This window comes from Scyliorhinus torazame, chromosome 4 (assembly GCF_047496885.1).
Source record: "Scyliorhinus torazame isolate Kashiwa2021f chromosome 4, sScyTor2.1, whole genome shotgun sequence".
Lineage (NCBI taxonomy): Eukaryota > Metazoa > Chordata > Chondrichthyes > Carcharhiniformes > Scyliorhinidae > Scyliorhinus > Scyliorhinus torazame.
Genome location: NC_092710.1, coordinates 357,033,110 through 357,177,288, shown reverse-complemented (window position 1 = coordinate 357,177,288; position 144,179 = coordinate 357,033,110). Strand labels below are relative to the sequence as shown.

Genomic DNA, 144,179 nt, shown 5'->3' with positions numbered 1-144,179 from the left:
TAAGATAATTGGATTATCTTAAAGTGCTAACTTAGTAAGTGTTAGTGTTAAATTAGTTAGTGTCAGTGACAAATTAGTTAGTGTGAGAGACGAAGTAGTTAGAGTTAGTGTTAAATTAGTTGTCAGCGCACTAAAAATTGTTCAACAAGTGCTGCCCAATCACACAGGAGGCTTTATTTTGTGTGTTGCGAGCACGAGCTGGTTGGGTGCGGTCTGTACTTTGCCTGTTATTAACAATCAGAGAAACATGCAGTTTGAGTAGATCAGCTGGTCATTGGCACTAACGCTTTCCGTACCTGGCATCGCACCGACCGGCACTGAGATTCAGACACAATGTGGATCAAAGTCTTTTCAGGCTGATGGTGGTTATAAACTCCTGGACACTGAGGAATCCGCTTGTTGCTCTTCCAACAGCCCCCTACACCTGGCATTGTCAAACTCGGGGGCGTGACCCACGGGTGGGTCGTGGGCGGGTGTCGGGAGGGTCGCGGAGCCGTCCATTGTGGCGCTCCCGATTGCCGCAAATCATTGATGCAGAGTAAAGCTCCCCATCAAACACTCCCAGGACAGGTACAGAACGGGGTTAGATACAGAGTAAAGCTCCCTCTACACTGTCGCTATCAAACACTCCCAGGACAGGTACAGCACGAGGTTAGATACAGAGTAAAGCTCCCTCTACACTGTCCCCATCAAACACTCCCAGGACAGGTACGGCAGGGGGTTAGATACAGAGTAAAGCTCCCTCTACACTGTCCCCATCAAACACTCCCAGGCCAGGTACAGCACGGGGTTAGATACAGAGTAAAACTCCCTCTACACTGTCCCGATCAAACACTCACAGGACAGGTACAGCATGGGGTTAGATACAGCGTAAAGCTCCCTCTACACTGTCCCCATCAAACACTCCCAGGACAGGTACAGCACGGGGTTAGATACAGAGTGAAACTCCCTCTACACTGTCCCGATCAAACACTCCCAGGACAGGTACAGCACGGGGTTAGATACAGAGTAAAGCTCCCTCTACACTGTCCCCATCAAACACTCCCAGGACAGGTACAGCACTGGGTTAGATACAAAGTAAAACTCCCTCTACACTGTCCCGATCAAACACTCCCAGGACAGGTACAGCACGGGGTTAGATACAGAGTAAAGCTCCCTCTACACTGTCCCCATCAAACACTCCCAGGACAGGTACAGCACGGGGTTAGATACAGAGTAAAGCTCCCTCTACACTGTCCCCATCAAACACTCCCAGGACAGGTACAGAACGGGGTTCGATACAGAGTAAAGCTCCCTTCCTACACTGTCGCTATCAAACACTCCCAGGACAGGTACGGCAGGGGGTTAGACACAGAGTAAAGCTCCCTCTACACTGTCCCCATCAAACACTCCCAGGACAGGTACAGCACGGGGTTAGATACAGAGTAAAGCTCCCTCTACACTGTCCCCATCAAACACTCCCAGGACAGGTACAGCACGGGGTTAGATACAGAGTAAATCTCCCTCTACACTGTCCCCATCAAACACTCCCAGGACAGGTGCTATAGAAAGGATAGAACAGGAGGTAAGAGAGGAGGGGGAGTGGCGTTTTTGATTAGGGAGAACATCACAGCAGTACTTAGAGGGGATATATCCGAGGGTTCGCCCACTGAGTCTATATGGGTGGAACTGAAAAATAAGAAGGGAGAGATCACCTTGGTAGGACTGTACTACAGGCCCCCAAATAGTCAGCGAGAAATTGAGGAGCAAATATGTAAGGAGATTACAGATAGCTGCAAGAATAATAATGTGGTAGTAGTAGGGGACTTTAACTTTCCCAACATTGACTGGGACAGCCATAGCATTAGGGGCTTGGATGGAGGGAAATTTGTTGAGTGTATTAAGGAGGAATTTCTCATTCAGTATGTGGATGGACCGACCAGAGAGGGGGCAAAACTTGACCTCGTCTTGGGAAATAAGGAAGGGCAAGTGACAGAAGTGCTAGTGAGGGATCACTTTGGGACAAGTGACCATAACTCCATTAGTTTTTAGATAGCTATGGAGAATGCTAGGTCTGGCCCAAGAGTTAAAATTCGTAATTGGGGCAAGGCCAATTTTGATGGTATCAGACAGGAACTTGCAGAGGTAGATTGGGGGAGACTGTTGGCAGGCAAAGGGATGGCTGGTAAATGGGAGGCTTTTAAAAATGTGTTAACCAGGGTGCAGGGTAAGCACATTCTCTTTAGAGTGAAGGGCAAGGCTGGTAGAAGTCGGGAAGCCTGGATGACTCGAGATATTGAGACTCTGGTCAAAAAGAAGAAGGAGGCATATGACGTACATAAGTCACTGGGATCAAGTGGATCCCTTGAAGAGTATAGAGATTGTCGAAATAGAGTTAAGAGGGAAATCAGGAGGGCAAAAAGGGGACATGAAATTGCTTTGGCAAATAATGCAAGGGAGAATCCAAAGAAATTCTACAGATACATAAAGGGGAAAAGAGTAACTAGGGACAGAGTAGGGCCTCTTAAGGATCAACAAGGACACCTATGTGCAGAGCCACAAGAGTTGGGTGAGATCCTGAATGAATATTTCTCATCGGTATTCACGGTGGAGAAAGGCATGGATGCTAGGAAACTAAGGGAAATAAATAGTGATGTCTTGAGAAGTGTGCATATTACAGAGGAGGAGGTGCTGGAAGTCTTAAAGCGCATCAAGGTAGATAAATCCCCGGGACCTGATGAAATGTATCCCAGGATGTTGTGGGAGGCTAGGGAGGAAATTGCGGGTCCACTAACAGAGATATTTGAATCATCGGCAGCCACAGGTGAGGTGCCTGAAGATTGGAGAGTGGCGAATGTTGTGCCCTTGTTTAAGAAGGGCAGCAGGGAAAAGCCTGGGAACTACAGACCGGTGAGCCTAACGTCTGTTGTAGGTAAGTTGCTAGAAGGTATTCTGAGAGACAGGATCTACAAGCATTTAGAGAGGCAAGGACTGATTCGGGGCAGTCTGCATGGCTTTTTGCGTGGAAAATCATGTCTCACAAATTTGATTGAGTTTTTTGAGGGGGTGACCAAGAAGGTAGATGAGGGCAGTGCAGTAGACGTTGTCTACATGGACTTTAGCAAAGCCTTTGACAAGGTACCGCATGGTAGGTTGTTGCAGAAGGTTAAAGCTCACGGGATCCAGGGTGAGGTTGCCAATTGGATTCAAAATTGGCTGGACGACAGAAGGCAGAGGGTGGTTGTAGAGGGTTGTTTTTCAAACTGGAGGCCTGTGACCAGTGGTGTGCCTCAGGGATCGGTGCTGGGTCCACTGTTATTTGTGATTTATATTAATGACTTGGATGAGAATTTAGGAGGCATGGTTAGTAAGTTTGCAGATGACACCAAGATTGGTGGCACAGTGGATAGTGAAGAAGGTTATCTAGGATTGCAACGGGATCTTGATCAATTAGGCCAGTGGGCCGACGAATGGCAGATGGAGTTTAATTTAGATAAATGTGAGGTGATGCATTTTGGCAGATCGAATCAGGCCAGGACCTACTCAGTTAATGGTATGGCGTTGGGGAGAGTTATAGAACAAAGAGATCTAGGAGTACAGGTTCATAGCTCCTTGAAGGTGGAGTCGCAGGTGGACAGGGTGGTGAAGAAGGCATTCGGCGTGCTTGGTTTCATTGGTCAGAACATTGAATACAGGAGTTGGGACGTCTTGTTGAAGTTGTACAAGACATTGGTACGGCCACACTTGGAATACTGTGTGCAGTTCTGGTCACCCTATTATAGAAAGGATATTATTAAACTGGAAAGAGGGCAGAAAAGATTTACTAGGATGTTGCCGGGACTTGATGGTTTGAGTTATAAGGAGAGGCTGGGTAGACTGGGACTTTTTTCCCTGGAGCGTAGGAGGCTTAGGGGTGATCTTATAGAGGTCTATAAAATAATGAGGGGCATAGATAAGGTAGATAGTCAACATCTTTTCCCAAAGGTAGGGGAGTCTAAAACTAGAGGGCATAGGTTTAAGGTGAGAGATTCAGAAAGGCCCAGAGGGGCAATTACTTCACTCAGAGGGTAGTGAGTGTCTGGAATGGGCTGCCAGAGGTAGTCGTAGAGGCGGGTACAATTGTGTCTTTTAAAAAGCATTTAGATAGTTACATGGGTAAGATGGGTATAGAGGGTTATGGGCCAAGTGCGGGCAACTGGGACTAGCTTAATGGTAAAAACTGGGCGGCATGGACTGGTTGGGCCGAAGGGCCTGTTTCCATGCTGTAAACTTCTATGATTCTAGGTACAGCACGGGGTTAGATACAGAGTAAAGCTCCCTCTACACTGTCCCCATCAAACACTCCCAGGACAGGTACAGCACGGGGTTATATACAGAGTAAAGCTCCCTCTACACTGTCCCCATCAAACACTCCCAGGACAGATAAAGCACGGGGTTAGATGTAGAGTAAAGCTCCCACTACACTGTCCCCATCAAACACTCCCAGGACAGGTACAGCACGGGGTTAGATACAGAGTAAAGCTCCCTCTACACTGTCCCCATCAAACACTCCCAGGACAAGTACAGCACGGGGTTAGATACAGAGTAAAGCTCCATCTACACTGTCCCCATCAAACACTGCCAGGACAGGGACAACGCAGGGTTAGATACAGAGTATAGCCCCAGACCACAGCAATGTGGTTGTATCAGGTTGTCAACAGGTGGACAGGGTGGTGAAGGAGGCATTCAGCAGGCTGGGTTTCATTGGTCAGAGTATTGAATACAGGAGTTGGGATGTATTGTTGAAGTTGTAGCAGACATTGCTAAGACCACACATGGAATACTGTGTTCAGTTCTGGTCACCCTATTATAGGAAGGATGTTGTTAAACTAGAAAGAGTGCAGTAGGAAGTCTTGCAACACCAGGTTAGATTCTGTAGCAGCTCGGACACTGAACGGCCTAACGGAATGGCACGGAATAGCACACTTCAGCTCAGGCCCATCAGAAAACACAGGGCACGGAATGAGCTTTGACTTTTCGGGGTGAAGATATTTGCAGTCTTTCCAGCCTGCCACAAGGGGGAGCTGCAATGTCAACACAGTTGTGGGGGGAGATTTCCCTTCGGAAAGAATATGGGGAGAGGTTGGACAACATCTCCTGGTTCTGGGTCTGTTGATTTGGGGGGAGGGGGAGCAGATGTTTTCGTGCCATTGAGTCACGGGTCAGCCCAGGTTTCTGCCTGTGTCCCTGAACAGCGAGTTGTTCATTTCTGTGTGAGCTCTCTGGTGCTCTGGGGTAAAAGACAGGTGATATCCTGCAGGGAATTCTCTGTCCAATATTCAGTCAGGGGCCTGGGAGCAGAGCATCATCCTGTCCTCTCGTCACAAATGGGATGTGGTGGGTCTGGGACAGAAGGGAAATTACAGGAGGATGATAAGGATGTGCTACTAAAAAGATTAATGATGGAATGTGCCAATTTGCTTTGTTAGCCCAGTCTGGGGTCATTCAGGCAGAGGTCGCTGCAAATGAACAGCACTGACACCAAATGCTTAGCTCCCAAACCCCCTTTTGGGTGTAATGTCAAGGCTCCAGTACGAGTGAGGATGCATTATACAGTGCAAGCTCACAGCTTGCTTCGTGCCCTGAAGGTACATTAAGCAGCAACATTAAAGGGGCTGGTGCAGGAGGATCGCCGACATCTGAAAGTTGCCCTCCAAGCCAGCCACCACGCTGACGTGGATATATATCTGACAGGGTCAGAATGCTGGAACTCCCTCCCTAACAGCACTGAGGGTGTACCTACACCACACGCACTGCAGCGCTTCAACACGGCAGCTCACCACCACCTTCTCAAGGGCAATTAGGGATGGGCAATAAACACTGGCCCAGACAGCAAAGCCCACACCCAAGAGGTGAACTAAAAAACACGGTTCCATTTAGTCCGAATTCTGAGAATTTGTCGAGGTCGTGATTGTCGAAAATTATAAGAAAACCAATTAAAGATTTTTATTTTGCCCCTGCCGTGTGTTTAGAATACTGGTATAATTATAATACAATGAGGGCAGCACGGTGGCACAGTGGTTAGCACTGCTGCCTCACGGGGCCGAGGACCCGGGTTCGATCCCGGCTCTGGGTCACTGTCCGTGTGGAGTTTGCACATTCTCCCCGTGACTGCGTGGGTCTCACCCCCACAACCGAAATGTGTGTAGGGGAGGTGGATTGGCCACGCTGAATTGCCCCTTAATTGGAACAAAAAAAATGATCCTATGGCTGAGGGAGGCAAGGGAGCAAAATGAGGGTGGGGGGCCTCAATGTCCATCACCAAGAGTGGATCGGTAATACCAGCACAGACCGAGCTGGCCGGGTCCTGAAGGTATTCCCCAATCGGAAACCCTGCTCAACCAAAAGGCCCACTCGCTGCTGAGGTCCCGGACGGAGGCGTTCAAGTCTGACCCCCCTGACCTCGATAAGAAATCCAGGTACGACGTACGGAAACCATCAGGGACGGCAAAAGGCAATACCGGATCAAACTAGAATCCCAGGCCAACGACCCAACCCACGACCATAAGACCATAAGACATAGGAGCAGAATTAGGCCAGGAATGAGATGGAGAATCTGGTGAACTGGTGCGACGACAATAATCTCTCCCTCACTGTCCACAAAACAAAGGAGATTGTCATCGACTCCAGGAAGCGTAGAGGACACGATAGTTAAGAAAGCCCACCAACAACTCCACTTTCTCAGAAGACTAAGGAAATTTGGCAACTACGACCCTCACCAACTTCTACAGATGCCCCATAGAAAGCATTCTTTCTGGTTGTATCACAGCTTGGTATGGAGCCTGCTCTGCCCAAGACCGCAGGAAACTACAAACAGTGGTGAATGTAGCCCAGTCCATCTCGCAAACCAGCCTCCCATCCATTGACTCTGTCTATAATTCCCACTGCCTCGGAAACGCAGCCAGCATAATTCAGGACCCCACACACCCCGGACATACTCTCTTCCACCTCCTTCCGTCAGGAAAAAGGTACCAAAGTTTGAGGTCACGCAGCGACCGACTCAAGAACAGCTTCTTGCCGACTGCCATCAGACTTTTGAATGGACCGACCTCGGATTAAGTTGATCTTTTCTCTACACCTTGCTATAACTGTAACATTATATTCTGCAGTCTCTCCTTCCTTCCCGATGTACGGTGTGAATTGTCTGTACAGCGTGCAGGAAACAACACTTTTCACTGTCCACTGATACATGTGACAACAATAAATCAAATCCAATCAAACACAACAAGAACACCTACATCAGACTTCTGTTCATCGACTACAGCTCCGCCTTCAACACCATTCTCCCAACAAGACTAATAACCAAACTCCGCAACCTTGGACTTGACCCCTCCCTGTGCAGCTGGATCCTCGACTTCCTCACCAACAGACCCCAATCTGTCAGGATAGGTAACAGCACCTCCTCCACAATAGTCCCCAACACCGGGGCCCCGCAAGGATGTGTGCTCAGTCCTCTACTGTACTCCCTGTACACACACGGCTGTGTGGCAAGATTTAACTCCAACTCAATCTGGAAGTTTGCGGATGATACGACTGTGGTGGGCCGCATCTCAAACAACGACGAATCAGACTACAGGAGGGAGATCACTTGGTTGCATAGTGTACCGAAAACACCCTCTCTAAATGTTGGGAAGACCAAGGAACTGATCAGCGACTTCAGGAAGCGCAGCACGGCACACACTCCCGTCTGCATCAATGGCTCCGAAGGGGAGATGGTCGATAGCTTTAAGTTCCTGGGGGTCACCATCACCAACAGCCTGTCCTGGTCCACTCACGTTAATGCAACAGCCAAGAGCACTCAACAACGTCTCTATTTCCTACGGAAGCTAAAGAAATTCGGCATGTCTGCATCGACTCTCACAAACTTCTACAGATGTGCGACAGAGAGCATCCTATCCAGCTGCATCACAGCCTGGTATGGAAACTGCTCGGTCCAAGATCGCAAGAAACGGCAGAGTGTGGTGAACTCAGCCCAACGCATCACACCAGCTTGCCACCCTCACATTGATTCTGTCTGCACCTCCCACTGCCTCAGGAAGGCAGACAGCATTATCAGAGACCCCTCCCACCCAGGCATCGCCTTCTTCCAGACCCTTCCATCAGGCAGAAGGTACAGAACTCTGAAGACCCGGACATCCAGACATAGAAACAGCTTCTTCCCCACAGCTACAAGACTCCTCAACGACTCCCCCTCGGACTGATCTGTTCCCTGTAAGAACACTGTTCACGACGCCCTATGCTGCTCTTGTTTGGCCTTGTTCCGCACTGTAACCAATCACTATTTGTTGATGTATCATTTGTCAATGTTCTCTGTCGGTTATTCTTTTGTCTACTATGTACGTCCTGTGTACGTTCCCCCGGCCGCAGAAATATACTTTTCACTGGACTTCGGTACGTGTGAGAATAAAAACCAATCAATCAATAGCTGCTGGACGGGGACTGTGGCAGGCGGCGAGGGAAGCAACACGAGGGACAAACATACTTGACCCCATCCTCACCAAGCTGCCTGCTGCAGAGGGATCTGTCCATGACAGGATCGGTAGAAGTGACCGCCGCACAGTCCTTGTGGAGACAAAGTCCCGTCTTCACATTGAGGATCCCCTCCATCGTGCTGTGTGGAACTACAACTGCGCGAACAGATCGAGCCACTCCAGCCTGGCCCTCCATGAGGTGCTGGGGGCCATCAGCAGCAGCACTGTACTCAGCCTCAATCTGATTCATAGATTCATAGAATTTACAGTGCAGAAGGAGGCCATTCGGCCCATCGAGTCTGCACCGGCCCTTGGAAAGAGCACCCCACTTAAGCCCACACTCCCACCCTATCCCCGTAACCCAGTAACCCCACCTAATCTTTTTTGGACACTAAGGGCAATTTAGCACGGCCAATCCACCTAACCTGCACATCTTTGGACTGTGGGAGGAAACCGGAGCACCCGGAGGAAACCCACGGAGACACGGGGAGAACGCGTAGACTCCGCACAGACAGTGACGCAAGCCGGGATCGAACCTGGGACCCTGGCGCTGTGAAGCAACAGTGCTAACCACTGAGCTACTGTGCCGCCCATTTCCCAACAAGAAGTCAAGTTTTGCCCCCTCCCCATTCGGCCCATCCACGTACTGAATGAGAAATTCCTCCTGAATACACTCGACAAATTTCTCTCCATCCAAACCCCTGGTGCTATGGCTGTCCCAGTTAATGTTGGGAAAGTTAACGTCCCCGACTATTACCACCCTATTGTTCCAGCAGCTATCTGTAATCTCCTGAGCAGTTTCTATTCAAACCCGTTTCCCCGGTGACGTTACTCACGAGATGAACAAAGGACAAGAGTGGATTTGTTGTTCAACCCAATGTTATTCCAGAATCTTATTGTCCAAACTCGATTCACAAAAACAACTCGAGTCAAATGTTTTTACAAGGCCCAAAATCAAACCTGATCATCAAACAAACATCGACTAAATGTCTTCCTGTCTCTCAGTGTCCAGAGTAAAATGAGCTGGCACAAACATCGCAGCAAATGCTCTGCCTTTATCTGTCTCTCACTAACTTAACTGCGGCAATTGTTCTGCTATCTCTGTAAGGTGGGGAATAAAATATCCCTGTGATCACAGAGCTGTCTTTAAAACTGATGGGGGAAATCTCGGAATAATGTTCCCCCTGTGCTGATCGGGGCTGTGTCCATTCCCTGAAATGTGAATGTTTAAGAAGGTGATTTCTGATTCCAGTATCTGAGTATCCAATAGCAGGGCCGGCCCTCTCACTGACCCTGTATTGTTATAGAGTGAATGTCCCAGGTGTCAGCGTGAAGACCAATCCTTTTCCCGCTGATTGACACAATCGGGTGGGTGTAAAAGGAGCCGCGATTCCCTATATCTCAGATTGTATTAAAACATAGAACAGACAGTGCAGAAGGTGGCCATTCGGCCCATCGAGTCTGCACCGAACCACTTAAGCCCCTCACTTCCACCCGATCCTCGGAACCCAATAACCCCTCCTAACCCTTTTTGGACATTCGGGGCAATTTAGCATGGCCAATCCACCTAACCTGCCGTGGGAGGAAACCGGAGCACCCGGAGGAAACCCACGCAGACACGGGGAGAATGTGCAGACTCCGCACAGACAGTGACCCAGCGGGGAATCGAACCTGGGACCCTGGAGCTGTGAAGCCACAGTGCTAACCCCTGTGATACCGTGCTGCCCTGGTTTTTTTTAACTTTCTGCTGGCCGGTTTGTTTTGCCTCACGGTATTGGCGAATGTGTTTCCCATGACACACTTCATACGTCCAGTAAGATTCAATCCTGTAAGAACAACTGCTCTGTTTGAAGAGAGGTTCGAGTAGATCCCTGGGCCCATGTCCTTTGTAATCATAGAACATAGAACATAGAACAATACAGCGCAGTACAGGCCCTTCGGCCCACGATGTTGCACCGAAACAAAAGCCATCTAACCTACACTATGCCATTATCATCCATATGCTTATTCAATAAACTTTTAAATGCCCTCAATGTTGGCGAGTTCACTACTGTAGCAGGTAGGGCATTCCACGGCCTCACTACTCTTTGCGTAAAGAACCTACCTCTGACCTCTGTCCTATATCTATTACCGCTCAGTTTAAAGCAATGTCCCTCGTGCTAGCCATTTCCATCCGCGGGAGAAGGCTCTCACTGTCCACCCTATCTAACCCCCTGATCATTTTGTATGCCTCTATTAAGTCTCCTCTTAACCTTCTTCTCTCCAACGAAAACAACCTCAAGTCCATCAGCCTTTCCTCATAAGATTTTCCCTCCATACCAGGCAACATCCTGGTAAATCTCCTCTGCACCCGCTCCAAAGCCTCCACGTCCTTCCTATAATGCGGTGACCAGAACTGTACGCAATACTCCAAATGCGGCCGTACCAGAGTTCTGTACAGCTGCAGCATGACCTCCCGACTCCGGAACTCAATCCCTCTACCAATAAAGGCCAACACTCCTGTAGAGGGTTCCATCTCTGCTACTCCACTACTGGGCCGATATCTGGGGTTTGAGTATCTATGTGTGTCTCTCTCCAGCTGGCACTGAAACTTCAGAGGCCAGGGGATGCCGCACTGGGACACCTCCGCGGGAGAGAGCACTGAATCAAGCCTGCCGTTTATCCCTAACCGGAAGCCTGAGGCTTATATCACACAGATATCCAGACCCCCACCAATGCCCAGGTGATTCTCTCTCTTGCCGGTGGTGCAACACCCACCCGGTTCATACTTCGCTGGAGTAGCTTTCCCAAGCGAGAGAATAGGACACTGCTGTTTATTACCTAACCAGCAGCCTGTCCTGAGTGAACGGGTTCGAATCGTTCAAGATGACCCTAGATTCTCAACCCCGGAATTAAGGTGAGGAATATCTTAACAATGACTTGGTCAGAGATCGCTGGTGAGAGATTGAAGAATTGAAACGACTCCAATTATCAGCAAATCGAGGTTTATTGCAAAACCCAGGTCAAAATCATCAAACAGAAGAAATTATAATAAAATCTTAAGCTCTAACACAAACTATGTCTATCAGGAAGTACTATAACGGACACAACGTAAAATCTTATTGTTACACAATTTTAGCAATGGCACAAAACACAAATCAAGCCCCCTGCCCCAAAGCCTCAACCACTATCAAAGTCCCGGGAGTTTCGCTCGCTGCTGCAGGGTACTTACAGTCACAGGCTGCAGGAGGTCAAGCTGAAGGTGGAGAGGTCAAGCCAAGAGACCCTCAATCGACACACAGCCCCTTTTATATTGTTTTACCAGGCTTTTTCCTGTGTTCGGCCAGCCCCTTTTGCATTGAATCGGTAAGGTTTAAAGTTCCCGCTGGTCCTGCCCCCTTTGAGCCGGTCAGACCTGTCGACTTCCGGGTTCTCCTCGCAGGTCCGCTCCTTCCAGCCAGGCAGACCTGTCCCGATTTGAATTTGACGCCGACTCCGCCCCCTCCACCCAGTGAGTTCCTGCCGGTGGCTTCTGTCAAGATTGGAGTACCTCCCCCAGGTCCGCCTCCAACTCGGGTTTTTCTACCGTTTATCTTTCCGGGGCTTTTCCAGCGCAATATACTGAGCCCAGACAGTCTGCCTTTTGGGATAACAAGGTTAAGCTCTCTTGTGAAGATTTTCAAAGTCTTCTATCTGCTCCGGAGATCGCTGCTATTCTCACCTCGCTATGTTGATGGGGTGTTGATTGGATTCCGCTCTGGTGGAGGCCAAGTCATTTACATCTGCATGGGGGCTATGACCATCCCATTGTCCTGCTTTACCATTCCCCTTTGTCTCTGTGTTTAATCTTATCTAGTTGTCTGGCTCCTTCTTCCTTGTAGCTCCTGGGGCGGGCGGCGGGGCGGGGGGGGGGGGGGGTTGCGGGGGGGTTATAAGTATCCATACACCTACCCAGCTCAGCAGGCCAAGACTGCTGGGAAATTTGGTTATGTTCCCGTCTCTGGATTTTACTCTTGAACAGTCCAAAAAGGGCCGAATTGCCCGAAAACCTTACAGATGCCCCTTCGATACGTCCCTACCTGCTTGGACCGTATCGACACTGGTGAAGGGCAATCATTTCCTTTTGTGTGGACCGTAGGCCCCCCCTCAACAACATGTGAAACTACAAGTCCCAAGACAGTTCCCTTAATCTAGGCTACCCCTAATTTAATTGAAAGGGAAAGACAAGACCATACTTAATTTATACACACAGTAACATACACACATTTCACCGGAACCCCAAACGTAAGGGTCCCTGTACAAACACCACAATCAAGTAACTGAAACCCGCGAATCCATACAACTATTTACATTTGAATCTCTTTATTACACTAAGGATCCTCTTTTCTGGGCTGCACTTCGCTTCTTCCCAAAAGCCCATTGAAGGCTCTTCATTTTCCTCCGTCGTCGATACCTGCAGCTGAGAGATTCAGTACAACTGAGGCGACAGCATAATGTACCCCCTGGTACAACATTTTCTTTGTGGGGACAAACACTAAACCATTCTCAGGCCCCCCTGGTGGTGATCGGACAGTTGTGAGGGTCGATTGGTTGGGCTGTGGGCAGGGGTCGCTTTACCTGAACCAGCAGTTCGGTAGCTTTTACAGTCATCCCTTCCCTGGGCGTTACACATCCCTCCCCACTGCGGTCAATTCATCCCGTTCCCTGGGTTCTGCCACCACCTAACAAAAGTGATCGATGCCCCTTGTGGACATGCCTTGGCAGACCCCCATAAACACAAATAAATGCCCTGGTCAGAAGCCCACCACTTATCCCAGCAAACGGTGATCCTACCCGGTGACCCCGTGATGGTCTGTTAGGTGTTGTTGTCCAGGCGTTCCCAGTCCGAGGACCGATCCCTCATGTCCAGGCTCAGCTTCCTGGGCCACCACCATCTCCCCAAAGGAACGTCCCCCTCACAGGTTAAACACACCCGCCTGCCCTCAGTCACCCTAACCCGGTCAGTTGCCACCTGTATCTCCTCGCAGAGTACAGAGGCCTCTCCATAGGTGAAGCTCTGGTGGCTGGAGTACCTGGTCGAGTTCGACCCCAGCCATCCAGGCCACCTCCCCAGGTGTGAGTAGCGGGTCTGCTCTGTGGCCACCTGGTCTCCCTGTCCGGTAGTGACAAGAGGGACTCTGCCGCCAGAGCACCCGTAGACGAAGGACTCTTCTGTCTCGCCTCTGCGGAGTTCTCCCGGTCCCACCATCGCCAAGATCATCAGCAAGCTCCACATCGTCGGGTGCCCCATCTGTAAAACAGACAAAACACATCCTTGCCTCTACAGAACTACCTACCTTAAAGTGCATGGCTTCTATCCCGTGGCAGCAGCAGCTTCCGCTTTGAAGTTGTGAAATCAACATGAAATTGCCGCAGCCTGTCTGTGATTCTGTGTCCACAGCCCGGCTCCACCAGGGTCCTAGTGCCTGCTGCTCATTCATTATTTCACTGCACTATACGCTTCTGTGATCCCACGATCCTAAATAACCCACACACCACTACACACGAATTAGAACTAGCAGGGGGAAAATGATATATACAATGCCACCCGTCTCCGGGTGGCCAAATTAAAACTGGACCCCACTATACTGGGGCTGTTCACCTGTTTGGACCATCGGCTCGGGCCAGAGCTCCCCCTCCCGGGGTCCGGGCTGCCCCTTGCCTCTCCTTCCCCAAAGGGGTTTGGGGATCCCTTTCTGCTCCCTCCGGAGACTGGGCTACCTGTGGCAGCACTGGATAATGTCCTACATCCCTCACCGTTCCCTTCTACTGGGGACCATCTTACCGGGGGCTTGGAGACCCGATTGCTCCTTCGTCCCCTGGATGGTTCCCAAGCCCAAGGTGATACCTCCCTCTCCTCCGCCTCCCTAGCCTCTATACTAAGGCAGGCCACCTGACCCACAGGTAAGGGCTTGGGAATCGTTCCTGTCCCTGGGCTGGGTGCTTGCAGCACGGTCGGTTTCTTTGGGACTGCCCCTTCGGGACAGCACCTTGTCACCGGTTGTGTGACCGTGGAGTCAGGGACCTCCCCCACCGTCGTTAATTCTACGGGGGGTTTCTCCACTACCACCCCCAGTCTTCCCCCCACCTTGCTCTTTCTTGCCCTTATGGGGTGGAACAATTTAAATTGACTGATGTGGCGTTCGCATGGGTCCCACCTTAAGGGATTTAAACTGCAAATAGCCGCTGAGGCAGCCTCCAGAATGGGACCCTGCACCTGGACCGGACCAGGGTCTGGGGCTAGAACTACCCCTGCGCTCCCTTTTTCCTGAGGCTGCTCCCTGGGTAGTCATACGGGTTCTTGTGGTGTGGGTGCGGGCAGGCCCTGGCCCGTTGCCATTGCCACCCGTCCCGACCCAGCTGCTGGGCTCTGCAAAAAGGCTAAAAGTTTTTTAAAATCGATGGTTTCCGGGGCAGCTGCTCCTGCCACCGGGGTCCGACTCTCTACTGCGGGAGCCCTCTCCTCCTTGCTAGGGTTTTTACATTCCCTCTTGAAATGCCCAGCCTTACCACATCCGTAGCATACCGGTCTCTTGTCGGAGGTCCGGGTGCCCTCATGCTTCCACTCTCTCTTAGGGGGTGCTGACGCGATTTCATGCACCTTACCCTTAAGGGGCTTTTCCTCACTCCTCTCCCCATTGCGATATGCGAGGGTGAGTTTCCTAAGGACCTCTGCCTCATTAAGGTCCGGGGTCTGCGGGTCGAACCAGTGTTCGGCTTTTGCCCTAACGTTAGGGAGACAGTTGGCTACTAGGGTCTTTAGCCAGTGGGCTGTTCTCTCCCCTAAATTCTGTCTATCCGCGGGGACCCCGCACGCCTCCACATAGACAATCCACAGCCTGTCTGCGAACATAGTGGGAGATTCCCCTGGTTGCTGCTTGGTTTCCCCCACCCTCATGAAAGGGCTCCCCAGATTCAAACCCATTGCCTCCAGCACAGCAGTCTGTGCTGCCGCCCATGTGTCAGGTTGTCCCCCATTCCCGGAGATCACTGCCCTGCATAGCTGTGCATCTAGGGTCATCAGGAGCATCCTTACCTGCTCCCCCTCGTCGCAGTCATTAATGCTGGCTGCCTGCTCCACCTCCATAAAATGAAGCGACGGATCCCCTTTCGGAGTTAGCCTGGGAACGTGGGCCACCATCCCCCTGAGCGCGGATGCCCCATGAGGAATGATAATGTCGCCCTCAACCGGTCCCCTATTCGCCAGCCCCGCCGGGGGACCATACCTTCTCTGCCTGACAGGGCACATCTGCCCTACCTGGGGTTCCTGCTCCTCCGCCTCCCTGGCGTCCAGCTCTCCTGCCCCGTTGGGTAGCCCCCCTGTCCCCGGGCTAACTACCCATATAGGAGACGCCGCTATCTGGGGATACACCACTGACCCCCCTTGGACCTGCCCCTGACCGGGCGGTCCGAACCCTTCCTGCTGACCCGGCCCCATCACCGGCATCCCAGGCAGCGGTCTGTCCCCATCCCATGGGGACCCACATACGAAACCAGGCGGGCACGCCGCCAGCTGGGGGTACCCTGCCGACCCCCCTTGGACTTGCTCCTGAACGTGCAGTCCGATCCCCCCCTGCCGACCCGGACACAATCCCGGTGCCTCAGGAGGCGGTCTATTCCCCTTGGCCTTTGAGGAATCATCCGCTGCGAGGAGCACCTTGCCCCTTGGGAACCCCCCTGGACCTACCAGGTGTACCTGTCCCCTGACCTTGGACAAGGTCTCCTCCAACTCCGTTATCCGTGCCTGGCACGGCCCGTGAGCACAGTCCCCTACTTCCTCGCAAGCCACTCGGTACGCTGCCTGGATGTCCCGGTACTTCCCCTCCAGCTTCCTACACTGCTCTGTACTCCGAGCATAGAGTTCCTGGAGCCTCCATTCCTTTATCTTACCCTCCACTATCTGGCAGTGGAGATATTCCTTCTCGCACCGGTTAGACTCGCTTTCCTGTAGGCTGTCCTGTTTCACTTCTGCCAATTCCTCCCGCAGTCGTTCCGCTGCGCTAGCGCTGTCCCCTGCGCTGGCCCTAACTTCTCCCAACTCCTGCCCTAATTCTTCCACCCTTCGCTCTGTTTTGGCTACCTGCTGGGACAAGCAGACCAGCCACACTGCCTTCTCCAAGTGCCTTTTGTGTGCCTTACTTTCTGTCCATGCGGCCGCCGCCATTACGGGTCGCTCCGCATTGATTAGTTCTGAGACCCAAGGTTTGGTGAGGTTGACCTTTTGCCACATATACGAGGAGATTCTCTCCTCCATTTTACTTCGTTCCCTCACCCCCTCTGCCAAGTCACATACTCCAAACCACCGGGGTCCTGCCGCGGTCGCCATTGTAGAGGGTGCCATCTCCGCTACTCCACTACTGGGCCGATATCTGGGGTTTGAGTATCTGTGTGTGTCTCTCTCCAGCTGGCACTGAAACTTCAGAGGCCAGGGGATGTCGCACTGGGACACCTCCGCGGGAGAGAGCACTGAATCAAGCCTGCCGTTTATCCCTAACCGGAAGCCTGAGGCTTATATCACACAGATATCCAGACCCCCACCAATGCCCAGGTGATTCTCTCTTGCCGGTGGTGCAACACCCACCCGGTTCCTACTTCGCTGGAGTAGTTTTCCCAAGAGAGAGAATAGGACACTGCTGTTTATTACCTAACCAGCAGCCTGTCCTGAGTGAATCGTTCAAGATGACCCCAGATTCTCGACCCCGGAATTAAGGTGAGGAATATCTTAACAATGACTTGGTCAGAGATCGCTGGTGAGAGATTGAAGAATTTAAACGACTCCAATTATCAGCAAATCGAGGTTTATTGCAAAACCCAGGTCAAAATCATCAAACAGAAGAAATTATAATAAAATCTTAAGCTCTAACACAAACTAAGTCTATTCAGAAAGTACTATAACGGACACAACGTAAAATCTTATTGTTACACAATTTTAGCAATGGCACAAAACACAAATCAAGCCCCCTGCCCCAAAGCCTCAACCACTATCAAAGTCCCGGGAGTTTCGCAAGCTGCTGCAGGGTACTTACAGTCCAAGGCTGCAGGAGGTCAAGTTGAAGGTGGAGAGGTCAAGCCAAGAGACCCTCAATCGACACACAGCCCCTTTTATATTGTTTTACCTGGCTTTTTCCTGTGTTCGGCCAGCCCCTTTTGCATTGAATCGGTAAGGTTTAAAGTTCCCGCTGGTCCCGCCCCCTTTGAGCCGGTCAGACCTGTCGACTTCCGGGTTCTCCTCGCAGGTCCGCTCCTTCCAGCCAGGCAGACCTGTCCCGATTTGAATTTGGTGCCGACTCCGCCCCCTCCACCCAGTGAGTTCCTGCCGGTGGCTTCTGTCAAGATTGGAGTACCTCCCCCAGGTCCGCCTCCAACTCGGGTTTTTCTACCATTTATCTTTCCGGGGCTTTTCCAGCGCAATATACTGAGCCCAGACAGTCTGCCTTTTGGGATAACGAGGTTAAGCTCTCTTGTGAAGATTTTCAAAGTCTTCCATCTGCTCCGGAGATCGCTGCTATTCTCACCTCGCTATGTTGATGGGGTGTTGATTGGATTCTGCTCTGGTGGAGGCCAAGTCATTTACATCTGCATGGGGGCTATGACCATCCCAGTGTCCTGCTTGCAGGCAGTCCCCTTTGTATTACCGTGCCCCTTTGTGTCTGTGTTTAATCTTATCTCGTTGTCCGGCTCCTTCTTCCTTGTAGATCCGGGGGGGGGGGGGGGGGGGGGGTTGTAAGTATCCATACACCTACCCAGCTCAGCAGGCCAAGCCTGCTGGGAAATGTGGTTATGTTCCAGTCTCTGGGTTTTATTCTTGGGCAGTCCAAAAAGGGCCAAATTGCCTGAAAACCTTCCAGTGAGGAGGTTGCAGAGCTGCTTCAGCGGGATTTGGACAGGCTGAGTGAGTGGCCACATGCCTGGCAGATGCAGTATAATGTGGATAAATGTGAGGTTATCCGCTTCGGGAGCAAAAATAGGAAAACAGATTATTATTAAATTGAGAGAGGTAGATACTCAGCGAGACCTTGCTGTCCTCGTGCATCAGTCGCTGAAAGTAAGTGCGCAGGTACAGCAGGCAGGAAAGAAGGCAAATGGTATGTTGGCCTTCATAGCGAGAGGATTGGAGTCTAGGAATAGGGATGTTTTACTGCAATTGTATCGGGCATTGGTCAGGTCACACCTGGAGTATTGTGCCCAGTTTTGGTGTCCTGATCTGAGGAAGGATGTTCTTGCTATGGAGGGAGAGCAGCGAAGGTTAACCAGGCTGATTCCTGGGATGGCGGGACTGTCATATGAGGAGAGACTGAGTCGGTTAGGATTATATTCATTGGAGTTTAGAGAATGAGGGGGTCTCATAGAAACTTACACAATTCTACCAGGATTAGACAGATTCAGAAAGAACGTTCCCGATGGTGGGGGAGTCCAGAACGAGGGGTCATAGTTTGAGGATAAGGGTAAACCTTTTAGGACTGAGGTGAGGAGAGATTTCTTCACCCAGAGAGCGGTGAATCTGTGGAATTCACTCCCACAGAAAGTAGTTCAGGCCAACACATTGTAATTTCAAGAAGGAATTAGATTTGCTCTTGGGGCTAAAGAGATCGAGGGATATGGGGGAAGGCGGGATCAGGGTATTGAACTTGATGTTGCGTCAACCTGTGAAACCACTCTAAAGCCCATCTACACTATTCCCTTATCGTCCATATGTCTATCCAATGACCATTTAAATGCCCTTAGTGTTGGCGAGTCCACTACTGTTGCAGGCAGAGCATTCCACACCCTTACTACTCTCTGAGTAAAGAACCTACCTCTGACATCTGTCCTATATCTATCTCCCCTCAATTTAAAGCTATGTCCCCTCGTGCTAGACATCACCATCCGAGGGAAAAGGCTCTCGCTGTCCACCTGTGCAGACTCCGCACAGACAGTGACCCAAGTCGGGAATCGAACCTGGGAACCTGGCGCTGTGGAACAACAGTGCTAACCACTATGCTAACGGCTGCCTGACGTTAGGCTCACCATAAGACCATAAGACATTGGAGCAGAATTAGGCCACTCGGCCCATCGAGTCTGCTCCACCATTCTATCATGGCTGATATTTTCTCATCCCCATTCTCCTGCCTTCTCCCCATAACCCCTGATCCCCTTATTGATCAAGAACCTATCTATCTCTGTCTTAAAGACACTCAGTGATTTGGCCTCCACAGCCTTCTGCGGCAAAGAGTTCCACAGATTCACCGCCCTCTGGCTGAAGACATTCCTCCTCATCTCTGTTTTAAAGGATCGTCCCTTTAGTCTGAGATTCTGGTTCTAGTTTTTCCTCCAAGTGGAAACATCCTCTCCACGTCCACTCTATCCAGGCCTCGCAGTATCTTGTAAGTTTCAATAAGAACAAAGAACAAAGAACAAAGAAAAGTACAGCCCAGAAACAGGCCCTTCGGCCCTCCAAGCCCGTGCCGACCATGCTGCCCTCTAAACTAAAATCTTCGACACTTCCTGGGACCGTATCCCGACATTCCCATCCTATTCATGTATTTGTCAAGATGCCCCTTAAATGTCACTATCGTCCCTGCTTCCACCACCTCCTCCGGTAGCGAGTTCCAGGCACCCACGGCCCTCTGTGTAATAATCCCTCCTCATCCTTCTAAACTCCAACGAGTACAGACCCAGAGTCCTCAACCGTTCCTCATACGACAAGTTCTTCATTCCAGGGATCATTCTTGTGAACCCCCTCTGGACCCTTTCCAAGGCCAGCACATCCTTCCTTAGATACGGGGCCCACAACTGCTCACAATACTCCAAATGGGGTCTGACCAGAGCCTTATACAGCCTCAGAAGTACATCCCTGGTCTTGTATTCTAGCCCTCTCGACATGAATGCTAACATTGCATTTGCCTTCTTAACTGCCGACTGAACCTACACATTAACGTTTCGAGAATCGTGAACAAGGACTCACAAGCCCCTTTGTGCTTCTGATTTCCGAAGCATTTCTCCATTTAGAAAATAGTCTGGCTAAATTCCTCTTTCCAAAGTGTGTAACCTCACACTTTTCCACATTGTATTCCATCTGCCACTTCATTGCCCGCTCTCCTAGCCTGTCCAAGTCCTTCTGCAGCCCCCCTGCTTCCTCAATACTACCTGTCCCTCCACAGATCTTTGTATCATCTGCAAACTTAGCAACAGAGCCTTCAGTTCCTTCTTCCAGATCATTAATGTATGTTGTGAAAAGTTGTGGTCCCAGCACAGACCCCTGAGGCACACCACTAGTCACCGGCTGCCATCCCCACTCTCTGCCTTCTGCCAGTCAGCCAATCCTCTATCCATGCCAGGATCTTACCCTGAACACCATGAGCTCTTAACTTATTTAACAGTCTCCTATGTAGCACCTTGTCAAAGGCCTTCTGGAAATCTAAATAAATCACGTCCACTGGTTCTCCTTGGTCTAACTTCCTTGTTACTTTCTCAAAGACAGTCGATTTCGGCGGGAGAATCAGCTGGTGAGTCAGTTTCAGCGGGAGCAGTGCAGAAGTGGTTGCTGGGAGGTAAGTCTGTCCTTTAAAAGCACTTGTCTTTGCAGGGGCAGGCCAGTCGATTTCGGCGGGAGAATCAGCTGGTGAGTCAGTTTCAGCGGGAGCAGTGCGGAAGTGGTTGCTGGGAGGTAAGTCTGTCCTTTAAAAGCACTTGTCTTTGCAGGGGCAGGCCAGTCGATTTCGGCGGGAGTGGAGCTGGCTGGTTACTCAATTTCAGCAGGAGCTGAGAAATTTTTTTTTTTTTAAATTAGTGTTTTAGGCGGGAACAGGAAGTCGACCCGCGGACGTCTGGGAAGACCCTCACCAATAAATTCTGGTGGAGAGGAAACCCGAGACACTACACGTGTAGTGTCTCCCACCCGCCCTCCTCCTCTAACCTAATAATAAAACCCATTGGTCTGAGGTAAGTACCATATTTTATTATATTATTATTATTTTTTATAAAAATTTAATTTAGTTGTTAGCCAGATCTTGGTAGAAAGTTAGAGGAATGGCAGGGAAGGGAGTGCAATGTTCCTCCTGCAGGATGTTTGAGGTGAGGGATGCAGTTAGTGTCCCTGCTGATTTTACCTGCAGGAAGTGCTGCCATCTCCAGCTCCTCCAAGACCGAGTTAGGGAACTGGAGCTGGAGTTGGAAGAACTTTGGATCATTCAGGAGGCAGAAGGGGTCATAGATAGCAGCTTCAGGGAATTAGTTACACCAAAGATTGGAGATAGGTGGGTAACTGTAAGAGGGACTGGGAAAAAGCAGTCAGTGCAGGGATCCCCTGCGGTCGTTCCCCTGAGAAACAAGTATACCGCTTTGGATACTTGTGGGGGGGGGGGGACTTACCAGGGGTAAGCCATGGGGTACGGGCCTCTGGCACGGAGTCTGTCCCTGTTGCTCAGAAGGGAAGGGGGGAGAGGAGCAGAGCATTAGTAATTGGGGACTCTCTAGTCAGGGGCACAGATAGGAGATTTTGTGGGAGCGTGAGAGACTCACGTTTGGTATGTTGCCTCCCAGGTGCAAGGGTACGTGATGTCTCGGATTGTGTTTTCCGGGTCCTTAGGGGGGAGGGGGAGCAGCCCCAAGTCGTGGTCCACATTGGCACTAACGACATAGGTAGGAAAGGGGACAAGGATGTCAGGCAGGCTTTCAGGGAGCTAGGATGGAAGCTCAGAACTAGAACAAACAGAGTTGTTATCTCTGGGTTGTTGCCCGTGCCACGTGATAGTGAGATGAGGAATAGGGAGAGAGAGCATTTAAACACGTGGCTACAGGGATGGTGCAGGCGGGAGGGATTCAGATTTCTGGATAACTGGGGCTCTTTCTGGGGAAGGTGGGACCTCTACAGACAGGATGGTCTACATCTGAACCTGAGGGGCACAAATATCCTGGGGGGGAGATTTGTTAGTGCTCTTTGGGGGGTTTAAACTAATGCAGCAGGGTCATGGGAACCTGGATTGTAGTTTTAGGGTAAGGGAGAATGAGAGTATAGAGGTCAGGAGCACAGATTTGACGTCGCAGGAGGGGGCCAGTGTTCAGGTAGGTGGTTTGAAGTGTGTCTACTTCAATGCCAGGAGTATACGAAACAAGGTAGGGGAACTGGCAGCATGGGTTGGTACCTGGGACTTCGATGTTGTTGCCATTTCGGAGACATGGATAGAGCAGGGACAGGAATGGATGTTGCAGGTTCCGGGGTTTAGGTGTTTTAGTAAGCTCAGAGAAGGAGGCAAAAGAGGGGGAGGTGTGGCGCTGCTAGTCAAGAGCAGTATTACGGCGGCGGAGAGGATGCTAGATGGGGACTCTTCTTCCGAGGTAGTATGGGCTGAAGTTAGAAACAGGAAAGGAGAGGTCACCCTGTTGGGAGTTTTTTATAGGCCTCCTAATAGTTCTAGGGATGTAGAGGAATGGATGGCGAAGATGATTCTGGATAAGAGCGAAATTAACAGGGTAGTTATTATGGGAGACTTTAACTTTCCAAATATTGACTGGAAAAGATATAATTCGAGTACAATAGATGGGTCGTTTTTTGTACAGTGTGTGCAGGAGGGTTTCCTGAAACAATATGTTGACAGGCCAACAAGAGGTGAGGCCACATTGGATTTGGCTTTGGGTAATGAACCAGGCCAGGTATTGGATTTGAAGGTAGGAGAGCACTTTGGGGACAGTGACCACAATTCGGTGACGTTTACGTTAATGATGGAAAGGGATAAGTATACACCGCAGGGCAAGAGTTATAGCTGGGGGAAGGGCAATTATGATGCCATTAGACGTGACTTGGGGGGGATAAGGTGGAGAAGTAGGCTGCAAGTGTTGGGCACACTGGATAATTGGGGCTTGTTCAAGGATCAGCTACTGCGTGTTCTTGATAAGTATGTACCGGTCAGACAGGGAGGAAGGCGTCGAGCGAGGGAACCGTGGTTTACCAAGGAAGTGGAATCTCTTGTTAAGAGGAAGAAGGAGGCCTATGTGAAGATGAGGTGTGAAGTTTCGGTTGGGGCGATGGAGAGTTACAAGGTAACGAGAAAGGATCTAAAGAGAGAGCTAAGACGAGCAAGGAGGGGACATAAGAAGTATTTGGCAGGAAGGATCAAGGAAAACTCAAAAGCTTTCTATAGGTATGTCAGGAATATGCGAATGACTAGGGAAAGAGTAGGACCAGTCAAAGACAGGGATGGGAAATTGTGTGTGGAGTCTGAAGAGATAGGCGAGATACTAAATGAATATTTTTCGTCAGTATTCACTCAGGAAAAAGATAATGTTGTGGAGGAGAATGCTGAGCCCCAGGCTAATAGAATAGATGGCATTGAGGTACGTAGGGAAGAGGTGTTGGCAATTCTGGACAGGCTGAAAATAGGTAAGTGCCGGGACCTGATGGGATTTAACCTAGGATTCTCTGGGAGGCCAGGGAAGAGATTGCTGGACCTTTGGCTTTGATTTTTATGTCATCATTGGCTACAGGAATAGTGCCAGAGGACTGGAGGACAGCAAATGTGGTCCCTTTGTTCAAAAAGGGGAGCAGAGACAACCCTGGCAACTATAGACCGGTGAGCCTCACGTCTGTAGTGGGTAAAGTCTTGGAGAGGATTATAAGAGACAAGATTTATAATCATCTAGATAGGAATGATATGATCAGGGATAGTCAGCATGGCTTTGTGAAGGGTAGGTCATGCCTCACAAACATTATTGAGTTCTTTGAGAAGGCGACTGAACAGGTAGACGAGGGTAGAGCAGTTGATGTGGTGTATATGGATTTCAGCAAAGCGTTTGATAAGGTTCCCCACGGTAGGCTATTGCAAAAAATACGGAGGCTGGGGATTGAGGGTGATTTAGAGATGTGGATCAGAAATTGGCTAGCTGAAAGAAGACAGAGGGTGGTGGTTGATGGGAAATGTTCAGAATGGAGTACAGTCACAAGTGGAGTACCACAAGGATCTGTTCTGGGGCCGTTGCTGTTTGTCATTTTTATCAATGACCTAGAGGAAGGCGCAGAAGGGTGGGTGAGTAAATTTGCAGACGATACTAAAGTCGGTGGTGTTGTCGATAGTGTGGAAGGATGTAGCAGGTTACAGAGGGATATAGATAAGCTGCAGAGCTGGGCTGAGAGGTGGCAAATGGAGTTTAATGTAGAGAAGTGTGAGGTGATTCACTTTGGAAGGAATAACAGGAATGCGGAATATTTGGCTCATGGTAAAGTTCTTGAAAGTGTGGATGAGCAGAGGGATCTAGGTGTCCATGTACATAGATCCCTGAAAGTTGCCACCCAGGTTGATAGGGTTGTGAAGAAGGCCTATGGAGTGTTGGCCTTTATTGGTAGAGGGATTGAGTTCCGGAGTCGGGAGGTCATGTTGCAGCTGTACAGAACTCTGGTACGGCCGCATTTGGAGTATTGCGTACAGTTCTGGTCACCGCATTGTAGGAAGGACTAGGAGGCTTTGGAGCGGGTGCAGAGGAGATTTACCAGGATGTTGCCTGGTATGGAGGGAAAATATTATGAGGAATGGCTGATGGACTTGAGGTTGTTTTCGTTGGAGAGAAGAAGGTTAAGAGGAGACTTAATAGAGGCATACAAAATGATCAGGGGGTTGGATAGGGTGGACAGTGAGAGCCTTCTCCCGCGGATGGATATGGCTGGCACGAGGGGACATAACTTTAAACTGAGGGGTAATAGATATAGGACAGAGGTCAGAGGTAGGTTCTTTACGCAAAGAGTAGTGAGGCCGTGGAATGCCCTACCTGCTACAGTAGTGAACTCGCCAACATTGAGGGCATTTAAAAGTTTATTGGATAAACATATGGATGATAATGGCATAGTGTAGGTTAGATGGCTTTTGTTTCGGTGCAACATCATGGGCCGAAGGGCCTGTACTGCGCTGTATTGTTCTATGTTCTATGTTCTAAAGAACTCTCACAGATTTGTCAGACACGACCTCCCTTTGACGAAGCCGTGCTGACTCAGTCCTATTTTACCGTGCACTTCCAAGTACTCCGCGATCTCATCTTTAATAACAGACCAATCTTACCAATGGCCGAGGTCAGGCTAACCGGCCTATAATTTCCCGTCTTCTGTCTCCCTCACTTCTTAAACACAGTGTTACATTGGCCACTTTCCAGTCCTCTGGGACCTTTCCTGCCTCCACAATTTCCTCAGCTATCTAGAATCATAGAATCATAGAAGTTTACAGCATGGAAACAGGCCCTTCGGCCCAACCAGTCCATGCCGCCCAGTTTTTACCATTAAGCTAGTCCCAGTTGCCCGCACTTGGCCCATAACCCTCTATACCCATCTTACCCATGTAACTATCTAAATGCTTTTTAAAAGACACAATTGTACCCGCCTCTACTACTACCTCTGGCAGCCCATCCCAGACACTCACTACCCTCTGAGTGAAGAAATTGCCCCTCTGGGCCCTTCTGAATCTCTCCCCTCGCACCTTCAACCTATGCCCTCTAGTTTTAGACTCCCCTACCTTTGGGAAAAATCTCTTTTAGGACCCTGGGGTGTAGTCCATCCGGTCCAGGTGACTTATCCACCTTCAGACCTTTCAGTTTCCCCAGAACCTTCTCCTTAGTAATGGTCACTGCATCACCTCTGCCCCCTGGTTCTGGAGCTCTGGCATCCCACTGGTGTCTTCCACCGTGAAGACTGATGCAAAGTAACTATTCAGTTCCTCTGCCATTTCTTTGTTTCCTATTATTACTTCTCCAGCCACGTTTTTCATTGGTCCAATGTCTATTTTTGCTTCACTCTTACCTTTTATATATTGAAAGAAACTCTTCCTATCTTCTTTTATATTACTAACTAACTTAAACTCATATTTCACCTTCACTCCTCTTATTGCTTTTTTAGTTGTCCTCTGCTTGCTTTTAAATGATTTCAAATCCTCTGGTCTCCCACTAATACTCGCCACTTTGTCTGCTTTTTCTTTAACTTTTATGCTGTCCTTGACATCCCTCGTCAGCTATGGATGCCTTGTCCTCCCCGTAGCATGTTCCCTCCTCCTTGGGATGAATTTCTGTTGTGCCTCCCCAATAACCCCCAAAAACTCCTGCCATTGCTGTTCCACTGTCTTCCCTGCTAGGCTCCTTCTCCAATCAACTCTGGCCAGCTCCTCCCTCATGTCTTTGTGTAGTTACCCTTATTTAATTGTAATCCCGTTACATCTGATTGCAGCTTCTCCCTCTCAAACTGCAGGGTAAATTCTATCATATTGTGGTCACTGCTCCCTAAGGGTTCCTTCACGTTAAGTTCCCTAATCAAGTCTGCCTCATCACACATCACCAAATCCAGAATTGCCTGTTCCCTAGTGGGCTCTGTCACAAGCTGCTCCAAAAACACATCTCTTAAACATTCAACAAATTCCCTTTCTTGGGATCCACAACCAACCTGATTTTCCCAGTCCACCTGCATATTGAAGTCCCCCATGATCATTGGAATATTGCCTTTTTTACATGCTTTCTCTATCTCTTGATTTATTTTCTGCCCCACATCCTGACTACTGCTAGAGGGCCTGTCCATAACTCCCATCAGGGTCTTTTTACCTTTGCGATTCCTCAACTCTACCCACAGAGATTCTATGCCTTCCGATCCTATATCGCTCCTTGCTATCGATTTAACTTCATTCCTTACTAACAATGCGACCCCGCTCCCTTTGCCACCTGCCTGTCCTTTCGATAGGACACATATCCTTGGATATTTAGATCCCAGCCCTGATCCCCTTGCAGCCACGTCTCTGTGACGCCCACAACATCGTACCGGCCAATTTCAATATGTGCAACAAGCTCATTTACCATGTTCCGTATACTGCGCGCATTTAGGTCCAACACCCTCAGTCCTGCATTGACCACCTCCCGTCTCACACTCGTCACCTTTTCTGCTCTGCCTGAGGGTGATGTTCTATTAGTTTGGTTCTCTATTTCCCCTTCAGTTCTGGCACCTTCTAAGCTCACTCTCTGGTTCCCTCCCCCTGCCATATTAGTTTAAATGATGTGGAGATACCGGCGTTGGACTGGAGTGAGCACAGGAAGAAGTCTTACAACACCAGGTTAAATTCCAACAGGTTTGTTTCAAATCACTAGCTTTCGGAGCACTGCTCCTTCCTCAGGAGAATATTAGTTTAAACCCTCCCGAGTGACACTAGCAAACCTCCCAGCCAGGATATTGGTGCCTCCTGAGTTTAGATGTAACCCGTCCATCTTGTAGGTCCCACCCGCCCCAGAAGAGATCCCAATGATCCAGAAATCTGAAACTCACTGGTCGATACTTCCCTGTTTTCTCTCTACCTCCCGTTTTGAATAGCGCCGGAATGTGGCGACTCGGGGCTTTTCACAGTAACGTCATTGCAGTGTTAATGTAAGCCGACTTGTGACAATAAATATTATTATTATTATCATTACAGTAGTGAAGTTGCTGGAGTCCATTATCAAGGATATCATAGCACAGCATTTGGAAAGCAGAGGTGTAATCAGACAAAGTCAGCTTGGATTTACAAAAGGGAAATCAGGCTTGACAAATCTACCAGAATTCTTTGAGGACGTAATGAGAAGGGTTGACCTGGGAGAACTGGTGGATGCGGTTTATTTAGATTTTCAGAAGACTTTCTACACCGTTTCACAAAGCAGAATACTATGTATAGTTAACGCCCATGGGAGTATGGGTAGTGCCTTGAGATGGATAGAAAGCTGGTCAGCAGACAGGAAGCAAAAAGTTGGAACAAATGGGCCTTTTTCTGAGTGTCAGGCAGTGACTAGTGGGGTATCGCAGGGATCTGTGCTCAGACCCCAACTGTTCACATTGTATATTAATGATTTGGACAAGAGAAAGAAATGTTTTATCTCAACATTTACAGCTGATAATTAGTTACAGGGGGTGAGAGTGAGCTGTGAGGAGGATGCAGAGCTGCTTCAGCGGGATTTGGACAGGCTGAGTGAGAGGCCACATGCCTGGCAGATGCAGTATAATGTGGATAAATGTGAGATTATCCACTTCGGGAGCAAAAATAGGAAGGCAGATTATTATTAAATTGAGAGAGGTGGATACTCAGCGAGACCTTGCTGTCCTCGTGCATCAGTCGCTGAAAGTAAGCTCGCAGGTACAGCAGGCAGGAAAGAAGGCAAATGGTATGTTGGCCTTCATAGCGAGAGGATTGGAGTCTAGGAACAGAGATGTTTTACTGCAATTGTATCGGGCATTGGTGAGGCCACACCGGGAGTATTGTGCCCAGTTTTGGTGTCCTGATCTGAGGAAGGATGTTCTTGCTATGGAGGGAGAGCAGCGAAGGTTAACCAGGCTGATTCCTGGGATGGCAGGACTGTCATATGAGGAGAGACTGAGTCGGTTAGGATTATATTCATTGGAGTTTAGAGAATGAGGGGGTCTCATAGAAACTTACACAATTCTACAAGGATTAGACAGATTCAGAAAGAACGTTCCCGATGGTGGGGGAGTCCAGAACGAGGGGTCATAGTTTGAGGATAAGGGTAAACCTTTTAGGACTGAGGTGAGGAGAGATTTCTCCACCCAGAGAGCGGTGAATCTGTGGAATTTGAAGAATGAATTATATTTGCTCTTGGGGCTAAAGGGATCGAGGGATATGGGGGAAGGCGGGATCAGGGTATTGAACTTGATGATCAGCCATGATCACAATGATTAGCGGAGCAGGCTCGAAGGGCCGAATGGCCTCCTCCTGTATCTCTGTCTGTTTCTATGTCGGGATTCTATGAACCAGATCCCAAATTAAATTCCTCCCCGGCCCACCCAGATTGGGGAGATTTTCCAAACAGGGAAGAAATTCCCAACACCAGCTCGATGACTGATCCATGAATTGTTGTGTGTTGGCCTCTATCTCTCCAGTGATATCCCATTGACAGAGTTAGAAAGACTGCTCAGAGTGGAGTGTGACAGATTGAAGTGTCGGACTGCACGCGGTGTGAGCTGTCACCTGACCAATATGGAGCTCGCTCTCCAAGTGTCACATCTCCCAATAAATTACTCTCCGTCTCTTCATTCTTTCTCATTCTTTAACTTTACACCTCAACATCTTAACAGAATCATTTCACTGAAATGTGGAGAGTTTATCTGGTATGAAACTGGCGATGTGATCATTGACCCAGATTTATTTGTGAGGAAGAATCTAACACGAGACCAAATGTGTAAATGCATCACCCTCTTTATTTCACAGTGAGAATCCATTCCCAGCAGTTTGAAAAACAAAAGACAAACAAAGACTAGAAGACGATGGATTATTTACTGCACCAGACAAACCTGTGAATGGGTCACCTGTTAACGGGAGTCAGATCTGAATCGATCATTTTCTCAGTCACAGATTCAGTCTGTCGATATTCCCAAAGTCAGCTCCCACTGTGGGTTTCAGGAGATCGGAATGGAAACTTTATTCCACCTTCAGTCTCTGGATTCTAATTTTAGATTGGGATTCTTTCTCCGGTTTAAGGACCAGTTTTAAGCTGCTTCACACCTGGGTCACAAAACTCCCACTTTCACTTTCCTGACCTGGGCCCATATGTTTCCTGAACTTGGACTGATCTGAGTCAGACCAAACCGGATTGAGAAACAACCTTTTTAATCATCCCCACCACAATGTCCAGTGTTTGATTCTCAGGACTGGCAGGAAAAGGGAATATTTTACTGCCCACACAGGGTGTGGTCTCCATTAGCAGGTTTCTCCAGTGAGTGACGTGTTCTTCCTACAGTGTCCAGTGTCTATTCCACACAGTCTGTTCTCTGGTCCATTCCCATTATATTTCAGAGCACAGGACACAGAACTATTCAAACATTGAAGCAAAATCTTCCCGATGATGTGATGAAAATCTCATTATTTTACAAATGGTGAACACACTGTCTCTTTACAGTTTAAACATTCCCTTGTAATTAAATAATTCCATCTGGAACTAACTCCGAGTGAGAGAGCCCAGGAACAGTCCCACATCTGATCACTCCATGATTTCACATTTAACAGCTTCAATACTCTGTGCTCTGTCACAAATCCCAACTCTTTTCACATCAACTTGAAACATTCTGGGCAGTATGATGGATAAATATGAATATATTCCATGGCTGTGTGAAGATAGAAAATTCTGGAACTATATCTGACACTAGGACCATCTCAGTCTCAGTCTCACAATTCATTGAAAGCAAGATTACAGAAAAAGCAAATTAGTGCAGTGATTAATCTCCGTTCCCCAATAGAGGGCCCACCACCCGGTACAATTGAGTTTTGCCCTGTGTCTGTGCAGTGTGGAGACGTGTTCAGCAATGAATTTCAGACATTGAAGGGAGACCCAATTATAAATAATATTAATGGGAAATAGAGCAGGCGGGACTCAGAGACAGTGAAATATATCAGGGCTGGAGTCACATGTACGGTTAACGTGTGGGTGGACGATCACGTGTTTGCTCCACATTTGGTTGGTTAAGTGAGTGGTTAAGAACATGGCAGGTAGAATATGATGTGGTGATGTTTGGGCTCCTTAGTTAAGGGTGGGAGAAGTGAGTTTAGTGGGAGTGCATTCCCTGTTTATCAGACAGATTACACACTCGAGGGACAGTGTGGGAAGGTGGAGTTCAGGTCGAAGATCAGCCATGATCTTCCTGAATGGTGGAGCGGACTTGAAGAGTCGCTATTTTTATTTAATTTTCACAACAGACATTGCGTTCCCCCAAAAGGTCCTTCTTGAGGGTAGGAGATTAAAACTATGCTCAGTATTCCAGATTAAACCCAATGGAAAGTTAAACAGGTTTAGAATAGAGTTAAGCATATCTCACTGTTTCATGTTCAGACTTGCAACAGAACCTTCCAGAAAACCTTGATTCTCCTGTCTTTTCAAAACCCATTCCCATTAGCCCTCCTATGGTAAAAATATCCATGATGAAATATGTGCTATCGAAGGATTGGTTGTCCTGTTCCAGATCCTTCATTAGTTGAAACAGGTGCTCTTCCATTTGTTGTTCATTAACTTTCTTGTCAAAAGCCCTGCAACAGGATTAAGAACAGAGGAATTTAATTTTTACCCTCCTGACAAATCCTGTTTGGAAAGTCGGTTGCCGGGACAACAGGGACAGGAGTTGACCATTCAGCCCTTTGAGCCGCCTGCACCAGTCAGTTAGTCCACAGCTGGAGTAAGATCATCGAGAAGCTGGCCAAATGGGCAGACAAGTGGCAGATAGAGTTTAACACAGAGAAATGTGAGGTGATGCATTTTACAGAAAGGGTGGAGAGAGTCTATCCAGACTTAATGGCTCAGTTCTAAAGAGAGTGCAGTAGCAGAGGGACATCGGGGTGCCCCCCCAGGATAGATTCTCTGCCATTCCGGCGGGAAAAACGCCAGTGTGAGAAACATTCTTCACAATGTAGTGTGCCAAGGTCAGGATGCGTGGCGCTGCCCACAGAGTTGAGGGTGGAGAGCGCCCACAACCCTGGACCTTGGAGCACCACAGCAGTGGGTTGGGGGAGATTGGGCCCTTGGATCTTCCGTATTCTGTTTTCTGGAGGGGGTCCTCCTGCTGGCCTGTTTCTGGGTGACCAATGTTGCTGGAAATCGATCTGCATTTTCAGGAGGTCCACCTTCTTTTGTCAACATGGCTCAGTGTTGTTGGACATCTTTTCAATATGACACCCGGGCAGGAGGGCGGACTACACACCATCCAGGCCTGACCCACAGCTGAAAACAGCGGAAAACACCCAGGGGAATAATTAATGATGGGTGGGAAGATTCGGAGTGTTTTCCGGCAAGCGGCCACGTTCCTGCCCATGTTCCTGCCCACATTCCTGCCCAGGTTCCTGCCCACGTTCCTGCCCACGCTCCTGCCCACATTCCTGTCCACGCTCCTGCCCATGTTCCTGCCCACGCTCCTGCCCACGCTCCTGACCAGGTCCCTGCCCACTTTCCTTCCCACGCTCCTGCCCACGCTCCCGCCCACGCTCCTGCCCACGTTCCTGCCCACGTTCCTGCCCACGCTCCTGCCCACGCTCCTGCCCAGGTTCCTGCCCATGTTCCTGCCCCCTTTCCTGCCCATGCTCCTGCCCACGCTCCTGCCCACGCTCCTGCCCACGTTCCTGCCCACGCTCCTGCCCAGGTTCCTGCCCACGTTCCTGCCCATGTTCCTGCCCCAGTTCCTGCCCATGTTCCTGCCCACGCTCCTGTTCATGTTCCTGCCCGCATTCCTGCCCTCGTTCCTGTCCACACCATAACACTTAGTCTCAAAACGGGAGAATTGCTCCCCGGGCTGATGTTGATACAAGAGCTGACAGAAAGAAACACCAATCACAATATATCAGTCGCTAAACTCACCTGCCATAGTACCAAACAGGAGGGGCTGTCACTGTTTCAACTGTTGGATCTGTTGGTTGAGGCGGGTTGGTGACTTGAGGAACTATCACAAGAAATACTCGGAATTTCTGCTGTATTTCGCCATTTTTCAAGTATCCAAAAACTCCCCAAGGTGCAGAGACAGGAACAATAGTACCTGTGGACAGAGACACTGTTACAGCATTTAACTGGGTGATCAGCTGATAGATAGTCAGAGGTTACAGGTCAGGGGGCACGGTCACTTTGGTGAGATGTGGAAAATGTTGTGATATCACTTTAAGGGAATATGCAAATGACCAAGTTGCCAGGATGGAGAGCAGCATGTGACCAGCATGGTCCCACTCGCAGTGTGAGTGCCGACTGTTGTGTTCTGCTTCTTCATGTAGCATAAGCTGCCCCCTTGATGTCGGCTCCGACAAAGGAAGGTTCAGACTTGGAGATGGTTTAACACATTCATTGAACAGTTAACAATTCTCCTACTTGGGTTCGACTCTCCTGCTGATCTTGCTGTAGTAACTCAGTCTAACTAACCAGTCTGCTCTCAGCCATGCGGTGAGTGTGATGCTTCCTGATCTGCCCCTGACTCTCTGAGTGTCGCCTGTGGAAAGAGAGAGAGCCTGTGTGCCCTGTCCTTTTATATGGGTAGCCCCCTTGTGGTAGTGTCACCTCTGGGTGTCTTGACTGCCCATTGGTCGTGTCCTATCTCACTGACCTATTGGTTGAGTGTCTGTGTGTCATGATGCCTCTGGTGCTCCCTCTAGTGTTTATTTAGTTGCAGTGTGTTTACATTAACCCCTTGTGTATTTACAGTGATGCACATCACCACACCGACACCATATTGAAATGTCCGTCCCGCTCACTCATATCACTCTGTGCAGCCCCCTCCCTTCACCAGACTGTGCAGCACGTTAACACCCAGCTGGGAAAGTGTCACAGCCTCGAGGGACAGTCTGTTCCTCAATCTACCCCCTGCTGCCCCCCGAGCCCCCCCCACACCCCCTCCCTGCCCCCCGAGCCCTACCCCCCACACCCCACTCCCTGCCCCCCGAGCCCTACCCCCCCACACCCTCCTCCCTGTCCCCCGAGCCCTACCCCCACACCCCAGAGCCCTACCCCCCCCACACCCTCCTCCCTGCCCCTGAGCCCTAACCCCCCCCACACCCTCCTCCCTGCCCCCCGAGCCCTACCCCCCACACCCCACTCCCTGCCCCCAGAGCCCTATCCCCCCCACAACCACCTCCCTGACCTCCCCCCTCTCCCTACACCCCCACACCCTCCTCCCTGCCCCCAAGCCCTACCCCCCCCCACACCCTCCTCCCTGTCCCCCGAGCCCTACCCCCCACACCCCACTCCCTGCCCCCCGAGCCCTACCCCCCCCACACCCTCCTCCCTGTCCCCCGAGCCCTACCCCCACACCCCAGAGCCCTACCCCCCCCACACCCTCCTCCCTGCCCCCCGAGCCCTAATCCCCCCCCACACCCCACTCCCTGCCCCCCGAGCCCTACCCCCCACACCCCACTCCCTGCCCCCCGAGCCCTACCCCCTCCCACACCCTCCTCTCTGCCCCCCGAGCCCTACCCCCCACACCCCACTCCCTGCCCCCCGAGCCCTACCCCCCACACCCCACTCCCTGCCCGCAGAGCCCTATCCCCCCAACAACCACCTCCCTGACCTCCCCCCCTCTCCCTACCCCCCACACCCTCCTCCCTGCCCCCCGAGCCCTACCCCTCTGCCTGGAATCGTAATCTCCTCACCCAACCCCCCCACCCCACCCTATCCCACTACACCTCTTGCACAACCCTCCTTCCACATTGCCCCTCAGAACAAACCCCTGACCCCACAATGCACCTCACACTCCTCCCCTGGTCTGTGGTGGTATGTATTAGGGGTAACACGGTACACCGCGTGTCGACAGGCTATTGGTGGAGGGATGCCAGGTCCTGATAGGATCTGCCACCAACTGGACTCCACCCAGAAATGCCGGGAGAAGAATCCAGTTTTTCCCTCCATTTCCCTCAGCAGCTGTATTCGGTAAACACGCTGCTGGGGATGAAGTTCTGCTTAATAAAGCCTTCAATTGACATTACCTCAACCTGCCTCGCGTCATATTGATGGTGCTACATGGTCAAAATTTGTACCTTTGTTTTGGTGGCTGCTGAGTGTCACAGAGCTGTCCAGATAGACACTGGTGTGTGTCACTGCTGGAAGGGACAGACAGCACAGAGCTGTCCAGATAGACACTGGTGTGTGTCACTGCTGGAAGGGACAGACAGCACAGAGCTGTCCAGATAGACACTGGTGTGTGTCACTGCTGGAAGGGACAGACAGCACAGAGCTGTCCAGATAGACACTGGTGTGTGTCACTGCTGGAAGGGACAGACAGCACAGAGCTGTCCAGATAGACACTGGTGTGTGTCACTGCTGGAAGGGACAGACAGCACAGAGCTGTCCAGATAGACACTGGTGTGTGTCACTGCTGGAAGGGACAGACAGCACAGAGCTGTCCAGATAGACACTGGTGTGTGTCACTGCTGGAAGGGACAGACAGCACAGAGCTGTCCAGATAGACACTGGTGTGTGTCACTGCTGGAAGGGACAGACAGCACGGAGCTGTCCAGATAGACACTGGTGTGTGTCACTGCTGGAAGGGACAGACAGCACAGAGCTGTCCAGATAGACACTGGTGTGTGTCACTGCTGGAAGGGGGAGATAGCTCAGAGCTGTCCAGATAGACACTGGTGTGTGTCACTGCTGGAAGGGACAGACAGCACAGAGCTGTCCAGATAGACACTGGTGTGTGTCACTGCTGGAAGGGGGGGAAAGCACAGAGCTGTCCAGATAGACACTGGTGTGTGTCACTGCTGGAAGGGACAGACAGCACAGAGCTGTCCAGATAGACACTGGTGTGGTCACTGCTGGAAGGGGGAGACAGCACAGAGCTGTCCAGATAGACACTGGTGTGTGTCACTGCTGGAAGGGGGAGACAGCACAGAGCTGTCCAGATAGACACTGGTGTGTGTCACTGCTGGAAGGGACAGGAAGCACAGAGCTGTCCAGATAGACACTGGTGTGTGTCACTGCTGGAAGGGACAGACAGCACAGAGCTGTCCAGATAGACACTGGTGTGTGTCACTGCTGGAAGGGACAGACAGCACAGAGCTGTCCAGATAGACACTGGTGTGTGTCACTACTAGAAGGGGGAGACAGCACAGAGCTGTCCAGATAGACACTGGTGTGTGTCACTGCTAGAAGGGACAGACAGCACAGAGCTGTCCAGATAGACACTGGTGTGTGTCACTGCTGGAAGGGACAGACAGCACAGAGCTGTCCAGATAGACACTGGTGTGTGTCACTGCTGGAAGGGACAGACAGCACGGAGCTGTCCAGATAGACACTGGTGTGTGTCACTGCTGGAAGGGACAGACAGCACAGAGCTGTCCAGATAGACACTGGTGTGTGTCACTGCTGGAAGGGACAGACAGCACAGAGCTGTCCAGATAGACACTGGTGTGTGTCACTGCTGGAAGGGACAGACAGCACAGAGCTGTCCAGATAGACACTGGTGTGTGTCACTGCTGGAAGGGACAGACAGCACAGAGCTGTCCAGATAGACACTGGTGTGGTCACTGCTGGAAGGGGGAGACAGCACAGAGCTGTCCAGATAGACACTGGTGTGTGTCACTGCTGGAAGGGGGAGACAGCACAGAGCTGTCCAGATAGACACTGGTGTGTGTCACTGCTGGAAGGGACAGACAGCACAGAGCTGTCCAGATAGACACTGGTGTGTGTCACTGCTGGAAGGGACAGACAGCACAGAGCTGTCCAGATAGACACTGGTGTGTGTCACTGCTGGAAGGGACAGACAGCACAGAGCTGTCCAGATAGACACTGGTGTGTGTCACTGCTGGAAGGGACAGACAGCACAGAGCTGTCCAGATAGACACTGGTGTGTGTCACTGCTAGAAGGGACAGACAGCACAGAGCTGTCCAGATAGACACTGGTGTGTGTCACTGCTGGAAGGGACAGACAGCACAGAGCTGTCCAGATAGACACTGGTGTGTGTCACTGCTGGAAGGGGGAGACAGCAGAGAGCTGTCCAGACAGACACTGGTGTGTGTCACTGCTGGAAGGGAAAGACAGCACAGAGCTGTCCAGATAGACACTGGTGTGTGTCACTGCTGGAAGGGGGAGACAGCACAGAGCTGTCCAGATAGACACTGGCGTGTGTCACTGCTGGAAGGGGGAGACAGCACAGAGCTGTCCAGATAGACACTGGCGTGTGTCACTGCTGGAAGGGACAGACAGCACAGAGCTGTCCAGATAGACACTGGTGTGTGTCACTGCTGGAAGGGACAAGCAGCACAGAGCTGTCCAGATAGACACTGGTGTGTGTCACTGCTGGAAGGGACAGACAGCACAGAGCTGTCCAGATAGACACTGGTGTGTGTCACTGCTGGAAGGGACAGACAGCACAGAGCTGTCCAGATAGACACTGGTGTGTGTCACTGCTGGAAGGGGGAGACAGCACAGAGCTGTCCAGATAGACACTGGTGTGTGTCACTGCTGGAAGGGACAGACAGCACAGAGCTGTCCAGATAGACACTGGTGTGTGTCACTGCTGGAAGGGACAGACAGCACAGAGCTGTCCAGATAGACACTGGTGTGTGTCACTGCTGGAAGGGGGAGACAGCACAGAGCTGTCCAGATAGACACTGGTGTGTGTCACTGCTGGAAGGGACAGACAGCACAGAGCTGTCCCGATAGACACTGGTGTGTGTCACTGCTGGAAGGGACAGACAGCACAGAGCTGTCCAGATAGACACTGGTGTGTGTCACTGCTGGAAGGGGGAGACAGCACAGAGCTGTCCATATAGTCACTGGTGTGTGTCACTGCTGGAAGGGACAGACAGCACAGAGCTGTCCAGATAGACACTGGTGTGTGTCACTGCTGGAAGGGACAGACAGCACAGAGCTGTCCAGATAGACACTGGTGTGTGTCACTGCTGGAAGGGACAGACAGCACAGAGCTGTCCAGATAGACACTGGTGTGTGTCACTGCTGGAAGGGACAGACAGCACAGAGCTGTCCAGATAGACACTGGTGTGTGTCACTGCTGGAAGGGACAGACAGCACAGAGCTGTCCAGATAGACACAGGTGTGTGTCACTGCTGGAAGGGACAGGCAGCACAGAGCTGTCCAGATAGACACTGGTGTGTGTCAGTGCTGGAAGGGACAGACAGCACAGAGCTGTCCAGATAGACACTGGTGTGTGTCACTGCTGGAAGGGACAGACAGCACAGAGCTGTCCAGATAGACACTGGTGTGTGTCACTGCTGGAAGGGACAGACAGCACAGAGCTGTCCAGATAGACACTGGTGTGTGTCACTGCTGGAAGGGACAGACAGCACAGAGCTGTTCAGATAGACGCTGGTGTATGTCAGTGCTGGAAGGGACAGACAGCACAGAGCTGTCCAGATAGACACTGGTGTGTGTCACTGCTGGAAGGGACAGACAGCACAGAGCTGTCCAGATAGACACTGGTGTGTGTCACTGCTGGAAGGGACAGACAGCACAGAGCTGTCCAGATAGACACTGGTGTGTGTCACTGCTGGAAGGGGGAGACAGCACAGAGCTGTCCAGATAGACACTGGTGTGTGTCGCTGCTGGAAGGGACAGACAGCACAGAGCTGTCCAGATAGACACTGGTGTGTGTCACTGCTGGAAGGGGGAGACAGCACAGAGCTGTCCAGATAGACACTGGTGTGTCACTGCTGGAAGGGACAGACAGCACAGAGCTGTCCAGATAGACACTCGTATGTATCACTGCTGGAAGGGACAGACAGCACAGAGCTGTTCAGATAGACACTGGTGTGTGTCACTGCTGGAAGGGACAGACAGCACAGAGCTGTCCAGATAGACACTGGTGTGTGTCACTGCTGGAAGGGGGAGACAGCACAGAGCTGTCCAGATAGACACTGGTGTGTGTCACTGCTGGAAGGGACAGACAGCACAGAGCTGTCCAGATAGACACTGGTGTGTGTCAGTGCTGGAAGGGACAGACAGCACAGAGCTGTCCAGATAGACACTGGTGTGTGTCACTGCTGGAAGGGACAGACAGCACAGAGCTGTCCAGATAGACACTGGTGTGTGTCACTGCTGGAAGGGACAGACAGCACAGAGCTGTCCAGATAGACACTGGTGTGTGTCACTGCTGGAAGGGACAGGCAGCACAGAGCTGTCCAGATAGTCACTGGTGTGTGTCACTGCTGGAAGGGGGAGACAGCACAGAGCTGTCCAGATAGACACTGGTGTGTGTCACTGCTGGAAGGGACAGACAGCACAGAGCTGTCCCGATAGACACTGGTGTGTGTCACTGCTGGAAGGGGGAGACAGCACAGAGCTGTCCAGATAGTCACTGGTGTGTGTCACTGCTGGAAGGGATAGACAGCACAGAGCTGTCCAGATAGACACTGGTGTGTGTCACTGCTGGAAGGGACAGACAGCACAGAGCTGTACCAGATAGACACTGGTGTGTGTCACTGCTGGAAGGGACAGACAGCACAGAGCTGTCCAGATAGACACTGGTGTGTGTCACTGCTGGAAGGGACAGACAGCACAGAGCTGTCCAGATAGACACTGGTGTGTGTCACTGCTGGAAGGGACAAGCAGCACAGAGCTGTCCAGATAGACACTGGTGTGTGTCACTGCTGGAAGGGACAGACAGCACAGAGCTGTCCAGATAGACACTGGTGTGTGTCACTGCTGGAAGGGGGAGACAGCACAGAGCTGTCCAGATAGACACTGGTGTGTGTCACTGCTGGAAGGGACAGACAGCACAGAGCTGTCCCGATAGACACTGGTGTGTGTCACTGCTGGAAGGGACAGACAGCACAGAGCTGTCCAGATAGACACTGGTGTGTGTCACTGCTGGAAGGGACAGACAGCACAGAGCTGTCCAGATAGACACTGGTGTGTGTCACTGCTGGAAGGGGGAGACAGCACAGAGCTGTCCAGATAGACACTGGTGTGTGTCACTGCTGGAAGGGACAGACAGCACAGAGCTGTCCCGATAGACACTGGTGTGTGTCACTGCTGGAAGGGACAGACAGCACAGAGCTGTCCAGATAGACACTGGTGTGTGTCACTGCTGGAAGGGACAGACAGCACAGAGCTGTTCAGATAGACACTGGTGTGTGTCACTGCTGGAAGGGGGAGACAGCACAGAGCTGTCCAGACAGACACTGGTGTGTGTCACTGCTGGAAGGGGGAGACAGCACAGAGCTGTCCAGATAGACACTGGTGTGTGTCACTGCTGGAAGGGACAGACAGCACAGAGCTGTCCAGATAGACACTGGTGTGTGTCACTGCTGGAAGGGACAGACAGCACAGAGCTGTCCAGATAGACACTGGTGTGTGTCACTGCTGGAAGGGGGAGACAGCACAGAGCTGTCCAGATAGACACTGGTGTGTGTCGCTGCTGGAAGGGACAGACAGCACAGAGCTGTCCAGATAGACACTGGTGTGTGTCACTGCTGGAAGGGACAGGCAGCACAGAGCTGTCCAGATAGACACTGGTGTGTGTCGCTGCTGGAAGGGGGAGACAGCACAGAGCTGTCCAGATAGACACTGGTGTGTCACTGCTGGAAGGGACAGACAGCACAGAGCTGTCCAGATAGACACTCGTATGTATCACTGCTGGAAGGGACAGACAGCACAGAGCTGTTCAGATAGACACTGGTGTGTGTCAATGCTGGAAGGGACAGACAGCACAGAGCTGTCCAGATAGACACTGGTGTGTGTCACTGCTGGAAGGGGGAGACAGCACAGAGCTGTCCAGATAGACACTGGTGTGTGTCACTGCTGGAAGGGACAGACAGCACAGAGCTGTCCAGATAGACACTGGTGTGTGTCAGTGCTGGAAGGGACAGACAGCACAGAGCTGTCCAGATAGACACTGGTGTGTGTCACTGCTGGAAGGGACAGACAGCACAGAGCTGTCCAGATAGTCACTTGTGTGTGTCACTGCTGGAAGGGGGAGACAGCACAGAGCTGTCCAGATAGACACTGGTGTGTGTCACTGCTGGAAGGGACAGACAGCACAGAGCTGTCCCGATAGACACTGGTGTGTGTCACTGCTGGAAGGGGGAGACAGCACAGAGCTGTCCAGATAGTCACTGGTGTGTGTCACTGCTGGAAGGGACAGACAGCACAGAGCTGTACCAGATAGACACTGGTGTGTGTCACTGCTGGAAGGGACAAGCAGCACAGAGCTGTCCAGATAGACACTGGTGTGTGTCACTGCTGGAAGGGACAGACAGCACAGAGCTGTCCAGATAGACACTGGTGTGTGTCACTGCTGTAAGGGACAGACAGCACAGAGCTGTCCAGATAGACACTGGTGTGTGTCACTGCTGGAAGGGACAGACAACACAGAGCTGTCCAGATAGACACTGGTGTGTGTCACTGCTGGAAGGGGGAGACAGCACAGAGCTGTCCAGATAGACACTGGTGTGTGTCACTGCTGGAAGGGACAGACAGCACAGAGCTGTCCCGATAGACACTGGTGTGTGTCACTGCTGGAAGGGGGAGACAGCACAGAGCTGTCCAGATAGTCACTGGTGTGTGTCACTGCTGGAAGGGGGAGACAACACAGAGCTGTCCAGATAGACACTGGTGTGTGTCACTGCTGGAAGGGACAGACAGCACAGAGCTGTCCAGATAGTCACTGGTGTGTGTCACTGCTGGAAGGGGGAGACAGCACAGAGCTGTCCAGATAGTCACTGGTGTGTGTCACTGCTGGAAGGGACAGACAGCACAGAGCTGTCCAGATAGACACTGGTGTGTGTCACTGCTGGAAGGGACAGACAGCACAGAGCTGTCCAGATAGTCACTGGTGTGTGTCACTGCTGGAAGGGACAGACAGCACAGAGCTGTCCAGATAGACACTGGTGTGTGTCACTGCTGGAAGGGACAGACAGCACAGAGCTGTCCAGATAGACACTGGTGTGTGTCACTGCTGGAAGGGACAGACAGCACAGAGCTGTCCAGATAGACACTGGTGTGTGTCACTGCTGGAAGGGACAGACAGCACAGAGCTGTCCAGATAGACACAGGTGTGTGTCACTGCTGGAAGGGACAGGCAGCCCAGAGCTGTCCAGATAGACACTGGTGTGTGTCAGTGCTGGAAGGGACAGACAGCACAGAGCTGTCCAGATAGACACTGGTGTGTGTCACTGCTGGAAGGGACAGACAGCACAGAGCTGTCCAGATAGACACTGGCGTGTGTCACTGCTGGAAGGGGGAGACAGCACAGAGATGTCCAGATAGATACTGGTGTGTGTCACTGCTGGAAGGGACAGACAGCACAGAGCTGTTCAGATAGACGCTGGTGTGTGTCACTGCTGGAAGGGACAGACAGCACAGAGCTGTCCAGATAGACACTTGTGTGTGTCACTGCTGGAAGGGACAGACAGCACAGAGCTGTCCAGATAGACACTGGTGTGTGTCACTGCTGGAAGGGACAGACAGCACAGAGCTGTTCAGATAGACACTGGTGTGTGTCACTGCTGGAAGGGGGAGACAGCACAGAGCTGTCCAGACAGACACTGGTGTGTGTCACTGCTGGAAGGGGGAGACAGCACAGAGCTGTCCAGATAGACACTGGTGTGTGTCACTGCTGGAAGGGACAGACAGCACAGAGCTGTCCAGATAGACACTGGTGTGTGTCACTGCTGGAAGGGACAGACAGCACAGAGCTGTCCAGATAGACACTGGTGTGTGTCACTGCTGGAAGGGGGAGACAGCACAGAGCTGTCCAGATAGACACTGGTGTGTGTCGCTGCTGGAAGGGACAGACAGCACAGAGCTGTCCAGATAGACACTGGTGTGTGTCACTGCTGGAAGGGGGAGACAGCACAGAGCTGTCCAGATAGACACTGGTGTGTCACTTCTGGAAGGGACAGACAGCACAGAGCTGTCCAGATAGACACTCGTGTGTATCACTGCTGGAAGGGACAGACAGCACAGAGCTGTTCAGATAGACACTGGTGTGTGTCGCTGCTGGAAGGGACAGACAGCACAGAGCTGTCCAGATAGACACTGGTGTGTGTCACTGCTGGAAGGGGGAGACAGCACAGAGCTGTCCAGATAGACACTGGTGTGTGTCACTGCTGGAAGGGACAGACAGCACAGAGCTGTCCAGATAGACACTGGTGTGTGTCACTGCTGGAATGGACAGACAGCACAGAGCTGTCCAGATAGACACTGGTGTGTGTCACTGCTGGAAGAGGGAGACAGCACAGAGCTGTCCAGATAGACACTGGTGTGTGTCACTGCTGGAAGGGACAGACAGCACAGAGCTGTCCAGATAGACACTGGTGTGTGTCGCTGCTGGAAGGGACAGACAGCACAGAGCTGTCCAGATAGACACTGGAGTGTGTCACTGCTGGAAGGGACAGACAGCACAGAGCTGTCCAGATAGACACTGGTGTGTGTCAGTGCTGGAAGGGACAGACAGCACAGAGCGGTCCAGATAGACACTGGTGTGTGTCACTGCTGGAAGGGACCGACAGCACAGAGCTGTCCAGATAGACACTGGTGTGTGTCACTGCTGGAAGGGACAGACAGCACAGAGCTGCCCAGATAGACACTGGTGTGTGTCACTGCTGGAAGGGGGAGACAGCACAGAGCTGTCCAGATAGACACTGGTGTGTGTCACTGCTGGAAGGGACCGACAGCACAGAGCTGTCCAGATAGACACTGGAGTGTGTCACTGCTGGAAGGGACAGACAGCACAGAGCTGTCCAGATAGACACTGGTGTGTGTCACTGCTGGAAGGGACAGACAGCACAGAGCTGTCCCGATAGACACTGGTGTGTGTCACTGCTGGAAGGGACAGGCAGCACAGAGCTGTCCAGATAGTCACTGGTGTGTGTCACTGCTGGAAGGGACAGACAGCACAGAGCTGTCCAGATAGACACTGGTGTGTGTCACTGCTGGAAGGGACAGACAGCACAGAGCTGTCCAGATAGACACTGGTGTGTGTCACTGCTGGAAGGGACAGACAGCACAGAGCTGTTCAGATAGACACTGGTGTGTGTCACTGCTGGAAGGGACAGACAGCACAGAGCTGTCCAGATAGACACTGGTGTGTGTCACTGCTGGAAGGGGGAGACAGCACAGAGCTGTCCAGACAGACCCTGGTGTGTGTCACTGCTGGAAGGGGGAGACAGCACAGAGCTGTCCAGATAGACACTGGTGTGTGTCACTGCTGGAAGGGACAGACAGCACAGAGCTGTCCAGATAGACACTGGTGTGTGTCACTGCTGGAAGGGGGAGACAGCACAGAGCTGTCCAGATAGACACTGGTGTGTGTCGCTGCTGGAAGGGACAGACAGCACAGAGCTGTCCAGATAGACACTGGTGTGTGTCACTGCTGGAAGGGACAGGCAGCACAGAGCTGTCCAGATAGACACTGGTGTGTGTCACTGCTGGAAGGGACAGACAGCACAGAGCTGTCCAGATAGAAACTGGTGTGTGTCACTGCTGGAAGGGGGAGACAGCACAGAGCTGTCCAGATAGTCACTGGTGTGTGTCACTGCTGGAAGGGACAGACAGCACAGAGCTGTCCAGATAAACACTGGTGTGTGTCACTGTTGGAAGGGACAGACAGCACAGAGCTGTCCAGATAGGCACTGGTGTGTGTCACTGCTGGAAGGGACAGACAGCACAGAGCTGTCCAGATAGACACTGGTGTGTGTCACTGCTGGAAGGGACAGGCAGCACAGAGCTGTCCAGATAGACACTGGTGTGTGTCACTGCTGGAAGTGACAGACAGCACAGAGCTGTCCAGATAGACACTGGTGTGTGTCACTGCTGGAAGTGGGAGACAGCACAGAGCTGTCCAGATAGACACTGGTGTGTGTCACTGCTGGAAGGGACAGACAGCACAGAGCTGTCCAGATAGACACTGGTGTGTGTCACTGCTGGAAGGGACAGACAGCACAGAGCTGTCCAGATAGACACTGGTGTGTGTCACTGCTGGAAGGGACAGACAGCACAGAGCTGTCCAGATAGACACTGGTGTGTGTCACTGCTGGAAGGGACAGACAGCACAGAGCTGTCCAGATAGACACTGGTGTGTGTCACTGCTGGAAGGGACAGGCAGCACAGAGCTGTCCAGATAGACACTGGTGTGTGTCACTGCTGGAAGTGACAGACAGCACAGAGCTGTCCAGATACACACGGTGTGTGTCACTGCTGGCAGAGACAGACAGCACAGAGCTGTCCAGACAGACACTGGTGTGTGTCACTGCTGGAAGGGACAGACAGCACAGAGCTGTCCAGATAGACACTGGTGTGTGTCACTGCTGGAAGCGACAGTCAGCACAGAGCTGTCCAGATAGACACTGGTGTGTGTCACTGCTGGAAGTGGGAGACAGCACAGAGCTGTCCAGATAGACACTGGTGTGTGTCATTGCTGGAAGGGACAGACAGCACAGAGCTGTCCAGATAGACACTGGTGTGTGTCACTGCTGGAAGTGACAGACAGCACAGAGCTGTCCAGATGCACACGGTGTGTGTCACTGCTGGAAGAGACAGACAGCACAGAGCTGTCCAGATAGACACTGGTGTGTGTCATTGCTGGAAGGGACAGACAGCACAGCTGTCCAGATAGACACTGGTGTGTGTCACTGCTGGAAGGGACAGACAGCACAGAGCTGTCCAGATAGACACTGGTGTGTGTCACTGCTGGAAGGGGAGACGGCTCAGAGCTGTCCAGATATACACTGGTGTGTGTCACTGCTGGAAGGGACAGACAGCACAGAGCTGTCCAGATAGACACTGGTGTGTGTCACTGCTGGAAGGGACAGACAGCACAGAGCTGTCCAGATAGACACTGGTGTGTGTCACTGCTGGAAGGGACAGACAGCACAGAGCTGTCCAGATAGACACTGGTGTGTGTCACTGCTGGAAGGGACAGACAGCACAGAGCTGTCCAGATAGACACTGGTGTGTGTCACTGCTGGAAGGGACAGACAGCACAGAGCTGTCCAGATAGACACTGGTGTGTGTCACTGCTGGAAGGGGGAGACAGCACAGAGCTGTCCAGATAGACACTGGTGTGTGTCACTGCTGGAAGGGACAGACAGCACAGAGCTGCCCAGATAGACACTGGTGTGTGTCACTGCTGGAAGGGACAGACAGCACAGAGCTGTCCAGATAGACACTGGTGTGTGTCACTGCTGGAAGGGACAGACAGCACAGAGCTGTCCAGATAGACACTGGTGTGTGTCACTGCTGGAAGGGGAGACGGCTCAGAGCTGTCCAGATAGAGACTGGTGTGTGTCACTGCTGGAAGGGACAGACAGCACAGAGCTGTCCAGATAGACACTGGTGTGTGTCACTGCTGGAAGGGACAGACAGCACAGAGCTGTCCAGATAGACACTGGTGTGTGTCACTGCTGGAAGGGACAGACAGCACAGAGCTGTCCAGATAGACACTGGTGTGTGTCACTGCTGGAAGGGACAGACAGCACAGAGCTGTCCAGATAGACACTGGTGTGTGTCACTGCTGGAAGGGACAGACAGCACAGAGCTGTCCAGATAGACACTGGTGTGTGTCACTGCTGGAAGGGGGAGACAGCACAGAGCTGTCCAGATAGACACTGGTGTGTGTCACTGCTGGAAGGGACAGACAGCACAGAGCTGTCCAGATAGACACTGGTGTGTGTCACTGCTGGAAGGGACAGACAGCACAGAGCTGTCCAGATAGACACTGGTGTGTGTCACTGCTGGAAGGGGGAGACTGCACAGAGCTGTCCAGATAGACACTGGTGTGTGTCACTGCTGGAAGGGACAGACAGCACAGAGCTGTCCAGATAGACACTGGTGTGTGTCACTGCTGGAAGGGACAGACAGCACAGAGCTGTCCAGATAGACACTGGTGTCTGTCACTGCTGGAAGGGACAGACAGCACAGAGCTGTCCAGATAGACACTGGCGTGTGTCACTGCTGGAAGGGGGAGACAGCACAGAGCTGTCCAGATAGACACTGGTGTGTGTCACTGCTGGAAGGGGGAGACAGCACAGAGCTGTCCAGATAGACACTGGTGTGTGTCACTGCTGGAAGGGACAGACAGCACAGAGCTGTCCAGATAGACACTGGTGTGTGTCACTGCTGGAAGGGACAGACAGCACAGAGCTGTCCAGATAGACACTGGTGTGTGTCACTGCTGGAAGGGGGAGACAGCACAGAGCTGTCCAGATAGACACTGGTGTGTGTCACTGCTGGAAGGGACAGACAGCACAGAGCTGTCCAGATAGACACTGGTGTGTGTCACTGCTGGAAGGGGGAGACAGCACAGAGCTGTCCAGATAGACACTGGTGTGTGTCACTGCTGGAAGGGACAGACAGCACAGAGCTGTCCAGATAGACACTGGTGTGTGTCACTGCTGGAAGGGACAGACAGCACAGAGCTGTCCAGATAGACACTGGTGTGTGTCACTGCTGGAAGGGACAGACAGCACAGAGCTGTCCAGATAGACACTGGTGTGTGTCACTGCTGGAAGGGACAGACAGCACAGAGCTGTCCAGATAGACACTGGTGTGTGTCACTGCTGGAAGGGACAGACAGCACAGAGCTGTCCAGATAGACACTGGTGTGTGTCACTGCTGGAAGGGACAGACAGCACAGAGCTGTCCAGATAGACACTGGTGTGTGTCACTGCTGGAAGGGACAGACAGCACAGAGCTGTCCAGATAGACACTGGTGTGTGTCACTGCTGGAAGGGGGAGACAGCACAGAGCTGTCCAGATAGACACTGGTGTGTGTCACTGCTGGAAGGGACAGACAGCACAGAGCTGTCCAGATAGACACTGGTGTGTGTCACTGCTGGAAGGGACAGACAGCACAGAGCTGTCCAGATAGACACTGGTGTGTGTCACTGCTGGAAGGGGGAGACAGCACAGAGCTGTCCAGATAGACACTGGTGTGTGTCACTGCTGGAAGGGACAGACAGCACAGAGCTGTCCAGATAGACACTGGTGTCTGTCACTGCTGGAAGGGACAGACAGCACAGAGCTGTCCAGATAGACACTGGCGTGTGTCACTGCTGGAAGGGGGAGACAGCACAGAGCTGTCCAGATAGACACTGGTGTGTGTCACTGCTGGAAGGGGGAGACAGCACAGAGCTGTCCAGATAGACACTGGTGTGTGTCACTGCTGGAAGGGACAGACAGCACAGAGCTGTCCAGATAGACACTGGTGTGTGTCACTGCTGGAAGGGACAGACAGCACAGAGCTGTCCAGATAGACACTGGTGTGTGTCACTGCTGGAAGGGACAGACAGCACAGAGCTGTCCAGATAGACACTGGTGTGTGTCAGTGCTGGAAGGGACAGACAGCACAGAGCTGTCCAGATAGACACTGGTGTCTGTCACTGCTGGACGGAACAGACAGCACAGAGCTGTCCAGATAGACACTGGTGTCTGTCACTGCTGGACGGAACAGACAGCACAGAGCTGTCCAGATAGACACTGGTGTGTGTCACTGCTGGAAGGGACAGACAGCACAGAGCTGTCCAGATAGACACTGGTGTGTGTCACTGCTGGAAGGGGGAGACAACACAGAGCTGTCCAGATAGACACTGGTGTGTGTCACTGCTGGAAGGGACAGACAGCACAGAGCTGTCCAGATAGACACTGGTGTGTGTCACTGCTGGAAGGGGGAGACAGCACAGAGCTGTCCAGATAGACACTGGTGTGTGTCGCTGCTGGAAGGGACAGACAGCACAGAGCTGTCCAGATAGACACTGGTGTGTGTCACTGCTGGAAGGGACAGACAGCACAGAGCTGTCCAGATAGACACTGGTGTGTGTCACTGCTGGAAGGGGAGACGGCTCAGAGCTGTCCAGATAGACACTGGTGTGTGTCACTGCTGGAAGGGACAGACAGCACAGAGCTGTCCAGATAGACACTGGTGTGTGTCACTGCTGGAAGTGACAGACAGCACAGAGCTGTCCAGATAGACACTGGTGTGTGTCACTGCTGGAAGGGACAGACAGCACAGAGCTGTCCAGATAGACACTGGTGTGTGTCACTGCTGGAAGCGACAGACAGCACAGAGCTGTCCAGATAGACACTGGTGTGTGTCACTGCTGGAAGGGACAGACAGCACAGAGCTGTCCAGATACACACGGTGTGTGTCACTGCTGGAAGAGACAGACAGCACAGAGCTGTCCAGATAGACACTGGTGTGTGTCACTGCTGGAAGGGACAGACAGCACAGAGCTGTCCAGATAGACACTGGTGTGTGTCATTGCTGGAAGGGACAGACAGCACAGAGCTGTCCAGATAGACACTGGTGTGTGTCACTGCTGGAAGGGACAGACAGCACAGAGCTGTCCAGATAGTCACTGGTGTGTGTCACTGCTGGAAGGGACAGACAGCACAGAGCTGTCCAGATAGACACTGGTGTGTGTCACTGCTGGAAGGGACAGACAGCACAGAGCTGTCCAGATAGACACTGGTGTGTGTCACTGCTGGAAGGGACAGGCAGCATAGAGCTGTCCAGATAGACACTGGTGTGTGTCACTGCTGGAAGGGACAGACAGCACAGAGCTGTCCAGATAGACACTGGTGTGTGTCACTGCTGGAAGGGACAGACAGCACAGAGCTGTCCAGATAGACACTGGTGTGTGTCACTGCTGGAAGGGACAGGCAGCATAGAGCTGTCCAGATAGACACTGGTGTGTGTCACTGCTGGAAGGGACAGACAGCACAGAGCTGTCCAGATAGACACTGGTGTGTGTCACTGCTGGAAGGGGGAGACAGCACAGAGCTGTCCAGATAGTCACTGGTGTGTGTCACTGCTGGAAGGGACAGACAGCACAGAGCTGTCCAGATAGACACTGGTGTGTGTCACTGTTGGAAGGGACAGACAGCACAGAGCTGTCCAGATAGGCACTGGTGTGTGTCACTGCTGGAAGGGACAGACAGCAACGAGCTGTCCAGATAGACACTGGTGTGTGTCACTGCTGGAAGGGACAGACAGTACAGAGCTGTCCAGATAGACACTGGTGTGTGTCACTGCTGGAAGGGACAGGCAGCACAGAGCTGTCCAGATAGACACTGGTGTGTGCCACTGCTGGAAGGGACAGACAGCACAGAGCTGTCCAGATAGACACTGGTGTGTGTCACTGCTGGAAGGGACAGACAGCACAGAGCTGTCCAGATAGACACTGGTGTGTGTCACTGCTGGAAGGGACAGACAGCACAGAGCTGTCCAGATAGACACTGGTGTGTGTCACTGCTGGAAGGGGAGACGGCTCAGAGCTGTCCAGATAGACACTGGTGTGTGTCACTGCTGGAAGGGACAGACAGCACAGAGCTGTCCAGATAGACACTGGTGTGTGTCACTGCTGGAAGGGACAGACAGCACAGAGCTGTCCAGATAGACACTGGTGTGTGTCACTGCTGGAAGCGACAGACAGCACAGAGCTGTCCAGATAGACACTGGTGTGTGTCACTGCTGGAAGGGACAGACAGCACAGAGCTGTCCAGATACACACGGTGTGTGTCACTGCTGGAAGAGACAGACAGCACAGAGCTGTCCAGATAGACACTGGTGTGTGTCATTGCTGGAAGGGACAGACAGCACAGAGCTGTCCAGATAGACACTGGTGTGTGTCACTGCTGGAAGGGACAGACAGCACAGAGCTGTCCAGATAGACACTGGTGTGTGTCACTGCTGGAAGGGGAGACGGCTCAGAGCTGTCCAGATATACACTGGTGTGTGTCACTGCTGGAAGGGACAGACAGCACAGAGCTGTCCAGATAGTCACTGGTGTGTGTCACTGCTGGAAGGGACAGACAGCACAGAGCTGTCCAGATAGACACTGGTGTGTGTCACTGCTGGAAGGGACAGACAGCACAGAGCTGTCCAGATAGACACTGGTGTGTGTCACTGCTGGAAGGGACAGACAGCACAGAGCTGTCCAGATAGACACTGGTGTGTGTCACTGCTGGAAGGGGGAGACAGCACAGAGCTGTCCAGATAGACACTGGTGTGTGTCACTGCTGGAAAGGACAGACAGCACAGAGCTGTCCAGATAGACAATGGTGTGTGTCACTGCTGGAAGGAACAGACAGCACAGAGCTGTCCAGATAGACACTAGTGTGTGTCACTGCTGGAAGGGACAGACAGCACAGAGCTGTCCAGATAGACACTTGTGTGTGTCACTGCTGGAAGGTGGAGACAGCACAGAGCTGTCCAGATAGACACTGGTGTGTGTCCCTGCTGGAAAGGACAGACAGCACAGAGCTGTCCAGATAGACAATGGTGTGTGTCACTGCTGGAAGGGACAGACAGCACAGAGCTGTCCAGATAGACAATGGTGTGTGTCACTGCTGGAAGGGACAGACAGCACATAGCTGTCCAGATAGACACTGGTGTGTGTCACTGCTGGAAGGGACAGACAGCACAGAGCTGTCCAGATAGACACTGGTGTGTGTCACTGCTGGAAGGGGAGACGGCTCAGAGCTGTCCAGATAGACACTGGTGTGTGTCACTGCTGGAAGGGACAGACAGCACAGAGCTGTCCAGATAGACACTGGTGTGTGTCACTGCTGGAAGGGACAGACAGCACAGAGCTGTCCAGATAGACACTGGTGTGTGTCACTGCTGGAAGGGACAGAAAGCACAGAGCTGTCCAGATAGACACTGGTGTGTGTCACTGCTGGAAGGGACAGACAGCACAGAGCTGTCCAGATAGACACTGGTGTGTGTCACTGCTGGAAGGGACAGACAGCACAGAGCTGTCCAGATAGACACTGGTGTGTGTCACTGCTGGAAGGGACCGGCAGCACAGAGCTGTCCAGATAGACACTGGTGTGTGTCACTGCTGGAAGGGTCAGACAGCACAGAGCTGTCCAGATAGACACTGGTGTGTGTCACTGCTGGAAGGGGGAGACAGCACAGATCTGTCCAGACAGACACTGGTGTGTGTCACTGCTGGAAGGGGGAGACAACACATAGCTGTCCAGATAGACACTGGTGTGTGTCACTGCTGGAAGGGACAGACAGCACAGAGCTGTCCAGATAGACACTGGTGTGTGTCACTGCTGGAAGGGGGAGACAGCACAGAGCTGTCCAGATAGACACTGGTGTGTGTCGCTGCTGGAAGGGACAGACAGCACAGAGCTGTCCAGATAGTCACTGGTGTGTGTCACTGCTGGAAGGGACAGACAGCACAGAGCTGTCCAGATAGACACTGGTGTGTGTCACTGCTGGAAGGGACAGACAGCACAGAGCTGTCCAGATAGACACTGGTGTGTGTCACTGCTGGAAGGGACAGACAGCACAGAGCTGTCCAGATAGACACTGGTGTGTGTCACTGCTGGAAGGGACAGACAGCACAGAGCTGTCCAGATTGACACTGGTGTGTGTCACTGCTGGAAGGGACAGACAGCACAGAGCTGTCCAGATAGTCACTGGTGTGTGTCACTGCTGGAAGGGACAGACAGCACAGAGCTGTCCAGATAGACACTGGTGTGTGTCACTGTTGGAAGGGACAGACAGCACAGAGCTGTCCAGATAGACACTGGTGTGTGTCACTGCTGGAAGGGACAGACAGCACAGAGCTGTCCAGATAGACACTGGTGTGTGTCACTGCTGGAAGGGACAGACAGCACAGAGCTGTCCAGATAGACACTGGTGTGTGTCGCTGCTGGAAGGGACAGACAGCTCAGAGCTGTCCAGATAGACACTGGTGTGTGTCACTGCTGGAAGGGACAGACAGCACAGAGCTGTCCAGATAGACACTGGTGTGTGTCACTGCTGGAAGGGACAGACAGCACAGAGCTGTCCAGATAGACACTGGTGTGTGTCACTGCTGGAAGTGACAGACAGCACAGAGCTGTCCAGATACACACGGTGTGTGTCACTGCTGGAAGGGACAGACAGCACAGAGCTGTCCAGATAGACACTGGTGTGTGTCACTGCTGGAAGGGACAGACAGCACAGAGCTGTCCAGATAGACACTGGTGTGTGTCACTGCTGGAAGGGACAGACAGCACAGAGCTGTCCAGATAGACACTGGTGTGTGTCACTGCTGGAAGTGACAGACAGCACAGAGCTGTCCAGATACACACGGTGTGTGTCACTGCTGGAAGGGACAGACAGCACAGAGCTGTCCAGATAGACACTGGTGTGTGTCACTGCTGGAAGGGACAGACAGCACAGAGCTGTCCAGATAGACACTGGTGTGTGTCACTGCTGGAAGGGACAGACAGCACAGAGCTGTCCAGATAGACACTGGTGTGTGTCACTGCTGGAAGCGACAGACAGCACAGAGCTGTCCAGATAGACACTGGTGTGTGTCACTGCTGGAAGGGACAGACAGCACAGAGCTGTCCAGATACACACGGTGTGTGTCACTGCTGGAAGAGACAGACAGCACAGAGCTGTCCAGATAGACACTGGTGTGTGTCATTGCTGGAAGGGACAGACAGCACAGAGCTGTCCAGATAGACACTGGTGTGTGTCACTGCTGGAAGGGACAGACAGCACAGAGCTGTCCAGATAGACACTGGTGTGTGTCACTGCTGGAAGGGACAGACAGCACAGAGCTGTCCAGATACACACGGTGTGTGTCACTGCTGGAAGAGACAGACAGCACAGAGCTGTCCAGATACACACGGTGTGTGTCACTGCTGGAAGAGACAGACAGCACAGAGCTGTCCAGATAGACACTGGTGTGTGTCATTGCTGGAAGGGACAGACAGCACAGAGCTGTCCAGATAGACACTGGTGTGTGTCACTGCTGGAAGGGACAGACAGCACAGAGCTGTCCAGATAGACACTGGTGTGTGTCACTGCTGGAAGGGACAGACAGCACAGAGCTGTCCAGATAGACACTGGTGTGTGTCACTGCTGGAAGGGGGAGACAGCACAGAGCTGTCCAGATAGACACTGGTGTGTGTCACTGCTGGAAAGGACAGACAGCACAGAGCTGTCCAGATAGACACTGGTGTGTGTCACTGCTGGAAGGGGAGACGGCTCAGAGCTGTCCTGATATACACTGGTGTGTGTCACTGCTGGAAGGGACAGACAGCACAGAGCTGTCCAGATAGTCACTGGTGTGTGTCACTGCTGGAAGGGACAGACAGCACAGAGCTGTCCAGATAGACACTGGTGTGTGTCACTGCTGGAAGGGACAGACAGCACAGAGCTGTCCAGATAGACACTGGTGTGTGTCACTGCTGGAAGGGACAGACAGCACAGAGCTGTCCAGATAGACACTGGTGTGTGTCACTGCTGGAAGGGACAGACAGCACAGAGCTGTCCAGATAGACACTGGTGTGTGTCACTGCTGGAAGGGGGAGACAGCACAGAGCTGTCCAGATAGACACTGGTGTGTGTCACTGCTGGAAAGGACAGACAGCACAGAGCTGTCCAGATAGACAATGGTGTGTGTCACTGCTGGAAGGGACAGACAGCACAGAGCTGTCCAGATAGACACTGGTGTGTGTCACTGCTGGAAGGGACCGGCAGCACAGAGCTGTCCAGATAGACACTGGTGTGTGTCACTGCTGGAAGGGTCAGACAGCACAGAGCTGTCCAGATAGACACTGGTGTGTGTCACTGCTGGAAGGGACAGACAGCACAGAGCTGTCCAGATAGACACTGGTGTGTGTCACTGCTGGAAGGGTCAGACAGCACAGAGCTGTCCAGATAGACACTGGTGTGTGTCACTGCTGGAAGGGGGAGACAGCACAGATCTGTCCAGACAGACACTGGTGTGTGTCACTGCTGGAAGGGGGAGACAACACAGAGCTGTCCAGATAGACACTGGTGTGTGTCTCTGCTGGAAGGGACAGACAGCACAGAGCTGTCCAGATAGACACTGGTGTGTGTCACTGCTGGAAGGGACAGACAGCACAGAGCTGTCCAGATAGACACTGGTGTGTGTCACTGCTGGAAGGGGGAGATAGCACAGAGCTGTCCAGATAGACACTGGTGTGTGTCGCTGCTGGAAGGGACAGACAGCACAGAGCTGTCCAGATAGTCACTGGTGTGTGTCACTGCTGGAAGGGACAGACAGCACAGAGCTGTCCAGATAGACACTGGTGTGTGTCACTGCTGGAAGGGACAGACAGCACAGAGCTGTCCAGATAGACACTGGTGTGTGTCACTGCTGGAAGGGGGAGACAGCACAGAGCTGTCCAGATAGTCACTGGTGTGTGTCACTGCTGGAAGGGACAGACAGCACAGAGCTGTCCAGATAGACACTGGTGTGTGTCACTGTTGGAAGAGACAGACAGCACAGAGCTGTCCAGATAGGCACTGGTGTGTGTCACTGCTGGAAGGGACAGACAGTACAGAGCTGTCCAGATAGACACTGGTGTGTGTCACTGCTGGAAGGGACAGGCAGCACAGAGCTGTCCAGATAGACACTGGTGTGTGTCACTGCTGGAAGTGACAGACAGCACAGAGCTGTCCAGATAGACACTGGTGTGTGTCACTGCTGGAAGGGACAGACAGCACAGAGCTGTCCAGATAGACACTGGTGTGTGTCACTGCTGGAAGGGACAGACAGCACAGAGCTGTCCAGATAGACACTGGTGTGTGTCACTGCTGGAAGGGACAGACAGCACAGAGCTGTCCAGATAGACACTGGTGTGTGTCACTGCTGGAAGGGGAGACGGCTCAGAGCTGTCCAGATAGACACTGGTGTGTGTCACTGCTGGAAGGGACAGACAGCACAGAGCTGTCCAGATAGACACTGGTGTGTGTCACTGCTGGAAGGGACAGACAGCACAGAGCTGTCCAGATAGACACTGGTGTGTGTCAGTGCTGGAAGTGACAGACAGCACAGAGCTGTCCAGATAGACACTGGTGTGTGTCACTGCTGGAAGGGACAGACAGCACAGAGCTGTCCAGATAGACACTGGTGTGTGTCACTGCTGGAAGGGGAGACGGCTCAGAGCTGTCCAGATAGACACTGGTGTGTGTCACTGCTGGAAGGGACAGACAGCACAGAGCTGTCCAGATAGACACTGGTGTGTGTCACTGCTGGAAGGGACAGACAGCACAGAGCTGTCCAGATAGACACTGGTGTGTGTCACTGCTGGAAGGGACAGACAGCACAGAGCTGTCCAGATAGACACTGGTGTGTGTCAGTGCTGGAAGTGACAGACAGCACAGAGCTGTCCAGATACACACGGTGTGTGTCACTGCTGGCAGAGACAGACAGCACAGAGCTGTCCAGATAGACACTGGTGTGTGTCACTGCTGGAAGGGACAGACAGCACAGAGCTGTCCAGATAGACACTGGTGTGTGTCACTGCTGGAAGCGACAGACAGCACAGAGCTGTCCAGATAGACACTGGTGTGTGTCACTGCTGGAAGGGACAGGAAGCACAGAGCTGTCCAGATACACACGGTGTGTGTCACTGCTGGAAGAGACAGACAGCACAGAGCTGTCCAGATAGACACTGGTGTGTGTCATTGCTGGAAGGGACAGACAGCACAGACCTGTCCAGATAGACACTGGTGTGTGTCACTGCTGGAAGGGACAGACAGCACAGAGCTGTCCAGATAGACACTGGTGTGTGTCACTGCTGGAAGGGGAGACGGCTCAGAGCTGTCCAGATATACACTGGTGTGTGTCACTGCTGGAAGGGACAGACAGCACAGAGCTGTCCAGATAGTCACTGGTGTGTGTCACTGCTGGAAGGGACAGACAGCACAGAGCTGTCCAGATAGACACTGGTGTGTGTCACTGCTGGAAGGGACAGACAGCACAGAGCTGTCCAGATAGACACTGGTGTGTGTCACTGCTGGAAGGGACAGACAGCACAGAGCTGTCCAGATAGACACTGGTGTGTGTCACTGCTGGAAGGGACAGACAGCACAGAGCTGTCCAGATAGACACTGGTGTGTGTCACTGCTGGAAGGGGGAGACAGCACAGAGCTGTCCAGATAGACACTGGTGTGTGTCACTGCTGGAAAGGACAGACAGCACAGAGCTGTCCAGATAGACAATGGTGTGTGTCACTGCTGGAAGGGACAGACAGCACATAGCTGTCCAGATAGACACTGGTCTGTGTCACTGCTGGAAGGGACAGACAGCACAGAGCTGTCCAGATAGACACTGGTGTGTGTCACTGCTGGAAGGGGGAGACAGCACAGAGCTGTCCAGATAGACACTGGTGTGTGTCCCTGCTGGAAAGGACAGACAGCACAGAGCTGTCCAGATAGACAATGGTGTGTGTCACTGCTGGAAGGGACAGACAGCACATAGCTGTCCAGATAGACACTGGTGTGTGTCACTGCTGGAAAGGACAGACAGCACAGAGCTGTCCAGACAGACAATGGTGTGTGTCACTGCTGGAAGGGACAGACAGCACATAGCTGTCCAGATAGACACTGGTGTGTGTCACTGCTGGAAGGGACAGACAGCACAGAGCTGTCCAGATAGACACTGGTGTGTGTCACTGCTGGAAGGGGAGACGGCTCAGAGCTCTCCAGATAGACACTGGTGTGTGTCACTGCTGGAAGGGACAGACAGCACAGAGCTGTCCAGATAGACACTGGTGTGTGTCACTGCTGGAAGGGACAGACAGCACAGAGCTGTCCAGATAGACACTGGTGTGTGTCACTGCTGGAAGGGACAGAAAGCACAGAGCTGTCCAGATAGACACTGGTGTGTGTCACTGCTGGAAGGGACAGACAGCACAGAGCTGTCCAGATAGACACTGGTGTGTGTCACTGCTGGAAGGGACAGACAGCACAGAGCTGTCCAGATAGACACTGGTGTGTGTCACTGCTGGAAGGGGGAGACAGCACAGAGCTGTTCATATAGACACTGGTGTGTGTCACTGCTGGAAGGGACATACAGCACAGAGCTGTCCAGATAGACACTGGTGTGTGTCACTGCTGGAAGGGACAGACAGCACAGAGCTGTCCAGATAGACACTGGTGTGTGTCACTGCTGGAAGGGGGAGACAGCACAGAGCTGTCCAGATAGACACTGGTGTGTGTCACTGCTGGAAGGGACAGACAGCACAGAGCTGTCCAGATAGACACTGGTGTGTGTCACTGCTGGAAGGGACAGACAGCACAGAGCTGTCCAGATAGACACTGGTGTGTGTCACTGCTGGAAGGGGAGACGGCTCAGAGCTGTCCAGATAGACACTGGTGTGTGTCACTGCTGGAAGGGACAGACAGCACAGAGCTGTCCGGATAGACACTGGTGTGTGTCACTGCTGGAAGGGACAGACAGCACAGAGCTGTCCAGATAGACACTGGTGTGTGTCACTGCTGGAAGGGACAGGCAGCACAGAGCTGTCCAGATAGACACTGGTGTGTGTCACTGCTGGAAGGGTCAGACAGCACAGAGCTGTCCAGATAGACACTGGTGTGTGTCACTGCTGGAAGGGGGAGACAGCACAGATCTGTCCAGATAGACACTGGTGTGTGTCACTGCTGGAAGGGACAGGAAGCACAGAGTTGTCCAGATAGACACTGGTGTGTGTCACTGCTGGAAGGGACAGACAGCACAGAGCTGTCCAGATAGACACTGGTGTGTGTCACTGCTGGAAGGGACAGACAGCACAGAGCTGTGCAGATAGACACTGGTGTGTGTCACTGCTGGAAGTGACAGACAGCACAGAGCTGTCCAGATAGACACTGGTGTGTGTCACTGCTGGAAGGGCCAGACAGCACAGAGCTGTCCAGATAGACAATGGTGTGTGTCACTGCTGGAAGGGACAGACAGCACAGAGCTGTCCAGATAGACACTGGTGTGTGTCACTGCTGGAAGGGACAGACAGCACAAGAGCTGTCCGGATAGACACTGGTGTGTGTCACTGCTGGAAGCGACAGACAGCACAGAGCTGTCCAGATAGACACTGGCGTGTGTCACTGCTGGAAGTGGGAGACAGCACAGAGCTGTCCAGATAGACACTGGTGTGTGTCACTGCTGGAATGGACAGACAGCACAGAGCTGTCCAGATAGACACTGGTGTGTGTCACTGCTGGAAGGGGAGACGGCTCAGAGCTGTCCAGATAGACACTGGTGTGTGTCACTGCTGGAAGGGACAGACAGCACAGAGCTGTCCAGATAGACACTGGTGTGTGTCACTGCTGGAAGGGACCGGCAGCACAGAGCTGTCCAGATAGACACTGGTGTGTGTCACTGCTGGAAGGGTCAGACAGCACAGAGCTGTCCAGATAGACACTGGTGTGTGTCACTGCTGGAAGGGGGAGACAGCACAGAGCTGTCCAGATAGACACTGGTGTGTGTCACTGCTGGAAGGGACAGACAGCACAGAGCTGTCCAGATAGACACTGGTGTGTGTCACTGCTGGAAGGGACAGGAAGCACAGAGCTGTCCAGATAGACACTGGTGTGTGTCACTGCTGGAAGGGACAGACAGCACAGAGCTGTCCAGATAGACACTGGTGTGTGTCGCTGCTGGAAGGGACAGACAGCACAGAGCTGTGCAGATAGACACTGGTGTGTGTCACTGCTGGAAGTGACAGACAGCACAGAGCTGTCCAGATAGACACTGGTGTGTGTCACTGCTGGAAGGGCCAGACAGCACAGAGCTGTCCAGATAGACACTGGTGTGTGTCACTGCTGGAAGGGACAGACAGCACAGAGCTGTCCAGATAGACACTGGTGTGTGTCACTGCTGGAAGGGACAGACAGCACAAGAGCTGTCCAGATAGACACTGGTGTGTGTCACTGCTGGAAGGGACAGACAGCACAGAGCTGTCCAGATAGACACTGGTGTGTGTCACTGCTGGAAGCGACAGACAGCACAGAGCTGTCCAGATAGACACTGGCGTGTGTCACTGCTGGAAGTGGGAGACAGCACAGAGCTGTCCAGATAGACACTGGTGTGTGTCACTGCTGGAAGGGACAGACAGCACAGAGCTGTCCAGATAGACACTGGTGTGTGTCACTGCTGGAATGGACAGACAGCACAGAGCTGTCCAGATAGACACTGGTGTGTGTCACTGCTGGAAGGGACAGACAGCACAGAGCTGTCCAGATAGACACTGGTGTGTGTCACTGCTGGAAGGGACAGACAGCACAGAGCTGTCCAGATAGACACTGGTGTGTGTCACTGCTGGAAGTGACAGACAGCACAGAGCTGTCCAGATAGACACTGGTGTGTGTCACTGCTGGAAGGGACAGACAGCACAGAGCTGTCCAGATAGACACTGGTGTGTGTCACTGCTGGAAGGGACAGACAGCACCGAGCTGTCCAGATAGACACTGGTGTGTGTCACTGCTGGAAGGGACAGACAGCACAGAGCTGTCCAGATAGACACTGGTGTGTGTCACTGCTGGAAGGGGAGACGGCTCAGAGCTGTCCAGATAGACACTGGTGTGTGTCAGTGCTGGAAGGGGGAGACAGCACAGAGCTGTCCAGATAGACACTGGTGTGTGTCACTGCTGGAAGGGACAGACAGCACAGAGCTGTCCAGATAGACACTGGTGTGTGTCACTGCTGGAAGGGACAGACAGCACAGAGCTGTCCAGATAGACACTGGTGTGTGTCACTGCTGGAAGGGACAGACAGCACAGAGCTGTCCAGATAGACACTGGTGTGTGTCACTGCTGGAAGGGGGAGACAGCACAGAGCTGTCCAGATAGACACTGGTGTGTGTCACTGCTGGAAGGGACAGACAGCACAGAGCTGTCCAGATAGACACTGGTGTGTGTCACTGCTGGAAGGGGGAGACAGCACAGAGCTGTCCAGATAGACACTGGTGTGTGTCACTGCTGGAAGGGGGAGACAGCACAGAGCTGTCCAGATAGACACTGGTGTGTGTCACTGCTGGAAGGGGGAGACAGCACAGAGCTGTCCAGATAGACACTGGTGTGTGTCACTGCTGGAAGGGACAGACAGCACAGAGCTGTCCAGATAGACACTGGTGTGTGTCACTGCTGGAAGGGGGAGACAGCACAGAGCTGTCCAGATAGACACTGGTGTGTGTCACTGCTGGAAGGGGGAGACAGCACAGAGCTGTCCAGATAGACAATGGTGTGTGTCACTGCTGGAAGTGACAGACAGCACAGAGCTGTCCAGATACACACGGTGTGTGTCACTGCTGGCAGAGACAGACAGCACAGAGCTGTCCAGATAGACACTGGTGTGTGTCACTGCTGGAAGGGACAGACAGCACAGAGCTGTCCAGATAGACACTGGTGTGTGTCACTGCTGGAAGCGACAGACAGCACAGAGCTGTCCAGATAGACACTGGTGTGTGTCACTGCTGGAAGGGACAGGAAGCACAGAGCTGTCCAGATACACACGGTGTGTGTCACTGCTGGAAGAGACAGACAGTACAGAGCTGTCCAGATAGACACTGGTGTGTGTCACTGCTGGAAGGGACAGGCAGCACAGAGCTGTCCAGATAGACACTGTTGTGTGTCACTGCTGGAAGTGACAGACAGCACAGAGCTGTCCAGATAGACACTGGTGTGTGTCACTGCTGGAAGGGACAGACAGCACAGAGCTGTCCAGATAGACACTGGTGTGTGTCACTGCTGGAAGGGGAGACGGCTCAGAGCTGTCCAGATAGACACTGGTGTGTGTCACTGCTGGAAGGGACAGACAGCACAGAGCTGTCCAGATAGACACTGGTGTGTGTCACTGCTGGAAGGGACAGACAGCACAGAGCTGTCCAGATAGACAATGGTGTGTGTCACTGCTGGAAGTGACAGACAGCACAGAGCTGTCCAGATAGACACTGGTGTGTGTCACTGCTGGCAGAGACAGACAGCACAGAGCTGTCCAGATAGACACTGGTGTGTGTCACTGCTGGAAGGGACAGACAGCACAGAGCTGTCCAGATAGACACTGGTGTGTGTCACTGCTGGAAGCGACAGACAGCACAGAGCTGTCCAGATAGACACTGGTGTGTGTCACTGCTGGAAGGGACAGGAAGCACAGAGCTGTCCAGATACACACGGTGTGTGTCACTGCTGGAAGAGACAGACAGCACAGAGCTGTCCAGATAGACACTGGTGTGTGTCATTGCTGGAAGGGACAGACAGCACAGAGCTGTCCAGATAGACACTGGTGTGTGTCACTGCTGGAAGGGACAGACAGCACAGAGCTGTCCAGATACACACGGTGTGTGTCACTGCTGGAAGAGACAGACAGCACAGAGCTGTCCAGATAGACAATGGTGTGTGTCACTGCTGGAAGGGACAGACAGCACAGAGCTGTCCAGATAGACACTGGTGTGTGTCACTGCTGGAAGGGACCGGCAGCACAGAGCTGTCCAGATAGACACTGGTGTGTGTCGCTGCTGGAAGGGGGAGACAGCACAGATCTGTCCAGACAGACACTGGTGTGTGTCACTGCTGGAAGGGGGAGACAACACAGAGCTGTCCAGATAGACACTGGTGTGTGTCACTGCTGGAAGGGACAGACAGCACAGAGCTGTCCAGATAGACACTGGTGTGTGTCACTGCTGGAAGGGGGAGACAGCACAGAGCTGTCCAGATAGACACTGGTGTGTGTCGCTGCTGGAAGGGACAGACAGCACAGAGCTGTCCAGATAGTCACTGGTGTGTGTCACTGCTGGAAGGGACAGACAGCACAGAGCTGTCCAGATAGACACTGGTGTGTGTCACTGCTGGAAGGGACAGACAGCACAGAGCTGTCCAGATAGACACTGGTGTGTGTCACTGCTGGAAGGGGGAGACAGCACAGAGCTGTCCAGATAGTCACTGGTGTGTGTCACTGCTGGAAGGGACAGACAGCACAGAGCTGTCCAGATAGACACTGGTGTGTGTCATTGCTGGAAGGGACAGACAGCACAGAGCTGTCCAGATAGACACTGGTGTGTGTCACTGCTGGAAGGGACAGACAGCACAGAGCTGTCCAGATAGACACTGGTGTGTGTCACTGCTGGAAGGGACAGACAGCACAGAGCTGTCCAGATAGACACTGGTGTGTGTCACTGTTGGAAGGGACAGACAGCACAGAGCTGTCCAGATAGGCACTGGTGTGTGTCACTGCTGGAAGGGACAGACAGCACAGAGCTGTCCAGATAGGCACTGGTGTGTGTCACTGCTGGAAGGGACAGACAGCAACGAGCTGTCCAGATAGACACTGGTGTGTGTCACTGCTGGAAGGGACAGGCAGCACAGAGCTGTCCAGATAGACACTGTTGTGTGTCACTGCTGGAAGTGACAGACAGCACAGAGCTGTCCAGATAGACACTGGTGTGTGTCACTGCTGGAAGGGACAGACAGCACAGAGCTGTCCAGATAGACACTGGTGTGTGTCACTGCTGGAAGGGGAGACGGCTCAGAGCTGTCCAGATAGACACTGGTGTGTGTCACTGCTGGCAGAGACAGACAGCACAGAGCTGTCCAGATAGACACTGGTGTGTGACACTGCTGGAAGGGACAGACAGCACAGAGCTGTCCAGATAGACACTGGTGTGTGTCACTGCTGGAAGCGACAGACAGCACAGAGCTGTCCAGATAGACACTGGTGTGTGTCACTGCTGGAAGGGACAGGAAGCACAGAGCTGTCCAGATACACACGGTGTGTGTCACTGCTGGAAGAGACAGACAGCACAGAGCTGTCCAGATAGACACTGGTGTGTGTCACTGCTGGAAGGGGAGACGGCTCAGAGCTGTCCAGATATACACTGGTGTGTGTCACTGCTGGAAGGGACAGACAGCACAGAGCTGTCCAGATAGACACTGGTGTGTGTCATTGCTGGAAGGGACAGACAGCACAGAGCTGTCCAGATAGACACTGGTGTGTGTCACTGCTGGAAGGGACAGACAGCACAGAGCTGTCCAGATAGACACTGGTGTGTGTCACTGCTGGAAGGGGAGACGGCTCAGAGCTGTCCAGATATACACTGGTGTGTGTCACTGCTGGAAGGGACAGACAGCACAGAGCTGTCCAGATAGTCACTGGTGTGTGTCACTGCTGGAAGGGACAGACAGCACAGAGCTGTCCAGATAGACACTGGTGTGTGTCACTGCTGGAAGGGACAGACAGCACAGAGCTGTCCAGATAGACACTGGTGTGTGTCACTGCTGGAAGGGACAGACAGCACAGAGCTGTCCAGATAGACACTGGTGTGTGTCACTGCTGGAAGGGACAGACAGCACAGAGCTGTCCAGATAGACACTGGTGTGTGTCACTGCTGGAAGGGACAGACAGCACAGAGCTGTCCAGATAGACACTGGTGTGTGTCACTGCTGGAAGGGGGAGACAGCACAGAGCTGTCCAGATAGACACTGGTGTGTGTCACTGCTGGAAGGGGGAGACAGCACAGAGCTGTCCAGATAGACAATGGTGTGTGTCACTGCTGGAAGGGACAGACAGCACATAGCTGTCCAGATAGACACTGGTGTGTGTCACTGCTGGAAGGGACAGACAGCACAGAGCTGTCCAGATAGACACTGTTGTGTGTCACTGCTGGAAGTGACAGACAGCACAGAGCTGTCCAGATAGACACTGGTGTGTGTCACTGCTGGAAGGGACAGACAGCACAGAGCTGTCCAGATAGACACTGGTGTGTGTCACTGCTGGAAGGGACAGACAGCACAGAGCTGTCCAGATAGACACTGGTGTGTGTCACTGCTGGAAGGGACAGACAGCACAGAGCTGTCCAGATAGACAATGGTGTGTGTCACTGCTGGAAGTGACAGACAGCACAGAGCTGTCCAGATACACACGGTGTGTGTCACTGCTGGCAGAGACAGACAGCACAGAGCTGTCCAGATAGACACTGGTGTGTGTCACTGCTGGAAGGGACAGACAGCACAGAGCTGTCCAGATAGACACTGGTGTGTGTCACTGCTGGAAGCGACAGACAGTACAGAGCTGTCCAGATAGACACTGGTGTGTGTCACTGCTGGAAGGGACAGGCAGCACAGAGCTGTCCAGATAGACACTGGTGTGTGTCACTGCTGGAAGGGACAGACAGCACAGAGCTGTCCAGATACACACGGTGTGTGTCACTGCTGGAAGAGACAGACAGTACAGAGCTGTCCAGATAGACACTGGTGTGTGTCACTGCTGGAAGGGACAGGCAGCACAGAGCTGTCCAGATAGACACTGGTGTGTGTCACTGCTGGAAGGGACAGACAGCACATAGCTGTCCAGATAGACACTGTTGTGTGTCACTGCTGGAAGTGACAGACAGCACAGAGCTGTCCAGATAGACACTGGTGTGTGTCACTGCTGGAAGGGACAGACAGCACAGAGCTGTCCAGATAGACACTGGTGTGTGTCACTGCTGGAAGGGACAGACAGCACAGAGCTGTCCAGATAGACACTGGTGTGTGTCACTGCTGGAAGGGACAGACAGCACAGAGCTGTCCAGATAGACACTGGTGTGTGTCACTGCTGGAAGGGCCAGACAGCACAGAGCTGTCCAGATAGACACTGGTGTGTGTCACTGCTGGAAGGGACAGACAGCACAGAGCTGTCCAGATAGACACTGGTGTGTGTCACTGCTGGAAGGGGAGACGGCTCAGAGCTGTCCAGATAGACACTGGTGTGTGTCACTGCTGGAAGGGACAGACAGCACAGAGCTGTCCAGATAGACACTGGTGTGTGTCACTGCTGGAAGGGACAGACAGCACAGAGCTGTCCAGATAGACACTGGTGTGTGTCACTGCTGGAAGGGACAGACAGCACAGAGCTGTCCAGATAGACACTGGTGTGTGTCACTGCTGGAAGGGACAGACAGCACAGAGCTGTCCAGATAGACAATGGTGTGTGTCACTGCTGGAAGGGACAGACAGTACAGAGCTGTCCAGATACACACGGTGTGTGTCACTGCTGGCAGAGACAGACAGCACAGAGCTGTCCAGATAGACACTGGTGTGTGTCACTGCTGGAAGGGACAGGAAGCACAGAGCTGTCCAGATACACACGGTGTGTGTCACTGCTGGAAGAGACAGACAGCACAGAGCTGTCCAGATAGACACTGGTGTGTGTCATTGCTGGAAGGGACAGACAGCACAGAGCTGTCCAGATAGACACTGGTGTGTGTCACTGCTGGAAGGGACAGACAGCACAGAGCTGTCCAGATAGACACTGGTGTGTGTCACTGCTGGAAGGGACAGACAGCACAGAGCTGTCCAGATAGACACTGGTGTGTGTCACTGCTGGAAGCGACAGACAGCACAGAGCTGTCCAGATAGACACTGGTGTGTGTCACTGCTGGAAGGGACAGGAAGCACAGAGCTGTCCAGATACACACGGTGTGTGTCACTGCTGGAAGAGACAGACAGCACAGAGCTGTCCAGATAGACACTGGTGTGTGTCATTGCTGGAAGGGACAGACAGCACAGAGCTGTCCAGATAGACACTGGTGTGTGTCACTGCTGGAAGGGACAGACAGCACAGAGCTGTCCAGATAGACACTGGTGTGTGTCACTGCTGGAAGGGACAGACAGCACAGAGCTGTCCAGATAGACACTGGTGTGTGTCACTGCTGGAAGGGACAGACAGCACAGAGCTGTCCAGATAGACACTGGTGTGTGTCACTGTTGGAAGGGGAGACGGCTCAGAGCTGTCCAGATATACACTGGTGTGTGTCACTGCTGGAAGGGACAGACAGCACAGAGCTGTCCAGATAGTCACTGGTGTGTGTCACTGCTGGAAGGGACAGACAGCACAGAGCTGTCCAGATAGACACTGGTGTGTGTCACTGCTGGAAGGGACAGACAGCACAGAGCTGTCCAGATAGACACTGGTGTGTGTCACTGCTGGAAGGGACAGACAGCACAGAGCTGTCCAGATAGACACTGGTGTGTGTCACTGCTGGAAGGGGGAGACAGCACAGAGCTGTCCAGATAGACACTGGTGTGTGTCACTGCTGGAAAGGACAGACAGCACAGAGCTGTCCAGATAGACAATGGTGTGTGTCACTGCTGGAAGGGACAGACAGCACATAGCTGTCCAGATAGACACTGGTGTGTGTCACTGCTGGAAGGGACAGACAGCACAGAGCTGTCCAGATAGACACTGGTGTGTGTCACTGCTGGAAGGGGGAGACAGCACAGAGCTGTCCAGATAGACACTGGTGTGTGTCCCTGCTGGAAAGGACAGACAGCACAGAGCTGTCCAGATAGACAATGGTGTGTGTCACTGCTGGAAGGGACAGACAGCACATAGCTGTCCAGATAGACAATGGTGTGTGTCACTGCTGGAAAGGACAGACAGCACAGAGCTGTCCAGACAGACAATGGTGTGTGTCACTGCTGGAAGGGACAGACAGCACATAGCTGTCCAGATAGACACTGGTGTGTGTCACTGCTGGAAGGGACAGACAGCACAGAGCTGTCCAGATAGACACTGGTGTGTTTCACTGCTGGAAGGGGAGACGGCTCAGAGCTCTCCAGATAGACACTGGTGTGTGTCACTGCTGGAAGGGACAGACAGCACAGAGCTGTCCAGATAGACACTGGTGTGTGTCACTGCTGGAAGGGACAGACAGCACAGAGCTGTCCAGATAGACACTGGTGTGTGTCACTGCTGGAAGGGACAGAAAGCACAGAGCTGTCCAGATAGACACTGGTGTGTGTCACTGCTGGAAGGGACAGACAGCACAGAGCTGTCCAGATAGACACTGGTGTGTGTCACTGCTGGAAGGGACAGACAGCACAGAGCTGTCCAGATAGACACTGGTGTGTGTCACTGCTGGAAGGGGGAGACAGCACAGAGCTGTTCATATAGACACTGGTGTGTGTCACTGCTGGAAGGGACATACAGCACAGAGCTGTCCAGATAGACACTGGTGTGTGTCACTGCTGGAAGGGACAGACAGCACAGAGCTGTCCAGATAGACACTGGTGTGTGTCGCTGCTGGAAGGGGGAGACAGCACAGAGCTGTCCAGATAGACACTGGTGTGTGTCACTGCTGGAAGGGACAGACAGCACAGAGCTGTCCAGATAGACACTGGTGTGTGTCACTGCTGGAAGGGGAGACGGCTCAGAGCTGTCCAGATAGACACTGGTGTGTGTCACTGCTGGAAGGGACAGACAGCACAGAGCTGTCCGGATAGACACTGGTGTGTGTCACTGCTGGATGGGACAGACAGCACAGAGCTGTCCAGATAGACACTGGTGTGTGTCACTGCTGGAAGGGACAGACAGCACAGAGCTGTCCAGATAGACACTGGTGTGTGTCACTGCTGGACGGGACAGACAGCACAGAGCTGTCCAGATAGACACTGGTGTGTGTCACTGCTGGAAGGGACAGACAGCACAGAGCTGTCCAGATAGACACTGGTGTGTGTCACTGCTGGAAGGGACCGACAGCACAGAGCTGTCCAGATAGACACTGGTGTGTGTCACTGCTGGAAGGGACAGACAGCACAGAGCTGTCCAGATAGACACTGGTGTGTGTCACTGCTGGAAGGGACAGGCAGCACAGAGCTGTCCAGATAGACACTGGTGTGTGTCACTGCTGGAAGGGTCAGACAGCACAGAGCTGTCCAGATAGACACTGGTGTGTGTCACTGCTGGAAGGGGGAGACAGCACAGATCTGTCCAGATAGACACTGGTGTGTGTCACTGCTGGAAGGGACAGACAGCACCGAGCTGTCCAGATAGACACTGGTGTGTGTCACTGCTGGAAGGGACAGACAGCACAGAGCTGTCCAGATAGACACTGGTGTGTGTCACTGCTGGAAGGGACAGACAGCACAGAGCTGTCCAGATAGACACTGGTGTGTGTCACTGCTGGAAGGGACAGACAGCACAGAGCTGTCCAGATATACACTGGTGTGTGTCACTGCTGGAAGGGCCAGACAGCACAGAGCTGTCCAGATAGACACTGGTGTGTGTCACTGCTGGAAGGGACAGACAGCACAGAGCTGTCCAGATATACACTGGTGTGTGTCACTGCTGGAAGGGACAGGAAGCACAGAGTTGTCCAGATAGACACTGGTGTGTGTCACTGCTGGAAGGGACAGACAGCACAGAGCTGTCCAGATAGACACTGGTGTGTGTCACTGCTGGAAGGGACAGACAGCACAGAGCTGTGCAGATAGACACTGGTGTGTGTCACTGCTGGAAGGGACAGACAGCACAGAGCTGTGCAGATAGACACTGGTGTGTGTCACTGCTGGAAGTGACAGACAGCACAGAGCTGTCCAGATAGACACTGGTGTGTGTCACTGCTGGAAGGGACAGACAGCACAGAGCTGTCCAGATAGACACTGGTGTGTGTCACTGCTGGAAGGGACAGACAGCACAAGAGCTGTCCAGATAGACACTGGTGTGTGTCACTGCTGGAAGCGACAGACAGCACAGAGCTGTCCAGATAGACACTGGTGTGTGTCACTGCTGGAAGTGGGAGACAGCACAGAGCTGTCCAGATAGACACTGGTGTGTGTCACTGCTGGAATGGACAGACAGCACAGAGCTGTCCAGATAGACACTGGTGTGTGTCACTGCTGGAAGGGGAGACGGCTCAGAGCTGTCCAGATAGACACTGGTGTGTGTCACTGCTGGAAGGGGAGACGGCTCAGAGCTGTCCAGATAGACACTGGTGTGTGTCACTGCTGGAAGGGACAGACAGCACAGAGCTGTCCAGATAGACACTGGTGTGTGTCACTGCTGGAAGGGACAGACAGCACAGAGCTGTCCAGATAGACACTGGTGTGTGTCACTGCTGGAAGGGACCGGCAGCACAGAGCTGTCCAGATAGACACTGGTGTGTGTCACTGCTGGAAGGGTCAGACAGCACAGAGCTGTCCAGATAGACACTGGTGTGTGTCACTGCTGGAAGGGGGAGACAGCACAGATCTGTCCAGATAGACACTGGTGTGTGTCACTGCTGGAAGGGGGAGACAGCACAGAGCTGTCCAGATAGACACTGGTGTGTGTCACTGCTGGAAGGGACAGACAGCACAGAGCTGTCCAGATAGACACTGGTGTGTGTCACTGCTGGAAGGGACAGGAAGCACAGAGCTGTCCAGATAGACACTGGTGTGTGTCACTGCTGGAAGGGACAGACAGCACAGAGCTGTCCAGATAGACACTGGTGTGTGTCACTGCAGGAAGGGACAGACAGCACAGAGCTGTGCAGATAGACACTGGTGTGTGTCACTGCTGGAAGTGACAGACAGCACAGAGCTGTCCAGATAGACACTGGTGTGTGTCACTGCTGGAAGGGCCAGACAGCACAGAGCTGTCCAGATAGACACTGGTGTGTGTCACTGCTGGAAGGGACAGACAGCACAGAGCTGTCCAGTTAGACACTGGTGTGTGTCACTGCTGGAAGGGACAGACAGCACAAGAGCTGTCCAGATAGACACTGGTGTGTGTCACTGCTGGAAGCGACAGACAGCACAGAGCTGTCCAGATAGACACTGGCGTGTGTCACTGCTGGAAGTGGGAGACAGCACAGAGCTGTCCAGATAGACACTGGTGTGTGTCACTGCTGGAATGGACAGACAGCACAGAGCTGTCCAGATAGACACTGGTGTGTGTCACTGCTGGAAGGGGAGACGGCTCAGAGCTGTCCAGATAGACACTGGTGTGTGTCATTGCTGGAAGGGACAGACAGCACAGAGCTGTCCAGATAGACACTGGTGTGTGTCACTGCTGGAAGGGACAGACAGCACAGAGCTGTCCAGATACACACGGTGTGTGTCACTGCTGGAAGAGACAGACAGCACAGAGCTGTCCAGATAGACACTGGTGTGTGTCACTGCTGGAAGGGGAGACGGCTCAGAGCTGTCCAGATATACACTGGTGTGTGTCACTGCTGGAAGGGACAGACAGCACAGAGCTGTCCAGATAGACACTGGTGTGTGTCACTGCTGGAAGGGACAGACAGCACAGAGCTGTCCAGATAGACACTGGTGTGTGTCACTGCTGGAAGTGGGAGACAGCACAGAGCTGTCCAGATAGACACTGGTGTGTGTCACTGCTGGAAGGGACAGACAGCACAGAGCTGTCCAGATAGACACTGGTGTGTGTCACTGCTGGAAGGGACAGACAGCACAGAGCTGTCCAGATAGACACTGGTGTGTGTCACTGCTGGAAGTGGGAGACAGCACAGAGCTGTCCAGATAGACACTGGTGTGTGTCACTGCTGGAAGGGACAGACAGCACAGAGCTGTCCAGATAGACACTGGTGTGTGTCACTGCTGGAAGGGACAGACAGCACAGAGCTGTCCAGATAGACACTGGTGTGTGTCACTGCTGGAAGGGACAGACAGCACAGAGCTGTCCAGATAGACACTGGTGTGTGTCACTGCTGGAAGGGACAGACAGCACAGAGCTGTCCAGATAGACACTGGTGTGTGTCACTGCTGGAAGGGACAGACAGCACAGAGCTGTCCAGATAGACACTGGTGTGTGTCACTGCTGGAAGGGGGAGACAGCACAGAGCTGTCCAGATAGACTCTGGTGTGTGTCACTGCTGGAAGGGACAGACAGCACAGAGCTGTCCAGATAGACACTGGTGTGTGTCACTGCTGGAAGGGGGAGACAGCACAGAGCTGTCCAGATAGACACTGGTGTGTGTCACTGCTGGAAGGGACAGACAGCACAGAGCTGTCCAGATAGACACTGGTGTGTGTCACTGCTGGAAGGGGAGACGGCTCAGAGCTGTCCAGATAGACACTGGTGTGTGTCACTGCTGGAGGGGCCAGACAGCACAGAGCTGTCCAGATAGACACTGGTGTGTGTCAGTGCTGGAAGGGACAGACAGCACAGAGCTGTTCAGATAGACACTGGAGTGTGTCACTGCTGGAAAGGACAGACAGCACGGAGCTGTCCAGATAGACACTGGTGTGTGTCACTGCTGGAAGGGACAGACAGCACAGAGCTGTCCAGATAGACACTGGTGTGTGTCACTGCTGGAAGCGACAGACAGCACAGAGCTGTCCAGATAGACACTGGTGTGTGTCACTGCTGGAAGTGGGAGACAGCACAGAGCTGTCCAGATAGACACTGGTGTGTGTCACTGCTGGAAGGGACAGACAGCACAGAGCTGTCCAGATAGACACTGGTGTGTGTCACTGCTGGAAGGGACATACAGCACAGAGCTGTCCAGATAGACACTGGTGTGTGTCACTGCTGGAAGGGACAGACAGCACAGAGCTGTCCAGATAGACACTGGTGTGTGTCACTGCTGGAAGGGGGAGACATCACAGAGCTGTCCAGATAGACAATGGTGTGTGTCACTGCTGGAAGGGACAGACAGCACAGAGCTGTCCAGATAGACACTGGTGTGTGTCACTGCTGGAAGGGACAGACAGCACAGAGCTGTCCAGATAGACACTGGTGTGTGTCACTGCTGGAAGGGGAGACGGCTCAGAGCTGTCCAGATAGACACTGGTGTGTGTCACTGCTGGAAGGGACAGACAGCACAGAGCTGTCCGGATAGACACTGGTGTGTGTCACTGCTGGAAGGGACAGACAGCACAGAGCTGTCCAGATAGACACTGGTGTGTGTCACTGCTGGAAGGGACAGGCAGCACAGAGCTGTCCAGATAGACACTGGTGTGTGTCACTGCTGGAAGGGTCAGACAGCACAGAGCTGTCCAGATAGACACTGGTGTGTGTCACTGCTGGAAGGGGGAGACAGCACAGATCTGTCCAGATAGACACTGGTGTGTGTCACTGCTGGAAGGGGGAGACAGCACAGAGCTGTCCAGATAGACACTGGTGTGTGTCACTGCTGGAAGGGACAGACAGCACAGAGCTGTCCAGATAGACAATGGTGTGTGTCACTGCTGGAAGGGACAGGAAGCACAGAGTTGTCCAGATAGACACTGGTGTGTGTCACTGCTGGAAGGGACAGACAGCACAGAGCTGTCCAGATAGACACTGGTGTGTGTCACTGCTGGAAGGGACAGACAGCACAGAGCTGTGCAGATAGACACTGGTGTGTGTCACTGCTGGAAGTGACAGACAGCACAGAGCTGTCCAGATAGACACTGGTGTGTGTCACTGCTGGAAGGGCCAGACAGCACAGAGCTGTCCAGATAGACAATGGTGTGTGTCACTGCTGGAAGGGACAGACAGCACAGAGCTGTCCAGATAGACACTGGTGTGTGTCACTGCTGGAAGGGACAGACAGCACAAGAGCTGTCCAGATAGACACATTGTGTGTCACTGCTGGAAGCGACAGACAGCACAGAGCTGTCCAGATAGACACTGGCGTGTGTCACTGCTGGAAGTGGGAGACAGCACAGAGCTGTCCAGATAGACACTGGTGTGTGTCACTGCTGGAATGGACAGACAGCACAGAGCTGTCCAGATAGACACTGGTGTGTGTCACTGCTGGAAATGGAGACGGCTCAGAGCTGTCCAGATAGACACTGGTGTGTGTCACTGCTGGAAGGGGAGACGGCTCAGAGCTGTCCAGATAGACACTGGTGTGTGTCACTGCTGGAAGGGACAGACAGCACAGAGCTGTCCAGATAGACACTGGTGTGTGTCACTGCTGGAAGGGACAGACAGCACAGAGCTGTCCAGATAGACACTGGTGTGTGTCACTGCTGGAAGGGACCGGCAGCACAGAGCTGTCCAGATAGACACTGGTGTGTGTCACTGCTGGAAGGGTCAGACAGCACAGAGCTGTCCAGATAGACACTGGTGTGTGTCACTGCTGGAAGGGGGAGACAGCACAGATCTGTCCAGATAGACACTGGTGTGTGTCACTGCTGGAAGGGGGAGACAGCACAGAGCTGTCCAGATAGACACTGGTGTGTGTCACTGCTGGAAGGGACAGACAGCACAGAGCTGTCCAGATAGACAATGGTGTGTGTCACTGCTGGAAGGGACAGGAAGCACAGAGCTGTCCAGATAGACACTGGTGTGTGTCACTGCTGGAAGGGACAGACAGCACAGAGCTGTCCAGATAGACACTGGTGTGTGTCACTGCTGGAAGGGACAGACAGCACAGAGCTGTGCAGATAGACACTGGTGTGTGTCACTGCTGGAAGTGACAGACAGCACAGAGCTGTCCAGATAGACACTGGTGTGTGTCACTGCTGGAAGGGCCAGACAGCACAGAGCTGTCCAGATAGACACTGGTGTGTGTCACTGCTGGAAGGGACAGACAGCACAGAGCTGTCCAGATAGACACTGGTGTGTGTCACTGCTGGAAGGAACAGACAGCACAAGAGCTGTCCAGATAGACACTGGTGTGTGTCACTGCTGGAAGCGACAGACAGCACAGAGCTGTCCAGATAGACACTGGCGTGTGTCACTGCTGGAAGTGGGAGACAGCACAGAGCTGTCCAGATAGACACTGGTGTGTGTCACTGCTGGAATGGACAGACAGCACAGAGCTGTCCAGATAGACACTGGTGTGTGTCACTGCTGGAAGGGGAGACGGCTCAGAGCTGTCCAGATAGACACTGGTGTGTGTCATTCCTGGAAGGGACAGACAGCACAGAGCTGTCCAGATAGACACTGGTGTGTGTCACTGCTGGAAGGGACAGACAGCACAGAGCTGTCCAGATACACACGGTGTGTGTCACTGCTGGAAGAGACAGACAGCACAGAGCTGTCCAGATAGACACTGGTGTGTGTCACTGCTGGAAGGGACAGACAGCACAGAGCTGTCCAGATAGACACTGGTGTGTGTCACTGCTGGAAGGGACAGACAGCACAGAGCTGTCCAGATAGACACTGGTGTGTGTCACTGCTGGAAGGGACAGACAGCACAGAGCTGTCCAGATAGACACTGGTGTGTGTCACTGCTGGAAGGGACAGACAGCACAGAGCTGTCCAGATAGACACTGGTGTGTGTCACTGCTGGAAGGGGGAGACAGCACAGAGCTGTCCAGATAGACTCTGGTGTGTGTCACTGCTGGAAGGGACAGACAGCACAGAGCTGTCCAGATAGACACTGGTGTGTGTCACTGCTGGAAGGGGGAGACAGCACAGAGCTGTCCAGATAGACACTGGTGTGTGTCACTGCTGGAAGGGGCAGACAGCACAGAGCTGTCCAGATAGACACTGGTGTGTGTCACTGCTGGAAGGGACAGACAGCACAGAGCTGTCCAGATAGACACTGGTGTGTGTCACTGCTGGAAGGGGAGACGGCTCAGAGCTGTCCAGATAGACACTGGTGTGTGTCACTGCTGGAGGGGCCAGACAGCACAGAGCTGTCCAGATAGACACTGGTGTGTGTCAGTGCTGGAAGGGACAGACAGCACAGAGCTGTTCAGATAGACACTGGAGTGTGTCACTGCTGGAAAGGACAGACAGCACGGAGCTGTCCAGATAGACACTGGTGTGTGTCACTGCTGGAAGGGACAGACAGCACAGAGCTGTCCAGATAGACACTGGTGTGTGTCACTGCTGGAAGCGACAGACAGCACAGAGCTGTCCAGATAGACACTGGTGTGTGTCACTGCTGGAAGTGGGAGACAGCACAGAGCTGTCCAGATAGACACTGGTGTGTGTCACTGCTGGAAGGGACAGACAGCACAGAGCTGTCCAGATAGACACTGGTGTGTGTCACTGCTGGAAGGGACAGACAGCACAGAGCTGTCCAGATAGACACTGGTGTGTGTCACTGCTGGAAGGGACAGACAGCACAGAGCTGTCCAGATAGACACTGGTGTGTGTCACTGCTGGAAGGGACAGACAGCACAGAGCTGTCCAGATAGACACTGGTGTGTGTCACTGCTGGAAGGGACAGACAGCACAGAGCTGTCCAGATAGACACTGGTGTGTGTCACTGCTGGAAGGGACAGACAGCACAGAGCTGTCCAGATAGACACTGGTGTGTGTCACTGCTGGAAGGGGGAGACAGCACAGAGCTGTCCAGATAGACACTGGTGTGTGTCACTGCTGGAAGGGACAGACAGCACAGAGCTGTCCAGATAGACACTGGTGTGTGTCACTGCTGGAAGGGACAGACAGCACAGAGCTGTCCAGATAGACACTGGAGTGTGTCACTGCTGGAAGGGACAGACAGCACAGAGCTGTCCAGATAGACACTGGTGTGTGTCACTGCTGGAAGGGGAGACGGCTCAGAGCTGTCCAGATAGACACTGGTGTGTGTCACTGCTGGAAGGGACAGACAGCACAGAGCTGTCCGGATAGACACTGGTGTGTGTCACTGCTGGAAGGGGGAGACAGCACAGAGCTGTCCAGATAGACACTGGTGTGTGTCACTGCTGGAAGGGTCAGACAGCACAGAGCTGTCCAGATAGACACTGGTGTGTGTCACTGCTGGAAGGGGGAGACAGCACAGATCTGTCCAGATAGACACTGGTGTGTGTCACTGCTGGAAGGGGGAGACAGCACAGAGCTGTCCAGATAGACACTGGTGTGTGTCACTGCTGGAAGGGACAGACAGCACAGAGCTGTCCAGATAGACACTGGTGTGTGTCACTGCTGGAAGGGACAGGAAGCACAGAGTTGTCCAGATAGACACTGGTGTGTGTCACTGCTGGAAGGGACAGAGAGCACAGAGCTGTCCAGATAGACACTGGTGTGTGTCACTGCTGGAAGGGACAGACAGCACAGAGCTGTGCAGATAGACACTGGTGTGTGTCACTGCTGGAAGTGACAGACAGCACAGAGCTGTCCAGATAGACACTGGTGTGTGTCACTGCTGGAAGGGCCAGACAGCACAGAGCTGTCCAGACAGACACTGGTGTGTGTCACTGCTGGAAGTGACAGACAGCACAGAGCTGTCCAGATAGACACTGGTGTGTGTCACTGCTGGAAGGGACAGACAGCACAGAGCTGTCCAGATAGACAATGGTGTGTGTCACTGCTGGAAGGGGGAGACAGCACAGAGCTGTCCAGATAGACACTGGTGTGTGTCACTGCTGGAAGGGACAGACAGCACAGAGCTGTCCAGATAGACACTGGTGTGTGTCACTGCTGGAAGGGACAGACAGCACAGAGCTGTCCAGATAGACACTGGTGTGTGTCACTGCTGGAAGGGACAGACAGCACAGAGCTGTCCAGATAGACACTGGTGTGTGTCACTGCTGGAAGGGACAGACAGCACAGAGCTGTCCAGATAGACACTGGCGTGTGTCACTGCTGGAAGGGACAGACAGCACAGAGCTGTCCAGATAGACACTGGTGTGTGTCACTGCTGGAAGTGGGAGACAGCACAGTGCTGTCCAGATAGACACTGGTGTGTGTCGCTGCTGGAAGGGACAGACAGCACAGAGCTGTCCAGATAGACACTGGTGTGTGTCACTGCTGGAAGGGACAGACAGCACAGAGCTGTCCAGATAGACACTGGTGTGTGTCACTGCTGGAAGGGACAGACAGCACAGTGCTGTCCAGATAGACACTGGTGTGTGTCGCTGCTGGAAGGGACAGACAGCACAGAGCTGTCCAGATAGACACTGGTGTGTGTCACTGCTGGAAGTGGGAGACAGCACAGTGCTGTCCAGATAGACACTGGTGTGTGTCGCTGCTGGAAGGGACAGACAGCACAGAGCTGTCCAGATAGACACTGGTGTGTGTCACTGCTGGAAGGGACAGACAGCACAGAGCTGTCCAGATAGACACTGGTGTGTGTCACTGCTGGAAGGGACAGACAGCACAGAGCTGTGCAGATAGACACTGGTGTGTGTCACTGCTGGAAGTGACAGACAGCACAGAGCTGTCCAGATAGACACTGGTGTGTGTCACTGCTGGAAGGGCCAGACAGCACAGAGCTGTCCAGACAGACACTGGTGTGTGTCACTGCTGGAAGTGACAGACAGCACAGAGCTGTCCAGATAGACACTGGTGTGTGTCACTGCTGGAAGGGACAGACAGCACAGAGCTGTCCAGATAGACAATGGTGTGTGTCACTGCTGGAAGGGGGAGACAGCACAGAGCTGTCCAGATAGACACTGGTGTGTGTCACTGCTGGAAGGGACAGACAGCACAGAGCTGTCCAGATAGACACTGGTGTGTGTCACTGCTGGAAGGGACAGACAGCACAGAGCTGTCCAGATAGACACTGGTGTGTGTCACTGCTGGAAGGGACAGACAGCACAGAGCTGTCCAGATAGACACTGGCGTGTGTCACTGCTGGAAGGGACAGACAGCACAGAGCTGTCCAGATAGACACTGGTGTGTGTCACTGCTGGAAGTGGGAGACAGCACAGAGCTGTCCAGATAGACACTGGTGTGTGTCACTGCTGGAAGGGACAGACAGCACAGAGCTGTCCAGATAGACACTGGTGTGTGTCACTGCTGGAAGGGACAGACAGCACAGAGCTGTCCAGATAGACACTGGTGTGTGTCACTGCTGGAAGGGACAGACAGCACAGAGCTGTCCAGATAGACACTGGTGTGTGTCACTGCTGGAAGGGACAGACAGCACAGAGCTGTCCAGATAGACACTGGCGTGTGTCACTGCTGGAAGGGACAGACAGCACAGAGCTGTCCAGATAGACACTGGTGTGTGTCACTGCTGGAAGTGGGAGACAGCACAGTGCTGTCCAGATAGACACTGGTGTGTGTCACTGCTGGAAGGGACAGACAGCACAGAGCTGTCCAGATAGACACTGGTGTGTGTCACTGCTGGAAGTGGGAGACAGCACAGTGCTGTCCAGATAGACACTGGTGTGTGTCGCTGCTGGAAGGGACAGACAGCACAGAGCTGTCCAGATAGACACTGGTGTGTGTCACTGCTGGAAGGGACAGACAGCACAGAGCTGTCCAGATAGACACTGGTGTGTGTCACTGCTGGAAGGGACAGACAGCACAGAGCTGTCCAGATAGACACTGGTGTGTGTCACTGCTGGAAGTGGGAGACAGCACAGTGCTGTCCAGATAGACACTGGTGTGTGTCACTGCTGGAAGGGACAGGCAGCACAGAGCTGTCCAGATAGACACTGGTGTGTGTCGCTGCTGGAAGGGACAGACAGCACAGAGCTGTCCAGATAGACACTGGTGTGTGTCACTGCTGGAAGGGACAGACAGCACAGAGCTGTCCAGATAGACACTGGTGTGTGTCACTGCCGGAAGGGGGAGACAGCACAGAGCTGTCCAGATAGACACTGGTGTGTGTCACTGCTGGAAGGGACAGACAGCACAGAGCTGTCCAGATAGACACTGGTGTGTGTCACTGCTGAAAGGGGAGACGGCTCAGAGCTGTCCAGATAGACACTGGTGTGTGTCACTGCTGGAAGGGGAGACGGCTCAGAGCTGTCCAGATAGACACTGGTGTGTGTCACTGCTGGAAGGGACAGACAGCACAGAGCTGTCCAGATAGACACTGGTGTGTGTCAGTGCTGGAAGGGACAGACAGCACAGAGCTGTCCAGATAGACACTGGTGTGTGTCACTGCTGGAAGGGACATACAGCACGGAGCTGTCCAGATAGACACTGGTGTGTGTCGCTGCTGGAAGGGACAGACAGCACAGAGCTGTCCAGATAGACACTGGTGTGTGTCACTGCTGGAAGGGTCAGACAGCACAGAGCTGTCCAGATAGACACTGGTGTGTGTCACTGCTGGAAGGGGGAGACAGCACAGATCTGTCCAGATAGACACTGGTGTGTGTCACTGCTGGAAGGGGGAGACAGCACAGAGCTGTCCAGATAGACACTGGTGTGTGTCACTGCTGGAAGGGACAGACAGCACAGAGCTGTCCAGATAGACACTGGTGTGTGTCACTGCTGGAAGGGACAGGAAGCACAGAGCTGTCCAGATAGACACTGGTGTGTGTCACTGCTGGAAGGGACAGACAGCACAGAGCTGTCCAGATAGACACTGGTGTGTGTCACTGCTGGAAGGGACAGACAGCACAGAGCTGTGCAGATAGACACTGGTGTGTGTCACTGCTGGAAGTGACAGACAGCACAGAGCTGTCCAGATAGACACTGGTGTGTGTCACTGCTGGAAGGGACAGACAGCACAGAGCTGTCCAGATAGACACTGGTGTGTGTCACTGCTGGAAGGGGGAGACAGCACAGATCTGTCCAGATAGACACTGGTGTGTGTCACTGCTGGAAGGGGGAGACAGCACAGAGCTGTCCAGATAGACACTGGTGTGTGTCACTGCTGGAAGGGACAGACAGCACAGAGCTGTCCAGATAGACACTGGTGTGTGTCACTGCTGGAAGGGACAGGAAGCACAGAGCTGTCCAGATAGACACTGGTGTGTGTCACTGCTGGAAGGGACAGACAGCACAGAGCTGTCCAGATAGACACTGGTGTGTGTCACTGCTGGAAGGGACAGACAGCACAGAGCTGTGCAGATAGACACTGGTGTGTGTCACTGCTGGAAGTGACAGACAGCACAGAGCTGTCCAGATAGACACTGGTGTGTGTCACTGCTGGAAGGGACAGACAGCACAGAGCTGTCCAGATAGACACTGGTGTGTGTCACTGCTGGAAGGGACAGACAGCACAGAGCTGTCCAGATAGACACTGGTGTGTGTCACTGCTGGAAGGGACAGACAGCACAGAGCTGTCCAGATAGACACTGGTGTGTGTCACTGCTGGAAGCGACAGACAGCACAGAGCTGTCCAGATAGACACTGGCGTGTGTCACTGCTGGAAGTGGGAGACAGCACAGAGCTGTCCAGATAGACACTGGTGTGTGTCACTGCTGGAAGGGACAGACAGCACAAGAGCTGTCCAGATAGACACTGGTGTGTGTCACTGCTGGAAGCGACAGACAGCACAGAGCTGTCCAGATAGACACTGGCGTGTGTCACTGCTGGAAGTGGGAGACAGCACAGAGCTGTCCAGATAGACACTGGTGTGTGTCACTGCTGGAATGGACAGACAGCACAGAGCTGTCCAGATAGACACTGGTGTGTGTCACTGCTGGAAGGGGAGACGGCTCAGAGCTGTCCAGATAGACACTGGTGTGTGTCATTGCTGGAAGGGACAGACAGCACAGAGCTGTCCAGATAGACACTGGTGTGTGTCACTGCTGGAAGGGACAGACAGCACAGAGCTGTCCAGATACACACGGTGTGTGTCACTGCTGGAAGAGACAGACAGCACAGAGCTGTCCAGATAGACACTGGTGTGTGTCACTGCTGGAAGGGACAGACAGCACAGAGCTGTCCAGATAGACACTGGTGTGTGTCACTGCTGGAAGGGGAGACGGCTCAGAGCTGTCCAGATATACACTGGTGTGTGTCACTGCTGGAAGGGACAGACAGCACAGAGCTGTCCAGATAGACACTGGTGTGTGTCACTGCTGGAAGGGACAGACAGCACAGAGCTGTCCAGATAGACACTGGTGTGTGTCACTGCTGGAAGGGACAGACAGCACAGAGCTGTCCAGATAGACACTGGTGTGTGTCACTGCTGGAAGGGACAGACAGCACAGAGCTGTCCAGATAGACACTGGTGTGTGTCACTGCTGGAAGGGACAGACAGCACAGAGCTGTCCAGATAGACACTGGTGTGTGTCACTGCTGGAAGGGACAGACAGCACAGAGCTGTCCAGATAGACACTGGTGTGTGTCACTGCTGGAAGGGACAGACAGCACAGAGCTGTCCAGATAGACTCTGGTGTGTGTCACTGCTGGAAGGGACAGACAGCACAGAGCTGTCCAGATAGACACTGGTGTGTGTCACTGCTGGAAGGGGGAGACAGCACAGAGCTGTCCAGATAGACACTGGTGTGTGTCACTGCTGGAAGGGACAGACAGCACAGAGCTGTCCAGATAGACACTGGTGTGTGTCACTGCTGGAAGGGACAGACAGCACAGAGCTGTCCAGATAGACACTGGTGTGTGTCACTGCTGGAAGGGACAGACAGCACAGAGCTGTCCAGATAGACACTGGTGTGTGTCACTGCTGGAAGGGGAGACGGCTCAGAGCTGTCCAGATAGACACTGGTGTGTGTCACTGCTGGAGGGGCCAGACAGCACAGAGCTGTCCAGATAGACACTGGTGTGTGTCAGTGCTGGATGGGACAGACAGCACAGAGCTGTTCAGATAGACACTGGAGTGTGTCACTGCTGGAAAGGACAGACAGCACGGAGCTGTCCAGATAGACACTGGTGTGTGTCACTGCTGGAAGGGACAGACAGCACAGAGCTGTCCAGATAGACACTGGTGTGTGTCACTGCTGGAAGCGACAGACAGCACAGAGCTGTCCAGATAGACACTGGTGTGTGTCACTGCTGGAAGTGGGAGACAGCACAGAGCTGTCCAGATAGACACTGGTGTGTGTCACTGCTGGAAGGGACAGACAGCACAGAGCTGTCCAGATAGACACTGGTGTGTGTCACTGCTGGAAGGGTCAGACAGCACAGAGCTGTCCAGATAGACACTGATGTGTGTCACTGCTGGAAGGGACAGACAGCACAGAGCTGTCCAGATAGACACTGGTGTGTGTCACTGCTGGAAGGGTCAGACAGCACAGAGCTGTCCAGATAGACACTGGTGTGTGTCACTGCTGGAAGGGGGAGACAGCACAGATCTGTCCAGATAGACACTGGTGTGTGTCACTGCTGGAAGGGGGGACAGCACAGAGCTGTCCAGATAGACACTGGTGTGTGTCACTGCTGGAAGGGGGAGACAGCACAGAGCTGTCCAGATAGACACTGGTGTGTGTCACTGCTGGAAGGGGGAGACAGCACAGAGCTGTCCAGATAGTCACTGGTGTGTGTCACTGCTGGAAGGGACAGACAGCACAGAGCTGTCCAGATAGACACTGGAGTGTGTCACTGCTGGAAAGGACAGACAGCACGGAGCTGTCCAGATAGACACTGGTGTGTGTCAGTGCTGGAAGGGACAGACAGCACAGAGCTGTTCAGATAGACACTGGAGTGTGTCACTGCTGGAAAGGACAGACAGCACGGAGCTGTCCAGATAGACACTGGTGTGTGTCACTGCTGGAAGGGACAGACAGCACAGAGCTGGCCAGATAGACACTGGTGTGTGTCACTGCTGGAAGGGACAGACAGCACAGAGCTGTCCAGATAGACACTGGTGTGTGTCACTGCTGGAAGGGACAGACAGCACAGAGCTGTCCAGATAGACACTGGTGTGTGTCACTGCTGGAAGCGACAGACAGCACAGAGCTGTCCAGATAGACACTGGTGTGTGTCACAGCTGGAAGTGGGAGACAGCACAGAGCTGTCCAGATAGACACTGGTGTGTGTCACTGCTGGAAGGGACAGACAGCACAGAGCTGTCCAGATAGACACTGGTGTGTGTCACTGCTGGAAGGGTCAGACAGCACAGAGCTGTCCAGATAGACACTGATGTGTGTCACTGCTGGAAGGGACAGACAGCACAGAGCTGTCCAGATAGACACTGGTGTGTGTCACTGCTGGAAGGGTCAGACAGCACAGAGCTGTCCAGATAGACACTGGTTTGTGTCACTGCTGGAAGGGGGAGACAGCACAGATCTGTCCAGATAGACACTGGTGTGTGTCACTGCTGGAAGGGGGAGACAGCACAGAGCTGTCCAGATAGACACTGGTGTGTGTCACTGCTGGAAGGGACAGACAGCACAGAGCTGTCCAGATAGACACTGGTGTGTGTCACTGCTGGAAGGGACAGGAAGCACAGAGCTGTCCAGATAGACACTGGTGTGTGTCACTGCTGGAAGGGGGAGACAGCACAGAGCTGTCCAGATAGACACTGGTGTGTGTCACTGCTGGAAGGGACAGACAGCACAGAGCTGTCCAGATAGACACTGGTGTGTGTCACTGCTGGAAGGGACAGACAGCACAGAGCTGTCCAGATAGACACTGGTGTGTGTCACTGCTGGAAGGGACAGACAGCTCAGAGCTGTCCAGATAGACACTGGTGTGTGTCACTGCTGGAAGGGGAGACGGCTCAGGGCTGTCCAGATAGACACTGGTGTGTGTCACTGCTGGAAGGGACAGACAGCACAGAGCTGTCCAGATAGACACTGGTGTGTGTCACTGCTGGAAGGGACAGACAGCACAGAGCTGTCCAGATAGACACTGGTGTGTGTCACTGCTGGAAGGGACAGACAGCACAGAGCTGTCCAGATAGACACTGGTGTGTGTCACTGCTGAAAGGGGGAGACAGCACAGAGCTGTCCAGATAGACACTGGTGTGTGTCACTGCTGGAAGGGACAGACAGCACAGAGCTGTTCAGATAGACACTGGAGTGTGTCACTGCTGGAAGGGACAGACAGCACGGAGCTGTCCAGATAGACACTGGTGTGTGTCACTGCTGGAAGGGACAGACAGCACAGAGCTGTCCAGATAGACACTGGTGTGTGTCACTGCTGGAAGGGACAGACAGCACAGAGCTGTCCAGATAGACACTGGTGTGTGTCATTGCTGGAACGGGGAGACAGCACAGAGCTGTCCAGATAGACACTGGTGTGTGTCACTGCTGGAAGGGACAGACAGCACAGAGCTGTCCAGATAGACACTGGTGTGTGTCACTGCTGGAAGGGGGAGACAGCACAGAGCTGTCCAGATAGACACTGGTGTGTGTCACTGCTGGAAGGGACAGACAGCACAGAGCTGTCCAGATAGACACTGGTGTTTGTCACTGCTGGAAGGGTCAGACAGCACAGAGCTGTCCAGATAGACACTGGTGTGTGTCACTGCTGGAAGGGACAGACAGCACAGAGCTGTCCAGATAGACACTGGTGTGTGTCACTGCTGGAAGGGTCAGACAGCACAGAGCTGTCCAGATAGACACTGGTGTGTGTCACTGCTGGAAGGGGGAGACAGCACAGAGCTGTCCAGATAGACACTGGTGTGTGTCACTGCTGGAAGGGGGAGTCAGCACAGATCTGTCCAGATAGACACTGGTGTGTGTCACTGCTGGAAGGGACAGACAGCACAGAGCTGTCCAGATAGACACTGGTGTGTGTCACTGCTGGAAGGGACAGGCAGCACAGAGCTGTCCAGATAGACACTGGTGTGTGTCACTGCTGGAAGGGACAGGCAGCACAGAGCTGTCCAGATAGACACTGGTGTGTGTCACTGCTGGAAGGGGGAGACAGCACAGATCTGTCCAGATAGACACTGGTGTGTGTCACTGCTGGAAGGGACAGACAGCACAGAGCTGTCCAGATAGACACTGGTGTGTGTCACTGCTGGAAGGGGGAGACAGCACAGAGCTGTCCAGATAGACACTGGTGTGTGTCACTGCTGGAAGGGGGAGTCAGCACAGATCTGTCCAGATAGACACTGGTGTGTGTCACTGCTGGAAGGGACAGACAGCACAGAGCTGTCCAGATAGACACTGGTGTGTGTCACTGCTGGAAGGGACAGGCAGCACAGAGCTGTCCAGATAGACACTGGTGTGTGTCACTGCTGGAAGGGACAGGCAGCACAGAGCTGTCCAGATAGACACTGGTGTGTGTCACTGCTGGAAGGGGGAGACAGCACAGATCTGTCCAGATAGACACTGGTGTGTGTCACTGCTGGAAGGGACAGACAGCACAGAGCTGTCCAGATAGACACTGGTGTGTGTCACTGCTGGAAGGGACAGGAAGCACAGAGCTGTCCAGATAGACACTGGTGTGTGTCACTGCTGGAAGGGACCGACAGCACAGAGCTGTCCAGATAGACACTGGTGTGTGTCACTGCTGGAAGTGGGAGACAGCACAGAGCTGTCCAGATAGACACTGGTGTGTGTCACTGCTGGAAGGGACAGACAGCACAGAGCTGTCCAGATAGACACTGGTGTGTGTCACTGCTGGAAGGGACAGACAGCACAGAGCTGTCCAGATAGACACTGGTGTGTGTCACTGCTGGAAGGGACAGACAGCACAGAGCTGTCCAGATAGACACTGGTGTGTGTCACTGCTGGAAGGGGAGACGGCTCAGAGCTGTCCAGATAGACACTGGTGTGTGTCACTGCTGGAAGGGACAGACAGCACAGAGCTGTCCAGATAGACACTGGTGTGTGTCACTGCTGGAAGGGACAGACAGCACAGAGCTGTCCAGATAGACACTGGTGTGTGTCACTGCTGGGAGGGACAGACAGCACAGAGCTGTCCAGATAGACACTGGTGTGTGTCACTGCTGGAAGGGACAGACAGCACAGAGCTGTCCAGATAGACACTGGTGTGTGTCACTGCTGGAAGGGGGAGACAGCACAGAGCTGTCCAGATAGACACTGGTGTGTGTCACTGCTGGAAGGGACAGACAGCACAGAGCTGTCCAGATAGACACTGGTGTGTGTCACTGCTGGAAGGGACAGACAGCACAGAGCTGTCCAGATAGACAGTGGTGTGTGTCACTGCTGGAAGGGACAGACAGCACAGAGCTGTCAAGATAGACACTGGTGTGTGTCGCTGCTGGAAGGGGAGACGGCTCAGAGCTGTCCAGATAGACACTGGTGTGTGTCACTGCTGGAAGGGACAGACAGCACAGAGCTGTCCAGATAGACACTGGTGTGTGTCACTGCTGGAAGGGACAGACAGCACAGAGCTGTCCAGATAGACACTGGTGTGTGTCACTGCTGGAAGGGACAGACAGCACAGAGCTGTCCAGATAGACAATGGTGTGTGTCACTGCTGGAAGGGACAGACAGCACAGAGCTGCCCAGATAGACACTGGAGTGTGTCACTGCTGGAAGGGACAGACAGCACGGAGCTGTCCAGATAGACACTGGTGTGTGTCACTGCTGGAAGGGACAGACAGCACAGAGCTGTCCAGATAGACACTGGTGTGTGTCACTGCTGGAAGGGGAGACGGCTCAGGGCTGTCCAGATAGACACTGGTGTGTGTCACTGCTGGAAGGGACAGACAGCACAGAGCTGTCCAGATAGACACTGGTGTGTGTCACTGCTGGAAGGGACAGACAGCACAGAGCTGTCCAGATAGACACTGGTGTGTGTCACTGCTGGAAGGGACAGACAGCACAGAGCTGTCCAGATAGACACTGGTGTGTGTCACTGCTGGAAGGGGGAGACAGCACAGAGCTGTCCAGATAGACACTGGTGTGTGTCACTGCTGGAAGGGACAGACAGCACAGAGCTGTTCAGATAGACACTGGAGTGTGTCACTGCTGGAAGGGACAGACAGCACGGAGCTGTCCAGATAGACACTGGTGTGTGTCACTGCTGGAAGGGACAGACAGCACAGAGCTGTCCAGATAGACACTGGTGTGTGTCACTGCTGGAAGGGACAGACAGCACAGAGCTGTCCAGATAGACACTGGTGTGTGTCACTGCTGGAACGGGGAGACAGCACAGAGCTGTCCAGATAGACACTGGTGTGTGTCACTGCTGGAAGGGACAGACAGCACAGAGCTGTCCAGATAGATACTGGTGTGTGTCACTGCTGGAAGGGACAGACAGCACAGAGCTGTCCAGATAGACACTGGTGTGTGTCACTGCTGGAAGGGGGAGACAGCACAGAGCTGTCCAGATAGACACTGGTGTGTGTCACTGCTGGAAGGGACAGACAGCACAGAGCTGTCCAGATAGACACTGGTGTTTGTCACTGCTGGAAGGGTCAGACAGCACAGAGCTGTCCAGATAGACACTGGTGTGTGTCACTGCTGGAAGGGTCAGACAGCACAGAGCTGTCCAGATAGACACTGGTGTGTGTCACTGCTGGAAGGGGGAGACAGCACAGAGCTGTCCAGATAGACACTGGTGTGTGTCACTGCTGGAAGGGGGAGTCAGCACAGATCTGTCCAGATAGACACTGGTGTGTGTCACTGCTGGAAGGGACAGACAGCACAGAGCTGTCCAGATAGACACTGGTGTGTGTCACTGCTGGAAGGGACAGGCAGCACAGAGCTGTCCAGATAGACACTGGTGTGTGTCACTGCTGGAAGGGACAGGCAGCACAGAGCTGTCCAGATAGACACTGGTGTGTGTCACTGCTGGAAGGGACAGACAGCACAGAGCTGTCCAGATAGACACTGGTGTGTGTCACTGCTGGAAGGGACAGACAGCACAGAGCTGTCCAGATAGACACTGGTGTGTGTCACTGCTGGAAGGGGGAGACAGCACAGAGCTGTCCAGATAGACACTGGTGTGTGTCACTGCTGGAAGGGACAGACAGCACAGAGCTGTCCAGATAGACACTGGGGTGTGTCACTGCTGGAAGGGACAGGAAGCACAGAGCTGTCCAGATAGACACTGGTGTGTGTCACTGCTGGAAGGGACCGACAGCACAGAGCTGTCCAGATAGACACTGGTGTGTGTCACTGCTGGAAGTGGGAGACAGCACAGAGCTGTCCAGATAGACACTGGTGTGTGTCACTGCTGGAAGGGACAGACAGCACAGAGCTGTCCAGATAGACACTGGTGTGTGTCACTGCTGGAAGGGGAGACGGCTCAGAGCTGTCCAGATAGACACTGGTGTGTGTCACTGCTGGAAGGGACAGACAGCACATAGCTGTCCAGATAGACACTGGTGTGTGTCACTGCTGGAAGGGACAGACAGCACAGAGCTGTCCAGATAGACACTGGTGTGTGTCACTGCTGGGAGGGACAGACAGCACAGAGCTGTCCAGATAGACACTGGTGTGTGTCACTGCTGGAAGGGACAGACAGCACAGAGCTGTCCAGATAGACACTGGTGTGTGTCACTGCTGGAAGGGACAGACAGCACAGAGCTGTCCAGATAGACAGTGGTGTGTGTCACTGCTGGAAGGGACAGACAGCACAGAGCTGTCAAGATAGACACTGGTGTGTGTCGCTGCTGGAAGGGGAGACGGCTCAGAGCTGTCCAGATAGACACTGGTGTGTGTCACTGCTGGAAGGGACAGACAGCACAGAGCTGTCCAGATAGACACTGGTGTGTGTCACTGCTGGAAGGGACAGACAGCACAGAGCTGTCCAGATAGACACTGGTGTGTGTCACTGCTGGAAGGGACAGACAGCACAGAGCTGTCCAGATAGACAATGGTGTGTGTCACTGCTGGAAGGGACAGACAGCACAGAGCTGCCCAGATAGACACTGGAGTGTGTCACTGCTGGAAGGGACAGACAGCACGGAGCTGTCCAGATAGACACTGGTGTGTGTCACTGCTGGAAGGGACAGACAGCACAGAGCTGTCCAGATAGACACTGGTGTGTGTCACTGCTGGAAGGGACAGACAGCACAGAGCTGTCCAGATAGACACTGGTGTGTGTCACTGCTGGAAGGGACAGACAGCACTGAGCTGTCCAGATAGACACTGGAGTGTGTCACTGCTGGAAGGGACAGACAGCACGGAGCTGTCCAGATAGACACTGGTGTGTGTCAATGCTGGAACGGGGAGACAGCACAGAGCTGTCCAGATAGACACTGGTGTGTGTCACTGCTGGAAGGGACAGACAGCACAGAGCTGTCCAGATAGACACTGGTGTGTGTCACTGCTGGAAGGGGGAGACAGCACAGAGCTGTCCAGATAGACACTGGTGTGTGTCACTGCTGGAAGGGACAGACAGCACAGAGCTGTCCAGATAGACACTGGTGTTTGTCACTGCTGGAAGGTGTCATGATATTCAAACACACACATCATGATGGACACACTAACAGGCAAATCAGAGTACACAACACCACAACCAATCACAGACAAGAACACCAACCACATAAAAAGCACGAGCACGACACCTGGAGGTCAGTAGGTCTGGGGAGAAGGAAACAAGAAAGAGCTGTTGAAACACCACAAGCAGGGAGCCCCCCACGTGCAGAGTGCAAAGACCAAGTTGTAAATAGTGAGTTTAAATAAAGAAGCGTTGTACCATATGCAACTGTGTTGGCTCATCTGTGTGTCAGAACACCCAACGCCACAGAAGGGTCAGACAGCACAGAGCTGTCCAGATAGACACTGGTGTGTGTCACTGCTGGAAGGGACAGACATCACAGAGCTGTCCAGATAGACACTGGTGTGTGTCACTGCTGGAAGGGTCAGACAGCACAGGGCTGTCCAGATAGACACTGGTGTGTGTCACTGCTGGAAGGGGGAGACAGCACAGAGCTGTCCAGATAGACACTGGTGTGTGTCACTGCTGGAAGGGGGAGTCAGCACAAATGTCCAGATAGACACTGGTGTGTGTCACTGCTGGAAGGGACAGACAGCACAGAGCTGTCCAGATAGACACTGGTGTGTGTCACTGCTGGAAGGGGGAGACAGCACAGAGCTGTCCAGATAGACACTGGTGTGTGTCACTGCTGGAAGGGACAGACAGCACAGAGCTGTCCAGATAGACACTGGTGTGTGTCACTGCTGGAAGGGACAGACAGCACAGAGCTGTCCAGATAGACACTGGTGTGTGTCACTGCTGGAAGCGACAGACAGCACAGAGCTGCCCAGATAGACACTGGAGTGTGTCACTGCTGGATGGGACAGACAGCACAGAGCTGTTCAGATAGACACTGGAGTGTGTCACTGCTGGAAGGGACAGACAGCACGGAGCTGTCCAGATAGACACTGGTGTGTGTCACTGCTGGAAGGGACAGACAGCACAGAGCTGTCCAGATAGACACTGGTGTGTGTCACTGCTGGAACGGGGAGACAGCACAGAGCTGTCCAGATAGACACTGGTGTGTGTCACTGCTGGAAGGGACAGACAGCACAGAGCTGTCCAGATAGACACTGGTGTGTGTCACTGCTGGAAGGGGGAGACAGCACAGAGCTGTCCAGATAGACACTGGTGTGTGTCACTGCTGGAAGGGACAGACAGCACAGAGCTGTCCAGATAGACACTGGTGTTTGTCACTGCTGGAAGGGACAGACAGCACAGAGCTGTCCAGATAGACACTGGTGTGTGTCACTGCTGGAAGGGACAGACAGCACAGAGCTGTCCAGATAGACACTGGTGTGTGTCACTGCTGGAAGGGACAGACAGCACAGAGCTGTCCAGATAGACACTGGTGTGTGTCACTGCTGGAAGGGACAGACAGCACAGAGCTGTCCAGATAGACACTGGTGTGTGTCACTGCTGGAAGGGACAGACAGCACGGAGCTGTCCAGATAGACACTGGTGTGTGTCACTGCTGGAAGGGACAGACAGCACAGAGCTGTCCAGATAGACACTGGTGTGTGTCACTGCTGGAAGGGACAGACAGCACAGAGCTGTCCAGATAGTCACTGGTGTGTGTCACTGCTGGAAGGGACAGACAGCACAGAGCTGCCCAGATAGACACTGGTGTGTGTCACTGCTGGAAGGGACAGACAGCACAGAGCTGTCCAGACAGACACTGGTGTGTGTCACTGCTGGAAGGGACAGACAGCACAGAGCTGTCCAGATAGACACTGGTGTGTGTCACTGCTGGAAGGGACAGACAGCACAGGGCTGTCCAGATAGACAATGGTGTGTGTCACTGCTGGAAGGGACAGACAGCACAGAGCTGTCCAGATAGACACTGGTGTGTGTCACTGCTGGAAGGGGGAGACAGCACAGAGCTGTCCAGATAGACACTGGTGTGTGTCACTGCTGGAAGGGACAGACAGCACAGAGCTGTCCAGATAGACACTGGTGTGTGTCACTGCTGGAAGGGGGAGACAGCACAGAGCTGTCCAGATAGACACTGGTGTGTGTCACTGCTGGAAGGGACAGACAGCACAGAGCTGTCCAGATAGACACTGGTGTGTGTCACTGCTGGAAGGGACAGACAGCACAGAGCTGTCCAGATAGACACTGGTGTGTGTCTCTGCTGGAAGGGACAGACAGCACAGAGCTGTCCAGATAGACACTGGTGTGTGTCACTGCTGGAAGGGACAGACAGCACAGAGCTGTCCAGATAGACACTGGTGTGTGTCACTGCTGGAAGGGACAGACAGCACAGAGCTGTCCAGATAGACACTGGTGTGTGTCACTGCTGGAAGGGGGAGACAGCACAGAGCTGTCCAGATAGACACTGGTGTGTGTCACTGCTGGAAGGGGGAGTCAGCACAGATCTGTCTAGATAGACACTGGTGTGTGTCACTGCTGGAAGGGGGAGACAGCACAGAGCTGTCCAGATAGACACTGGTGTGTGTCACTGCTGGAAGGGACAGACAGCACAGAGCTGTCCAGATAGACACTGGTGTGTGTCACTGCTGGAAGGGACAGGCAGCACAGAGCTGTGCAGATAGACACTGGTGTGTGTCACTGCTGGAAGTGACAGACAGCACAGAGCTGTCCAGATAGACACTGGTGTGTGTCACTGCTGGAAGGGCCAGACAGCACAGAGCTGTCCAGATAGACACTGGTGTGTGTCACTGCTGGAAGGGACAGACAGCACAGAGCTGTCCAGATAGACACTGGTGTGTGTCACTGCTGGAAGGGACAGACAGCACAAGAGCTGTCCAGATAGACACTGGTGTGTGTCACTGCTGGAAGCGACAGACAGCACAGATCTGTCCAGATAGACACTGGCGTGTGTCACTGCTGGAAGTGGGAGACAGCACAGAGCTGTCCAGATAGACACTGGTGTGTGTCACTGCTGGAAGGGACAGACAGCACAGAGCTGTCCAGATAGACACTGGTGTGTGTCACTGCTGGAAGGGGAGACGGCTCAGAGCTGTCCAGATAGACACTGGTGTGTGTCATTGCTGGAAGGGACAGACAGCACAGAGCTGTCCAGATAGACACTGGTGTGTGTCACTGCTGGAAGGGACAGACAGCACAGAGCTGTCCAGATACACACGGTGTGTGTCACTGCTGGAAGAGACAGACAGCACAGAGCTGTCCAGATAGACACTGGTGTGTGTCATTGCTGGAAGGGACAGACAGCACAGAGCTGTCCAGATAGACACTGGTGTGTGTCACTGCTGGAAGGGACAGACAGCACAGAACTGTCCAGATAGACACTGGTGTGTGTCACTGCTGGAAGCGACAGACAGCACAGAGCTGTCCAGATAGACACTGGTGTGTGTCACTGCTGGAAGGGACAGACAGCACAGAGCTGTCCAGATAGACACTGGTGTGTGTCACTGCTGGAAGGGACAGACAGCACAGAGCTGTCCAGATAGACACTGGTGTGTGTCACTGCTGGAAGGGACAGACAGCACGGAGCTGTCCAGATAGACACTGGTGTGTGTCACTGCTGGAAGGGACAGACAGCACAGAGCTGTCCAGATAGACACTGGTGTGTGTCACTGCTGGAAGGGGGAGATAGCTCAGAGCTGTCCAGATAGACACTGGTGTGTGTCACTGCTGGAAGGGACAGACAGCACAGAGCTGTCCAGATAGACACTGGTGTGTGTCACTGCTGGAAGGGGGGGAAAGCACAGAGCTGTCCAGATAGACACTGGTGTGTGTCACTGCTGGAAGGGGGAGACAGCACAGAGCTGTCCAGATAGACTCTGGTGTGTGTCACTGCTGGAAGGGACAGACAGCACAGAGCTGTCCAGATAGACACTGGTGTGTGTCACTGCTGGAAGGGGGAGACAGCACAGAGCTGTCCAGATAGACACTGGTGTGTGTCACTGCTGGAAGGGACAGACAGCACAGAGCTGTCCAGATAGACACTGGTGTGTGTCACTGCTGGAAGGGACAGACAGCACAGAGCTGTCCAGATAGACACTGGTGTGTGTCACTGCTGGAAGGGGAGACGGCTCAGAGCTGTCCAGATAGACACTGGTGTGTGTCACTGCTGGAGGGGCCAGACAGCACAGAGCTGTCCAGATAGACACTGGTGTGTGTCAGTGCTGGATGGGACAGACAGCACAGAGCTGTTCAGATAGACACTGGAGTGTGTCACTGCTGGAAAGGACAGACAGCACGGAGCTGTCCAGATAGACACTGGTGTGTGTCACTGCTGGAAGGGACAGACAGCACAGAGCTGTCCAGATAGACACTGGTGTGTGTCACTGCTGGAAGCGACAGACAGCACAGAGCTGTCCAGATAGACACTGGTGTGTGTCACTTCTGGAAGTGGGAGACAGCACAGAGCTGTCCAGATAGACACTGGTGTGTGTCACTGCTGGAAGGGACAGACAGCACAGAGCTGTCCAGATAGACACTGGTGTGTGTCACTGCTGGAAGGGTCAGACAGCACAGAGCTGTCCAGATAGACACTGATGTGTGTCACTGCTGGAAGGGACAGACAGCACAGAGCTGTCCAGATACACACTGGTGTGTGTCACTGCTGGAAGGGGGAGACAGCACAGATCTGTCCAGATAGACACTGGTGTGTGTCACTGCTGGAAGGGGGGACAGCACAGAGCTGTCCAGATAGACACTGGTGTGTGTCACTGCTGGAAGGGGGAGACAGCACAGAGCTGTCCAGATAGACACTGGTGTGTGTCACTGCTGGAAGGGTCAGACAGCACAGAGCTGTCCAGATAGTCACTGGTGTGTGTCACTGCTGGAAGGGACAGACAGCACAGAGCTGTCCAGATAGACACTGGAGTGTGTCACTGCTGGAAAGGACAGACAGCACGGAGCTGTCCAGATAGACACTGGTGTGTGTCAGTGCTGGAAGGGACAGACAGCACAGAGCTGTTCAGATAGACACTGGAGTGTGTCACTGCTGGAAAGGACAGACAGCACGGAGCTGTCCAGATAGACACTGGTGTGTGTCACTGCTGGAAGGGACAGACAGCACAGAGCTGTCCAGATAGACACTGGTGTGTGTCACTGCTGGAAGGGACAGACAGCACAGAGCTGTCCAGATAGACACTGGTGTGTGTCACTGCTGGAAGGGACAGACAGCACAGAGCTGTCCAGATAGACACTGGTGTGTGTCACTGCTGGAAGCGACAGACAGCACAGAGCTGTCCAGATAGACACTGGTGTGTGTCACTGCTGGAAGTGGGAGACAGCACAGAGCTGTCCAGATAGACACTGGTGTGTGTCACTGCTGGAAGGGACAGACAGCACAGAGCTGTCCAGATAGACACTGGTTTGTGTCACTGCTGGAAGGGGGAGACAGCACAGATCTGTCCAGATAGACACTGGTGTGTGTCACTGCTGGAAGGGGGAGACAGCACAGAGCTGTCCAGATAGACACTGGTGTGTGTCACTGCTGGAAGGGACAGACAGCACAGAGCTGTCCAGATAGACACTGGTGTGTGTCACTGCTGGAAGGGACAGGAAGCACAGAGCTGTCCAGATAGACACTGGTGTGTGTCACTGCTGGAAGGGGGAGACAGCACAGAGCTGTCCAGATAGACACTGGTGTGTGTCACTGCTGGAAGGGACAGACAGCACAGAGCTGTCCAGATAGACACTGGTGTGTGTCACTGCTGGAAGGGACAGACAGCTCAGAGCTGTCCAGATAGACACTGGTGTGTGTCACTGCTGGAAGGGGAGACGGCTCAGGGCTGTCCAGATAGACACTGGTGTGTGTCACTGCTGGAAGGGACAGAAAGCACAGAGCTGTCCAGATAGACACTGGTGTGTGTCACTGCTGGAAGGGACAGACAGCACAGAGCTGTCCAGATAGACACTGGTGTGTGTCACTGCTGGAAGGGGGAGACAGCACAGAGCTGTCCAGATAGACACTGGTGTGTGTCACTGCTGGAAGGGACAGACAGCACAGAGCTGTTCAGATAGACACTGGAGTGTGTCACTGCTGGAAGGGACAGACAGCACGGAGCTGTCCAGATAGACACTGGTGTGTGTCACTGCTGGAAGGGACAGACAGCACAGAGCTGTCCAGATAGACACTGGTGTGTGTCACTGCTGGAAGGGACAGACAGCACAGAGCTGTCCAGATAGACACTGGTGTGTGTCACTGCTGGAACGGGGAGACAGCACAGAGCTGTCCAGATAGACACTGGTGTGTGTCACTGCTGGAAGGGACAGACAGCACAGAGCTGTCCAGATAGACACTGGTGTGTGTCACTGCTGGAAGGGGGAGACAGCACAGAGCTGTCCAGATAGACACTGGTGTGTGTCACTGCTGGAAGGGACAGACAGCACAGAGCTGTCCAGATAGACACTGGTGTTTGTCACTGCTGGAAGGGTCAGACAGCACAGAGCTGTCCAGATAGACACTGGTGTGTGTCACTGCTGGAAGGGACAGACAGCACAGAGCTGTCCAGATAGACACTGGTGTGTGTCACTGCTGGAAGGGTCAGACAGCACAGAGCTGTCCAGATAGACACTGGTGTGTGTCACTGCTGGAAGGGGGAGACAGCACAGAGCTGTCCAGATAGACACTGGTGTGTGTCACTGCTGGAAGGGGGAGGCAGCACAGAGCTGTCCAGATAGACACTGGTGTGTGTCACTGCTGGAAGGGGGAGACAGCACAGAGCTGTCCAGATAGACACTGGTGTGTGTCACTGCTGGAAGGGACAGACAGCACAGAGCTGTCCAGATAGACACTGGTGTGTGTCACTGCTGGAAGGGGAGACGGCTCAGAGCTGTCCAGATAGACACTGGTGTGTGTCACTGCTGGAAGGGACAGACAGCACATAGCTGTCCAGATAGACACTGGTGTGTGTCACTGCTGGAAGGGACAGACAGCACAGAGCTGTCCAGATAGACACTGGTGTGTGTCACTGCTGGGAGGGACAGACAGCACAGAGCTGTCCAGATAGACACTGGTGTGTGTCACTGCTGGAAGGGACAGACAGCACAGAGCTGTCCAGATAGACACTGGTGTGTGTCACTGCTGGAAGGGGGAGACAGCACAGAGCTGTCCAGATAGACACTGGTGTGTGTCACTGCTGGAAGGGACAGACAGCACAGAGCTGTCCAGATAGACACTGGTGTGTGTCACTGCTGGAAGGGACAGACAGCACAGAGCTGTCCAGATAGACAGTGGTGTGTGTCACTGCTGGAAGGGACAGACAGCACAGAGCTGTCAAGATAGACACTGGTGTGTGTCGCTGCTGGAAGGGGAGACGGCTCAGAGCTGTCCAGATAGACACTGGTGTGTGTCACTGCTGGAAGGGACAGACAGCACAGAGCTGTCCAGATAGACACTGGTGTGTGTCACTGCTGGAAGGGACAGACAGCACAGAGCTGTCCAGATAGACACTGGTGTGTGTCACTGCTGGAAGGGACAGACAGCACAGAGCTGTCCAGATAGACAATGGTGTGTGTCACTGCTGGAAGGGACAGACAGCACAGAGCTGCCCAGATAGACACTGGAGTGTGTCACTGCTGGAAGGGACAGACAGCACGGAGCTGTCCAGATAGACACTGGTGTGTGTCACTGCTGGAAGGGACAGACAGCACAGAGCTGTCCAGATAGACACTGGTGTGTGTCACTGCTGGAAGGGACAGACAGCACAGAGCTGTCCAGATAGACACTGGTGTGTGTCACTGCTGGAAGGGACAGACAGCACGGAGCTGTCCAGATAGACACTGGTGTGTGTCAATGCTGGAACGGGGAGACAGCACAGAGCTGTCCAGATAGACACTGGTGTGTGTCACTGCTGGAAGGGACAGACAGCACAGAGCTGTCCAGATAGACACTGGTGTGTGTCACTGCTGGAAGGGGGAGACAGCACAGAGCTGTCCAGATAGACACTGGTGTGTGTCACTGCTGGAAGGGACAGACAGCACAGAGCTGTCCAGATAGACACTGGTGTGTGTCACTGCTGGGAGGGACAGACAGCACAGAGCTGTCCAGATAGACACTGGTGTGTGTCACTGCTGGAAGGGACAGACAGCACTGAGCTGTCCAGATAGACACTGGTGTGTGTCACTGCTGGAAGGGGGAGACAGCACAGAGCTGTCCAGATAGACACTGGTGTGTGTCACTGCTGGAAGGGACAGACAGCACAGAGCTGTCCAGATAGACACTGGTGTGTGTCACTGCTGGAAGGGACAGACAGCACAGAGCTGTCCAGATAGACACTGGTGTGTGTCACTGCTGGAAGGGACAGACAGCACTGAGCTGTCCAGATAGACACTGGAGTGTGTCACTGCTGGAAGGGACAGACAGCACGGAGCTGTCCAGATAGACACTGGTGTGTGTCAATGCTGGAACGGGGAGACAGCACAGAGCTGTCCAGATAGACACTGGTGTGTGTCACTGCTGGAAGGGACAGACAGCACAGAGCTGTCCAGATAGACACTGGTGTGTGTCACTGCTGGAAGGGGGAGACAGCACAGAGCTGTCCAGATAGACACTGGTGTGTGTCACTGCTGGAAGGGGGAGACAGCACAGAGCTGTCCAGATAGACACTGGTGTGTGTCACTGCTGGAAGGGACAGACAGCACAGAGCTGTCCAGATAGACACTGGTGTGTGTCACTGCTGGAAGGGACAGACGGCTCAGAGCTGTCCAGATAGACACTGGTGTGTGTCACTGCTGGAAGGGACAGACAGCACAGAGCTGTCCAGATAGACACTGGTGTGTGTCACTGCTGGAAGGGACAGACAGCACAGAGCTGTCCAGATAGACACTGGTGTTTGTCACTGCTGGAAGGTGTCATGATATTCAAACACACACATCATGATGGACACACTAACAGGCAAATCAGAGTACACAACACCACAACCAATCACAGACAAGAACACCAACCACATAAAAAGCACGAGCACGACACCTGGAGGTCAGTAGGTCTGGGGAGAAGGAAACAAGAAAGAGCTGTTAAAACACCACAAGCAGGGAGCCCCCCACGTGCAGAGTGCAAAGACCAAGTTGTAAATAGTGAGTTTAAATAAAGAAGCGTTGTACCATATGCAACTGTGTTGGCTCTTCTGTGTGTCAGAACACCCAACACCACAGAAGGGTCAGACAGCACAGAGCTGTCCAGATAGACACTGGTGTGTGTCACTGCTGGAAGGGACAGACATCACAGAGCTGTCCAGATAGACACTGGTGTGTGTCACTGCTGGAAGGGTCAGACAGCACAGGGCTGTCCAGATAGACACTGGTGTGTGTCACTGCTGGAAGGGGGAGACAGCACAGAGCTGTCCAGATAGACACTGGTGTGTGTCACTGCTGGAAGGGGGAGTCAGCACAAATGTCCAGATAGACACTGGTGTGTGTCACTGCTGGAAGGGACAGACAGCACAGAGCTGTCCAGATAGACACTGGTGTGTGTCACTGCTGGAAGGGGGAGACAGCACAGAGCTGTCCAGATAGACACTGGTGTGTGTCACTGCTGGAAGGGACAGACAGCACAGAGCTGTCCAGATAGACACTGGTGTGTGTCACTGCTGGAAGGGACAGACAGCACAGAGCTGTCCAGATAGACACTGGTGTGTGTCACTGCTGGAAGCGACAGACAGCACAGAGCTGCCCAGATAGACACTGGAGTGTGTCACTGCTGGATGGGACAGACAGCACAGAGCTGTTCAGATAGACACTGGAGTGTGTCACTGCTGGAAGGGACAGACAGCACGGAGCTGTCCAGATAGACACTGGTGTGTGTCACTGCTGGAAGGGACAGACAGCACAGAGCTGTCCAGATAGACACTGGTGTGTGTCACTGCTGGAACGGGGAGACAGCACAGAGCTGTCCAGATAGACACTGGTGTGTGTCACTGCTGGAAGGGACAGACAGCACAGAGCTGTCCAGATAGACACTGGTGTGTGTCACTGCTGGAAGGGGGAGACAGCACAGAGCTGTCCAGATAGACACTGGTGTGTGTCACTGCTGGAAGGGACAGACAGCACAGAGCTGTCCAGATAGACACTGGTGTTTGTCACTGCTGGAAGGGACAGACAGCACAGAGCTGTCCAGATAGACACTGGTGTGTGTCACTGCTGGAAGGGGGAGACAGCACAGAGCTGTCCAGATAGACACTGGTGTGTGTCACTGCTGGAAGGGGGAGTCAGCACAGATCTGTCTAGATAGACACTGGTGTGTGTCACTGCTGGAAGGGGGAGACAGCACAGAGCTGTCCAGATAGACACTGGTGTGTGTCACTGCTGGAAGGGACAGACAGCACAGAGCTGTCCAGATAGACACTGGTGTGTGTCACTGCTGGAAGGGACAGGCAGCACAGAGCTGTGCAGATAGACACTGGTGTGTGTCACTGCTGGAAGTGACAGACAGCACAGAGCTGTCCAGATAGACACTGGTGTGTGTCACTGCTGGAAGGGCCAGACAGCACAGAGCTGTCCAGATAGACACTGGTGTGTGTCACTGCTGGAAGGGACAGACAGCACAGAGCTGTCCAGATAGACACTGGTGTGTGTCACTGCTGGAAGGGACAGACAGCACAAGAGCTGTCCAGATAGACACTGGTGTGTGTCACTGCTGGAAGCGACAGACAGCACAGATCTGTCCAGATAGACACTGTCGTGTGTGACTGCTGGAAGTGGGAGACAGCACAGAGCTGTCCAGATAGACACTGGTGTGTGTCACTGCTGGAAGGGACAGACAGCACAGAGCTGTCCAGATAGACACTGGTGTGTGTCACTGCTGGAAGGGGAGACGGCTCAGAGCTGTCCAGATAGACACTGGTGTGTGTCATTGCTGGAAGGGACAGACAGCACAGAGCTGTCCAGATAGACACTGGTGTGTGTCACTGCTGGAAGGGACAGACAGCACAGAGCTGTCCAGATACACACGGTGTGTGTCACTGCTGGAAGAGACAGACAGCACAGAGCTGTCCAGATAGACACTGGTGTGTGTCATTGCTGGAAGGGACAGACAGCACAGAGCTGTCCAGATAGACACTGGTGTGTGTCACTGCTGGAAGGGACAGACAGCACAGAACTGTCCAGATAGACACTGGTGTGTGTCACTGCTGGAAGCGACAGACAGCACAGAGCTGTCCAGATAGACACTGGTGTGTGTCACTGCTGGAAGGGACAGACAGCACAGAGCTGTCCAGATAGACACTGGTGTGTGTCACTGCTGGAAGGGACAGACAGCACAGAGCTGTCCAGATAGACACTGGTGTGTGTCACTGCTGGAAGGGACAGACAGCACAGAGCTGTCCAGATAGACACTGGTGTGTGTCACTGCTGGAAGGGACAGACAGCACGGAGCTGTCCAGATAGACACTGGTGTGTGTCACTGCTGGAAGGGACAGACAGCACAGAGCTGTCCAGATAGACACTGGTGTGTGTCACTGCTGGAAGGGGGAGATAGCTCAGAGCTGTCCAGATAGACACTGGTGTGTGTCACTGCTGGAAGGGACAGACAGCACAGAGCTGTCCAGATAGACACTGGTGTGTGTCACTGCTGGAAGGGGGGGAAAGCACAGAGCTGTCCAGATAGACACTGGTGTGTGTCACTGCTGGAAGGGGGAGACAGCACAGAGCTGTCCAGATAAACTCTGGTGTGTGTCACTGCTGGAAGGGACAGACAGCACAGAGCTGTCCAGATAGACACTGGTGTGTGTCACTGCTGGAAGGGGGAGACAGCACAGAGCTGTCCAGATAGACACTGGTGTGTGTCACTGCTGGAAGGGACAGACAGCACAGAGCTGTCCAGATAGACACTGGTGTGTGTCACTGCTGGAAGGGACAGACAGCACAGAGCTGTCCAGATAGACACTGGTGTGTGTCACTGCTGGAAGGGGAGACGGCTCAGAGCTGTCCAGATAGACACTGGTGTGTGTCACTGCTGGAGGGGCCAGACAGCACAGAGCTGTCCAGATAGACACTGGTGTGTGTCAGTGCTGGATGGGACAGACAGCACAGAGCTGTTCAGATAGACACTGGAGTGTGTCACTGCTGGAAAGGACAGACAGCACGGAGCTGTCCAGATAGACACTGGTGTGTGTCACTGCTGGAAGGGACAGACAGCACAGAGCTGTCCAGATAGACACTGGTGTGTGTCACTGCTGGAAGCGACAGACAGCACAGAGCTGTCCAGATAGACACTGGTGTGTGTCACTGCTGGAAGTGGGAGACAGCACAGAGCTGTCCAGATAGACACTGGTGTGTGTCACTGCTGGAAGGGACAGACAGCACAGAGCTGTCCAGATAGACACTGGTGTGTGTCACTGCTGGAAGGGTCAGACAGCACAGAGCTGTCCAGATAGACACTGATGTGTGTCACTGCTGGAAGGGACAGACAGCACAGAGCTGTCCAGATAGACACTGGTGTGTGTCACTGCTGGAAGGGGGAGACAGCACAGATCTGTCCAGATAGACACTGGTGTGTGTCACTGCTGGAAGGGGGAGACAGCACAGATCTGTCCAGATAGACACTGGTGTGTGTCACTGCTGGAAGGGGGGACAGCACAGAGCTGTCCAGATAGACACTGGTGTGTGTCACTGCTGGAAGGGGGAGACAGCACAGAGCTGTCCAGATAGACACTGGTGTGTGTCACTGCTGGAAGGGTCAGACAGCACAGAGCTGTCCAGATAGTCACTGGTGTGTGTCACTGCTGGAAGGGACAGACAGCACAGAGCTGTCCAGATAGACACTGGTGTGTGTCACTGCTGGAAAGGACAGACAGCACGGAGCTGTCCAGATAGACACTGGTGTGTGTCACTGCTGGAAAGGACAGACAGCACAGATCTGTCCAGATAGACACTGGTGTGTGTCACTGCTGGAAGGGGGAGACAGCACAGATCTGTCCAGATAGACACTGGTGTGTGTCACTGCTGGAAGGGGGGACAGCACAGAGCTGTCCAGATAGACACTGGTGTGTGTCACTGCTGGAAGGGGGAGACAGCACAGAGCTGTCCAGATAGACACTGGTGTGTGTCACTGCTGGAAGGGTCAGACAGCACAGAGCTGTCCAGATAGTCACTGGTGTGTGTCACTGCTGGAAGGGACAGACAGCACAGAGCTGTCCAGATAGACACTGGTGTGTGTCACTGCTGGAAAGGACAGACAGCACGGAGCTGTCCAGATAGACACTGGTGTGTGTCAGTGCTGGAAGGGACAGACAGCACAGAGCTGTTCAGATAGACACTGGAGTGTGTCACTGCTGGAAGGGACAGACAGCACAGAGCTGTCCAGATAGGCACTGGTGTGTGTCACTGCTGGAAGGGACAGACAGCACGGAGCTGTCCAGATAGACACTGGTGTGTGTCACTGCTGGAAGGGACAGACAGCACAGAGCTGTCCAGATAGACACTGGTGTGTGTCACTGCTGGAAGGGACAGACAGCACAGAGCTGTCCAGATAGACACTGGTGTGTGTCACTGCTGGAAGGGACAGACAGCACAGAGCTGTCCAGATAGACACTGGTGTGTGTCACTGCTGGAAGCGACAGACAGCACAGAGCTGTCCAGATAGACACTGGTGTGTGTCACTGCTGGAAGTGGGAGACAGCACAGAGCTGTCCAGATAGACACTGGTGTGTGTCACTGCTGGAAGGGACAGACAGCACAGAGCTGTCCAGATAGACACTGGTGTGTGTCACTGCTGGAAGGGTCAGACAGCACAGAGCTGTCCAGATAGACACTGATGTGTGTCACTGCTGGAAGGGACAGACAGCACAGAGCTGTCCAGATAGACACTGGTGTGTGTCACTGCTGGAAGGGTCAGACAGCACAGAGCTGTCCAGATAGACACTGGTTTGTGTCACTGCTGGAAGGGGGAGACAGCACAGATCTGTCCAGATAGACACTGGTGTGTGTCACTGCTGGAAGGGGGAGACAGCACAGAGCTGTCCAGATAGACACTGGTGTGTGTCACTGCTGGAAGGGACAGACAGCACAGAGCTGTCCAGATAGACACTGGTGTGTGTCACTGCTGGAAGGGACAGGAAGCACAGAGCTGTCCAGATAGACACTGGTGTGTGTCACTGCTGGAAGGGGGAGACAGCACAGAGCTGTCCAGATAGACACTGGTGTGTGTCACTGCTGGAAGGGACAGACAGCACAGAGCTGTCCAGATAGACACTGGTGTGTGTCACTGCTGGAAGGGACAGGAAGCACAGAGCTGTCCAGATAGACACTGGTGTGTGTCACTGCTGGAAGTGGGAGACAGCACAGAGCTGCCCAGATAGACACTGGTGTGTGTCACTGCTGGAAGGGACAGACAGCACAGAGCTGTCCAGATAGACACTGGTGTGTGTCACTGCTGGAAGGGACAGACAGCACAGAGCTGTCCAGATAGACACTGGTGTGTGTCACTGCTGGAAGGGACAGACAGCACAGAGCTGTCCAGATAGACACTGGTGTGTGTCACTGCTGGAAGGGACAGACAGCTCAGAGCTGTCCAGATAGACACTGGTGTGTGTCACTGCTGGAAGGGGAGACGGCTCAGGGCTGTCCAGATAGACACTGGTGTGTGTCACTGCTGGAAGGGACAGACAGCACAGAGCTGTCCAGATAGACACTGGTGTGTGTCACTGCTGGAAGGGACAGACAGCACAGAGCTGTCCAGATAGACACTGGTGTGTGTCACTGCTGGAAGGGACAGACAGCACAGAGCTGTCCAGATAGACACTGGTGTGTGTCACTGCTGGAAGGGGGAGACAGCACAGAGCTGTCCAGATAGACACTGGTGTGTGTCACTGCTGGAAGGGACAGACAGCACAGAGCTGTTCAGATAGACACTGGAGTGTGTCACTGCTGGAAGGGACAGACAGCACGGAGCTGTCCAGATAGACACTGGTGTGTGTCACTGCTGGAAGGGACAGACAGCACAGAGCTGTCCAGATAGACACTGGTGTGTGTCACTGCTGGAAGGGACAGACAGCACAGAGCTGTCCAGATAGACACTGGTGTGTGTCACTGCTGGAACGGGGAGACAGCACAGAGCTGTCCAGATAGACACTGGTGTGTGTCACTGCTGGAAGGGACAGACAGCACAGAGCTGTCCAGATAGACACTGGTGTGTGTCACTGCTGGAAGGGGGAGACAGCACAGAGCTGTTCAGATAGACACTGGTGTGTGTCACTGCTGGAAGGGACAGACAGCACAGAGCTGTCCAGATAGACACTGGTGTTTGTCACTGCTGGAAGGGTCAGACAGCACAGAGCTGTCCAGATAGACACTGGTGTGTGTCACTGCTGGAAGGGACAGACAGCACAGAGCTGTCCAGATAGACACTGGTGTGTGTCACTGCTGGAAGGGTCAGACAGCACAGAGCTGTCCAGATAGACACTGGTGTGTGTCACTGCTGGAAGGGGGAGACAGCACAGAGCTGTCCAGATAGACACTGGTGTGTGTCACTGCTGGAAGGGGGAGTCAGCACAGATCTGTCCAGATAGACACTAGTGTGTGTCACTGCTGGAAGGGGGAGGCAGCACAGAGCTGTCCAGATAGACACTGGTGTGTGTCACTGCTGGAAGGGGGAGACAGCACAGAGCTGTCCAGATAGACACTGGTGTGTGTCACTGCTGGAAGGGACAGACAGCACAGAGCTGTCCAGATAGACACTGGTGTGTGTCACTGCTGGAAGGGACAGGAAGCACAGAGCTGTCCAGATAGACACTGGTGTGTGTCACTGCTGGAAGTGGGAGACAGCACAGAGCTGTCCAGATAGACACTGGTGTGTGTCACTGCTGGAAGGGACAGACAGCACAGAGCTGTCCAGATAGACACTGGTGTGTGTCACTGCTGGAAGGGGAGACGGCTCAGAGCTGTCCAGATAGACACTGGTGTGTGTCACTGCTGGAAGGGACAGACAGCACAGAGCTGTCCAGATAGACACTGGTGTGTGTCACTGCTGGAAGGGACAGACAGCACAGAGCTGTCCAGATAGACACTGGTGTGTGTCACTGCTGGGAGGGACAGACAGCACAGAGCTGTCCAGATAGACACTGGTGTGTGTCACTGCTGGAAGGGACAGACAGCACAGAGCTGTCCAGATAGACACTGGTGTGTGTCACTGCTGGAAGGGGGAGACAGCACAGAGCTGTCCAGATAGACACTGGTGTGTGTCACTGCTGGAAGGGACAGACAGCACAGAGCTGTCCAGATAGACACTGGTGTGTGTCACTGCTGGAAGGGACAGACAGCACAGAGCTGTCCAGATAGACAGTGGTGTGTGTCACTGCTGGAAGGGACAGACAGCACAGAGCTGTCAAGATAGACACTGGTGTGTGTCGCTGCTGGAAGGGGAGACGGCTCAGAGCTGTCCAGATAGACACTGGTGTGTGTCACTGCTGGAAGGGACAGACAGCACAGAGCTGTCCAGATAGACACTGGTGTGTGTCACTGCTGGAAGGGACAGACAGCACAGAGCTGTCCAGATAGACACTGATGTGTGTCACTGCTGGAAGGGACAGACAGCACAGAGCTGTCCAGATAGACAATGGTGTGTGTCACTGCTGGAAGGGACAGACAGCACAGAGCTGCCCAGATAGACACTGGAGTGTGTCACTGCTGGAAGGGACAGACAGCACGGAGCTGTCCAGATAGACACTGGTGTGTGTCACTGCTGGAAGGGACAGACAGCACAGAGCTGTCCAGATAGACACTGGTGTGTGTCACTGCTGGAAGGGACAGACAGCACAGAGCTGTCCAGATAGACACTGGTGTGTGTCACTGCTGGAAGGGACAGACAGCACTGAGCTGTCCAGATAGACACTGGAGTGTGTCACTGCTGGAAGGGACAGACAGCACGGAGCTGTCCAGATAGACACTGGTGTGTGTCAATGCTGGAACGGGGAGACAGCACAGAGCTGTCCAGATAGACACTGGTGTGTGTCACTGCTGGAAGGGACAGACAGCACAGAGCTGTCCAGATAGACACTGGTGTGTGTCACTGCTGGAAGGGGGAGACAGCACAGAGCTGTCCAGATAGACACTGGTGTGTGTCACTGCTGGAAGGGACAGACAGCACAGAGCTGTCCAGATAGACACTGGTGTGTGTCACTGCTGGAAGGGACAGACAGCACAGAGCTGTCCAGATAGACACTGGTGTTTGTCACTGCTGGAAGGTGTCATGATATTCAAACACACACATCATGATGGACACACTAACAGGCAAATCAGAGTACACAACACCACAACCAATCACAGACAAGAACACCAACCACATAAAAAGCACGAGCACGACACCTGGAGGTCAGTAGGTCTGGGGAGAAGGAAACAAGAAAGAGCTGTTGAAACACCACAAGCAGGGAGCCCCCCACGTGCAGAGTGCAAAGACCAAGTTGTAAATAGTGAGTTTAAATAAAGAAGCGTTGTACCATATGCAACTGTGTTGGCTCTTCTGTGTGTCAGAACACCCAACACCACAGAAGGGTCAGACAGCACAGAGCTGTCCAGATAGACACTGGTGTGTGTCGCTGCTGGAGGGGGTGACAGCACAGAGCTGTCCAGATAGACACTGGTGTGTGTCACTGCTGGAAGGGACAGACATCACAGAGCTGTCCAGATAGACACTGGTGTGTGTCACTGCTGGAAGGGTCAGACAGCACAGGGCTGTCCAGATAGACACTGGTGTGTGTCACTGCTGGAAGGGGGAGACAGCACAGAGCTGTCCAGATAGACACTGGTGTGTGTCACTGCTGGAAGGGGGAGTCAGCACAAATGTCCAGATAGACACTGGTGTGTGTCACTGCTGGAAGGGACAGACAGCACAGAGCTGTCCAGATAGACACTGGTGTGTGTCACTGCTGGAAGGGGGAGACAGCACAGAGCTGTCCAGATAGACACTGGTGTGTGTCACTGCTCGAAGGGACAGACAGCACAGAGCTGTCCAGATAGACACTGGTGTGTGTCACTGCTGGAAGGGACAGACAGCACAGAGCTGTCCAGATAGACACTGGTGTGTGTCACTGCTGGAAGCGACAGACAGCACAGAGCTGCCCAGATAGACACTGGAGTGTGTCACTGCTGGATGGGACAGACAGCACAGAGCTGTTCAGATAGACACTGGAGTGTGTCACTGCTGGAAGGGACAGACAGCACGGAGCTGTCCAGATAGACACTGGTGTGTGTCACTGCTGGAAGGGACAGACAGCACAGAGCTGTCCAGATAGACACTGGTGTGTGTCACTGCTGGAAGGGGGAGACAGCACAGAGCTGTCCAGATAGACACTGGTGTGTGTCACTGCTGGAAGGGACAGACAGCACAGAGCTGTCCAGATAGACACTGGTGTTTGTCACTGCTGGAAGGGACAGACAGCACAGAGCTGTCCAGATAGACACTGGTGTGTGTCACTGCTGGAAGGGGGAGACAGCACAGAGCTGTCCAGATAGACACTGGTGTGTGTCACTGCTGGAAGGGGGAGTCAGCACAGATCTGTCTAGATAGACACTGGTGTGTGTCACTGCTGGAAGGGGGAGACAGCACAGAGCTGTCCAGATAGACACTGGTGTGTGTCACTGCTGGAAGGGACAGACAGCACAGAGCTGTCCAGATAGACACTGGTGTGTGTCACTGCTGGAAGGGACAGGCAGCACAGAGCTGTGCAGATAGACACTGGTGTGTGTCACTGCTGGAAGTGACAGACAGCACAGAGCTGTCCAGATAGACACTGGTGTGTGTCACTGCTGGAAGGGCCAGACAGCACAGAGCTGTCCAGATAGACACTGGTGTGTGTCACTGCTGGAAGGGACAGACAGCACAGAGCTGTCCAGATAGACACTGGAGTGTGTCACTGCTGGAAGGGACAGACAGCACAGAGCTGTCCAGATAGACACTGGTGTGTGTCACTGCTGGAAGGGACAGACAGCACAAGAGCTGTCCAGATAGACACTGGTGTGTGTCACTGCTGGAAGCGACAGACAGCACAGATCTGTCCAGATAGACACTGGCGTGTGTCACTGCTGGAAGTGGGAGACAGCACAGAGCTGTCCAGATAGACACTGGTGTGTGTCACTGCTGGAAGGGACAGACAGCACAGAGCTGTCCAGATAGACACTGGTGTGTGTCACTGCTGGAAGGGGAGACGGCTCAGAGCTGTCCAGATAGACACTGGTGTGTGTCATTGCTGGAAGGGACAGACAGCACAGAGCTGTCCAGATAGACACTGGTGTGTGTCACTGCTGGAAGGGACAGACAGCACAGAGCTGTCCAGATACACACGGTGTGTGTCACTGCTGGAAGAGACAGACAGCACAGAGCTGTCCAGATAGACACTGGTGTGTGTCATTGCTGGAAGGGACAGACAGCACAGAGCTGTCCAGATAGACACTGGTGTGTGTCACTGCTGGAAGGGACAGACAGCACAGAACTGTCCAGATAGACACTGGTGTGTGTCACTGCTGGAAGCGACAGACAGCACAGAGCTGTCCAGATAGACACTGGTGTGTGTCACTGCTGGAAGGGACAGACAGCACAGAGCTGTCCAGATAGACACTGGTGTGTGTCACTGCTGGAAGGGGGAGACAGCACAGAGCTGTCCAGATAGACACTGGTGTGTGTCACTGCTGGAAGGAACAGACAGCACAGAGCTGTCCAGATAGACACTGGTGTGTGTCACTGCTGGAAGGGACAGACAGCACGGAGCTGTCCAGATAGACACTGGTGTGTGTCACTGCTGGAAGGGACAGACAGCACAGAGCTGTCCAGATAGACACTGGTGTGTGTCACTGCTGGAAGGGGGAGATAGCTCAGAGCTGTCCAGATAGACACTGGTGTGTGTCACTACTGGAAGGGACAGACAGCACAGAGCTGTCCAGATAGACACTGGTGTGTGTCACTGCTGGAAGGGGGGGAAAGCACAGAGCTGTCCAGATAGACACTGGTGTGTGTCACTGCTGGAAGGGACAGACAGCACAGAGCTGTCCTGATAGACACTGGTGTGTGTCACTGCTGGAAGGGACAGACAGCACAGAGCTGTCCAGATAGACACTGGTGTGTGTCACTGCTGGAAGGCACAGACAGCACAGGGCTGTCCAGATAGACACTGGTATGTGTCACTGCTGGAAGGGACAGACAGCACAGAGCTGTCCAGATAGACACTGGTGTGTGTCACTGCTGGAAGGGGGAGACAGCACAGAGCTGTCCAGATAGACACTGGTGTGTGTCACTGCTGGAAGGGACAGACAGCACAGAGCTGTCCAGATAGACACTGGTGTGTGTCACTGCTGGAAGGGACAGACAGCACAGAGCTGTCCAGATAGACACTGGTGTGTGTCACTGCTGGAAGGGACTGACAGCACAGAGCTGTCCAGATAGACACTGGTGTGTGTCACTGCTGGAAGGGGAGACGGCTCAGAGCTGTCCAGATAGACACTGGTGTGTGTCACTGCTGGAAGGGACAGACAGCACAGAGCTGTCCAGATAGACACTGGTGTGTGTCACTGCTGGAAGGGACAGACAGCACAGAGCTGTCCAGATAGACACTGGTGTGTGTCACTGCTGGAATGGACAGACAGCACAGAGCTGTCCAGATAGACACTGGTGTGTGTCACTGCTGGAAGGGACAGACAGCACAGAGCTGTCCAGATAGACACTGGTGTGTGTCACTGCTGGAAGGGACAGACAGCACAGAGCTGTCCAGATGGACACTGGTGTGTGTCACTGCTGGAAGGGGGAGACAGCACAGAGCTGTCCAGATAGACACTGGTGTGTGTCACTGCTGGAAGGGACAGACAGCACAGAGCTGTCCAGATAGACACTGGTGTGTGTCACTGCTGGAAGGGACAGACAGCACAGAGCTGTCCAGATAGACACTGGTGTGTGTCACTGCTGGAAGGGACAGACAGCACAGAGCTGTCCAGATAGACACTGGTGTGTGTCACTGCTGGAAGGGACAGACAGCACAGAGCTGTCCAGATAGACACTGGTGTGTGTCACTGCTGGAAGGGGGAGACAGCACAGAGCTGTCCAGATAGACACTGGTGTGTGTCACTGCTGGAAGGGGGAGTCAGCACAGATCTGTCTAGATAGACACTGGTGTGTGTCACTGCTGGAAGGGGGAGACAGCACAGAGCTGTCCAGATAGACACTGGTGTGTGTCACTGCTGGAAGGGACAGGCAGCACAGAGCTGTGCAGATAGACACTGGTGTGTGTCACTGCTGGAAGGGGGACACAGCACAGAGCTGTCCAGATAGACACTGGTGTGTGTCACTGCTGGAAGGGGGAGTCAGCACAGATCTGTCTAGATAGACACTGGTGTGTGTCACTGCTGGAAGGGGGAGACAGCACAGAGCTGTCCAGATAGACACTGGTGTGTGTCACTGCTGGAAGGGACAGACAGCACAGGGCTGTCCAGATAGACACTGGTGTGTGTCACTGCTGGAAGGGACAGACAGCACAGAGCTGTCCAGATAGACACTGGTGTGTGTCACTGCTGGAAGGGACAGGCAGCACAGAGCTGTGCAGATAGACACTGGTGTGTGTCACTGCTGGAAGTGACAGACAGCACAGAGCTGTCCAGATAGACACTGGTGTGTGTCACTGCTGGAAGGGACAGACAGCACAGAGCTGTCCAGATAGACACTGGTGTGTGTCACTGCTGGAAGGGACAGGCAGCACAGAGCTGTGCAGATAGACACTGGTGTGTGTCACTGCTGGAAGGGACAGACAGCACAGAGCTGTCCAGATAGACACTGGTGTGTGTCACTGCTGGAAGGGACAGACAGCACAAGAGCTGTCCAGATAGACACTGGTGTGTGTCACTGCTGGAAGCGACAGACAGCACAGAGCTGTCCAGATAGACACTGGCGTGTGTCACTGCTGGAAGTGGGAGACAGCACAGAGCTGTCCAGATAGACACTGGTGTGTGTCACTGCTGGAAGGGACAGACAGCACAGAGCTGTCCAGATAGACACTGGTGTGTGTCATTGCTGGAAGGGACAGACAGCACAGAGCTGTCCAGATAGACACTGGTGTGTGTCACTGCTGGAAGGGACAGACAGCACAGAGCTGTCCAGATACACACGGTGTGTGTCACTGCTGGAAGAGACAGACAGCACAGAGCTGTCCAGATAGACACTGGTGTGTGTCATTGCTGGAAGGGACAGACAGCACAGAGCTGTCCAGATAGACACTGGTGTGTGTCACTGCTGGAAGGGACAGACAGCACAGAACTGTCCAGATAGACACTGGTGTGTGTCACTGCTGGAAGCGACAGACAGCACAGAGCTGTCCAGATAGACACTGGTGTGTGTCACTGCTGGAAGGGACAGACAGCACAGAGCTGTCCAGATAGACACTGGTGTGTGTCACTGCTGGAAGGGGGAGACAGCACAGAGCTGTCCAGATAGACACTGGTGTGTGTCACTGCTGGAAGGAACAGACAGCACAGAGCTGTCCAGATACACACGGTGTGTGTCACTGCTGGAAGGGACAGACAGCACAGAGCTGTCCAGATAGACACTGGTGTGTGTCACTGCTGGAAGGGACAGACAGCACAGAGCTGTCCAGATAGACACTGGTGTGTGTCACTGCTGGAAGGGACAGACAGCACAGAGCTGTCCAGATAGACACTGGTGTGTGTCACTGCTGGAAGGGACAGACAGCACAGAGCTGTCCAGATAGACACTGGTGTGTGTCACTGCTGGAAGGGACAGACAGCACAGAGCTGTCCAGATAGACACTGGTATGTGTCACTGCTGGAAGGGACAGACAGCACAGAGCTGTCCAGATAGACACTGGTGTGTGTCACTGCTGGAAGGGGGAGACAGCACAGAGCTGTCCAGATAGACACTGGTGTGTGTCACTGCTGGAAGGGACAGACAGCACAGAGCTGTCCAGATAGACACTGGTGTGTGTCACTGCTGGAAGGGACAGACAGCACAGAGCTGTCCAGATAGACACTGGTGTGTGTCACTGCTGGAAGGGACAGACAGCACAGAGCTGTCCAGATAGACACTGGTGTGTGTCACTGCTGGAAGGGGAGACGGCTCAGAGCTGTCCAGATAGACACTGGTGTGTGTCACTGCTGGAAGGGACAGACAGCACAGAGCTGTCCAGATAGACACTGGTGTGTGTCACTGCTGGAAGGGACAGACAGCACAGAGCTGTCCAGATAGACACTGGTGTGTGTCACTGCTGGAAGGGACAGACAGCACAGAGCTGTCCAGATAGACACTGGTGTGTGTCACTGCTGGAAGGGACAGACAGCACAGAGCTGTCCAGATAGACACTGGTGTGTGTCACTGCTGGAAGGGACAGACAGCACAGAGCTGTCCAGATAGACACTGGTGTGTGTCACTGCTGGAAGGGGGAGACAGCACAGAGCTGTCCAGATAGACACTGGTGTGTGTCACTGCTGGAAGGGACAGACAGCACAGAGCTGTCCAGATAGACACTGGTGTGTGTCACTGCTGGAAGGGACAGACAGCACAGAGCTGTCCAGATAGACACTGGTGTGTGTCACTGCTGGAAGGGACAGACAGCACAGAGCTGTCCAGATAGACACTGGTGTGTGTCACTGCTGGAAGGGACAGTCAGCACAGAGCTGTCCAGATAGACACTGGTGTGTGTCACTGCTGGAAGGGGAGACGGCTCAGAGCTGTCCAGATAGACACTGGTGTGTGTCACTGCTGGAAGGGCCAGACAGCACAGAGCTGTCCAGATAGACACTGGTGTGTGTCAGTGCTGGAAGGGACAGACAGCACAGAGCTGTTCAGATAGACACTGGATTGTGTCACTGCTGGAAAGGACAGACAGCACGGAGCTGTCCAGATAGACACTGGTGTGTGTCACTGCTGGAAGGGACAGACAGCACAGAGCTGTCCAGATAGACACTGGTGTGTGTCACTGCTGGAAGCGACAGACAGCACAGAGCTGTCCAGATAGACACTGGTGTGTGTCACTGCTGGAAGTGGGAGACAGCACAGAGCTGTCCAGATAGACACTGGTGTGTGTCACTGCTGGAAGGGACTGACAGCACAGAGCTGTCCAGATAGACACTGGTGCGTGTCACTGCTGGAAGGGTCAGACAGCACAGAGCTGTCCAGATAGACACTGATGTGTGTCACTGCTGGAAGGGACAGACAGCACAGAGCTGTCCAGATAGACACTGGTGTGTGTCACTGCTGGAAGGGTCAGACAGCACAGAGCTGTCCAGATAGACACTGGTGTGTGTCACTGCTGGAAGGGGGAGACAGCACAGATCTGTCCAGATAGACACTCGTGTGTGTCACTGCTGGAAGGGGGGACAGCACAGAGCTGTCCAGATAGACATTGGTGTGTGTCACTGCTGGAAGGGGGAGACAGCACAGAGCTGTCCAGATAGACACTGGTGTGTGTCACTGCTGGAAGGGTCAGACAGCACAGAGCTGTCCAGATAGACACTGGTGTGTGTCACTGCTGGAAGGGACAGACAGCACAGAGCTGTCCAGATAGACACTGGAGTGTGTCACTGCTGGAAAGGACAGACAGCACGGAGCTGTCCAGATAGACACTGGTGTGTGTCAGTGCTGGAAGGGACAGACAGCACAGAGCTGTTCAGATAGACACTGGAGTGTGTCACTGCTGGAAAGGACAGACAGCACGGAGCTGTCCAGATAGACACTGGTGTGTGTCACTGCTGGAAGGGACAGACAGCACAGAGCTGTCCAGATAGACACTGGTGTGTGTCACTGCTGGAAGCGACAGACAGCACAGAGCTGTCCAGATAGACACTGGTGTGTGTCACTGCTGGAAGTGGGAGACAGCACAGAGCTGTCCAGATAGACACTGGTGTGTGTCACTGCTGGAAGGGACAGACAGCACAGAGCTGTCCAGATAGACACTGGTGTGTGTCACTGCTGGAAGGGTCAGACAGCACAGAGCTGTCCAGATAGACACTGATGTGTGTCACTGCTGGAAGGGACAGACAGCACAGAGCTGTCCAGATAGACACTGGTGTGTGTCACTGCTGGAAGGGTCAGACAGCACAGAGCTGTCCAGATAGACACTGGTGTGTGTCACTGCTGGAAGGGGGAGACAGCACAGATCTGTCCAGATAGACACTGGTGTGTGTCACTGCTGGAAGGGGGAGACAGCACAGAGCTGTCCAGATAGACACTGGTGTGTGTCACTGCTGGAAGGGACAGACAGCACAGAGCTGTCCAGATAGACACTGGTGTGTGTCACTGCTGGAAGGGACAGGAAGCACAGAGCTGTCCAGATAGACACTGGTGTGTGTCACTGCTGGAAGGGACAGACAGCACAGAGCTGTCCAGATAGACACTGGTGTGTGTCACTGTTGGAAAGGACAGACAGCACGGAGCTGTCCAGATAGACACTGGTGTGTGTCACTGCTGGAAGGGACAGACAGCACAGAGCTGTCCAGATAGACACTGGTGTGTGTCACTGCTGGAAGCGACAGACAGCACAGAGCTGTCCAGATAGACACTGGTGTGTGTCACTGCTGGAAGTGGGAGACAGCACAGAGCTGTCCAGATAGACACTGGTGTGTGTCACTGCTGGAAGGGACAGACAGCACAGAGCTGTCCAGATAGACACTGGTGTGTGTCACTGCTGGAAGGGTCAGACAGCACAGAGCTGTCCAGATAGACACTGGTGTGTGTCACTGCTGGAAGGGTCAGACAGCACAGAGCTGTCCAGATTGTCACTGGTGTGTGTCACTGCTGGAAGGGGGAGACAGCACAGATCTGTCCAGATAGACACTGGTGTGTGTCACTGCTGGAAGGGGGAGACAGCACAGAGCTGTCCAGATAGACACTGGTGTGTGTCACTGCTGGAAGGGACAGACAGCACAGAGCTGTCCAGATAGACACTGGTGTGTGTCACTGCTGGAAGGGACAGGAAGCACAGAGCTGTCCAGATAGACACTGGTGTGTGTCACTGCTGGAAGGGACAGACAGCACAGAGCTGTCCAGATAGACACTGGTGTGTGTCACTGCTGGAAGGGACAGACAGCACAGAGCTGTGCAGATAGACACTGGTGTGTGTCACTGCTGGAAGTGATAGACAGCACAGAGGGGTCCAGATAGACACTGGTGTGTGTCACTGCTGGAAGGGCCAGACAGCACAGAGCTGTCCAGATAGACACTGGTGTGTGTCACTGCTGGAAGGGACAGACAGCACAGAGCTGTCCAGATAGACACTGGTGTGTGTCACTGCTGGAAGGGACAGACAGCACAAGAGCTGTCCAGATAGACACTGGTGTGTGTCACTGCTGGAAGCGACAGACAGCACAGAGCTGTCCAGATAGACACTGGCCTGTGTCACTGCTGGAAGTGGGAGACAGCACAGAGCTGTCCAGATAGACACTGGTGTGTGTCACTGCTGGAAGGGACAGACAGCACAGAACTGTCCAGATAGACACTGGTGTGTGTCACTGCTGGAAGGGGAGACGGCTCAGAGCTGTCCAGATAGACACTGGTGTGTGTCACTGCTGGTAGGGAGAGACAGCACAGAGCTGTCCAGATAGACACTGGTGTGTGTCACTGCTGGAAGGGACAGACAGCACAGAGCTGTCCAGATAGACACTGGTGTGTGTCACTGCTGGAAGCGACAGACAGCACAGAGCTGTCCAGATAGACACTGGTGTGTGTCACTGCTGGAAGTGGGAGACAGCACAGAGCTGTCCAGATAGACACTGGTGTGTGTCACTGCTGGAAGGGACAGACAGCACAGAGCTGTCCAGATATACACTGGTGTGTGTCACTGCTGGAAGGGGAGACGGCTCAGAGCTGTCCATATAGACACTGGTGTGTGTCACTGCTGGAAGGGACAGACAGCACAGAGCTGTCCAGATAGACACTGGTGTGTGTCACTGCTGGAAGGGACAGACAGCACAGAGCTGTCCAGATAGACACTGGTGTGTGTCACTGCTGGAAGGGACAGACAGCACAGAGCTGTCCAGATAGACACTGGTGTGTGTCACTGCTGGAAGGGACAGACAGCACAGAGCTGTCCAGATAGACACTGGTGTGTGTCACTGCTGGAAGGGACAGACAGCACAGAGCTGTCCAGATAGACACTGGTGTGTGTCACTGCTGGAAGGGACAGACAGCACAGAGCTGTCCAGATAGACACTGGTGTGTGTCACTGCTGGAAGGGACAGACAGCACAGAGCTGTCCAGATAGACACTGGTGTGTGTCACTGCTGGAAGGGACAGACAGCACAGAGCTGTCCAGATAGACACTGGTGTGTGTCACTGCTGGAAGGGGAGACGGCTCAGAGCTGTCCAGATAGACACTGGTGTGTGTCACTGCTGGAAGGGACAGACAGCACAGAGCTGTCCAGATAGACACTGGTGTGTGTCATTGCTGGAAGGGACAGACAGCACAGAGCTGCCCAGATAGACACTGGAGGGTGTCACTGCTGGATGGGACAGACAGCACAGAGCTGTCCAGATAGACACTGGTGTGTGTCGATGCTGGAAGGGACAGACAGCACAGAGCTGTCCAGATAGACACTGGTGTGTGTCACTGCTGGAACGGGGAGACAGCACAGAGCTGTCCAGATAGACACTGGTGTGTGTCACTGCTGGAAGTGGGAGACAGCACAGAGCTGCCCAGATAGACACTGGTGTGTGTCACTGCTGGAAGGGACAGACAGCACAGAGCTGTCCAGATAGACACTGGTGTGTGTCACTGCAGGAAGGGACAGACAGCACAGAGCTGTCCAGATAGACACTGGTGTGTGTCACTGCTGGAAGTGGGAGACAGCACAGAGCTGTCCAGATAGACACTGGTGTGTGTCACTGCTGGAAGGGACAGACAGCACAGAGCTGTCCAGATAGACACTGGTGTGTGTCACTGCTGGAATGGGGAGACAGCACAGAGCTGTCCAGATAGACACTGGTGTGTGTCACTGCTGGAAGGGGGAGACAGCACAGAGCTGTCCAGATAGACACTGGTGTGTGTCACTGCTGGAAGGGACAGACAGCACAGAGCTGTCCAGATAGACACTGGTGTGTGTCACTGCTGGAAGGGACAGACAGCACAGAGCTGTCCAGATAGACACTGGAGGGTGTCACTGCTGGATGGGACAGACAGCACAGAGCTGTCCAGATAGACACTGGTGTGTGTCGATGCTGGAAGGGACAGACAGCACAGAGCTGTCCAGGTAGACACTGGTGTGTGTCACTGCTGGAACGGGGAGACAGCACAGAGCTGCCCAGATAGACACTGGTGTGTGTCACTGCTGGAAGGGACAGACAGCACAGAGCTGTCCAGATAGACACTGGTGTGTGTCACTGCTGGAAGTGGGAGACAGCACAGAGCTGTCCAGATAGACACTGGTGTGTGTCACTGCTGGAAGGGACAGACAGCACAGAGCTGTCCAGATAGACACTGGTGTGTGTCACTGCTGGAAGGGACAGACAGCACAGAGCTGTCCAGATAGACACTGGTGTGTGTCACTGCTGGAAGGGACAGACAGTACAGAGCTGTCCAGATAGACACTGGAGGGTGTCACTGCTGGATGGGACAGACAGCACAGAGCTGTCCAGATAGACACTGGTGTGTGTCGATGCTGGAAGGGACAGACAGCACAGAGCTGTCCAGATATACACTGGTGTGTGTCACTGCTGGAAGGGGGAGACAGCACAGAGCTGTCCAGATAGACACTGGTCTGTGTCACTGCTGGAACGGGGAGACAGCACAGAGCTGCCCAGATAGACACTGGTGTGTGTCACTGCTGGAAGGGACAGACAGCACAGAGCTGTCCAGATAGACACTGGTGTGTGTCACTGCTGGAAGTGGGAGACAGCACAGAGCTGTCCAGATAGACACTGGTGTGTGTCACTGCAGGAAGGGACAGACAGCACAGAGCTGTCCAGATAGACACTGGTGTGTGTCACTGCTGGAAGTGGGAGACAGCACAGAGCTGTCCAGATAGACACTGGTGTGTGTCACTGCTGGAAGGGACAGACAGCACAGAGCTGTCCAGATAGACACTGGTGTGTGTCACTGCTGGAATGGGGAGACAGCACAGAGCTGTCCAGATAGACACTGGTGTGTGTCACTGCTGGAAGGGACAGACAGCACAGAGCTGTCCAGATAGACACTGGTGTGTGTCACTGCTGGAAGGGGGAGACAGCACAGAGCTGTCCAGATAGACACTGGTGTGTGTCACTGCTGGAAGGGACAGACAGCACAGAGCTGTCCAGATAGACACTGGTGTTTGTCACTGCTGGAAGGGTCAGACAGAACAGAGCTGTCCAGATAGACACTGGTGTGTGTCACTGCTGGAAGGGACAGACAGCACAGAGCTGTCCAGATAGACACTGGTGTGTGTCACTGCTGGAAGGGTCAGACAGCACAGAGCTGTCCAGATAGACACTGGTGTGTGTCACTGCTGGAAGAGACAGACAGCACAGAGCTGTCCAGATAGACACTGGTGTGTGTCACTGCTGGAAGGGACAGACAGCACACAGCTGTCCAGATAGACACTGGTGTGTGTCACTGCTGGAAGGGGGAGACAGCACAGAGCTGTCCAGATAGACCCTGGTGTGTGTCACTGCTGGAAGGGACAGACAGCACAGAGCTGTCCAGATAGACACTGGTGTGTGTCACTGCTGGAAGGGACAGACAGCACAGAGCTGTCCAGATAGACACTGGTGTGTGTCACTGCTGGAAGAGACAGACAGCACAGAGCTGTCCAGATAGACACTGGTGTGTGTCACTGCTGGAAGGGACAGACAGCACACAGCTGTCCAGATAGACACTGGTGTGTGTCACTGCTGGAAGGGGGAGACAGCACAGAGCTGTCCAGATAGACACTGGTGTGTGTCACTGCTGGAAGGGGGAGACAGCACAGAGCTGTCCAGATAGACACTGGTGTGTGTCACTGCTGGAAGGGACAGACAGCACAGAGCTGTCCAGATAGACACTGGTGTGTGTCACTGCTGGAAGGGACAGGAAGCACAGAGCTGTCCAGATAGACACTGGTGTGTGTCACTGCTGGAAGGGACCGACAGCACAGAGCTGTCCAGATAGACACTGGTGTGTGTCACTGCTGGAAGTGGGAGACAGCACAGAGCTGTCCAGATAGACACTGGTGTGTGTCACTGCTGGAAGGGACAGACAGCACAGAGCTGTCCAGATAGACACTGGTGTGTGTCACTGCTGGAAGGGGAGACGGCTCAGAGCTGTCCAGATAGACACTGGTGTGTGTCACTGCTGGAAGGGACAGACAGCACATAGCTGTCCAGATAGACACTGGTGTGTGTCACTGCTGGAAGGGACAGACAGCACAGAGCTGTCCAGATAGACACTGGTGTGTGTCACTGCTGGAAGGGACAGACAGCACAGAGCTGTCCAGATAGACACTGGTGTGTGTCACTGCTGGAAGGGACAGACAGCACAGAGCTGTCCAGATAGACACTGGTGTGTGTCACTGCTGGAAGGGGAGACGGCTCAGAGCTGTCCAGATAGACACTGGTGTGTGTCACTGCTGGAAGGGACAGACAGCACAGAGCTGTCCAGATAGACACTGGTGTGTGTCACTGCTGGAAGTGGGAGACAGCACAGAGCTGTCCAGATAGACACTGGTGTGTGTCACTGCTGGAAGGGACAGACAGCACAGAGCTGTCCAGATAGACACTGGTGTGTGTCACTGCTGGAAGGGGAGACGGCTCAGAGCTGTCCAGATAGACACTGGTGTGTGTCACTGCTGGAAGGGACAGACAGCACAGAGCTGTCCAGATAGACACTGGTGTGTGTCACTGCTGGAAGGGACAGACAGCACAGAGCTGTCCAGATAGACACTGGTGTGTGTCACTGCTGGAAGCGACAGACAGCACAGAGCTGTCGAGATAGACACTGGTGTGTGTCACTGCTGGAAGTGGGAGACAGCACAGAGCTGTCCAGATAGACACTGGTGTGTGTCACTGCTGGAAGGGACAGACAGCACAGAGCTGTCCAGATATACACTGGTGTGTGTCACTGCTGGAAGGGGAGACGGCTCAGAGCTGTCCAGATAGACACTGGTGTGTGTCACTGCTGGAAGGGACAGACAGCACAGAGCTGTCCAGATAGACACTGGTGTGTGTCACTGCTGGAAGGGACAGACAGCACAGAGCTGTCCAGATAGACACTGGTGTGTGTCACTGCTGGAAGGGACAGACAGCACAGAGCTGTCCAGATAGACACTGGTGTGTGTCACTGCTGGAAGGGACAGACAGCACAGAGCTGTCCAGATAGACACTGGTGTGTGTCACTGCTGGAAGGGGGAGACAGCACAGAGCTGTCCAGATAGACACTGGTGTGTGTCACTGCTGGAAGGGACAGACAGCACAGAGCTGTCCAGATAGACACTGGTGTGTGTCACTGCTGGAAGGGACAGACAGCACAGAGCTGTCCAGATAGACACTGGTGTGTGTCACTGCTGGAAGGGACAGACAGCACAGAGCTGTCCAGATAGACACTGGTGTGTGTCACTGCTGGAAGGGGAGACGGCTCAGAGCTGTCCAGATAGACACTGGTGTGTGTCACTGCTGGAAGGGACAGACAGCACAGAGCTGTCCAGATAGACACTGGTGTGTGTCACTGCTGGAAGGGACAGACAGCACAGAGCTGTCCAGAGAGACACTGGTGTGTGTCACTGCTGGAAGGGACAGACAGCACAGAGCTGTCCAGATAGACAATGGTGTGTGTCATTGCTGGAAGGGACAGACAGCACAGAGCTGCCCAGATAGACACTGGAGTGTGTCACTGCTGGATGGGACAGACAGCACAGAGCTGTCCAGATAGACACTGGTGTGTGTCGCTGCTGGAAGGGACAGACAGCACAGAGCTGTCCAGATAGACACTGGTGTGTGTCACTGCTGGAACGGGGAGACAGCACAGAGCTGTCCAGATAGACACTGGTGTGTGTCACTGCTGGAACGGGGAGACAGCACAGAGCTGTCCAGATAGACACTGGTGTGTGTCACTGCTGGAAGGGACAGACAGCACAGAGCTGTCCAGATAGACACTGGCGTGTGTCACTGCTGGAAGGGACAGACAGCACAGAGCTGTCCAGATAGACACTAGTGTGTGTCACTGCTGGAAGGGACAGACAGCACAGAGCTGTCCAGATAGACACTGGTGTGTGTCACTGCTGGAAGGGACAGACAGCACAGAGCTGTCCAGATAGACAATGGTGTGTGTCACTGCTGGAAGGGGGAGACAGCACAGAGCTGTCCAGATAGACACTGGCGTGTGTCACTGCTGGAAGTGGGAGACAGCACAGAGCTGTCCAGATAGACACTGGTGTGTGTCATTGCTGGAAGGGACAGACAGCACAGAGCTGCCCAGATAGACACTGGTGTGTGTCACTGCTGGAAGGGACAGACAGCACAGAGCTGTCCAGATAGACACTGGTGTGTGTCACTGCAGGAAGGGACAGACAGCACAGAGCTGTCCAGATAGACACTGGTGTGTGTCACTGCTGGAAGGGACAGACAGCACAGAGCTGTCCAGATAGACACTGGTGTGTGTCACTGCTGGAAGGGACAGACAGCACAGAGCTGTCCAGATAGACACTGGTGTGTGTCACTGCTGGAAGGGACAGACAGCACAGAGCTGTCCAGATAGACACTGGTGTGTGTCACTGCTGGAAGGGGGAGACAGCACAGAGCTGTCCAGATAGACACTGGTGTGTGTCACTGCTGGAAGGGACAGACAGCACAGAGCTGTCCAGATAGACACTGGTGTGTGTCACTGCTGGAACGGGGAGACAGCACAGAGCTGTCCAGATAGACACTGGTGTGTGTCACTGCTGGAAGGGGGAGACAGCACAGAGCTGTCCAGATAGACACTGGTGTGTGTCACTGCTGGAAGGGGGAGACAGCACAGAGCTGTCCAGATAGACACTGGTGTGTGTCACTGCTGGAAGGGACAGACAGCACAGAGCTGTCCAGATAGACACTGGTGTTTGTCACTGCTGGAAGTGTCAGACAGCACAGAGCTGTCCAGATAGACACTGGTGTGTGTCACTGCTGGAAGGGGGAGACAGCACAGAGCTGTCCAGATAGACACTGGTGTGTGTCACTGCTGGAAGGGGGAGTCAGCACAGATCTGTCCAGATAGACACTGGTGTGTGTCACTGCTGGAAGGGGGAGACAGCACAGAGCTGTCCAGATAGACACTGGTGTGTGTCACTGCTGGAAGGGACAGACAGCACAGAGCTGTCCAGATAGACACTGGTGTGTGTCACTGCTGGAAGGGGGAGACAGCACAGAGCTGTCCAGATAGACACTGGTGTGTGTCACTGCTGGAAGGGACAGACAGCACAGAGCTGTCCAGATAGACACTGGTGTGTGTCACTGCTGGAAGGGACAGGAAGCACAGAGCTGTCCAGATAGACACTGGTGTGTGTCACTGCTGGAAGGGACCGACAGCACAGAGCTGTCCAGATAGACACTGGTGTGTGTCACTGCTGGAAGTGGGAGACAGCACAGAGCTGTCCAGATAGACACTGGTGTGTGTCACTGCTGGAAGGGACAGACAGCACAGAGCTGTCCAGATAGACACTGGTGAGTGTCACTGCTGGAAGGGGAGACGGCTCAGAGCTGTCCAGATAGACACTGGTGTGTGTCACTGCTGGAAGGGACAGACAGCACATAGCTGTCCAGATAGACACTGGTGTGTGTCACTGCTGGAAGGGACAGACAGCACAGAGCTGTCCAGATAGACACTGGTGTGTGTCACTGCTGGAAGGGACAGACAGCACAGAGCTGTCCAGATAGACACTGGTGTGTGTCACTGCTGGAATGGACAGACAGCACAGAGCTGTCCAGATAGACACTGGTGTGTGTCACTGCTGGAAGGGGGAGACAGCACAGAGCTGTCCAGATAGACACTGGTGTGTGTCACTGCTGGAAGGGACAGACAGCACAGAGCTGTCCAGATAGACACTGGTGTGTGTCACTGCTGGAAGGGACAGACAGCACAGAGCTGTCCAGATAGACACTGGTGTGTGTCACTGCTGGAAGGGGAGACGGCTCAGAGCTGTCCAGATAGACACTGGTGTGTGTCACTGCTGGAAGGGACAGACAGCACAGAGCTGTCCAGATAGACACTGGTGTGTGTCACTGCTGGAAGGGACAGACAGCACAGAGCTGTCCAGATAGACAGTGGTGTGTGTCACTGCTGGAAGGGACAGACAGCAAAGAGCTGTCCAGATAGACACTGGTGTGTGTCACTGCTGGAAGGGAAGACGGCTCAGAGCTGTCCAGATAGACACTGGTGTGTGTCACTGCTGGAAGGGACAGACAGCACAGAGCTGTCCAGATAGACACTGGTGTGTGTCACTGCTGGAAGGGACAGACAGCACAGAGCTGTCCAGATAGACAATGGTGTGTGTCACTGCTGCAAGGGACAGACAGCACGGAGCTGTCCAGATAGACACTGGTGTGTGTCACTGCTGGAAGGGACAGACAGCACAGAGCTGTCCAGATAGACACTGGTGTGTGTCACTGCTGGAACGGGGAGACAGCACAGAGCTGTCCAGATAGACACTGGTGTGTGTCACTGCTGGAAGGGACAGACAGCACAGAGCTGTCCAGATAGACACTGGTGTGTGTCACTGCAGGAAGGGACAGACAGCACAGAGCTGTCCAGATAGACACTGGTGTGTGTCACTGCTGGAAGGGACAGACAGCACAGAGCTGTCCAGATAGACACTGGTGTGTGTCACTGCTGGAAGGGACAGACAGCACAGAGCTGTCCAGATAGACACTGGTGTGTGTCACTGCTGGAAGGGGGAGACAGCACAGAGCTGTCCAGATAGACACTGGTGTGTGTCACTGCTGGAAGGGACAGACAGCACAGAGCTGTCCAGATAGACACTGGTGTGTGTCACTGCTGGAACGGGGAGACAGCACAGATCTGTCCAGATAGACACTGGTGTGTGTCACTGCTGGAAGGGGGAGACAGCACAGAGCTGTCCAGATAGACACTGGTGTGTGTCACTGCTGGAAGGGACAGACAGCACAGAGCTGTCCAGATAGACACTGGTGTGTGTCACTGCTGGAAGGGACAGACAGCACAGAGCTGTCCAGATAGACACTGGTGTGTGTCACTGCTGGAAGGGACAGGAAGCACAGAGCTGTCCAGATAGACACTGGTGTGTGTCACTGCTGGAAGGGACAGACAGCACAGAGCTGTCCAGATAGACACTGGTGTGTGTCACTGCTGGAAGGGACCGACAGCACAGAGCTGTCCAGATAGACACTGGTGTGTGTCACTGCTGGAAGTGGGAGACAGCACAGAGCTGTCCAGATAGACACTGGTGTGTGTCACTGCTGGAAGGGACAGACAGCACAGAGCTGTCCAGATAGACACTGGTGTGTGTCACTGCTGGAAGGGGAGACGGCTCAGAGCTGTCCAGATAGACACTGGTGTGTGTCACTGCTGGAAGGGACAGACAGCACATAGCTGTCCAGATAGACACTGGTGTGTGTCACTGCTGGAAGGGACAGACAGCACAGAGCTGTCCAGATAGACACTGGTGTGTGTCACTGCTGGAAGGGACAGACAGCACAGAGCTGTCCAGATAGACACTGGTGTGTGTCACTGCTGGAATGGACAGACAGCACAGATCTGTCCAGATAGACACTGGTGTGTGTCACTGCTGGAAGGGGGAGACAGCACAGAGCTGTCCAGATAGACACTGGTGTGTGTCACTGCTGGAAGGGACAGACAGCACAGAGCTGTCCAGATAGACAGTGGTGTGTGTCACTGCTGGAAGGGACAGACAGCAAAGAGCTGTCCAGATAGACACTGGTGTGTGTCACTGCTGGAAGGGGAGACGGCTCAGAGCTGTCCAGATAGACACTGGTGTGTGTCACTGCTGGAAGGGACAGACAGCACAGAGCTGTCCAGATAGACACTGGTGTGTGTCACTGCTGGAAGGGACAGAGAGCACAGAGCTGTCCAGATAGACACTGGTGTGTGTCACTGCTGGAAGGGACAGACAGCACGGAGCTGTCCAGATAGACACTGGTGTGTGTCACTGCTGGAAGGGTCAGACAGCACAGAGCTGTCCAGATAGACACTGGTGTGTGTCACTGCTGGAAGGGGGAGTCAGCACAGATCTGTCCAGATAGACACTGGTGTGTGTCACTGCTGGAAGGGACAGACAGCACAGAGCTGTCCAGATAGACACTGGTGTGTGTCACTGCTGGAAGGGGGAGACAGCACAGAGCTGTCCAGATAGACACTGGTGTGTGTCACTGCTGGAAGGGACAGACAGCACAGAGCTGTCCAGATAGACACTGGTGTGTGTCACTGCTGGAAGGGGGAGACAGCACGGAGCTGTCCAGATAGACACTGGTGTGTGTCACTGCTGGAAGGGACAGACAGCACAGAGCTGTCCAGATAGACACTGGAGTGTGTCACTGCTGGAAGGGACAGACAGCACAGAGCTGTCCAGATAGACACTGGTGTGTGTCACTGCTGGAAGGGACAGACAGCACAGAGCTGTCCAGATAGACACTGGTGTGTGTCACTGCTGGAAGGGACAGACAGCACAGAGCTGTCCAGATAGACAATGGTGTGTGTCACTGCTGGAAGGGACAGACAGCACAGAGCTGTTCAGATAGACACTGGAGTGTGTCACTGCTGGAAGGGACAGACAGCACGGAGCTGTCCAGATAGACACTGGTGTGTGTCACTGCTGGAAGGGACAGACAGCACAGAGCTGTCCAGATAGACACTGGTGTGTGTCACTGCTGGAACGGGGAGACAGCACAGAGCTGTCCAGATAGACACTGGTGTGTGTCACTGCTGGAAGGGACAGACAGCACAGAGCTGTCCAGATAGACACTGGTGTGTGTCACTGCTGGAAGGGGGAGACAGCACAGAGCTGTCCAGATAGACACTGGTGTGTGTCACTGCTGGAAGGGGGAGACAGCACAGAGCTGTCCAGATAGACACTGGTGTGTGTCACTGCTGGAAGGGGGAGTCAGCACAGATCTGTCCAGATAGACACTGGTGTGTGTCACTGCTGGAAGGGGGAGACAGCACAGAGCTGTCCAGATATACACTGGTGTGTGTCACTGCTGGAAGGGGGAGACAGCACAGAGCTGTCCAGATAGACACTGGTGTGTGTCACTGCTGGAAGGGACAGACAGCACAGAGCTGTCCAGATAGACACTGGTGTGTGTCACTGCTGGAAGGGGGAGACAGCACAGAGCTGTCCAGATAGACACTGGTGTGTGTCACTGCTGGAGGGGACAGACAGCACAGAGCTGTCCAGATAGACACTGGTGTGTGTCGCTGCTGGAAGGGACAGACAGCACAGAGCTGTCCAGATAGACACTGGTGTGTGTCACTGCTGGAAGGGACCGACAGCACAGAGCTGTCCAGATAGACACTGGTGTGTGTCACTGCTGGAAGGGACAGACAGCACAGAGCTGTCCAGATAGACACTGGTGTGTGTCACTGCTGGAAGGGACAGACAGCACAGAGCTGTACAGATAGACACTGGTGTGTGTCGCTGCTGGAAGGGACAGACAGCACAGAGCTGTCCAGACAGACACTGGTGTGTGTCACTGCTGGAAGGGGGAGACAGCACAGAGCTGTCCAGATAGACACTGGTGTGTGTCACTGCTGGAAGGGACAGACAGCACAGAGCTGTCCAGATAGACACTGGTGTGTGTCACTGCTGGAAGGGACAGACAGCACGGAGCTGTCCAGATAGACACTGGTGTGTGTCACTGCTGGAAGGGACAGACAGCACGGAGCTGTCCAGATAGACACTGGTGTGTGTCACTGCTGGAAGGGACAGACAGCACAGAGCTGTCCAGATAGACACTGTTGTGTGTCACTGCTGGAAGGGACAGACAGCACAGAGCTGTCCAGATAGACACTGGAGTGTGTCACTGCTGGAAGGGACAGGCAGCACAGAGCTGTCCAGATAGACACTGGTGTGTGTCACTGCTGGTAGGGGGAGACGGCACAGAGTTGTCCAGATAGACACTGGTGTGTGTCACTGCTGGAATGGGGGATAGCACAGAGCTGTCCAGATAGACACTGGTGTGTGTCACTGCTGGAAGGGACAGACAGCACGGAGCTGTCCAGATAGGCACTGGTGTGTGTCACTGCTGGAAGGGACAGACAGCACAGAGCTGTTCAGATAGACACTGGTGTGTGTCACTGCTGGAAGGGGCAGACAGCACGGAGCTGTCCAGATAGACACTGGTGTGTGTCACTGCTGGAAGGGACAGACAGCACGGAGCTGTCCAGATAGGCACTCGTGTGTGTCACTGCTGGAAGGGACAGACAGCACAGAGCTGTTCAGATAGACACTGGTGTGTGTCACTGCTGGAAGGGGCAGACAGCACAGAGCTGTCCAGATAGACACTGGTGTGTGTCACTGCTGGTAGGGGGAGACGGCACAGAGTTGTCCAGATAGACACTGGTGTGTGTCACTGCTGGAAGGGGGGACAGCACAGGGCTGTCCAGATAGACACTGGTGTGTGTCACTGCTGGAAGGGACAGACAGCACAGAGCTGTCCAGATAGACACTGGTGTGTGTCACTGCTGGAAGGGACAGACAGCACAGAGCTGTCCAGATAGACACTGGTGTGTGTCACTGCTGGAAGGGGGAGACAGCACAGAGCTGTCCAGATAGACACTGGTGTGTGTCACTGCTGGAAGGGACAGACAGCACAGAGCTGTCCAGATAGACACTGGTGTGTGTCACTGCTGGAAGGGACAGACAGCACAGAGCTGTCCAGATAGACACTGGTGTGTGTCACTGCTGCAAGGGGGAGACAGCACAGAGCTGTCCAGATAGACACTGGTGTGTGTCACTGCTGGAAGGGACAGACAGCACAGAGCTGTCCAGATAGACACTGGTGTGTGTCACTGCTGGAGAATCTGTAGAATTTGAAGAAGGAATTAGATTTGCTCTTGGGGCGAACGGGATCGAGGGATATGGGGGAAGGCGGGATCAGGGTATTGAACTTGATGGTCAGCCATGATGATAATGATTAGCGGAGCAGGCTCGACGGGCCGAATGGCCTCCTCCTGCTTCTATTTCCTCGGTTTGTTTCTATGTGTGTAAGTAGCCCAAATAGCGCCTCAACCCACTAGTCACATGTGAGCGAGGAACGCTCTGGGATTGACAATTCTTTGCTCAGTGTGTCAGTCTGTACAGAAAGTTTCAAACGTGACAGGTTAAAGAATGAGTGGCTGTTTTAGAATCTGTTGTTACTTTGAAGGAACATCTGACATACCTGCAACATTCCCACAACGTGCGTAACTGAATAGTTTCTCCTGACCGATCGCCAGCGCACTTTCAATATCCACGGCATCAACTTCAGTTTCAATCCTCCGGAGTTCTTTGAATTGCACCTCAAGGTAATTCTAAAACAGGAAAATAAAATCCATCACCATGTGACACAACTGAACTCGCACCAAAACACATCAGTGTTGAGGGGACTGTCCTCGTTCCCAGGTGTGGGAGCAGTATTCATGTCCTGTGATAGGGAGAACCCCACAGAGACCCCTGTGATAGGCCCCCCCCCCCCCCACAGAGACCCCAGTGATAGGGAGACCACCACAGAGACCCCTGTGATAGGGAGACCCCCATAGGGACCCCTGTGAAAGGGAGACCCCCCGTCACAGAGACCCCTGTGATAGTGAGACCCCCACAGAGACCCCTGTGATAGGGAGACCCCCATAGGGACCCCTGTGAAAGGGAGACCCCCCGTCACAGAGACCCCTGTGATAGTGAGACCCCCACAGAGACCCCTGTGATAGTGAGACCCCCACAGAGACCCCTGTGATAGGGAGCCCCCCCCAGAGACCCCAGTGATAGGGAGACCACCACAGAGACCCCTGTGATAGGGAGACCCCCACAGAGACCACTGTGATAGGGAGCCCCCCCCCACAGAGACCCCAGTGCTAGGGAGACCCCCCCCACTGAGACCCCTGTGACAGGGAGACCCCCACAGAGACCCCTGTGATTGGGAGCCCCCCCTCCCCACAGAGACCCCTGTGATAGGGAGCCCCCCCCCCACAGAGACCCCAGTGATAGGGAGACCCCCCCCACAGAGACCCCTGTGACAGGGAGACCCCCACAGAGACCCCTGTGATAGGGAGCCCCCCTCCCACAGAGACCCCTGTGATAGGGAGACCCCCCCACAGAGACCCCTGTGACAGGGAGACCCCCACAGAGACCCCTGTGATAGGTGAGCCCCCCCCCCCCACAGAGACCCCTGTGATAGGCGAGCCCCCCCAGATTGACCCCCTCACTGCAGGAACCCCCTCCACATGTGACTCTCCACAAAAAGACCCCCCCACACACCAACACTGACCCCACCCCAGAAGATGGACCCAACCCTGCCCGGAAGCTCAGAGCAGTCCAGACAGGGTCAGTTAGTGCCCCCCTATTATAGGGGTCCCTGTGGGGAGGGTTTCCCTATCACAGGGGTCTCTGTGCATAGGAGGGGCCCATCAGAGGGGTCTCTGTGGGGGGGTGGGGTCTCCCTATCACAGGGGTCTCTGTGGGGGGGGTATCCCTATCACAGGGGTCTCTGTGGGGGGGGGGGTCTCCCTATCACCGAGGTCTCTGTGGGTGTCTCCCTGTCACAGGGGTTTCTGTGGGGGTTCATCTATCACAGGGGTCTCTGTGGGGGGGGGCTCCCTATCAAAGGGGTCTCTGTGGGGGTCTCACTATCACAGGGGTCTCTGTGTGGGGGGGGGCTCCCTATCACAGGGGTCTCTGTGGGGGTCTCACTATCACAGGGGTCTCTGTGAGGGGGGGTCTCCCTTTCACAGGGGTCCCTATAGGGGTCTCACTATCACAGGGCTCTCTGTGGGGGTCTCCCTATCACCGGGGTCTCTGTTGGGTGGTCTCCCTATCACAGGGATCTCTTCGGGGGGGGGGGGATCTCCCTATCAGAGGTCACTGTGGGGAGGGGTCTCCTTATCAGAGGGGTCTCTGTGGGGAGGGGTCTCCTTATCACAGGGGTCTCTGTGGGGAGGGGTCTCCCTATCACAGTGGGTCCCTATCACCCCTGTACTTGTGGGTCAGGAGAGTCCCTATGCAAACCAGGGGGTTGGGGGCTGCAGTGCTGTGCGGTAGGTGGGAGGGGTCAGGGCTGATGCGGGGGGGGGGCTGTGCGGTGTGGTGGGGAGGGAGGGAGGGGTCAGGGCTGACGTGTGGTCCGGGGGGGGGGTGGGGGGGCTGTGGATGGGGGAGGGGTCGGTGTGGGTGTGGATGGGGGAGGGGTCGGTGTGGGTGTGGGTGGGGGAGGGGTCGGTGTGGATGGGGGAGGGGTCGGTCTGGATGGGGGAGGGGTCGGTGTGGGTGTGGATGGGGGAGGTGTCGGTGTGGATGGGGGAGGGGTCGGTGTGGGTCTGGATGGGGGAGGTGTCGGTGTGGATGGGGGAGGGGTCGGTGTGGATGGGGAGGGGTCGGTCTGGATGGGGGAGGGGTCGGTCTGGATGGGGGAGGGGTCGGTGTGGGTGTGGATGGGGGAGGGGTCGGTGTGAATGGGGGAGGGGTCGGTGTGGGTGTGGATGGGGGAGGGGTCGGTGTGGATGGGGAGGGGTCGGTGTGGGTGTGGATGGGGGAGGGGTCGGTGTGGGTGTGGATGGGGGAGGGGTCGGTGTGGGTGTGGATGGGGGAGGGGTCGGTGTGGATGGGGGAGGGGTCGGTCTGGATGGGGGAGGGGTCGGTGTGGGTGTGGATGGGGGAGGGGTCGGTGTGGGTGTGGATGGGGAGGGGTCGGTGTGGGTGTGGATGGGGGAGGGGTCGGTGTGGGTGTGGATGGGGGAGGTGTCGGTGTGGATGGGGGAGGGGTCGGTGTGGGTGTGGATGGGGAGGGGTCGGTGTGGGTCTGGATGGGGGAGGGGTCGGTGTGGGTGTGGATGGGGGAGGGGTCGGTGTGGATGGGGGAGGGGTCAGTGTGGTCGGTGGGAGGGGTCAGGGCTGACGTGTGGTCCGGGGAGGGTGGGGGTGCTGTGGATGGGCTCAGTTGGTCACTACTATCTCGGCCCAGGTGTGGTGGGCCTCACCAATGGGGCAAACGCTCCGATGTGATTCCCGGGGACAGAGAATCCCGGGAGTGTAGATCAAAGGGGTCATTCACATCCATTCCCATTTATTTATGCTCCCGCTGGCGTGCGGCATGGGACCCGTTCCCGCCGTCACTGAGGGGTCAGAGCATCGCGTTCCCGTTGTCACCAATCCCAATGTTACCCCAATTCTCCGTCCCATTGGGAACACATTCCGGGTATCCCGGGCCGCAGAATCCAGCCCTTCCAGTCACAGAATCATCCCTCCACCACCCTCAGCTTCCTGCCTCTCAGCCAATTGTGGGTCCAATGTGTCTCTTTGCCTTGGGTCCCATGGGCCCTGACTGGATCAGTCTGCCACGAGGGACCCTATCAAAAGCCTGGCTAAAGCCCATATCGACCACTCCAAATGCATTCCCCTCATCAACACTCCTGCTCACCGCCTCAAATAATTCAACTGTATTTGTCAAGAAAGACCTTCCACGCTGACTATCCCTGATTAATCCGTGTCTAAAGTACAGATAGATTCTGCTCCCTCAGAATACTTTCCTGATCCCAGCCTTGAATTTAGAAACCATTAACTGTGTGAGTGCCGGGTCCCGGGATGTGTGAACTGCCCGGGGCAGATATTTCACTATTGATTCCAGTTCACACACTCAGCATTGACAACCCTCCCTGCCTGAGTCAGACAGATGTTTGACAGTAAAGAGAGTAAAGGGGACTCGACCCAAAAACACAGGCATTAAATAATTTCCACTGGTATGAACGTTACAGAATGCAGTAAACTCTTAAGGGTGGCACGGTAGCACAGTGGTTAGCACTGTTGCTACATAGCGCCAGGGTCCGAGGTTCGATTCCCGGCTTGGGTCACTGTCTGTGTGGCGTCTGCACGTTCTCCCCGTGTCTGCGTGGGTTTCCTCCGGGTGCTCCGGTTTCCTCCCACAAGTCCCGAAAGACGTGCTGTTGGTGAATTGGACATTCTGAATTCTCCCTCTCTGACCCGAACAGGTGCCGGAATGTGGCAACTAGGGGCTTTTCACAGTAACTTCATTGCAGTGTTAGTGTCAGTTTACTTGTGACAATAATAAAGATGATTCTTGTTCTAATTATCCTTACCTTTTCCTCAATGATTACTGCGGGTTTCAGGCAGTCATTTTCTCCACAGATCCCGATCACCTCGTCTACCGCATCCTGTGCAGCGAGTTGGTTCCAGAAGAGGACACACACGGTTAAGACGATTCTCAGCATCTTGGTGTCGGTACAGGTCACTGGTGAATTCACTGAATGCCCCTCAGCACCTTCAGCTCGATCTGCAGTTTGAGCAGAGAGCTCAGGGATTTTTATACAGTTTTTAGTGGATGATTTTGAATAAGGTTTAGCTACGGGAACATCACATGTTGAAGAAACGCCCCAGCTGATTAACTATGGAAATGTTTTTTGGTGTTTTGATCACAGCCTGGAATTTAGAAACCATTTAGAAATCATGTCCAGCACGGTAGCACAGTGGTTAGCACTGTTACTTCACTGCTCCAGTGTCCCTGGTTCGATTCCCGGCTTGTGTCACTGTCTGTGCGGAGTCTGCACGTTCTCCCAGTGTCTGTGTGGGTTCTTCCGGGTGCTCCGGTTTCCTCCCACAAGTCCCGAAAGACGTGCTGTTGGTGAATTGGACATTCTGAATTCTCCAATCTTCTGAATGATTCCAGTTCACACACTCAGCATTGACCCCCCTGCCTGAGTTAGACAGGAAATGTGAACCGCCCGGGGCAGATATTTCACTATTGATTCCAGTTCACACACTCAGCATTCATCCCCCTGCCTGAGTTAGACAGGAAATGTGAACCGCCCGGGGCAGATATTTCAAGATTGATTCCAGTTCACACACTCAGCATTGACCCCTCTGCCTGAGTTAGACAGGAAATGTGAACCGCCCGGGGCAGATATTTCACTATTGATTCCAGTTCGCACACTCAGCATTGACCCCCCTGCCTGAGTTAGACAGGAAATGTGAACCGCCCGGGGCAGATATTTCACTATTGATTCCAGTTCACACACTCAGCATTGACCCCCCTGCCTGAGTTAGACAGGAAATGTGAACCGCCCGGGGCAGATATTTCACTATTGATTCCAGTTCACACACTCAGCATTGACCCCCCTGCCTGAGTTAGACAGGAAATGTGAACCGCCCGGGGCAGATATTTCACTATTGATTCCAGTTCACACACTCAGCATTGATCCCCCTGCCTGAGTTAGACAGGAAATGTGAACCGCCCGGGGCAGATATTTCACTATTGATTCCAGTTCACACACTCAGCATTGACCCCCCTGCCTGAGTTAGACAGGAAATGTGAACCGCCCGGGGCAGATATTTCACTATTGATTCCAGTTCACACACTCAGCATTGACCCCCTTGCCTGAGTTAGATAGGAAATGTGAACCGCCCGGGGCAGATATTTCACTATTGATTCCAGTTCACACACTCAGCATTGACCCCCCTGCCTGAGTTAGACAGGAATTGTGAACCGCCCGGGGCAGATATTTCACTATTGATTCCAGTTCACACACTCAGCATTGACCCCCCTACCTGAGTTAGACAGGAAATGTGAACCGCCCGGGGCAGATATTTCACTATTGATTCCAGTTCACACACTCAGCATTGACCCCCCTGCCTGAGTTAGACAGGAAATGTGAACCGCCCGGGGCAGATATTTCACTATTGATTCCAATTCACACACTCAGCATTGACCCATCTGCCTGAGTTAAACAGGAAATGTGAACCGCACGGGGCAGATATTTCACTATTGGTCCCAGTTCACACACTCAGCATTGACCCCCCTGCCTGAGTTAGACAGGAAATGTGAACCGCCCGGGGCAGATATTTCACTATTGATTCCAGTTCACACACTCAGCATTGACCCCCCTGCCTGAGTTAGACAGGAAATGTGAACCGCCCGGGGCAGATATTTCACTATTGATTCCAGTTCACACACTCAGCATTGACCCCCCTGCCTGAGTTAGACAGGAAATGTGAACCGCCCGGGGCAGATATTTCACTATTGATTCCAGTTCACACACTCAGCTTCGATCCCCCTGCCTGAGTTAGACAGGAAATGTGAACCGCCCGGGGCAGATATTTCACTATTGATTCCAGTTCACACACTCAGCATTGATCCCCCTGCCTGAGTTAGACAGGAAATGTGAACCGCCCGGGGCAGATATTTCACTATTGATTCCAGTTCACACACTCAGCATTGACCCATCTGCCTGAATTAAACAGGAAATGTGAACCGCCCGGGGCAGTTATTTCACTATTGATTCCAGTTCACACACTCAGCATTGACCCCCCTGCCTGAGTTAGACAGGAAATGTGAACCGCCCGGGGCAGATATTTCACTATTGATTCCAGTTCACACACTCAGCATTGATCTCCCTGCCTGAGTTAGACTGGAAATGTGAACCGCCCGGGGCAGATATTTCACTATTGATTCCAGTTCACACACTCAGCATTGACCCCCCTGCCTGAGTTAGACAGGAAATGTGAACCGCCCGGGGCAGATATTTCACTATCGATTCCAGTTCACACACTCAGCATCGATCCCCCTGGTTGAGTTAGACAGGAAATGGGAACCGCCCGGGGCAGATATTTCACTATTGTTTCCAGTTCACACACTCAGCATAGACCCCTCTGCCTAAGTTAGACAGGAAATGTGAACCGCCCGGGGCAGATATTTCACTATTGATTCCAGTTCACACACTCAGCATTGACCCCCCTGCCTGAGTTAGACAGGAAATGTGAACCGCCCGGGGCAGATATTTCACTATTGATTCCAGTTCACACACTCAGCATTGACCCCCCTGCCTGAGTTAGACAGGAAATGTGAACCGCACGGGGCAGATATTTCACTATTGATTCCAGTTCACACACTCAGCATCGACCCCCCTGCCTCAGTTAGACAGGAAATGTGAATCGCCCGGGGCAGATATTTCACTATTGATTCCAGTTCACACACTCAGCATTGATCCCCCTGCCTGAGTTAGACAGGAAATGTGAACCGCCCGGGGCAGATATTTCACTATTGATTCCAGTTCACACACTCAGCATTGACCCCCCTGCCTGAGTTAGACAGGAAATGTGAACCGCCCGGGGCAGATATTTCACTATTGATTCCAGTTCACACACTCAGCAGTGACCCCCCTGCCTGAGTTAGACAGAAAATGTGAACCGCCCGGGGCAGATATTTCACTATTGATTCCAGTTCACACACTCAGCATTGACCCCCCTTCCTGAGTTAGACAGGAAATGTGAACCGCCCGGGGCAGATATTTCACTATTGATTCCAGTTGACACACTCAGCACTGACCCCCCTGCCTGAGTTAGACAGGAAATGTGAACCGCCCAGGGCAGATATTTCACTATTGATTCCAGTTCACACACTCAGCATTGACCACCCTGCCTGAGTTAGACAGGAAATGTGAACCGCCCGGGGCAGATATTTCACTATTGATTCCAGTTCACACACTCAGCATTGACCCCCCTGCCTGAGTTGGACAGGAAATGTGAACCGCCCGGGGCAGATATTTCATTATTGATTCCAGTTCACACACTCAGCAGTGAAGCCCCTGCCTGAGTTGGACAGGAAATGTGAACCGCCCGGGGCAGATATTTCACTATTGATTCCAGTTCACACACTCAGCATTGATCCCCCTGCCTGAGTTAGACAGGAAATGTGAACCGCCCGGGGCAGATATTTCACTATTGATTCCAGTTCACACACTCAGCATTGACCCCCCTGCCAGAGTTAGACAGGAAACGTGAACCGCACGGGGCAGATACTTCACTATTGATTCCAGTTCACAAACTCAGCATTGATCCCCCTGCCTGAGTTAGACAGGAAATGTGAACCGCCCGGGGCAGATATTTCACTATTGATTCCAGTTCGCACACTCAGCATTGAACCCCCTGCCTGAGTTAGACAGGAAATGTGAACCGCCCGGGGCAGATATTTCACTATTGATTCCAGTTCACACACTCAGCATTGATCCCCCTGCCTGAGTTAGACAGGAAATGTGAACCGCCCGGGGCAGTTATTTCACTATTGATTACAGTTCACACACTCAGCAGTGACCCCCTGCCTGAGTTAGACAGGAAATGTGAACAGCCCGGGGCAGATATTTCACTATTGATTCCAGTTCACACACTCGGCATTGACCCCCCTGCCTGAGTTAGACAGGAAATGTGAACCGCCCGGGGCAGATATTTCACTATTGATTCCAGTTCACACACTCAGCATCGACCCCCCTGCCTGAGTTAGACAGGAAATGTGAACCGCCCGGGGCAGATATTTCACTATTGATTCCAGTTCACACACTCAGCATCGATCCCCCTGCCTGAGTTAGACAGTAAATGTGAACCGCCCGGGGCAGATATTTCACTATTGATTCCAGTTCACAGACTCAGCATCGACCCCCCTGCCTGAGTTAGACAGTAAATGTGAACCGCCCGGGGCAGATATTTCACTATTTATTCCAGTTCACACACTCAGCATTGACCCCCCTGCCTGAGTTAGACAGGAAATGTGAACCGCCCGGGGCAGATATTTCACTATTGATTCCAGTTCACACACTCAGCATTGACCCCTCTGCCTGAGTTAGACAGGAAATGTGAACCGCCCGGGGCAGATATTTCACTATTGATTCCAGTTCACGCACTCAGCATTGACCCCCCTGCCTGAGTTAGACAGGAAATGTGAATCACCCGGGGCAGATATTTCACTATTGATTCCAGTTCACACACTCAGCATTGACCCCCCTGCCTGAGTTAGACAGGAAATGTGAACCGCCCGGGGCAGATATTTCACTATTGATTCCAGTTCACACACTCAGCATTGACCCCCCTGCCTGAGTTAGACAGGAATTGTGAACCGCCCGGGGCAGATATTTCACTATTGATTCCAGTTCACACACTCAGCATTGACCCCCCTGCCTGAGTTAGACAGGAAATGTGAACCGCCCGGGGCAGATATTTCACTGTTGATTCCAGTTCACGCACTCAGCATTGACCCCCCTACCTGAGTTAGACAGGAAATGTGAACCGCCCGGGGCAGATATTTCACTGTTGATTCCAGTTCACGCACTCAGCATTGACCCCCCTACCTGAGTTAGACAGGAAATGTGAACCGCCCGGGGCAGATATTTCACTATTGATTCCAGTTCACACACTCAGCATTGACCCATCTGCCTGAGTTAAACAGGAAATGTGAACCGCCCGGGGCAGATATTTCACTATTGATTCCAATTCACACACTCAGCATTGACCCCCCTGCCTGAGTTAGACAGGAAATGTGAACCGCCCGGGGCAGATATTTCACTATTGATTCCAATTCACACACTCAGCATTGACCCCCCTGCCTGAGTTAGACGGGAAATGTGAACCGCCCGGGGCAGATATTTCACTATTGATTCCAGTTCACACACTCAGCATCGATCCCCCTGCCTGAGTTAGACAGGAAATGTGAACCGCCCGGGGCAGATATTTCACTATTGATTCCAGTTCACACACTCAGCATTGACCCCCCTGCCTGAGTTAGACAGGAAATGTGAACCGCCCGGGGCAGATATTTCACTATTGATTCCAGTTCACACACTCAGCATTGACCCATCTGCCTGAGTTAAACAGGAAATGTGAACCGCACGGGGCAGATATTTCACTATTGGTCCCAGTTCACACACTCAGCATTGACCCCCCTGCCTGAGTTAGACAGGAAATGTGAACCGCCCGGGGCAGTTATTTCACTATTGATTCCAGTTCACACACTCAGCATTGACCCCCCTGCCTGAGTTAGACAGGAAATGTGAACCGCCCGGGGCAGATATTTCAATATTGATTCCAGTTCACACACTCAGCATTGACCCCCCTGCCTGAGTTAGACAGGAAATGTGAACCGCCCGGGGCAGATATTTCACTATTGATTCCAGTTCACACACTCAGCATTGACCCCCCTGCCTGAGTTAGACAGGAAATGTGAACCGCCCGGGGCAGATATTTCACTATTGATTCCAGTTCACACACTCAGCATCGATCCCCCTGCCTGAGTTAGACAGGAAATGTGAACCGCCCGGGGCAGATATTTCACTATTGATTCCAGTTCACACACTCAGCATTGATCCCCCTGCCTGAGTTAGACAGGAAATGTGAACCGCCCGGGGCAGATATTTCACTATTGATTCCAGTTCACACACTCAGCATTGACCCATCTGCCTGAATTAAACAGGAAATATGAACCGCCCGGGGCAGTTATTTCACTATTGATTCCAGTTCACACACTCAGCATTGACCCCCCTGCCTGAGTTAGACAGGAAATGTGAACCGCCCGGGGCAGATATTTCACTATTGATTCCAGTTCACACACTCAGCATTGATCTCCCTGCCTGAGTTAGACTGGAAATGTGAACCGCCCGGGGCAGATATTTCACTATTGATTCCAGTTCACACACTCAGCATTGACCCCCCTGCCTGAGTTAGACAGGAAATGTGAACCGCCCGGGGCAGATATTTCACTATCGATTCCAGTTCACACACTCAGCATCGATCCCCCTGGTTGAGTTAGACAGGAAATGGGAACCGCCCGGGGCAGATATTTCACTATTGTTTCCAGTTCACACACTCAGCATAGACCCCTCTGCCTAAGTTAGACAGGAAATGTGAACCGCCCGGGGCAGATATTTCACTATTGATTCCAGTTCACACACTCAGCATTGACCCCCCTGCCTGAGTTAGACAGGAAATGTGAACCGCCCGGGGCAGATATTTCACTATTGATTCCAGTTCACACACTCAGCATTGACCCCCCTGCCTGAGTTAGACAGGAAATGTGAACCGCACGGAGCAGATATTTCACTATTGATTCCAGTTCACACACTCAGCATCGACCCCCGTGCCTCAGTTAGACAGGAAATGTGAATCGCCCGGGGCAGATATTTCACTATTGATTCCAGTTCACACACTCAGCATTGATCCCCCTGCCTGAGTTAGTCAGGAAATGTGAACCGCCCGGGGCAGATATTTCACTATTGATTCCAGTTCACACACTCAGCATTGACCCCCCTGCCTGAGTTAGACAGGAAATGTGAACCGCCCGGGGCAGATATTTCACTATTGATTCCAGTTCACACACTCAGCAGTGACCCCCCTGCCTGAGTTAGACAGGAAATGTGAACCGCCCGGGGCAGATATTTCACTATTGATTCCAGTTCACACACTCAGCATTGATCCCCCTGCCTGAGTTAGACAGAAAATGTGAACCGCCCGGGGCAGATATTTCACTATTGATTCCAGTTCACACACTCAGCATTGACCCCCCTTCCTGAGTTAGACAGGAAATGTGAACCGCCCGGGGCAGATATTTCACTATTGATTCCAGTTGACACACTCAGCACTGACCCCCCTGCCTGAGTTAGACAGGAAATGTGAACCGCCCAGGGCAGATATTTCACTATTGATTCCAGTTCACACACTCAGCATTGACCACCCTGCCTGAGTTAGACAGGAAATGTGAACCGCCCGGGGCAGATATTTCACTATTGATTCCAGTTCACACACTCAGCATTGACCCCGGTGCCTGAGTTAGACACGAAATGTGAACCGCCCGGGGCAGATATTTCACTATTGATTCCAGTTCACACACTCAGCATTGACCCCCCTGCCTGAGTTGGACAGGAAATGTGAACCGCCCGGGGCAGATATTTCATTATTGATTCCAGTTCACACACTCAGCAGTGAAGCCCCTGCCTGAGTTGGACAGGAAATGTGAACCGCCCGGGGCAGATATTTCACTATTGATTCCAGTTCACACACTCAGCATTGATCCCCCTGCCTGAGTTAGACAGGAAATGTGAACCGCCCGGGGCAGATATTTCACTATTGATTCCAGTTCACACACTCAGCACTGACCCCCCTGCCTGAGTTAGACAGGAAATGTGAACCGCCCAGGGCAGATATTTCACTATTGATTCCAGTTCACACACTCAGCATTGACCCCCCTGCCTGAGTTAGACAGGAAATGTGAACCTCCCGGGGCAGATATTTCACTATTGATTCCAGTTCACACACTCAGCATTGACCCCCCTGCCTGAGTTGGACAGGAAATGTGAACCGCCCGGGGCAGATATTTCACTATTGATTCCAGTTCACACACTCAGCATTGACCCCCCTGCCAGAGTTAGACAGGAAACGTGAACCGCACGGGGCAGATACTTCACTATTGATTCCAGTTCACAAACTCAGCATTGATCCCCCTGCCTGAGTTAGACAGGAAATGTGAACCGCCCGGGGCAGATATTTCACTATTGATTCCAGTTCGCACACTCAGCATTGACCCCCCTGCCTGAGTTAGACAGGAAATGTGAACCGCCCGGGGCAGATATTTCACTATTGATTCCAGTTCACACACTCAGCATTGATCCCCCTGCCTGAGTTAGACAGGAAATGTGAACCGCCCGGGGCAGATATTTCACTATTGATTACAGTTCACACACTCAGCAGTGACCCCCTGCCTGAGTTAGACAGGAAATGTGAACAGCCCGGGGCAGATATTTCACTATTGATTCCAGTTCACACACTCGGCATTGACCCCCCTGCCTGAGTTAGACAGGAAATGTGAACCGCCCGGGGCAGATATTTCACTATTGATTCCAGTTCCCACACTCAGCATCGACCCCCCTGCCTGAGTTAGACAGGAAATGTGAACCGCCCGGGGCAGATATTTCACTATTGATTCCAGTTCACACACTCAGCATCGATCCCCCTGCCTGAGTTAGACAGGAAATGTGAACCTCCCGGGGCAGATATTTCACTATTGATTCCAGTTCACAGCCTCAGCATCGACCCCCCTGCCTGAGTTAGACAGGAAATGTGAACCGCCCGGGGCAGATATTTCACTATTGATTCCAGTTCACACACTCAGCATTGACCCCCCTGCCTGAGTTAGACAGGAAATGTGAACCGCACGGGGCAGATATTTCACTATTGATTCCAGTTCACACACTCGGCATTGACCCCCCTGCCTGTGTTAGACAGGAAATGTGAACCGCCCGGGGCAGATATTTCACTATTGATTCCAGTTCACACACTCAGCATTGACCCCCCTGCCTGAGTTAGACAGGAAATGTGAATCACCCGGGGCAGATATTTCACTATTGATTCCAGTACACACACTCAGCATTGACCCCCTGCCTGAGTTAGACAGGAAATGTGAACCGCCCGCGGCAGATATTTCACTATTGATTCCAGTTCACACACTCAGCAGTGACCCCCCTGCCTGAGTTAGACAGGAAATGTGAACCGCCCGGGGCAGATATTTCACTATTGATTCCAGTTCACACACTCAGCATTGACCCCCCTGCCTGAGTTAGACAGGAAATGTGAACCGCCCGGGGCAGATATTTCACTATTGATTCCAGTTCACACACTCAGCATTGATCCCCCTGCCTGAGTTAGACAGGAAATGTGAACCGCCCGGGGCAGATATTTCACTATTGATTCCAGTTCACACACTCAGCATTGACCCCCCTGCCTGAGTTAGACAGGAAATGTGAACCGCCCGGGGCAGATATTTCACTATTGATTCCAGTTCACACACTCAGCATTGATCCCCCTGCCTGAGATAGACAGGAAATGTGAACCGCCCGGGGCAGATATTTCACTATTGATTCCAGTTCACACACTCAGCATTGACCCCCCTGCCTGAGTTAGACAGGAAATGTGAACCGCCCGGGGTAGATATTTCACTATTGATTCCAGTTCACACACTCAGCATTGATCCCCCTGCCTGAGTTAGACAGGAAATGTGAACCGCCCGGGGCAGATATTTCACTATTGATTCCAGTTCACACACTCAGCATTGACCCCCCTGCCTGAGTTAGACAGGAAATGTGAACCGCCCGGGGCAGATATTTCACTATTGATTCCAGTTCACACACTCAGCATTGACCCCCCTGCCTGAGTTAGACAGGAAATGTGAACCGCCCGGGGCAGATATTTCACTATTGATTCCAGTTCACACACTCAGCATTGACCCCCCTGCCTGAGTTAGGCAGGAAATGTGAACCGCCCGGGGCAGATATTTCACTATTGATTCCAGTTCACACACTCAGCATTGACCCCCCTGCCTGAGTTAGACAGGAAATGTGAACGCCCGGGGCAGATATTTCACTATTGATTCCAGTTCACACACTCAGCATTGACCCCCCTGCCTGAGTTAGACAGGAAATGTGAACCGCCCGGGGCAGATATTTCACTATTGATTCCAGTTCACACACTCAGCATTGACCCCCCTGCCTGAGTTCGACAGGAAATGTGAACCGCCCGGGGCAGATATTTCACTATTGATTCCAGTTCACACACTCAGCATTGACCCCCCTGCCTGAGTTAGACAGGAAATGTGAACCGCCCGGGGCAGATATTTCACTATTGATTCCAGTTCACACACTCAGCATTGACTCCCCTGCCTGAGTTAGACAGGAAATGTGAACCGCCCGGGGCAGATATTTCACTATTGATTCCAGTTCACACACTCAGCATTGACCCCCCTGCCTGAGTGAGACAGGAAATGTGAACCGCCCGGGGCAGATATTTCACTATTGATTCCAGTTCACACACTCAGCATTGACCCTCCTGCCTGAGTTGGACAGGAAATGTGAACCGCCCGGGGCAGATATTTCACTATTGATTCCAGTTCACACACTCAGCATTGACCCCCCTGCCTGAGTTAGACAGGAAACGTGAACCGCACGGGGCAGATACTTCACTATTGATTCCAGTTCACACACTCAGCATTGATCCCCCTGCCTGAGTTAGACAGGAAATGTGAACCGCCCGGGGCAGATATTTCACTATTGATTCCAGTTCACACACTCAGCATTGATCCCCCTGCCTGAGTTAGACAGAAAATGTGAACCGCCCGGGGCAGATATTTCACTATTGATTCCAGTTCACACACTCAGCATTGACCCCCCTTCCTGAGTTAGACAGGAAATGTGAACCGCCCGGGGCAGATATTTCACTATTGATTCCAGTTGACACACTCAGCACTGACCCCCCTGCCTGAGTTAGACAGGAAATGTGAACCGCCCAGGGCAGATGTTTCACTATTGATTCCAGTTCACACACTCAGCATTGACCACCCTGCCTGAGTTAGACAGGAAATGTGAACCGCCCGGGGCAGATATTTCACTATTGATTCCAGTTCACACACTCAGCATTGACCCCGGTGCCTGAGTTAGACACGAAATGTGAACCGCCCGGGGCAGATATTTCACTATTGATTCCAGTTCACACACTCAGCATTGACCCCCCTGCCTGAGTTGGACAGGAAATGTGAACCGCCCGGGGCAGATATTTCATTATTGATTCCAGTTCACACACTCAGCAGTGAAGCCCCTGCCTGAGTTGGACAGGAAATGTGAACCGCCCGGGGCAGATATTTCACTATTGATTCCAGTTCACACACTCAGCATTGATCCCCCTGCCTGAGTTAGACAGGAAATGTGAACCGCCCGGGGCAGATATTTCACTATTGATTCCAGTTCACACACTCAGCATTGACCCCCCTGCCTGAGTTAGACAGGAAATGTGAACCGCCCTGGGCAGATATTTCACTATTGATTCCAGTTCACACACTCAGCATTGACCCCCCTGCCTGAGTTAGACAGGAAATGTGAACCTCCCGGGGCAGATATTTCACTATTGATTCCAGTTCACACACTCAGCATTGACCCCCCTGCCTGAGTTGGACAGGAAATGTGAACCGCCCGGGGCAGATATTTCACTATTGATTCCAGTTCACACACTCAGCATTGACCCCCCTGCCAGAGTTAGACAGGAAACGTGAACCGCACGGGGCAGATACTTCACTATTGATTCCAGTTCACAATCTCAGCATTGATCCCCCTG

General features: G+C 53.3%; 1 protein-coding gene across 1 annotated transcript; it reads right to left on the bottom strand.

Annotated features, from left to right (window-relative positions):
- Positions 1-31,275: 31,275 nt before the first annotated feature.
- Positions 31,276-132,573, bottom strand: LOC140411515 (uncharacterized). The gene is made up of 4 exons (XM_072500602.1): positions 132,350-132,573; positions 128,446-128,575; positions 32,817-32,991; positions 31,276-31,498 (listed from the first exon to the last, which is right to left on the bottom strand). The coding sequence occupies exons 1-4, from the start codon at positions 132,479-132,481 to the stop codon at positions 31,276-31,278; spliced, it is 660 nt and encodes a 219-aa protein (XP_072356703.1). The 5' UTR covers positions 132,482-132,573.
- Between the last annotated feature and the right edge of the window lie 11,606 nt (positions 132,574-144,179).

What these genes read in the sequence shown, in the direction of transcription:
- LOC140411515 (XM_072500602.1), bottom strand. Translation starts at nt 132,481, where the DNA reads ATGCTGAGAATCGTCTTAACCGTGTGTGTCCTCTTCTGGAACCAACTC. An exon ending in ACGTTGTGGGAATGTTGCAG is followed by an intron (nt 32,992 to 128,445) that starts GTATGTCAGATG and finishes CTCTGTCCACAG; the next exon opens with GTACTATTGTTCCTGTCTCT. An exon ending in CCTGTTTGGTACTATGGCAG is followed by an intron (nt 31,499 to 32,816) that starts GTGAGTTTAGCG and finishes ATCCTGTTGCAG; the next exon opens with GGCTTTTGACAAGAAAGTTA.